The sequence below is a fragment of the Ascidia mentula genome, chromosome 7, assembly GCF_947561715.1.
Source record: "Ascidia mentula chromosome 7, kaAscMent1.1, whole genome shotgun sequence".
In the NCBI taxonomy this organism is placed as follows: domain Eukaryota; kingdom Metazoa; phylum Chordata; class Ascidiacea; order Phlebobranchia; family Ascidiidae; genus Ascidia; species Ascidia mentula.
In genome coordinates, this window is record NC_138572.1 from 19,729,048 (window position 1) to 19,869,461 (window position 140,414).

Consider the following 140,414-nt stretch of genomic DNA (forward strand, 5'->3'; position numbering starts at 1 on the left):
ACAAATATTAGTTTGCCACAGGAATGCAAGATAACTGAACTACTGCAAACTCAGACAACAACTGTAATGTCAGGGTTCGAAATGGACAACGACTTGTGTGACGTAACAACGACACATTGTGTTGTAACTGACGTTAACAAAGCAAGTAATACAAAATACAAAACAGGAACTTATTCTGAACTAGGACAGCATAAACGCAGGTACCTGACTTCAAAGTGCAGCAGTAATTTTAATTTAAATGTTAATAAAAGAGGAATTCTCCCAAAATATTCAACCCCACTTTCAAAAATCCTGTATACGCATACGTGGAAAATTATTCCACGACCGATAAAAAAAACTGCAGCTTTGGCATTGAGTCCGTTGTCACTGACTCCCCCGAATAACTTCGCCACTGTATTCGCGCACTTTGTAAGTTGGCGGGCGCTCGCTACACCGCGGATTGTCAATAACGGTTTCCAGGTATTGCCTTCAACGTGGCTGTAGTATTTAACTGCCAAATTTCGATGCAAAACAAAGAAATGACAGGCGAATACCTATTAAAGAAAAGCTTAAACCGCGCCGTCGTTCGCCAAAACAGTTTTAAGAACGCCTTTTCGTATGTCAACAAAAAACTAAAGCATATACTTGAATAAGGTTTCTAGGTATCGCCTTCAACATAGCTGTAGTATTTAACTGTCAAATTTCAATTCGCTTGGATGCAAAACAAAGATATGACCGGCAAATACCTGTCAAAGACAAGCTAAACCGCGACGTCGTTCGCCAAAACAGTTTTTCGCGTTCGCGATGTTTCTGCGTCACAATGTAACACTCTGCTTTGTAGAAAATCACACACTCTCCGCTACCCACGTGTTTAGTAATGCTTCACTGGTTGAGAAATCAACTGCTGGGTATTCTTGCACAATGGGCGGGCTTGACTCTTCACGCCAAGATAGTACAACAAGCGGGTGATTCTGTAACTTCACAACGGATCCTAACGCGCAGCTCAAGAACCCCGTACGAAAGGAACACGTCAACTTTATTCTGACAAGCAACAACAGTCAGAAGCAGGCCAGCAGAGGACGCCACGTTATGACATAGGGTTGCGTTTCGACAGGGGTTTGAGATCGGAGTGCAATGTTTAGGGGTTTTCACATAAACAGAGGTAATATTACCGACCATAAAATAACAGAGACATCAAATATACACTGATCCCCACCGAAGTATTATGGGACCACAGTATCACGTATCGGGATTTCCAGTAATCGATTTTGACATTGTAAGTAAGTTTATCGTTATTTAACAAGAAGTTATACGGCACAATAAATAATGCAATCTTACCGCAAAAGTGTGTACAGCAGATCAACATAACAATTGATATTTGAGTTTCGTTAAACTTGGCCTCATTTAATAATACACAAATATTAGTTTGCCACAGGAATGCAAGATAACTGAACTACTGCAAACTCAGACAACAACTGTAATGTCAGGGTTCGAAATGGACAACGACTTGTGTGACGTAACAACGACACATTGTGTTGTAACTGACGTTAACAAAGCAAGTAATACAAAATACAACACAGGAACTTATTCTGAACTAGGACAGCACAAACGCAGGTACCTGACTTCAAAGTGCAGCAGACAAGCAACAAATATAAATTGTTCCTAATACTTCGCCATACCATAAATAATATTAATTTGAATGTAAATAAAAGAGGAATTCTCCCAAAAATATTCAACCCCCTTCCAAAAATCCTGTATACGCCTACGTGGAAAATTATTCCACAGCCGATAAAAAAACTGCAGCTTTGGCATTGAGTCCGGTGTCACTGACTGTGTGCTGTTTTATCGCGTATCGTTTCCGTAATTTACGTTGCTAACACACGGTTAGTCACAATTAGTTCCTGGATTTGACGTAATTGCTCTTATCTACATTCCAGCACCACCATTGCTCCTTAATGACAAAGGTGGTAACCTGTATTCTTAACTTATGTAGGACTACAAGGAACAAGGAAAAAAGTCATGCGCATTGAAAATATTCGTACGCACTTAACATAACCTGTAACTACTCTCTGTGTTAAAGTTTTCCAATGCGACGATTTGATTCACTCTCTCTAATTTACAATCGCAACAACGTAAAGAGTCACAAGCATGGGATATTTCTGTATTAAATTCCAGGACAAGGTTTGCGCAAAACAAATTATCCAAGATCGTTTTTCCCACCTACGTCATACACGGGTTGTCTCCTCACATGTTTTGCACAAATTCTCGTTCATGTTATTTCTGATTAAAGGAAAATCACTATTCACTGCTGGATGTTATAACTCCCCAACTAACACTGCTGGATAACAAATCTACTGAACGAACAAAGCTTTGCGTTCAAAACTTCTTCATTTACACCATGTAGAACGTTACATCGACCTTCTCCACATGACTAACAGTGCATGACGTACACAAAGGGTACAAACGCAACGTCATTAACGCCCTAAAGCAACTTCCCAGAGTAACCGAGCTTTGTTTAACAATGAACTTTTATTTTCATCTTGTAATAATTTACAGTGACGAATCGCTAACATGCGAGATATTTAATGCAAATAATATAGCAGTGGTTGGTTTATATTCGTCAAATTCTTGTTTATAATTCCTACTATGCATGCAAAGGAAGTCAAACCAAACATTTCACTAAATTTACCTCAAATTTAAGCTTGAGCTTAGATGTAAAAACGATGAAAGCGAAGTCAAAAGACAGCTTCAATGGGCCGCCTAAAGATTCAGGTAAACCCCAACCCCAAGCATGACAGAAGCGTTCCCATGATACCACTGAACGCACCGCTGCACACAGACATAATGTCACGGGTGTGGTTTTATTCCGTCACATAAGAGCGAGTTTAACGAACGACCGCTTCCTGATACTTATGATGTACGTCTTGAGATTCCGAGACATCCAAATACGGCGAGTCAATATTGGAAGTTACTTTTTTGAAATAAACGCAAGCTCAAATATTTCAAGGTGTTGAACATTAATTATAACCATGAAAGTTCTGTATCTTACATTCAATGTTCAAACCAAGCAAAGGCATCGACCTAACAAATCTAATACAAGACTCGAAGGCTGGATCCACGCGCGCGCTTTGCTGCTAGAGCAAATTTTCGCTCTGCAGTTTATATGAAACACAGTCTCACATATATCGAAGCACTCACAAAACTCTAGGATTTGTGTTCAAACTTCCCCACGTAAACCAAGCCGAGCGTTTCCACTTGACTAACCTCGTGTCACGTGAGTAAGACTTTAGTAATATGACGTCAGTATTTACGTGGTTTTGTATCCAAAACTGTACGAAAGGACGTTTGATGCTTGTGTTGTAATTATCATTGCAATTGAGCGTTCGCGATGTTTCTGCGTCACAATGTAACACCCTGCTTTGTAGAAAATCACACACTCTCCGCTACCCACGTGTTTAGTAATGCTTCACTGGTTGAGAAATCAACTGCTGGGTATTCTTGCACAATGGGCGGGCTTGACTCTTCACGCCAAGATAGTACAACAAGCGGGTGATTCTGAAACTTCACAACGGATCCTAACGCGCAGCTCAAGAACCCCGTACGAAAGGAACACGCCAACTTTATTCTGACAAGCAACAACAGTCAGAAGCAGGCCAGCAGAGGGCGCCACGTTATGACATAGGGTTGCGTTTCGACAGGGGTTTGAGATCGGAGTGCAATGTTTAGGGGTTTTCACATAAACAGAGGTAATATTACCGACCATAAAATAACAGAGACATCAAACACACACTGATCCCCACCGAAGTATTATGGGACCACAGTATCACGTATCGGGATTTCCAGTAATCGTTTTTGACATTGTAAGTAAGTTTATCGTTATTTAACAAGAAGTTATACGGCACAATAAATAATGCAATCTTACCGCAAAAGTGTGTACAGCAGATCAACATAACAATTGATATTTGAGTTTGGTTAAACTTGGCCTCATTTAATAATACACAAATATTAGTTTGCCACAGGAATGCAAGATAACTGAACTACTGCAAACTCAGACAACAACTGTAATGTCAGGGTTCGAAATGGACAACGACTTGTGTGACGTAACAACGACACATTGTGTTGTAACTGACGTTAACAAAGCAAGTAATACAAAATACAACACAGGAACTTATTCTGAACTAGGACAGCACAAACGCAGGTACCTGACTTCAAAGTGCAGCAGACAAGCAACAAATATAAATTGTTCCTAATACTTCGCCATACCATAAATAATATTAATTTGAATGTAAATAAAAGAGGAATTCTCCCAAAAATATTCAACCCCCTTCCAAAAATCCTGTATACGCCTACGTGGAAAATTATTCCACAGCCGATAAAAAAACTGCAGCTTTGGCATTGAGTCCGGTGTCACTGACTGTGTGCTGTTTTATCGCGTATCGTTTCCGTAATTTACGTTGCTAACACACGGTTGGTCACAACTAGTTACTGGATTTGACGTAATTGCTCTTATCTACATTCCAGCACCACCATTGCTCCTTAATGACAAAGGTGGTAACCTGTATTCTTAACTTATGTAGGACCACAAGGAACAAGGAAAAAAGTCATGCGCATTGAAAATATTCGCACGTACTTAACATAACCTGTAACTACTCTCTGTGTTAAAGTTTTCCAATGCGACGATTTGATTCACTCTCTCTAATTTACAATCGCAACAACGTAAAGAGTCACAAGCATGGGATATTTCTGTATTAAATTCCAGGACAAGGTTTGCGCAAAACAAATTATCCAAGATCGTTTTTCCCACCTACGTCATACACGGGTTGTCTCCTCACATGTTTTGCACAAATTCTCGTTCATGTTATTTCTGATCAAAGGAAAATCACTATTCACTGCTGGATGTTATAACTCCCCAACTAACACTGCTGGATAACAAATCTACTGAACGAACGGAGCTTTGCGTTCAAAACTTCTTCATTTACACCAAGTAGAACGTTACATCGACCTTCTCCACATGACTAACATAGCATGACGTACACAAAGGGTACAAACGCAACGTCCGCCCTAAAGCAACTTCCCAGAGTAACCGAGCTTTGTTTAACAATGAACTTTTATTTTCATCTTGTAATAATTTACAGTGACGAATCGCTAACATGCGAGATATTTAATGCAAATAATATAGCAGTGGTTGGTTTATATTCGTCAAATTCTTGTTTATAATTCCTAGTATGCATGCAAAGGAAGTCAAACCAAACATTTCACTAAATTCACCTCAAATTTAAGCTTGAGCTTAGATGTAAAAACGATGAAAGCGAAGTCAAAAGACAGCTTCAATGGGCCGCCTAAAGATTCAGGTAAACCCCAACCCCAAGCATGACAGAAGCGTTCCCATGATACCACTGAACGCACCGCTGCACACAGACATGACGTCACGGGTGTGGTTTTATTCCGTCACATAAGAGCGAGTTTAACGAACGACCGCTTCCTGATACTTATGATGTACGTCTTGAGATTCCGAGACATCCAAATACGGCGAGTCAATATTGGAAGTTACTTTTTTGAAATAAACGCAAGCTCAAATATTTCAAGGTGTTGAACATTAATTATAACCATGAAAGTTCTGTATCTTACATTCAATGTTCAAACCAAGCAAAGGCATCGACCTAACAAATCTAATACAAGACTCGAAGGCTGGATCCACGCGCGCGCTTTGCTGCTAGAGCAAATTTTCGCTCTGCAGTTTATGTGAAACACAGACTCACATATATCGAAGCACTCACGAAACTCTAGGATTTGTGTTCAAACTTCCCCACGTAAACCAAGCCGAGCGTTTCCACTTGACTAACCTCGTGTCACGTGAGTAAGACTTTAGTAATATGACGTCAGTATTTACGTGGTTTTGTATCCAAAACTGTACGAAAGGACGTTTGATGCTTGTGTTGTTCTGCGTCACAATGTAACGCGTTATAACACATGGTCGCGTTTCGGCAGGGGTTTGAGTTCGGGGTGCAATGCTTAGGGGTTTTCACATGAACAGGCGTCGATTTTTCCTTTTTTTACCAGAAACGCCACGAACAAACCAACACTATTGTTACCAAACTCGACAAATCGCACACATGCGCTTGTTAACGAGCGGTTTCGCGCAACGACCATGAAGCTACCTGCGGCACCTGTCCAGAAGTAAAAACGATTCTTGCTGGAACAATTGAATTTACAGGAGAAAAATTAATTATTTGGGACATACAAGTCGTTGAATTGTTTGAGAACATTCTACAAACATTTGTATTAAAATCACTCGACAATCAGATAGTGCTTGTGTGAATATTATGTGTGTAAATGGGGGGGGCAGCAAAATTGGGTATTCGGTACAACAGCGACCTCACGAGGCAGAAAAACAACGGCGAAACATGACGTCACGGTGACGTAGAAACGACCCAGTCACAATTATATACAGAACGGAAGTTACGCAACTTACTGAGTAATACACATATATATGATATAACAAGTTAATACTGGAATAAAAATGGAGTGGAAAAGTATTCTCGAATCTCTGCACCGCGGAATGCCAAACAATCAAGCACTGATTATGACGTAAGAAATGAAAAGAACCTCGAGGAAAATCATTTGTTTTGTTTTTTCTTGGGTGAAAGCCACAAACCAACTTTTGTTGAAGATTTATTTTTTGATGATTTGTTCTTTTTCGGTTTGCCTACGTCATCCTTTCCATCGATGACGTCGGATGACTCTGCTTGTTTGCTGTGATTCGGCATTTCGAGAACACCATTGCTGTTGTCATGCCAACCAGCTTGCTTTTCTTCCGAACCCTTCGCAGTGACGTCATCATCGTTGTGTTCTAATTCTCTGATTGCCTGGCCCGGGCTGGGGGTGATTGCCCGCCTTACTGCATAGTCGGTTGGTGACGTAGATGTGACGTCATCAGATGGAATAACATTGCCCGAAGAATTTGCCCTTCGTCGAAGTTGTTGCTGTTTCACAGAATTTTGCTGTTGTCGACGGGGAATCCCCTGTGGCGAAATGGGTTTAACGACCGCTTGGTGTCGTTGTTGAAAGCTTTCAGTTGTCGAAGAATTTTTCGTTTCTGAGGAAAATTTTTTGGTTTCATAAACAAAATGTTGGTTAATTTCACACTAGTTCATGCAACACACAACACTGCATGCTGTTAAAAAGACATTGTGACGTCACAAAGGTGAGCAACATTACCATGAGTTTGAGAGCAGATTATTCATGCTTCGACTTCGACCTCCAGCACGGTTTTCTACACAAAACATCGTCACAACGTGACGTCATGCTCTCACAAAATTTAAGTAAGATGCTACGTTGCCTGGCAACAGCAATAATTCTATGCTTCAAGCGGCAAATTAAAAGAAAGTTTCCTTTGTTAAAAGTTCCACAAAATTCATGCATAAATTATCCGCTGGTTACAATTATTCTGAAATTAAATTCAAAATTCATTGCACAAAACAACAAACAACTGTTACGTAACACAATGCATTATGACGTCAATCCCACAATTTCCACGTACATCAATGACGGACAACGAGTTTTAACTTTTGTTTACATTCAAACAAGTATTATTTGCATTCACATCGGGAAGTTTACGAAGTTTCTGGGTTGTTGGATTTTATTGTTTGTAACCAAATTAAAGTATTCAAATGTTTTCGAGAATTATCCGGATAATATTTGAGTTTTTAATACAGACAAAGCTTGGGGGAACTCCCTGATGCAAGACTATCACAAAATACAGAGTGTGACGAACCTATATCAGGGACTGTCCCGTCCCCAGGCCTCAACACAAGCTTCAACATATTCCCTCCTTGCTTGATCAAGTTGATCGCTTGGGCATGTGGAATATCAACAGTGCTGTAACCATTTATCTCCACCAGAACGTCACCAACCTGTTACGTCACAATATTAACACAAACATTTCGCCGAAGTTTTTGTTCCTAATGAAAAGTTGAGAGTGATTTAATTTTGCGGTTGATCTTAGTGATGTACTTTTACTCAATAAGCTTTAATTGTTGATAGTTTTACCAAATTTAATAAAATATAAACAAGATTTACTTAATTTAATATTTCGATTGTAAACCCACAAGAAAAACTCCACCTTAATTTTTCCTGAAGCGTCAGCCGGTCCATCTTTGGCCACACGCAATACATACAATGGGATTCGATATTCCCGACCACCACGAATACCGAATCCGAATCCCGTTGGAGTGCGACGAAGTTCCACGCTGACGTAATCACTGCACAGAACAATCACAAAATAATATATGTGGATTAACAATGGCAGTTGTAAATACTTGAAACTGACACTGACTAATAATTCCTCGGTAGAATTTAAGTTTAGAGGGAAATTATTTGCTAGTGTTACAGATGGAGGTTGGGGGAGTTATAATGTTCGATGCTAACGAACTTGATTTCTTGCTGATTGTTTCCCACTATGACGTCATCGTCAACTTCTAGTGGCAAAACCCTTAATTCGATCGAGAACCCGGAATCTTTGATGAGGTTTACGATCTGTCCGTGGTGAAGGTGGGTGATGTCAACAGAGTTCACCGATAAAATCCGATCACCGACTCTTAAATGTCCGCATCTGGCTGCAGGGGAGTTCTCTATTATCCGACCTATCTTATGGGGGGCCTGGAACCCGGCTCCTGTAATGACGTCAGAGTTCAAGTAAACTGTGATACACTCTTCAACACGAATGACGTTACCGGTATTTTTAACTGAAGAAATGATGACGAAACCAAATCCCTCGTGCTCCCTCCGGTGGATGATGATGTCGAATGGTTGGGTTGCCATGGTAACAGGTGGGGGGCCGCGACTTGGTGGTCGGTGGGGGTGAGGACCTCTACTAAGCGGGCGGTTCGGGATTTCTGTGTGTACAAAAACGTCATCACGTGAAATTCCTACTCTGGCACAAGAGTAGGACATAGGTTGCTGTGGGTCATTGCTTCACAGGCTACTCTGTGTCATAGATGCGAAGGTTACCACGGATCATGACTTAATTCCTGACATAGGTTACTACAGGTCAAGAGAACTCACGTGTTGCGCCGACTCTTCTTCTGATACCGAGTTGGACGACCGCGTTCCTCGCCGCATTCCCCATCAGGGAAATCACCTAAATAACAACCAGCATATATAGTGGATGAGAGGAGGGAATATAAACGTACCTGGTTGTGTCCCATCCTCGTAACTTTCTGTCCATCCACCGTCAAAAGTTCATCTCCACTCCGTAAAGTTCCCTCCTTGTCTGCCGCTCCATCAGGAACAATGGCACCGATTGTCACCTGACAATAACTCCTTATTACGTCATAATCTCCTTGTTTAAGTTTTAATTCTACAAAATGATGCCACACTTGTATTCGTCGAACCTCATGTCCGTGACTCACCGTCTCATTTTGAACATTTCCACCAAGAATTCTGAACCCGAATCCGGATTCTTCCCTCCTTAACACCACGGTCAGATCTATGAAGTTGTCCGGTTGTGTGACGTAGGGGTCGTGGTATAAGTTGCTGGAACAATTGGTAAAAAAAAAACTTTTGTGAAACACTTCGCGGTCAGTTCAATTCATAGCAGGATTTAACGCTTGGTCACAGTTTGAATGTGGAGTCTTCGGGTTAACCAGGTTTAAAACTCTACAAAAATCGACTCACTTTCCCACGTAATGGTATTCTGACACTGGGTGATTCCCCTGTCTGTTGAAGTTCGAAGCTGGAAAAACATTGAATTCTTAAAATAATTGTCATGACAACAATAATTTACATCCAAGCGTTTGTGACGGACAAAACTCTATTTATATGAGACTTTTGTGAATGAGGAAATTGATGAGTTTTAAGTATTTCGAAGTTCTAGCAGATTGGCAGATAGATAGACTGTTTTGCCTGGGCCGCCAAGCCTGTAAACCTAATGATCTCGATACGATATCTGTGATCGCCAAGCAAGGACCTGCGAAGTGGGGCGATTCTGCCAAGCATACAGTTGTATGAAATATTACTGCATTGTCAGCAGATATTTTTATTTTTTAACAAAGTTTATTCACCGATTTGTTTCGCTCTGTATTCGTTGAGGAGTGCATTTACTGGGTGGTTGTTTCTAGTTGTTTGGATAGAACTGGACGGTGGAGCAGAAACAACTGAACCATTCTCGCTGCCAAGTCCTGGCTCGGTTTGTGACCTCTATAAAAATCATACATCACAGACATTTGACGTCGTCAGTAGGAGTACACATGTACAAGGTCAGAACATAAAATTGGACAAAAAGTTTTTTTTCCACAAAACACCAGTTTGTGACAATCAGGATTTCAAACTGGAAACAAAAGTTTATCAAAAACAAAATTCCCCCACAATGCAACGGGAAAATACGGGCATGCGGCGTGCGAGCGACACCAAGTGGCGACAGAACTAGTCGGAAAAAAACAACAATATAAGTTGGAACTTGTTACATTTCCAAAACATCTGGTAATAATTATTCCAGAGTTTCGTGCGAGGCAACCAGTGGTTCCGACCGGGGCGCCACCATGCGGTGACAGTTTTAGGCGATTCTTCATTCGCACTTTGGTATTTTCCACAATGCGCAGTGCCAGTAGTGCAAAGTTATACCAAGGATACAAATGTTTCTTATGATAAAACTTTCCATCTAGAATCAGATAGAAAGGTTGTTTGCGGCATTCGTGGCGGTCGCTCATTGGTTGGTAGCCATGTCGGAAACTGTTGAAAATTCCACAGGGATGACGTAAGCAAATAAAGGTTGGCAACCACTGGATTACGGTTTGGATCATTCTGACGACACCAACACACCACATATTGTTGCTTTTTTTCAAAGCACTTCCCGTTTTTGTTTTACAATAATTGTTTGTTACGTAACAATCGCATGCATGTAATTTACCCCGGAGCAATCCTGGAAAATCGCAGTTGAAATTTTTTCAGTTATTTTTTATCGATCTCAGCTGAAGATTAGAAATTAACCACACGATTATCTGATAATATTTACAGTAAACAAACTAACGTTCAAACAACAAGGCATTATTTGCATTGACGTATCCAGTAACAGGGTGCCTTGTCACCTCTTCAACCTCCCTTATAAAACTTCCTGGATACGCCCCTGGTTACAAAGCAGGTGTTGTTTCATCAACGGTTTACCTTCATTCTCATGTAGGATGTTGGATGGTTGGCGTAATACTGTTGGCCACCAGATGTCGGTATAACCCCATTAATATATGGCACAGTTGGTTGTTCGTACATCTGGTGCATGGCAGGCCCTCTCTGTATGACAAATATCGCCGCTGAGGTGATCGGGCATTCCTTGAGGATTTGTACCACGTTGTTATGGGGCATGTTCTGAACGGTCACCCCGTTTATCTCAAGGAGGATGTCGTCTTCCTGTCGGAGTAATACATGGCGGAGTAATACATGGCGGAGTAATACATGGCGGAGTAATACATGGGACCACATGGTGAAGGGACAAGATATGATGTTCCTACCATTAGTTCGCGACATCTGTGTCCATCCAACACCTGCTTGACCCTTTGACCTTGGGGACTATCGGATATCGTGAAACCGAATCCTTGCCCCCCCTTCTTTATAATAACCTGCATCACTAGGGGAGCAGGAAGGTTACCAAGGCTACCGGCTCTGTGACAACAACATGTGTAAGTTTGTGTCAAATCAAGCAAATCACACAAGGTCAAGTTTATCTCGACAACCAACCATGACTTTCACAAAACATCTCTATCATATGAAAAAGCGGATTCATGTGATGTCTGTGACGTAACAGGGAGACAACCACCCGTTATATGGAGGGGGGGGGGGGGTGCCAGTTGACAAACAGCACACAAAGTTTTACCTGCTAGGAAAAGAAGAGTGGTTGCCAGGCAACATTCCTCCCTGCCTGATGTTACCATGGAAACTGTCTTCGTTAGCGAGTGGGGAGGTGATATCAGGCATGGACTTGGAAGGACTCGCGAAGTCTCCTGAATATTCAACCATGAGATACAAATTATTGTAAGTGTGAGTTCAGCTGACATAATGTCCTCACCCCCACCATGATGACCTTCAAGTTGATTGTTGAGAACCCTGAGTTGACGTTCGAATTCTTCCACCGGTTTATCATCGGGATCGATCGCTTGAGTTGTTAAAAAGTTCGTTCCAGAATCCTCAGAGTCGACTAAGAGGGGATATCCCCTGGTTGAAACAGGTTGATTAAACTCTTTGTGACGAAACAATTAGCAGCAGAATCCCAACCAGACGTTTTGATTCCACAAACATACGTCATCACGTGCTAATTCAACAACATTTTACTGCTGCTTACAAACGTTATGTAAATCGTAAAGTTTTTCCAACCCTTTCATTGTAACCTTTAGGTGACCTCTAAACACGTGACATTCGTTTCTAAATTTAAAAAAACGCGCTCATTGAACTCCCACACGAGGTTATTCCCCGCTTGTTAGTCATTGGCGCAGAATCCACCACTGTATGATTTCTATGTTACCTGCAAAGTTGCAGGGTGACGATTTGAGAAATTGGAATCGCCTGGAAAAGTTTGACGACATCCGGGTGCGTCCAACCAAGCACACACGTGTCATTCACACGTACAATCACGTCACCTGTTTAAGAACAAAACATTTGAGTTTCAGGAGAAAATTTGACATCAAAGATTTTTTTTGCTTAAAAGATGCTATAAATTCCTGCTTGATTACAATCACATGTTGTCAGTAACAGAATGGTTGGGGGATTCCCCTTCATCTTACAAACACTACACATGTGCTGGGGGAATACCCAGTGATAAGAATGATATTCCTACCAGGTTGAATGTTTCCGGTTTTGGCCGCTGGGCCGTCAGAGACAACACTTTTGATTTGAAGAAATTCCTCTGGGTCGTCTCCCCCAACTATCGTGAACCCAAACCCACGAGGACTTTTCTCAATGGGTACAAGATGGGGATCCCCCTTCAGCATTGCTGGGTCTGTTGTGAAGGGGAAACTTTGGGGGTCATTGGTGGGTGAAGGATCATGGGTCGGAGTTGGGTCCCGGTCTGAATAATCGCTTGAGTCAGCATTGGAATGAAATGAGTAAAACATGCAATTGTCACATCACAGTATAAAGCTGTTCGTGGCATTCTACGTAGCAAACCTGATTCTCCGATGCTCTTTAGTTGATCTTGGCCACTAGATGGTGATGTTTCAGTGTTTTCCTCTGGGGACTTCCCCTTTGCCTCAAGAACAGGATTCCCGAACTGAGTTTTTTTCTCAATGTGGCTGCAAACAAACACACATTGTCAACTTCAAACAAACACACATTGTCAACTTCAAACAATCACACATTGTCAACTTCAAACAAACACACATTGTCAACTTCAAACAATCACACATTGTCAACTTCAAACAAACACACATTGTCAACTTCAAACAATCACACATTGTCAACTTCAAACAATCACACAATGTCAACTTCAAACAATCACACATTGTCAACTTCAAACAAACACACATTGTCAACTTCAAACAAACACACATTGTCAACTTCAAACAATCACACAATGTCAACTTCAAACAAACACACATTGTCAACTTCAAACAATCACACATTGTCAACTTCAAACAAACACACATTGTCAACTTCAAACAATCACACATTGTCAACTTCAAACAATCACACATTGTCAACTTCAAACAATCACACATTGTCAACTTCAAACAATCACACAATGTCAACTTCAAACAATCACACATTGTCAACTTCAAACAAACACACATTGTCAACTTCAAACAATCACACAATGTCAACTTCAAACAAACACACATTGTCAACTTCAAACAATCACACATTGTCAACTTCAAACAAACACACATTGTCAACTTCAAACAAACACACATTGTCAACTTCAAACAATCACACATTGTCAACTTCAAACAAACACACATTGTCAACTTCAAACAATCACACATTGTCAACTTCAAACAATCACACAATGTCAACTTCAAACAATCACACATTGTCAACTTCAAACAATCACACAATGTCAACTTCAAACAATCACACATTGTCAACTTCAAACAATCACACATTGTCAACTTCAAACAAACACACATTGTCAACTTCAAACAATCACACAATGTCAACTTCAAACAATCACACATTGTCAACTTCAAACAATCACACATTGTCAACTTCAAACAATCACACAATGTCAACTTCAAACAATCACACATTGTCAACTTCAAACAAACACACATTGTCAACTTCAAACAAACACACATTGTCAACTTCAAACAATCACACATTGTCAACTTCAAACAAACACACATTGTCAACTTCAAACAATCACACATTGTCAACTTCAAACAATCACACATTGTCAACTTCAAACAAACACACATTGTCAACTTCAAACAAACACACATTGTCAACTTCAAACAAACACACATTGTCAACTTCAAACAAACACACATTGTCAACTTCAAACAAACACACATTGTCAACTTCAAACAATCACACATTATCAACTTCCACAATTAACAGATTTTTAGGCAGGAAACTATTTAATTGTTTTAAGATTAATTAAATAATAAGCAACCTTTGTGATGTAATAATGGAATACTCACTCGACATAATAGACACCATATTGTGGGTCATCAACTTTTTCCCAACCATACGGTAATTCTAAAAACAACATAGAGTTGAAGTTTTATTGATTTGTGACAACAAGATTTCAACCAACCATTGTCGTCGCAGTCTTCCAGTTTTTTTCGTGACGCAGAATCGAGTCTTGGATCCAACCATGACGTCTTCTTTCCAACATGACTGAAACACAACAATAAACTGATTTGTCTGCTTACAAAACATGCCACTGGCGATAGAAACAACTTTTATCTGGATTTGTTCAAGATCAGGATTATCTTGACTTCACTGGGGTTTGAACTAACAACCTGTCTCCTGATACACTATAGTAAATATCTGTACAACTACTGACGGTTTTGTAAACACAAGTTTTGTTTTTGTTAAAACACGAAAATTATCTGAAGACATCCATACAAAGATATACCTATGGATTTATTAAGATTGCAAATATGTTGGAATTTATTAATTATTATGCTAACTTACACCTGCCCAAGAGTTGGTGACATCATCAAACCAGCAGTGGTGATGTCATCAAACTCACAGGTATAAATGGTAACACAGATGAAGTTTACAAGAAATTAACCTTCAAGATTACATTTTGCCAAAACATGATTTTTTTTTGACACAAATATTAGTTCAGAAAAACTACCAACAGATTCTTAATTGACCAAAGACAAGTTTTCAATAAATCTGAATGACAAATAAATGTGACAGCATTCCACTAAGACTCAATGAACTACTCCTCTGTTACGACCACTGGTAAAATTCTCAAAGGTTGTTGCGACAAATTAAATCGACACTTGTTGCGCTTCATTGAACGTAACTTGATACCGAGGAATGCGTGACATACCGACCCACTATTTACTATATCATGGGGCATTGTGACATAAGAGTACTGTATGCTACATCTTGGTGGTGGTTATTAAATTTTAATTCAGAAGAACTTTACTTTAATGAATCTATTAGGTGAGGTTGCAAAGGCATAGTTTGTTTGCGCAAAACCACCTTCAAAACTATGGAGACAACAAAAATAAAAATGTATTCACAGAAGAACTCACAAGCATTAGATTTATTCCAACTATAAATTAACTTCAACTAAAACAAGAATTTTGTTGATTGTTAGAATTTTGTTAAGGCTTTATTTTAGTTCACAAATTGTCAAAATTTTTCCTGGAGGAAATTTGGAAGTGGAATTCAATAATGGCAATCTCAGGGGAGGGTCAGTTTGAAAACCAACACCAAAATAATCAATACAAAGCTAATTTCAAACTCTGCACAACCATAATTTCAAACCCTGCACATTGGGTTTAGTTAATCTGGTCATGGTTCAACGATCAACCAACAATAATCTGTTTGATATGAAAAACGGGGTTCTCCCTAATAGGAAGGGGTAATTACGGAGGATATTGGCTGGTATTACTACAGGGTATTTCCCAACATAATCAGAAAATAAATTATGCAGCAATGAACCAAATAACTTGCCAGTTGTGAAGTTCTTAAACATTGCTTGTTCATATTTGAGTGAACTGCAATAACTTACTCAATTCCAGTTCATATTTCAGTAAACTGTAATAATTTACTTAATTCTTGTTCGTATTTGAGTATATTGTAATAACTTACTCAATTCTTGTTCGTATTTGAGTATACTGTAATAACTTACTCAATTCTTGTTCGTATTTGAGTATACGGTAATAACTTACTCAATTCTAGTTCATATTTGAGTATACTGTAATAACTTACTCAATTCTTGTTCATATTTGAGTAAACTGTAATAACTTACTCTATTCTTGTTCATATTTGAGTAAACTGTAATAACTTAATTAATTCTTGTTCGTATTTGAGTAAATTGTAATAACTTACTCAATTCTGGTTCTTATTTGAGTAAACTGTAATAACTTACTCAATGAAGTAGAAATCGCCCGTTTCAGTTTGAGCGATCTCCCATCCGTCAGGTAGAGGTCCGAGAAGCTTTTCAGAAGACAACAGCGACATTTTCATATCGTTATCCTTTGTACCCCCACCTGTACACAGCAATGTTAAATTACATACTTCCACAGTGACAACAAATCAACCCAGTGGTCGAGTCGGTCTTTCTGGGCGAACTCAGTTTTAAGTAAAACAATTATGATGAAATAAGTCACAGCAAAGTTACTGAGAAAGTGGAAAATAATTTGATAAATCCATGCTGCAAAGATTAGGACTTCGAACACAATGGATAAATTGACTTGTCATCCATAAATTGCATTGTCAACAATAAATTGCCTTGTCAACAATCATACATTTATACTGCTATTTTTGTTGCCAGGCATACTAATTAATCAGAATTGCTCTTCTGGCACTTAGTTTCTAAAGTGTTTATTGGAAACCAACGTTTCGTCTGCCATCCGGCGAGACTTCTTCAGGGTTATGTCAACAGTAAAGCATCACGCACATAAAACACTAAAAACGTAGGAAAAATGCAGGAAAAACACAAGGAAAAAGGAATAGATAACACTGGCACCGCTTGCATCGTCACGTGAACCAGGTGTGTAGCGGGGCGTAACATTTACAACAAGTTATTGTATACAGCTGGAAAATATACGCATTGCTCCTTATCGTGTATGCAATTGTCGTTTTTATGGATGTGGAGCGTCTCCAGGAACAGACGTTTTGTATGATCGTCCTCCATCTCTAGGATTTGCACGTCATCAAAGTTGACTCGGTGGCCGAGTGTGGCAGCGTGTTTTGCCAGTGCTGTCCTCTGGCTGTTCTTCGCTGCAACGTCGCGGCGATGCTCTTTTAACCGAGTCTGTAACCTTCTCCCTGTCTCGCCGATGTACGCTCCACCGCAGTCCTTGCACATCGGCGAGACAGGGAGAAGGTTACAGACTCGGTTAAAAGAGCATCGCCGCGACGTTGCAGCGAAGAACAGCCAGAGGACAGCACTGACAAAACACGCTGCCACACTCGGCCACCGAGTTAACTTTGATGACGTGCAAATCCTAAAGATGGAGGACGATCATACAAAACGTCTGTTCCTGGAGACGCTCCACATCCACAAAAACGACCATTGCATAAACGATAAGGAGCAATGCGTATATTTTCCAGCTGTATACAACAACTTGTTGTAAATGTTACGCCTCGCTACACACCTGGTTCACGTGACGATGCAAGCGGTGCCAGTGTTATCTATTCCTTTTTCCTTGTGTTTTTCCTGCGTTTTTCCTACGTTTTTAGTGTTTTATGTGCGTGATGCTTTACTGTTGACATAACCCTGAAGAAGTCTCGCCGGATGGCAGACGAAACGTTGGTTTCCAATAAACACTTTAGAAACTAAGTGCCAGAAGAGCAATTCTGATTAATCATACATTTAGTTAAAAACTGTACACTTATTCAATGAAACCATCATGTTCAACATAAACATCATATTGACTGAAAACATGGAATAAATGATCGGTAAATATATCTTGGTTAATTGTGAGGTTCTGAACAGCGACACAGGAGAAATGTTACACAATTTTCCTGCAGCAATTATCAACACGGCATAATTGTGGTCGCATTGCGATAAAAACTTTAGACAAACCAGGGATTTGTGGTTCAGGACTTGATGCATCAGAAGTTGATTTTGTCGTCACTGATAGTCCTTTCTTCGACTCTTTCGGGGGAAATATTCGACGAGTCGGAGCTGTAAGAACAACATAAGGTTAAAAGCATGCAGTTAATTTCTTGTTCCCGTGTAGAGCAAAAGTAAAAGGTACAAAAAAATGTTCAAACTTTTCATTCAAATATTTGTTCGTGGTCAACAAACTGACCGTTCACTCCACGCCAAACCACAAAAGATCATCATATTTACACAGCTACCTTACAGGAAGCAAATTTTGGAATAACGCAAACTTTTTTATAATTTTATCTTTTAGAAAAGTTATTTTGTTACTTACACAAAAAAGCAAAAAAAATAATAATTAAAAAAAACGAATCAAAAAGTTTAAAATCCTGAATGGGTTAACATTGAAATAATTGAAACAAGGTCGTCTAGAAAAGTTCTTTAAATTTTTTATACAAAATCGGTGCATTATGTTTGATACAATCCATGTAAGTTTATAACAGATTCAAATACAGGAATTTAACTCATGATTTAATAAATCTTCAAAAGAAACAGTAAACCCATGTAACTGCTAAGAAATTTGTCAGATTTTTTATAAGTTTTGATTGTGACTACAATCATCCCCGATGTTATCACATTACATCTGTTTTTACTCCTTTTAACCTTTGCTTTTTATCGCATGACCCAAGGGAACCCTCTGTTCTGCTTCTTATCTAAACTATTGCATTCCTTTTTTTGTCTTCTTGCCTGCATTTCACATTGGGAATGATTGTAGTTAAAATCAAAAAATCTGAAAACTGAATTTCTTAGCAGTTACATTTACTGTTTGTTTTAAAGAACCAAATAATCAAGATGATTGACAATGTTGTGTCCATGTTAATGTTCAGATAGACTCTTTGTTTTAAATAATGACAACTCAGCTGAAGACTTACAACCGTTGGATGAGGGAAGTTCAATGTTCGATCGATTCCTTTTACGTTTTCCATCGGACGAAGGATGCATCCCTGGTAAGTCACTCGCCGAGTTTGATCGGCGGACGGATGGGGGGGAGAGAGGTACTGGGGGAGGTTTTGGAGTCCCGTAATAATTCCCTAAACAAGTTGTGAATTACAATCACATTTTCTAGATCAAGCAAACCAAATAAAAAAAAACATGAGTGGAGTTGTCAGTGCTTGGTCAGATAAAATTGCGTAACTTTTGACCTAACTAGTGATTCAGAAAAGTTGTTTGCATTCAGTTATTCCTGACGGATATTGTAATTTTCAGTCTCTACTTAAGAACTGACACACTTTATTAAACTCTGTATGGTAAGCAGGGATATTATGGTTTGAAGCCTGGTTAAGTTTTATTGACTTTCAAGCTTATTTAACTTGATACATAATCTCCAACACACTGTCCACCTAACTATACAAAATACAGGACTGAAATACAATATTATCCACAGACCACAAACATTAGGTCCAGAATACATATTGGACACAAAGCATTTCCAAAAATTCACGAAAACTCATCAATATTTAATTTTCCTATAAATTATTTCAATGTTTTGTTAAACTGCAACGTTTCCAGCCAAGCAGACAGTTGGTGGAAAACAATTAAATCTTAAGCAGCATTGACACAAATTCGTATTTGTTTTTGTTTCATGTTGATAATGATACAATAAAAGTTTACCCAAGAAACTAGTAACTGGGCAAGGAATCTTATGAGGTGTTGACAATTATGTTGTTCGTCAAATATAGCAATATGTTTCCATGGCAACTGAACTTTTCACACAAACCATTTCCTCACCTTCGTACATCCCACTTTCGAGCAAAGCACCAGATTTTTCCAGTTCTCGAAATTCGTCGATACTCAAGAAGTTGTAATCCTTTCCGTCGACTTCACCATCACGTAAAGGTCTTGTAGTGCCTGGAAAAAAACTTACTTTAAAACAAGATAAATTCCACAGGATTTGTGATTATAAGGACAAGCTGTGCCTGCACTTCCCCCAACATTACATAAAATTTTAACCACCACAAGATTTATGTAAGTTCAAGTATAGAGAATATGTTTAATTTTTGAGAATGAAATAAAAACTGTTGCATTGCAATCTTTATTGCCTCAAAAACAAGGCAAGAAAATTTTAATGTGATTAATATTTATTTTCTTGATGCAGAAATATCAAAGTAACAAATTAATCGAATCTTCACTTTTCGTGCAATGTTTAAGGTTGGATTGTATTAATATTTTATAACAATAATTCTATAAATGGTTAACAAATGTGATACATCATAATTAACATTAAACTCTTACATGGCAAAGTTCGGAGATACAAGTTGTCCCTTATTGCAACTTGAAGCTGATGGTCAACTGTCCCTTTGTTGAATCTCTGACTCAGAAAAAGTTTCAAGTCTTTCGTCAAGGTTTGACCTGAAGTTTAAAACAGTTAACACTTCATCAAATATACATTGGCTGCAATACCTACAGAACAGCCCAAGTCAACACGTAGTCAAAATAATTGCAACATATTATCGCATTTAGTTAAAAAGTTAAATAAATTAGCTGCAATCGATTCGTTCTGGCTTGGCTGCAATACTTATTTGTTCATTGAAAACAGGGTAGCCAAACTTTTCCTTTTTTGTAAGAGTTTTGCATGTTTTTACCACAAGCGTCTTAGGAAAATACAAATTAATATGTAATATATCTACTAAACATCCTTTTTGGGTGTTTTTCCATCTTAAATGCTTATTTTAATCAAAGGCGAATTGTTAGTTGGGCAACATGATGGTCGTTTTACAAGTATGGACAACAGACCCTGTACACCTCCAAAGATCTTCGGTATATTTTGATTTTATACACATAACAAAGCAGCTTGCTGATAATTTAGTTCAGACGAGTGGTAACCATGACAACGTGACTATTTCATGTAAAGAACCCACTGGCGTAGAGTATGGGGGTGCAGGGGTGTTTGTTTGTAGCAAAATCCATGTTTCGTCCAAAAAAGATGCTAACATGGACCACGCTACAACTTGTATATTATGGTGTGCAAACAACTTTCTGACAAAAGTATTTTTTATTCGCCGCACTACCCACTGATGTGCAAAACTCTATACCTATGAAAGAACCTGTTGATGTTTGTAACAGATATTGGATTTCAATAATTGGAATATCCTATCTAAAAATAAAACAAAACTTTTGCAAACTTGTCATTAAGCTACTTTGTACAAAAGTTGAAATGAAAACACCAACTCACGATACATGTTATTACCTTCTTTGACGGTTTTGAATCTCACTGGGTCTCTGGCTTGTTTAATCATGTTGTTCAAATCATAAAGCGTTAATCCAACCACTGATTTGTCGTTTACTTCCAGGAGAATTTCACTTTCCAAGATTTTACCACTGCAAAAAGAAGTCAGGGTTTTCTTTAAAATAAAAATCGAGCTTTCACAGATTGGAAAGTTTATTACTTGCGCAGAGGTTTTTTACCAGAGGGATGTTAGTTGACAAAAAAAAATCGCCAGTTAACAAAACTTTGAATGCGGGTTACTCGGCCGCCCTACGAGGTAGCAGCTTGATTTTTTTTACACGTAGGCTAAACTTTCTAAAGATATCAAATATATAATAAACAAACATATTTTATAATCAGCTGAATAAAGCCTTTTTAAATCAATCTGTTAGACAGCTCTTTGAAAGATGTTTTTATTTTTATCAGAAAAATATATTTCGCCCTGAAAGGGCATCATCAGTTTTTGCAAAGTGTACAAAACATCGTAAAACAACTGTCTGCCAAATAAAGGAAAGTACCTGAAAAAATATTAAAAAATTAAAGAATGCAAATTAAATTTTTAATTTTTTAATATTGCTTTCCTTTATTTGGCAGACAGTTGTTTTACGATGTTTTGTACACTTTGCAAAAACTGATGATGCCCTTGTCAGGGCAAAATATATTTTTCTGATAAAAATAAAAACATCTTTTAAAGAGCTGTCTAACAGATTGATTTAAAAAGGCTTTACTCAGCTACTATAATACGTTATCAATCGACAGCCTTTCGCCTTCATTCTATTAAATAAAATAAAATTTGGCCTTCTAACAAAACGCTAACATTGTCAAATTTGCAAAACAAAAACCATACCACCCTTATTTTTCCATGTTTTGCGCACATCACGAATACATTTAAGCCATAACACCATGCTGCTGAAATCCTTTTGAACTAACAACCTTACACACTCCTGCTATCGAATAAAACCAAATTTGGCCTTCTAACAAAACAAGAACCTTCTTTGTATGATTTTTGTTTTGCAAATTTGAAAATGTTTTTGTTAGAAGGCCAAATTAGGTTTTATTCGATAGCAGGAGTGTGTAAGGTTGTTGGTTCAAAAGGATTTCAGCGGCATAGTAACCCGCGTTCAAAGTTCTGTTAACTGGCGATTTTTTTTGTCAACTAACATCCCTCAAGTGTTTCTTTCAGTGATCATTGATTGCCCAGACAATGTGCTCAGGGATATTTTCCTTGGTTGGAGTGTAAATCTAACTTACCTGTGGTAAATAACTTTGTCCTGCTTAACTTGACCAAAATAAGGGAACTTCACTTCTTCCGCGCCCCCTTTAATCACCAAATTAAGTTGCCCAGTTTTACTCCTACTAACCACACTTTCGTGAACACGATCCGACCAATGCTTGTGTTTTTTTCCTCCAGACATTTTGAAATCTTTCACACAAACTTTCCAGGGAAACAATAATCACATTTTACGTTTTATACAAAATTGTTTCAATAACCTAAAATAGTTTTTTGATGGTAATTATTATAGAAAACTTTGAGAAAACAATTCAAAAACTTTCAAACAAGATTATTAACAGCATAAGAGTAATAATTCTTAAAATAAGATAAACACCCGCAAAGCAAAGTCTTTAAAAAGGCTCATTTTTAAATCAAAAACACTTCAAAAAGACAAGCAACAAATTCAAACTAATCCAGACCACCCTGGTTAGGAGCGGATACCATTTTAAATTGATGTTGTTTCTATGAAATTAAACTGGCACAAAAAGTTGAAATGTGACGCTTTGTCTACTGTAAAACTTTAATAATTACTAAAGTACAGTGTATTTTTGACAATATTTCCCCTCCAAAGATGTCTAAAAAATCAAATGTAGGGCACTTAAAACAAGGCAATTAACCAATGCGCTATGGTAGCAAGACAGAATTTTTGTGTTAAAATCTGTTGTAGCGTATTGCTTAAAGAATTAATCGTCTGGTAATTAACCTAATATTCGTTAGTTGCAATAACGCCCGAGACTCATTAAAAAGAGCACCAGCGATATCCGACCAAAGGGGCGCCCATGGCCCAAAACGCCGTCACCTGTTTCAAAATTAGTCAAAGTTTTTTACACGTCCGGAATTGTGCTTTGACAGATGGTACCCGCCTTCTCTCGTAATGGTTTTCTATGATTTTCCTGTGTTTCCAAAAAAAAACTGTGTCCGCATTGATTGCGTGCTGCTGTAACCTTAAAACACACACCGCGGTGCCTCAAATGTGATTAATATTTCCAACACTTCAAAAAACTAACCCCAAAAAGTTAATCCCAAAATCACTGGTGGTACTGGTGGTTTAACCATTAGTAGGCTTCGCAGGAGAATTCTGAGGTTTAGCAGGTCCGCATGCTGCTGTGTACGAAGCTATGCCATTTATTGTCACAAATGAAACGTGTTTGTAGCGGGATATAACTATGTTGACATATCCGTGTCTACACAGTTGTTACTTTGAACGTTGTAACAATAAGTCAATGCATTTTATCAATGGTAGAACTCGGTTAATGTAAAACTTCTCCTAATTCGTACGAAACTGGAGGTACAAATTATTCGTAATCTTTTATTCGAGTGTAGAGTTCGGCTTTCCATGATTCGATCACCAATGAACGTTCCATGAAGGCGCCCCGGTTTAGACTTAACTGCCTTCAGTATTAGAAAGGTTTGATGGAATTTTTCTGTAATGAACGAAGACAGGCACTTGAGTACAATTTCTACACGAACAAATTCGTGTCAGTACATGACGTAAACAGTCGTAACAAACTCTCACCGACTATTGGGGAACCGGCACAAGTTTCAAAAAAGGACCACCTACACACCTAACACGTATATCCAGTTTGTGAAGTGCAATATATAACACAGTTTACATGCGCTACCAAAGTATGGCGCAATCAAGTATTTAATCAAGCCAAAGCTATAAATACAACTTACCAATGCACTGACACAAATCAATTCTTTCCCGCAGAAACTGTGTTGCTCGCAGTATTCGTAACTTATTGTGAAAAGAAATGCAACACGTTCTGTTAGCGCATGTACAATATTGACCATTGTTACGTCTCATTAATTATTGGGAACAATCAAGTTAATTTAAGTGCAGATAAAATGCTTAATCCGTGCTATAACATTTAACAACCAATATTTTATTTAGCCAAGTTCAATTGAGGGAGTTTTTATCGATTTCACACAACGGTAAAACGTAAACGACTTCGTACAATTCATGACTTTAAACCAGGTGAATTTGTGGTTTCAATCAAATCTGGATTAACAAGAATCTACCATGTTTGTTAATTATTACAAACATTTTAGTAGTTTTTAGTGCATTTTCTTGCTAACATATATTGATGAGTCATATTATCGTTACAGCTGAGTCATTTTCTTACGCAACTTGGGTGCAAACAACCACCGTCATTTCGGCGAAATGGAATTGGTTAAGACCGAAATTATTTCACGCATGAGTAAAAAAATCCATGGCCCGGAACATTATTAAATTGGCACTTGTATGCAGCGTAGTGATGTTCCCAGTTCCAAATTATCCGGTCCGGCCGGATCCGGATAGTTATTCATCAAATCCGGCCGGATAATTTGGATCCGGCAGTTTGTTAACACCGATTCGTGTATTATGGCAAAAATGTTTGATTGCCAAACAGAATGCTATGTTAAGGTTAGCCTGTCATGAGTGGAACAAATAAACGTGGGTATTTATTAATATGGTATAACACGTCACGAAAAACCTTAATAACAAACAACAGAAAAATCGTAAGTCGGCGAGTATCACAGACTGGGTCCTAAAAACGAGTAATTTGCGAAATGTTTGTCCGCTTTTAGGACAAAAATGCTTTCCCAACTATCCGGTAAAATTATGTGTATTATTCGGCCGGGTCCGGGTATTGAAAATTGGTCAATATCCGGCCGGGTCCGGGTACCCGGATCCGGCGCAACACATCACTAATGCAGCGCCATAAATACGCAAATGCTGGGATTCACAGAACTTGACCGCAGTCAAACCCATTACGTTGCGATAAACTTTTTAGGTTTTCAAAAATTGCAATTTTAAAGTATAGATATTGTTTTGTAAATTTCGGACACCTTGCTGATTGAAATGTTTCTTATTACAACTCATTTTTGGTTTTTGTCATGAGTTAATGCTTAATTTGTGTGAACACAATTGTTTGAAGCCGTGTTCACTCATGCGTGAAATAATTTCGGTCTTAACCAGTTTCCATTTCGACGAAACGACGGTGGTGAATGACAGTGGTGTTGCAAACAACTGGGATAAATTGGAAGTTTCTTTAGATTTTTAAATTGATAGTTAGTAGTTTTGTGGCCAATGTGTTAAATTGTGTTAGGATAATGTCTAAACTTATCTTTGTTGCTGAAATTAAAATGTTTTCCATCGCCTGAATGCGATCTGTTTACAATGCGGGAGAAACTTGCAGCATGCAGTTAATATAGCTTGTATTTGCTTGTGCCCGTTCTGTTAATCAAATCATGTTTATTTTGCGCAAAACACAACTACGCAAAGAACAATATGCAAGGAAATGAAATGGCATGGGCACCGACAAAAACCATAAAGGTTATCGAGTCAGGTGCCCTAAAGGTTATCTATTAAGTTGTAAAAATCTTCCAAAATAAATATTTTGCGAATGTGCAACGTATTAGGTATTATCGACAATGCAACTGATGTTTACATGCACTCAAAAATTTTATATACTTTTTTTGAACATATTTTAGCAGATTGTAAAACAAACAACCTTCAAAATGTTGCCAGTTGCTATGGCATTCTTGCGAACATATGCACCAATCGTTTTACTGCCTGTAACGATTACAGCGGGTTATGTTGGATACAAATGTGAATGGTGGCTGAAGAAAGGTGTTGACCAAGCCAATGACCAAGACAGTGTTTTAATAAAGCGTGAAGAAAGAAGGTTAAGACAATTAACTGAAGACCATGACAATGATTCTGTTGATGTCACAATTAAAAGAAAAACTATATTTACAAACAATTGAAATTTGTTATTGTGTTTATGCATACCTTTGAAATTTGAATTAAATAGTTTTTTGTTTTTATGTTCTTATGTTGAGTTTAAACATTATAGTCTTTAGTGAAAACAGATCCTGCCTCATGTAAAATATCTTGTTGTGGATTGATGTCACATTTTACAATCTACAAATTTATGATGATATATTTTAATAGTCTGTTTTTTTGTTGTTACGTTTTAATGTGCCAGAAGAACAGACTAATAAAATATAATATGCCTGACAACAACATTATATTTAGCCTATGGTGAAATGGTAATAAAACCGTTCATGTGCGTTAGAACAAACGTTTTTAGATAAATAAATTGTATTTATTGAACCGCCAAGCTATCTGTGTAACTGTTTACAAATTATACAAATGCCAAAGTTTTTTTTAATGAAATCAAATGCTAACTAAAATATTTTTTATTATTTCTTATTTCTGCTAATTTACCCAAACATATGATGGGGGCTAGTGTTATGCAAATTACATCAGGGTAAGGTTTCAACAGAAGGTGAAACAATATTTTGGTCAAAGAACGATAACTGATGATTAGGAAACCACATGTGGCTCTTTTGCCCTTTGTTACGGCTTTCCAGCTGGTCCATTTAGAAACTTTTATAGTTAAAAATAAGAAAAATGTGTTTTGAAAGTTGAAGAGTCAACTAACCAAGGTTTTCAGTTCTAAAAAAGAATGTGACTTTTTTTCTCCAATGTTTCCAACATCTATTTTTGTCTAAAAAGCGTGCCCCGAGTGAGGATCGAACTCACGACCTTGAGATTATGAGACTCACGCGCTGCCTACTGCGCCATCGAGGCTACAACGATTTGATGTTTGTTTGACGTATATATTGCAATGTAAAAGACATTATGTTTAGTTTTTTTGAATACGGTTGTTGGATTTCTAAACAGTTTAACATTTTTGGATTCTTGGAATTTAAATGGTCTTCGCTGACTGGTTGTTAACAAACGTATGAGCATTGACAATATATGAGTCTCGTAAAAAACTGATCCATTCATTTTTAGGTATATAAAATAAAAGCCTCATCTTTTAAGTATTTACTAGGGATGCACCGAAAGTTTGGTTTGCCGAATTTATTCGGCCGAAACTAAGGTTTTCGCAATTATTCGGTTTCGGCCGAATATTTCAGCAAAATTCGGCAGAAACCGAAACTTTTTTATTGCATCTAAACGCTGATACGCAAAGTTTAAAAAAGGTTAAAATCATTGTTTAAACTGTACGAATGTGTTCGTTTCATTTGTTGACTTTCACAGAAATGATAAAAATCAACTTTAGGCAGTTGGTACAGAAGACGAGGTTATATTCTTCAAGCGCCAAAAAAGGCTGTATGATAGGATATAAGATCTAATCCAGTAGCCTATATGTTTTGTTTCAATTTATTGCGTTTAAAGAGATGGATACCAAAATTAGTTTCGGTTTATTCGGCCGAATATAAAAATAGCTGTTTCGGTGCATCACTAGTATTTACTCGATTGTTATAGTCGTCCTCAAGCCGCATGAAAATGTTAAAAGCAAAGAAGTGCCCTACAATCACAATTGTTTGAGAAATCTGTAGTAATTTCAAAGTGAAACGATAGTTTATTAAGACAGTGCTTCCCAACCAGTGGGTCGCGACCCATTAGTGGGTCGCGAAGCATTTCTAAATGTTACATTTTTCCATTAGATCACGAAATTATTGCATTATAATTGTTTTTTATTCGTTTGGTCATATCTCATTGTGGGTCGCACAATAAAACTTGCATTAAAAGTGGGTCGCGAACTGAAGTTAAGCCGCTGTTTGCCATCGAGTAAATATGGTTTACACAATTCGGCTTGACATAATTCGAAAAATTTGATTATTTTGTTTAAGCTTTCCTAATCGTTTTCTACTCTTTTACATTTATATCCCGTCTCTCTGGCGCTCTCGCGAGTTATCTCCATTGCGTTTTTATAGCATACGTCTTTTTCTACGTGCGCTATTCTTTGTAACTTCTTTGTCGCACAATCACAGTAATTATCTTTTCTAAGATTGCCCTGCTTTCTGACTTCTTCCACAAATACAATCAGATAACAGTCTTTTGGATTTCAACCTTGTTGTCTTATCAGGATCATCGGTTGGACTGCGAAAGTCTGTCACAGTTGGCCACTGCTGGTCACAAAAAAACACAAACAGACCTGAAAGTTGAATTTACAGGAGAAAAATAAACAATTGTGTTTTTGTACCGGGTGAGATTTCTTAAATAAGTGAGTAAATTTATTAACTTTATTTTATTCGGGCGTCACAACCATGCGGCCACGAACTCGGAAAACAACACAGGTCGCAAGCGAAAAGGATTTGGGGACAAAGGGTTGCGAAATTTATTTATTGTTTTATTTATTAGGGCATTTAAAAGATGCCCGGTGCGTAACAAAAAATGTGTCAAAAAACATAGGAAACTAGCGCTAATAAAGGATAGGTCTCTTACAATATTTACAGTAGATAACTCAAGAAAAACCAACAAAGGAATGTCAAAAACAGAGGAAGCTAGCGCAAAAAAAGGAGGTAACACATGTAAAATTTATATAACCCAAGAAGCTAGCGCAAAAACAGATGGAGCAAAGCACAAACATAACTAGATAATTTAGAAGAGAACGCATATTAAAGAGGGAGAATTACGCAGGATTTCTTAAATTATGTGAAGTGAGAGCATACCAAAGGGGGAGAATTACACTACATAATATTTTAAAGGATAAAATTTCTGTGGGGTCTTTTTATTTGTTATTTTTTAAAAATTTTACGGTCTGAGACAAGGCTGCCTCAAGGATGGGGTCTAGTCTGTTCCGTATTAAACGAAGTTTCAAGTAAAGCGATTGGGAGAAGGATCGTGTCAATTTATTGGGGAGGTCTGTTGCGGGGATGAGGAAATTTATTAATAAGCTTTAATTGTCTGTAAGGCAGTTTCCCAATCGGTGGTACGCGTACTTGTGGTTTGTCTGTTGACTCAAGTTTGTCTGTTGACTCAAGTTTGTCTGTTGACCAGAATAAAGTTGATGATAACCTAGAAGCTAAAATCATTCCGACCTACAAAATTCTCGTCTTCTCAATAAATTTAAGCAAATAAATTTACTTTGTTTGGCCGATATTATTGCGGTGTGAATTTAATTCTTGGTTGAAGAAATTAAAACCGATCAAGTTGTTTTCAAGAAGTGTGAAAATACAGCATTTAACCCCTGCAAGATATACCAGCAAACCATGCAGCTTAATTATTATAGGCTATATCATTTGAGTTGCTTTGAAAACTGGGTTTTATCGTAATAAGCGCCATACCATTCACAATTTCATGTAATTTCCGAAAAAAATCTTCCATGGAACATAATTTTCTCGTATGGAACCTGAAAGACGCGTTAAAATCATTGCCAATAAAAACTAAAATGTCCTTCGAACCGGATTCGAACCAGTGACCTATGGATTTCTGAGGCGTTTTCACCACTACAGTCCACCGCTCTACCAACTGAGCTATCGAAGGATGCTACAAAACGCCAACAAAACGGTCTCATAAAGCGGTTGCCTGTTGTTTTGGTTTGAGTTGAAATTGTCTTTTTCCTTTTTCGCTTGTCGTTTCGGACAAGTGATTAGATAACTAATCAGAAGTTTAGCAAAAACATTCATTCAGGCATCCATGCGTTGGACCAGCTGTAAAATATTGCTGTAGTCTCTAAATATGCTAACTTAACAGTGCAGAGTAAATATTAGCTCAGAATGCGCAGTCAGCACAGTTACTTGAAGCAGCAGTTTTGAGTGATGCTTTCCAGGCTGTTTCATCAAGATTGTACAAAAACTTTTGCAAAAGTACAACAAGTCGTCAAGGTAATATAGGTTTTAATAGTGTTTGTTACCAAACTTGTAGTATGTTTGTGATCTTACTTATATTAAAATTGCCCAATCTTGCCCAGTACCAAACTAGAACTTCTCAAGGTCAAACAGGTTTCAATGTCAGCACCCTTTAACTTGAGGTATTGGAAACTCAGGGATAAACTGATCAAATAACTTGGTCACTCAGTGTTTTACCTAGTTTTGCATTCAAGGTTTTAGTGGTGATTGATTTACATAACGTTGCTAGATCAGATATGTGAGGTTTGGTGACGTTGGCGGTTTTAACTTTTTGTGATGACGTAAACGCATTTACACTATCCGCTCGGTGTATAGCAGTTCCTTGCAATACCGATGCTGTTAGTCAAATATTTAAGGAACTACGCAAAACAAACAAGATTTTGACCAAAAAAACTAATGTTGAGTAACCATATTTGTGATAACGCGTTTTTGTATGGCTACTTTTGACCAACCGCGTAATTATTCAAAGATTAAGGAGTCTGGTCCATAGAACTGCAGAAAAAAATGACATGTTTAAATTAAGCAGAACTTTCGGCCTTAACTTTGCCATCGTCATTGCAATAAAAAGCCAAAACGTCTCAAATAATTTTGGCGTCATCAGAATTATAACCAAACCCTTCAGAGTTTCTAATATTTTTGTTGCGCAGGTTGTAAGAATGGCGAGCTCTGTTGAAACCAAACAATCAGAGGAGGACAAGTTTTTAAAAGGTTTCCAATTTACAAACCCCTCGTTTGCGTTGAACAGATGAATTTTAAAAATATGAAATTTAATTGTCCTTGAATCCATTAGAAGCAATATTATAAACGTTCCAGATGTATTCGACATGTGTATGACACGTGTGGTGAAACCTTCAAGAGACAGAAACAATCCAGTCCTGACGTTCTTTACACCACAAGAACTAACTGAACAGCTGGACCTCGAGCTCCGCCCAGCGGGCGTATCGAACGAAAAACTTTTGGAATTGTGCCAGAAAGTTTTCGATACGAGCGTTTTAACTGGTTAGTATATGTATTAGATAGAGGCAGTGGATAATTGCCTGCGGTTAATCTGGCTACCTTGGGTGTTTCCCCATATATTTCCACACTTACATGTTTATTATAGCTTTGTTTAACGATGGGACCAGGAATTAGCTGAGCAACAAAGGGTTTAAACTTTCTTCATTGCATGCATTTCACGCTGAATGAATTTACTGTCATGTGATGTACGTCACGCACAAACCTGTTTGTTTGTCAAGAATGTATGACGTCACGAACTTATCTAAAACGAATAAAATAGTTTTGTTAATTTGGAAAATTACTTTTAGGACATCCTCGATTCTTCAACCAACTATATGGAGGACTTGACACTGTTGGTTTAGCTGGAAACTTTATAACAGATGCTCTTAATACGAATGGGTGAGGGATACTGACTGTAGCGAGCGAGGGGCCATGACCCAAGTATTTGATCAAATATCTGAGCCACCAAGATCAGGAAAAGTATTGTCTGCTGTTACCGCTGTCTAAGGTTACCTATTGGGGTAGGGCCTTTTGCAGATGACTGTCAATAATGTAAAGCAACCAGTAAAACCTAACCTGCTGACGCATAAAGCTGTTTGTTCCACCATTATGACGTCACAAATTTACGTGGATTTTGCAAAATTGGAGATGCCGGGGATTGAACCCGGGGCCTCACACATGCGAAGCGTGCGCTCTACCACTGAGCTACATCCCCGTACAATTTTACCACCGATTAATTAGATCAAATAATGATGCTTTGATCGTGTAAGAGGTACTCCACTGTCACATAATCAGACTCAAAACACTCCATGTTGTTGAGAATTTAAATCCTAGAGGCACAGACACAGTAGTTGGTTTTTCGGTGGTAGTCAAGTAATTTTTTTTGGAGAACAAACAAAAACACAACTGAATTCACCACGAAAAATCATCACATGAAAATATTTTGATAAAAGCTGGTTTTAATGCAGACATACGTATGAAACCGCGCCATCCTTGATTGTGATAGAGAAACAGGTGATCGACCACATGAAGGGGTTCGTTGGCTACAATGACGGCGAAGGCACTTTCAACCCAGGTTAGACTTGCTCTCATTCCCAGTTATTAATGACCTTGTGATGTCATTTAGTCACGTGAGTGTAAAGTAGCGGATATTTTGCCTTCCTCCTTGCGTTCTCTCATTTTGTGCTACGTGTCCTAGAATTTGCGTAATTACACAGGACACGGTCCTGTAATAAAGACCACATCGCTTTAATAGTGACCCCGACGTGAACATGCACAGCCCGTACCGAGCATCTCCCTCTTACGTATAATCAATTGCTTCCCAGCCAACTATCAGGTGCTAAGTGTAGCGCGGGCAACTTCTGCAGTCGGCGGGCCTGATATGGGTAAATGAAGTACTTGGCGGGCCGGATTCTTGAATCGATACAGTAATCGCGTATTTATCCACCTATATTATGTAAGACAGGAAACAGTCTGCGGGCCGCTCAAAATCCCGTCGCGGGTCTGATCCGGCCCGCGTGCCGTATGTTGCCCGCCCCTGTGCTAAAGTGTAGCGGGAAAATACAAGGTCACCTTGTGTCGTATATATACAGGCGGCTCATACTCGAACATGCTCGCAATGAACGTTGCTCGCATCCGACGTTTCCCGGACAGCAAGGAATCTGGGATTTCTTCTCTACCCCCCCTCGTCAACTTCTGTTCCGAACAATCTCATTATTCAGCGAAAAAAAATTCGGCTTTGCTCGGGTTCGGTGAAGGTAACTGTGAGTCAGTCAAGTGTGACGAGCGTGGGAAAATGATCCCGGAAGAGCTGGAGAGAGCAATTGTTGACGCAACAAAGCAGGTTTGTGCGAAACTCTCCAAACGCTGTTTGAAAACCTGCTATTTCAACCAATTCTTGCCATAACCGACTCGCGAAAATCATATAACAATATTTGCCGAACGTGTGAATTGGTGCGGAACCATCTACGTCACGAACAGTAAAACAAATATTTAATTTTTTTTTTAGGGAAAAGTCCCTTTCTTCGTAACAGCGACTGCGGGGACGACCGTTTTGGGAGCTTTTGATGATTTTGGGAAAATATCAGAGATCTGCCGACGTCACAATATATGGTTGCATATTGATGTAAGTTGGTGACGTCACTGTATATGGTTGCATATTTATGTAAGTTAGTGACGTCACAATATATGGTTGCATATTGATGTAAGTTAGTGATGTCGCAATATATGGTTGCATACTGATGTAAGTTGGTGACGTCACAATATATGATTGTACATTGATGTAAGTTAGTGATGTCGCAATATATGGTTGCATATTAATGTAAGTTGGTGACGTCACAATATATGGTTGCATATTAATGTAAGTTGGTGACGTCACAATATATGATTGTACATTGATGTAAGTTAGTGATGTCGCAATATATGGTTGCATATTAATGTAAGTTGGTGACGTCACAATATATGATTGTACATTGATGTAAGTTAGTGATGTCGCAATATATGGTTGCATATTAATGTAAGTTGGTGACGTCACAATATATGATTGTACATTGATGTAAGTTAGTGATGTCGCAATATATGGTTGCATATTAATGTAAGTTGGTGACGTCACAATATATGATTGTACATTGATTTACGTTGGTGACGTCACAATATATGGTTGCATACTGATGTACGTTGGTGACGTCACAATATCGTTAAACCCGATTTTAATTGTAGTTAAATTACAACATTTTTAATCCAGGGAGCTTGGGGTGGAAGTGTTTTACTTTCAGAAAAACACAAACATCTCTGTAAGAATGCAGACAAGTAGGTTTACAAACGTTAAGATTACGTTTTACATAAAACGTTCTTGATTATGTTGAACATTTTTTTTACTTAAAGTTTGGAATCTAAACCAAATTCTTTCCACAAAAAAAAAGAAATTGTTCAATTTTGAAATAGGAAAACTTAGGAACGATATTTCTATGCAAGACTTACAGCGGAATTCTTCAACAAAATCCAAAAGACCGCGTTTCATTTCCAACAGTGTTCAAATGCATGTAACCACATGACCTTGAAACAAGTGTATTTTATTTCAAGGTCGGATTCGTTTGCGTGGAACCCGCATAAACTGATGGGAGCTCCCATCCAAACTTCACTTCTTCTTCTCAAAGAAAAGGTAAAAATTTCTATCCGACATCAACAAATAGTAAAAACACCTGAATACACGGTCTATTATGATGTCACTGTCTATTGTGATGTCATATTCGTGTCCGTTGTAGGGTTCGCTGTTAAGAAGTCATTCATTGAATGTTCCATATCTCTTCCAAGATGACAAGCCTTACGATACATCATATGACGTTGGTCGGAGTCTTGTATCCTGCGGACGGAGGGTAAGTTTCCATGGCAACGACCACTTATTCCCAAACTACAAAACCAACATGATTGAACCGCAAGGTGGCGTAAACACCAAGTTGTTTTTGTTCAAAGTGTGACGCCTTCAAACTTTGGTTGATGTGGAAAGGGAGAGGAGACAAAGGGTTTGAGGAACAAATAGACAAAGCGATGGACAATGCCCATTATCTCATCGAATGTGTGAAGAAGAATCCGCATTTCCGACTCGTCATTCCCAAGGTTTTGGCAACAATTTTTTTCGGCCTGTTTTTTTTCAATAGAATTTACGCAAAACCTATAAAACTACACGTAACATTTCTATAGTTTCACTGAACCGTGACATGTGTCTGTCATGCATCATTGCTTGTCTTGTGGTTTTCTTGTTGGTGACGTCACTTAATATTTTCCACCGTAATTTATTATTTGATTCACTTTCCACTATGGAAGCGAAAACGTAAATATCGTTTCACGAAGTTGAACCGAAGAGTTATAAAACGAACAAATGTTGCTTTTAGTTGGAATTCACAAACGTCCCCTTCTGGTACATCCCCCCAAGCATGCGCGGCAGAAAAGAAGATGAAAAATTCTTTAATGATTTGGGGAAAATTACCCCGATCATTAAAAAAAGGTAAAACTTTGATTTGATGGATGATTGCGTTCATTTCTCGTATTTACCCATGCATGACATGACGTAACCACTTCTATTACTACGTCACATTAACCCATGCATGATATGACGTAACCACTTCTATTACTACATCACATTAACCCATGCATGACATGACGTAACCAATTCTATTACTACATCACAGCATTAACCCATGCATGACATGAAGTAACCACTTATATTACTACATCACATTAACCCTTGCATGACATGACGTAACCACTTCTACATGTAATTCCCAATTTAACATACAACGTATTTAACCTAACAGAATGCAGTTGGAAGGTTTGGTGTTGGTTGGTTACACAAACCTGCCACAAACCCCGACCTTTATAAGGATGACAATCGCAAGTGGGAACGTTGAACACCAGGATATCGACTTTCTTCTTCATGAAATAGAACGATCCGCTCGTGATTTGTGATAACTTCATCCGTTCGTGATTTGTGACAACATCATCCGCTCGTGATTTGTGACAACTTCATCCGTTCGTGATATGTGACAACTTCATGCGCTCGTGATTTATGACAACTTCATCCGCTCGTGATTTGTGATAGCATCATGTCAATTTTATGCGAAAGAATGTCTGTAATCCGAAAGAATAAAAACAAATCGTAAATAATGTTCGCGTATTTTTCTATGAATCATGTAAGTTAGGGCAACAGAAATTAATAACGTCAGTTTTAATAACGTTTCTGGCAGTTTCATCGCTGCGGTGTATGACGTCACGCATTTCAGTGTTTTCTTCATTGAAATCGTTCATTCTACAATTATTCTTGCTCAAAAAACATCATTTTTGCTTCCCGCCATCATTATTAGTGAATCAATTATGACACAACAGTCTACTGATCAACCGAGTGGTTTCTAATTAATTTCACATCTTGTAATTACCAAATTCACAACTATTAACAGATTTTGCCTCCAATAAATATAGCAGAAAACACAAAACTGATAATATTATTAACTCCATTGCATGCATCACCATTCAATATTTGCAACAAATTAAAACTAGGTGAAGAGTGAAGTATATGTACAGTGAAAAATGATAGCAATGAAACTAATGGAGTTATTTCGCAAAGGTTTTGCGCCCCCTACAACCTAATCTGCAGAAATGACTTCACAGTCACATTTTAGTTTCTCAATGCACATACATTAGTGTGTAGGGAATGTCGGGTCTTCTACAAGGAGGCTAACAAAGCAACATCGATTCGCGACCCTTTAAATGTTACACAAACTTTTTTGTGGGGTGAAAATTATTAGCAAGTTGATTCGCCTGTAGCAATCGCACGTGTTACAGGCATCAACTCAAATACGTCATGCTTCCAGAGAACCAAGATCAATCAACCACGACGAGAGACGCTATGTGACGTCATAATTTACTTGTGTTTGGTTGAAATTGCGTATCAACAATCTGATTATGATGACGTAAAGCTTGATGTTACGTCATCGAGGCTATCTCTATTTTCGTATATTTACTGACAAAACCAACCACGAATGCAAATAAGTTGTTTATTGCCAGCAACCGCGAACTGTTACATCATCACTGGTGACGTAGATTTTGAATCGTTGAACATAATTTCGTGCCCATTGCATCACGAAATTGCCAGAATATAAGTAAAGTTTTTTTTGTATGCGATGCAGTTTGTTTTTTCAGATTTGTTGTGTTGGTGGATTTGTTACAAAGTAGCAATATTTATGCAGAAGGAACCATAGATTTTTAGACAGTTTATATTTTAGTAGGAATTAAAATGGAAATTACTGGAAAGCGAATTGTAATGTGCTCCGCGGTCATTGCTGTTGCATATTATTGGCAAATGTATATTAAGCGTGGTACTATGTGCAATTGTCGAAAAGATATGGATGGAAAAACAGTGTTAATAACTGGTGAGTTATGTGTAATCTTGTGGCTATATTTGTATTTGATCGAGTATTACTCAATGAAAGTGAGATTTTATTTATAACTGCCAGAATACTGGCATATACCCTTGTTAAACCACAATATTTCAAGCATAACTTTTCATTTCAAATATTGGATTGAAGGAGGGAATGCTGGTGTTGGAAAATCCACAGCAATTGAATTTGCTAAAATGGGAGCAAATGTTGTGATTGCATCAAGAAATATGAAAAAATCAAAAGAAGTTGTGGATGAAATTGTTCAAATTACAGGGAATAAAAATGTAAGTTTTATTCATGCATTTATCACAGTAGAAGTTTTTTTGTGCAATTTGATTGAAATCGTATGGAACTAAAACATGAATAACATTTTTAATATTTCTAACCCTTATAATTATTGCACACAGCCTGATGTATATTTCTGGTTTAAAAATTATCCTATAGCAGTAATCCAACGGAATGTTCCACTTATTTCAATGTCAGTTTTCACAAACACAAGTTATTTTTAGGTGCGTTCTATGCTTTTGGATCTCGCTGACTTCGAGTCTGTTCGAACATTTGTTAAAAAATTTTCAAACCTGGAACCCTATTTGGACATCCTTGTAAACAATGCTGGTAATAACCCAAATACAATAAACATTATATATGATATATCTTGCAGTTCTTTAAATAGTTGGAATTGTGATATTCTGTTTTGTTTCTTTACATTTTAAATTAAAGTGATGATTTGATTCAGGAGTTTTAGGTTTTCGTGGTTTGACACCACATGGCTACAGTCCAATTTTCACCATAAACCATCTCGGACATTTTCTACTTACAAATCTACTTTTGGATAAAATGAAACAACAATCATCAAGCAGGCCTGTTCGTGTCATCAATTTAACCTCAGAAATGTACAAGTACGTTTATAAATTACTGAAAGTCTGTGTTTTTTGTTAGAATATGTTGTTACTCAACTGAGGGTCTGTACATCCCTCCAGGACCAACAACAAAAATTACACAAGAATCCACAGGGAATAGTTGTTGGTCCACCGATGCAAGTGTTATGGGCCATGCTATGAAAACCTCTAAACTTTCAGTAAAATAGTTACAAGCATTTGCAGAATATTGCAGAAGCACATCTATTTTGTGGGTAAAATATGTTGTGAATGTTGCAGAGCTGTTTCCAGAATTGATTATGACTTTGTGATGAAAGAGGCGACAGGAATTATTGACACTTACCAGATGTATGCCACAAGCAAGCTTGCTATTATTCTCTCAACTACTGAGTTCAACAAACGTCACCAAAACGACAATATTACAGCGTATTCCGTGAATCCAGGTTGAAAATTTGATTCCAAAAGCTTTTTAGAAAAGGAAAAATTAAAGTTGGTTGCTGGAAACGATTTCCTCACTTAACTACAAGCTATGTTAAGACCTAAAGTATGATGGGCGTTTTCATGAACTTTTTATATTAAACTAACTTTTTTTTGCTGTACTCTTTCACATGTAATCCATTTAATTAAGGGAGTGTTGATTCTAAACACAAGTCTTAAATACTTGTTTGGCAACAATTGATGGTTGTTTTGTTTGAAGGTGTTTTGGAAACAGAAATAGAAAAAGACATGCCATACTATTTCGGCCAAATTAACTGGCTGTTTCTGAAACTGATTAGAAGGTAGGCCCTCATGTAACCACCAAAACTAATGTTGGGTAGTCGGGAGGCGTTGTCGAATCTACTTAGGCATGAAATAATGGATTAAATTCATGTGGAAACTGTAATAGAAGAATTTCATTTGTTTTTTCATGTTAAAAGAATGTTGCTCATTTCACTTTCTATCCCACAGACCAGTTGTATATGGAGCTCAGACCATTCTGTACTGTGCCCTTGAAGATGTCCTTGCAAATAGTGGGAAGTTCTTCCAAGATTGCCAAAATAAAGAGCTTTGGGAAAGTGCAGAGAATGAAGAAGAAGCAAAAAAACTATGGGATTTTAGTATAAAAGTTACTGCTCTAAAATGACATTTGAAATATTTCATATTTCTGTATTTTCGCCTTCACGTGATTTTGTAAAGCTATTTTTAATTGTTGCGATTACTATTTTTTAATACCTCAGTTTGTGTGACTTACAATGGAAGAAAATTACCTCAAACATTGGTGAAAAACTATGTTTTTTGCTGATTCTTTGCATAAAACATGAGAGTTTTTAATTTCGTGAGTAATCTTTGTATGTTCTTCTGCCTTGTGTATGTTGGATTGAAATATGCATTTGTTTGTTTTTTAGTGTTGAAATAAACAATTTAACTTCCCGCCCAATTAACTTGTCAGCTTACGTACAGTAAACCTTGGTTAGTCCGGATCTTCGCCTAATTTGGACGAGGTTGGAGGAATAAACGATTTGGCGCAGTGTGTTCTAGTTTATCTCGCTGGTGTAGGGAATGTTGTTGGAACTTTGGCCACAAACACGCAGAATGCGACAAAATCCCTCTTGCTTTTTCACAACTTCTGAATTCTTGGTTTCCTCAAAGTTTCGTTTGAGGAAAACCGCAACCATTTTATTCTTTCCAGGCGACGTATTTTTAACTTAGATCACAATAATTTCCGCAAGGGGATTCGAACCGAGGATATTCTGGTAGAGAATCCCGTTCATATTTTTCACCCGCATGAAGTCTTTACTGATGTTAATCCATATTACGTTACCTACGCTGGCATTACGTACAAGACAAAGGCAGTTTGTGTTGAATTTAGTTGTGCAGATTTGTAGCACCTCAAACATGACGATTTCTAAGTCCTGCTAACTGCGCAGCGTTCGGCTTGAAATAAAAGATATCGGAACAACCGGAAACTTCGCCCAAATAATTTTGAGGAATTTGTCGGTCTTAAATCCGGATTAACCGAGGTATTCTTCTTTAATAATCTGAAAACACTTTTTAACGGGTTGCAAAGAGTACACCACCAATTGTCTCACAAATCACAATATTACTTCACCCACCCCCAGAGATGGATATTCAAGAAATATCGAGAACTAGACGACTGCCAAACACAAAAGTTCGCAAAACATTTTATTGGGAAGCCTTGCCAGTTCCCGTTTATGCATGAGTTTTCGACCAATAGATGACGCTAGAGATTTATGTGATGTCATTTATTTTCCCAGGGCCTACCTTGACGGGGAACCACCTTTATGGCGGCAAACAGAAACATTTGAATGAGCACAAAATTTTCAATTTAATTTCCAATGAAGCTATTTTGAAACAAACCTACCAAGGGAATGATAATTATACGCAATAGAATTTGGTTCGAGGTATCGGTGTTTTTTCGTAAACAAATTGTCTAAAAGGTTAGTTAGTTCTGTATTTCAACAGTCGCAACCAAATTTCTAATTACAAGCAAACAAATTGCCCAGAGAGATATGTTGGCCGCGATTTGTTGAAAACGCTTAGAATTGTTTCTGTCTTGTCGTGGAGGAAAATAATCTAATAATTCGATATCAGCATAGCAACTTTCTAAATATAAATACACAATGTCTTCGAATCTGCTCAAGGGATGTTCGTGGCGGTGATTTTGAACTTCCATAGAATATTTCAAGCTGTTTCGGGTTTGACGTCACCTACTTCTAACACACGGCTAAAAGTTTAAATGTAAAACAACACTATATTTACATTTAAACTCAAAGAAACTCATGCATTGTAAGATTAAAACAGCCTTTGTGACGTAACAGGCGCGTAAAAAAAACAAAGTAGTATCCGGCATTGTGAGGTCACACTACATTTGCTGCTGTAGCATTCAATGCTTCCTGCCCACTCCTAACTTCACACGAATTAACGCGCTTAGATTGGGGAACTCCATGTAGCGCACGGATATGAGTGAAGACTGAACAGATGGCAAAGAGTTGAGGCTAACTTGTAGGTTTATTCAGCAACCAACTTTGTAGCTTCTCATAGATCGGCAAATGTGTAACATAGGGATTATTGTGAATCATCAGTGGACTACATTTATTCAACTTAATTTTGCTAGTTTGCTGTAGGAAAGTTTGAAACTTATCCTGTTTGTTTCTTCCAACTGTTATATGTGAAGCACAGAGAGAGAATTGAGAAAAAAGCTTGTTGAAATGGACTGTGTTTTTATTAGTTTTGTTAAAGATATTGCCGATTTAAAATGCTTGTTGAAATGGACCGTTGTGTTTTGACAGTTATTGCTCTGTTGGTTATAGCTGTGCCATAGAGTTGTAAGTTGTTGCTGTGTTAGTTGTTGCGTAGTGCTGTGTTAGTTGTTGCTGTGTTAGTTATAGCTGTGCCATAGAGTTGTAAGTTGTTGCTGTGTTAGTTGTTGCGTAGTGCTGTGTTAGTTGTTGCTGTGTTAATTGTTGCGTGGTTGCTGTGTTAGTTGTTGCGTGTAGTGCTGTGTTAGTTGTTGCTGTGTTAGTTGTTTGTGCGTTAGTCAGAATATATGTTGTAATGTCGGTTTTCTTCAGTGAAAAACTACACCTAAACAAACTTCCTGTTCTTCTTATTTTGTTAAGTCATACGTTTTGTGTTGTAAACCACATTCCACAAAAAGAATCAGCAATTTTCTGTGTTAGTTGGTTTATTTCTTTGCACGAACTTTTGTTGACGTGCCGGGTGCAAACAGTAGGCATGAAAATGTTGTATCACGTTCGAACTGATAGTGTCAGTCGTGATATTACACAATTTCCATATCAAACATGTTTCTTTTCTGAATTTAGTAACATTCAAAACATCAGTTATGTTTTGATGACATTTAAAATATTATTTCCGGCGTTTCGTCTGTGATTAAACAATGGATTATTATTTCCTTTTTTTCTCGCTGACATAAACTCATGAAAAGATTGTTTTAAAACTTTACAGCACGATTTTTTACAATGAGATGAAGGTAATATTTTCTTCTGTGACATCATAGATAAGGTATAATGGCGATCTAAGAGTCACAAAGGCTTGTTATTGATTTTCGAAACAGGGCTTGTGATGATACTAATGCATTTTGAGCAGCTTGTTTCGCTAATTGGACTTGGTTCAATTTGCGGTTTAAAGCTTTTTTTTTTATTCTTAGTTATGTTTTATACAAATTTGGTGAACAACTTTACTTATTTCGTATTTAACAGATGTTTGGTGCAAAAAAAAAAGATTTGATTTCTTTTCAAACGTTCGTTTTTATTTAGTTTCTTAGAGAAACGCTAACCTTTGTTTGGTTTGTAACCAGCGCATAACACCATCTAATGGAAAATTGTCGGGGAGGTAAAGATTTCTTGATGGCGTATCAATGCTGCGTGACATCATCAGTCGATATGTTTTAATATTCATTGCTCGTTAAAATTCTGGTTGATTCGCTGCTCAGTGTGCCACAGGTGAGGGTGACACGTGTCAGTAAGCCACAGGTGAGGGTGACACTTGTCAGTGAGCCACAGGTGAGGGTGACACGTGTCAGTGAGCCACAGGCGAGGGTGACATGTGTCAGTGAGCCACAGGCAAGAGTGACAAGTTAATAATTGTTGTGGATTTCTTATTTGTATTTTAATTACTTTAAAATCTTTGTGGTGGAGGTCATTTGTTATTCCAAATCTTTTTCGATTCCAACTTTGCTTAATTTTGAGTTAAGCGTGTGATCATCACGTGACACACATCCGTGTTTCGTCGCGACAAAATATCCATAATTCTTGAAAAACATTCAATCCAATACGACTTTATGTAGGAATCTATTGATTTATCGACAATTTAAAGGTGTGTGACGTAATATTCACGATATGTTCGAGATAGTGAGAAGATTTTTGGTACAATTTAGATTGTGGAATATTCACAAGTCAGCATATGGTGGTTACCAATTTGTTAATCATTATGTTTGTATCAACATGTTTACATTCGACTTGAGGGGGGATTGTGTTGGTAACCGGCCGATGGTAAAGGAAGCTTTGAACGTCCCAAATATTCTTCGTTGAACACGAGAAGTTCCAATCTATTACTTCCCGCGCAAGCGATGGGTGTGGTCGTCATGTGAGCTCAGTTAGTTCTAGAAGTTGAAACAAAGAACACTCTCGCTTGTGTCTTTTTGTCAATTGTTCGCGACAAGATGCTTCTGTGACGTAATAAACGCAAGGAAAATATAGAAACTGAGTTTATTTTCATAGGTTTTCGGCAAGAGTTGGGATCTTAATTGTGACGTCATGGCGTAGTTGACATCATAGAGCATAATGACGTTAAGCGGTGGAGCGATTGCCGGAATTTCAATCGTTTGTATTATCAGTTTCGCTTTGATTGTGTGGCTCATTGTTTACGTCATAAAGAAGAGACAACGAGATGCAGCGTACTTCGATCGATGTTCGAGAATTCTCAAAAAATACGGAAACAAAGCTCATAGTGGGGTCGTAGCCAAATTCCCGTATGCTGGGGCAACATTTGTTCGCGCTCCTGCACCAGGGCAACAAATGACGTCACGAGAGTTAAGTGCGTCACAGGAATTTGTGGTCCCCCCCACTCGAAGTTATGAGGCTGATGAAGGGAGTGGTAAGATTCATATTATTACAAATTTAAAATAAGGTGTGATGTCACAATGGTATTGTTGAAGTTTATTCTTAACCATTGTTTCCTAAACCTTCTTGTCCACGGAATATTGCAAGGTTATTTAAGTTCACTGGGGAACAACCTAAATGTATTTCCCCTAAATTTTCCAATCGTCGTTTAATTTACTTCATGGGTTTCCCCCCATTGTCGATTGAATGTTTTAACTTATGCCCAGAACTCGAAGTAGCTTCTGGAACCTTTTATGTTCTGGAAACCCAGGGTTCCGCGGGACCCACTTTGGGAATCGCTGCCTGAATTTGAGATTCGAACGTTTGTGATCTGTAACAATATTTCTTTGATCATTATTTCAAACACAATCGATTGTCTTTTATTCCAGAAGCTGAACGTAAACAACTGATCTCGATGAACAAACCTATCGACCCTGGAGCAATTGATCCGCGCTTGTATTCTCCAGAATTCATTGATCAGGTGAGAATAATCGCTTTGTGATGTCACAATCCACTCATTATTGTGTTATTTGTTTTAGCACGATTTAATGAGTTTTATAAATGGTTGCCACGCGCTTCTAATTTATGGGATTCGTTTATTTTCGCGAGTGGTTTCTTAAACGAAAACCAGAGTTTGTAAACTAGGTTTAATCCACAGTCGCAAACTTTTCTTAAGTGAAAAATTTCTGTGATCAGATTTTTTCTTTCGGCCTTTTTTATTAAAAGTGAAAGAAAGAAATCAGTTTGACTTTGATTATGTTGAAGTGAGTTCGCAGACAACACATCATTGTGGGGTTTGGTAGCGACTAGTTCTAGAACGACTTTGCCGCAATGCATGTAATCAGCTCTAACTTCCCTTTAGGATCAATTAATCAAATTATGTCGACTTCCTGCGTAGAGTTGGCTCGAGATTAATTGTTCGGACAAACACTGCGTGCTGCTTAAACATGGATGTACAACACATTCTTAACACTATAATCACCATGTGAAATATGAATGCTGGTGATATTTGTCTTATGATCACCATGTGAAGTATGAATGCTGGTGATATTCGTCTTATGATCACCATGTGAAATATGAATGCTGGTGATATTCGTCTTATGATCACCATGTGAAATATGAATGCTGGTGATATTCGTCTTATGATCACCATGTGAAATATGAATGCCGGTGATATTCGTCTTATGATCACCATGTGAAATATGAATGCCGGTGATATTCGTCTTATGATCACCATGTGAAATATGAATCCTGGTGATATTCGTCTTATGATCACCATGTGAAATATGAATGCCGGTGATATTCGTCTTATGATCACCATGTGAAATATGAATGCTGGTGATATTCGTCTTATGATCACCATGTGAAATATGAATCCTGGTGATATTCGTCTTATGATCACCATGTGAAATATGAATGCCGGTGATATTCGTCTTATGATCACCATGTGAAATATGAATCCTGGTGATATTCGTCTTATGATCACCATGTGAAATATGAATGCCGGTGATATTCGTCTTATGATCACCATGTGAAATATGAATCCTGGTGATATTCGTCTTATGATCACCATGTGAAATATGATTGCTGGTGATATTCGTCTTATGATCACCATGTGAAATATGAATGCTGGTGATATTCGTCTTATGATCACAATATAAAATCGTTCCGAACCAATGAAATTTCCTCTGTTCCCATGAAACTTCATGGAATATTTCAGTTGTTGCGTAACATCCTGGTTTGTTTCCCACAATCCTCGGCACTTCCCACTATTGTTAAGACTGTGTGGGAACCCACGTTCGTTCACACGAAAAACCTTGCGATTATTGAACATTTTATTAATTTGCAAACTGATATTTAGGTGGTAGAAATATATAAGACATGCACATGACGTCACGTGTTTTTTGTTGAATACTCCCTTAATCAGACACGATGACGTCAAATAAACGTCATGATTATTTTCCAATGGCGAAAAATTTGTTTCAAGTCACAAATAATTCATTTCAGGACCCAGGATCGCCCACTAGCGGAAGGAGGCCTCCACAAGTTTTTTTTTCGGTCGAGTACGACCCCGTGTTCGCAATACTAAGGGTTTACATCGACCAGGCGCGGTATCTCAAGCCAAAGGATCAAGCACGTGAGTTATTTGTTTCATGGATGAGAATTGATCTCCAATTAAACTGGTTCAAAAAAATCCTGTTTAAAAATCCCATTGAATCAATGACATGGTTGGTTGCTATGCAACTTATTCCATTTTTTTCGCAAACGACGATGGCAGGTTCGAAAATGTATTTCCAAGAAATTACTGGGGTTAACGTGGAAGTAGTTTGTGGCCTCTGCATGTTTTCACTCTCTTTGTTTCGAACATTTGTTTAAATTGATGAAATTATTTAACTTTCATTGGGAGTATTTTGTACTTAAACTCCAGATTTAAGCAACCCATATTGCGTGGTGTCCATTCTCCCTGGTTCTCATTCTAAAGAAAGCCACAAGTTACGAAACTCGGTAGATCCCCTGTTCCAGGAAAACTTTTCGTTTGAAGTTCAACCTTATGAATTGCGAGAGAAGACGGTGCAGGTGCGGATATTTTTTTTAAATTTTATTTCAATATTTTTGAAAAAAGACTGCAGGTGGGGATAATTTTTCTTTAATTTAATTCAATATTTTTGAGAGAAGACGGTGCAGGTGGGGATAATTTTTCTTTAATTTAATTCAATATTTTTGAGAAAAGACTGTGCAGGTGGGGATAATTTTTCTTTAATTTAATTCAATATTTTTGAGAAAAGACTGTGCAGGTGGGGATAATTTTTCTTTAATTTAATTCAATATTTTTGAGAGAAGACCGTGCAGGTGGGGATAATTTTTCTTTAATTTAATTCAATATTTTTGAGAAAAGACTGTGCAGGTGGGGATAATTTTTCTTTAATTTAATTCAATATTTTTGAGAAAAGACTGTGCAGGTGGGGATAATTTTTCTTTAATTTAATTCAATATTTTTGAGAAAAGACTGTGCAGGTGGGGATAATTTTTCTTTAATTTAATTCAATATTTTTGAGAGAAGACTGTGCAGGTGGGGATAATTTTTCTTTAATTTAATTCAATATTTTTGAGAGAAGACCGTGCAGGTGGGGATAATTTTTCTTTAATTTAATTCAATATTTTTGAGAAAAGACTGTGCAGGTGGGGATAATTTTTCTTTAATTTAATTCAATATTTTTGAGAAAAGACTGTGCAGGTGGGGATAATTTTTCTTTAATTTAATTCAATATTTTTGAGAAAAGACTGTGCAGGTGGGGATAATTTTTCTTTAATTTAATTCAATATTTTTGAGAAAAGACTGTGCAGGTGGGGATAATTTTTCTTTAATTTAATTCAATATTTTTGAGAAAAGACTGTGCAGGTGGGGATAATTTTTCTTTAATTTAATTCAATATTTTTGAGAAAAGACTGTGCAGGTGGGGATAATTTTTCTTTAATTTAATTCAATATTTTTGAGAGAAGACGGTGCAGGTGGGGATAATTTTTCTTTAATTTAATTCAATATTTTTGAGAAAAGACTGTGCAGGTGGGGATAATTTTTCTTTAATTTAATTCAATATTTTTGAGAAAAGACTGTGCAGGTGGGGATAATTTTTCTTTAATTTAATTCAATATTTTTGAGAGAAGACCGTGCAGGTGGGGATAATTTTTCTTTAATTTAATTCAATATTTTTGAGAAAAGACTGTGCAGGTGGGGATAATTTTTCTTTAATTTAATTCAATATTTTTGAGAGAAGACGGTGCAGGTGCGGATTATGTTTTTTGGATGAAAATTGTCATGACATCTCAGCAGCATTTTGGCTTAGTGTCTGTAAACTTATTGGAATCCTTTTTAGATAAAATTCTACAACTACGACCAGTTTTCTCGAGACGAATGCACGGGGACTGTTGTACAAAGGTTAGATGAGTTCAACTTAGATTCCAGAGTGGATTTGTGGAGAAAAATTTATCAACTAGAACCTCACGAAAAGGTGATGTAACAACTCCTGTCCTGTTATGACCTCATCTGTGGATGACGTATAACACGGGTGATTTTAGATTGGGAGCGAACAGCAGTGTGGAGACATGCTTCTCAGAATAGGGTATCTCCCTAGCGCCGAAAAGTTGACGATAGTTTTGTTGAAAGCAAGAAATTTGAACGAAATCGAATCCGATGGAGAAAGGCGGCCACCCGGTAAGGGAGTTACCCCGATACGATATTCATTTTATTGACCCAATCACGTCATTTACATAATTTATATTGTTGGAAAGTTTGTGCCAAGTTATTGATTCAAATCTTGTATAATATTCACCCTAATAATATTTTGTTTCAATCCAAATTGACATCCGGGTGCTTTCAAGATCCATACATACGGGTGTCCATTTACCACGAAGGGAACCTTCTTAAAAAGAAGAAAACATCCACTAAGCGGCGCACTTGCAACCCAACGTACAACCAGGCTATCAACTTCGCCGTGCCACTAGATGTCCTACCACAGGTTGAAATCCAGTTCAACGTCGTGCACGAATCGGGGTGAGAATACTTTGTATTAAATAATTGCAGTTGTTGTCATAGCAACCACCTCAAAGCAAAACAGCTTTTCCAGTGATTTTTTTTATCCTCAGTCATTTTAACGCCGACCTCGCAAAATATTTCCGTTAGTTTTGAATTCTTGGTGAAAAATCTTGAAGGAAGAAAATTAAAAATCTATCTTATATTTTGCGTCAGACTAAAGATCAACCGAGCGGAACGCAAAGAGGCGATTGGCTGCTTGGAAATCGGTCCGCACTCAAGCGGAGCTGAGTTTGAACACTGGAGGGACCTCATGAGCAACAAACCACAAGCTCGATGGCACCACCTAGCGACTCCCGGACAACATGATCAACCGACCACAAGTGGGCAGGGAGGAGTCGCTGATGATGATCACCCTGCGTCATCATCCCAAATGGATTCCTGACGTCATCAACCTTATATTAAATGAGATCATTCGCAAAGAAAGTCTAAGAGCGGTTTTAGGATTTTGTAAAACTTAAATTAACGGAACTACAGCTTGGACACCTTGCATTATTCCAATTTTACTACGAAAGAACAATACGTCATCTTGTGACGTCATCTCGTAAATATCATTGTTGTTTTTTCAACATGACTTATTTTCCTAATTAGCAAATTTTTTCCCTGAACTTCATCGTGTTGCATTTAGTTTTATTGCAATGGTCAATTATTACGAAACAATTACTGAACCGATTGCTTACTGCCACCTAGTGATATTAATATGGAACTGGAAAAGAATTTTAAATTGTATTTGAGAATTATTTATCGTTGCAAATGTTTTATTTTGGGGGCTTCCCAAACTTGGGGGGACGGTCTCACAAATTTGCGGGGGGGTCGCAAATGAAACCAAACAAGTTTTTCGGTCAAACACGCAGAACATTTTATTCGATTGAAAGGAGTCGCAAAATTGTTTGGGAAGTTCTGTTTCTCTCACGTGTTATACCCATTATTACGTCACAGATTAATTATAAGCTCGTTACCTTATTGAACAAGGTGCAATATTTTGTTATTGGCGAAACTGAATTGCAATTATTTCTTTCTTTGACGCAATTATTTTCATTGTCGCGCGGCGTCTGCTGCAAACAATATGTAGTATGACGTCATAGTGATGCAATATACTCAGTTTAAAACCATGTTAGTCATTTCATAAAAGAGCAGCAAGATTAGCGCGGAAATGTTTGTTGCTTTGTGACGTAATAGAGGTGATTTGTAGGGCGGTGTTTTGTATTGTTAGCAGTTATTGTGACTTTTAAAGTTGAATCGTTAAACGTTTTACTGCAGGCCATAAAACAACGAAGTGTTGAACGATTTGTTTTACGACTAAAACAGTCGAAAACCTGAAGTTCTTCGTTCCGTTGTTAAACACGCCTGGAATCAAACACCGTTCACGGAATTGATAAATATGTTCTAATAATGAGTTCCATTCTCACAACGGTGTTGTCATGACGACCATTTAGCGACAGTGCCTCGTTCCGAAACCTCTTGTTTTCATAATCACCAAATTCGCGGAGTGATCTTTTAATCGGAAAAAAATACTCTAATCCTAACAGTTGGACGCGCAAGGTCAAAATAAAGGTCACCGCGTATTTACGCAGAAAATCTCATTCGACTGAACACAATTACTTTTATTCTTGCGTTGTTTCAAACTGTTGACTGTAATTATGTTGTCACAATCAAGAGTTGCTGGCGGAAAATCAATGCTAGCTTGTGAATCAATAGTTCGCGGTTTTGGCGGGAATTTCCTCCAACTTGATTGGTAGTTTTCAGTGATTTGCTCGAATTAGGAGGTTTGAGAAATATGCACAAGTTAATTTTAAATTTGTTTTTAATTTCAAACTGCGTCCACGTCACAACCACGTGGGTGTACAAAATGTTTCCTTGATACAAAGAATATTTGTCTGACGTTTGTAAAACTCGTCTTGTTCGTTGCGAATGGTTCTAGGATAATTTGAGGTGGAAAGCCGCAAACTTCGTATAAAGGTTAATCTGTTTTCACGAATGGGAAACTGAACCGACTGCATCTGATTCATATGAAAAGTTTCTCCAAACTCGTTGATTCGAGTGCTTTCAACATCGCTACAGGTAAAATATGACCACGTGGCGTCTTATTTCCTCAAGGTCATGATTGTGAAGATTGGAGTAGTGCAAAGAAACATGCAATCTTTGAAACGACCTTGAACATGTTTCAAGAACACAAAATTGTGGAGCTATTTATTCAACCGAGAAATCACAATATAAGTTTCGCCGCCACCCCCTAACTATTTCGACGGAAAGGATGATAACATCAGTTATGCGTAGTTAGTTTACTCATCAATGTTACGTCACAGTTAGTTTACCGATAAAGAGTCGGTCAATTTACTGGAACATAAACAATCATCACAATCTTCACTTCTTAATTGTTAACCTCATTTTTGCGAAATAATTTCGAAGAAAATCGATTTGTTTCAAACAGAAGCAAAATTCGTCCCCGGGCCAATAAGCGGAAGTGTCGTTGTGACGCAACAATGCAGACACTCACAGACGACCTTTGTGACCGGACAAGTGATAGGTGAGCACGTGTCCTGATACGATGCCAAAAATTCCACAAACTAATGCACGTGTTTTGTGACGTCATAGTGCATGAAATGCCAAACTTCCGAATTTTGTAAAAAAATTGTTGCTGAGGATGATTTGGAACTTAAGTAATCATTTTAATCTTTTTGTTTATGAAACGGATTGAAAAATATTGATTCAAATGCTTTATTTGCACTCATTTTTAAGTGGGAAGAAGATAGTGCTGGATTCAACGTAGTAATTAAGTTCACTAATCGCGATATCTGCGCGCTGTAATTGTGACGCAACAATGAAGGTAGACGCGCGACTTTGAAGTTTTGCCCACGAGCTAAAGCGCAGAAGAAGGCGGAAGAATGTTAAACAGCGAAATTGCGCGAACATCTTTATCTCGTTGAGAATGTTGGCGCAAAAACAGGTTGTGGAAAATTCATTGAGGGGTTCTCGATGCAAAAAATATTCAAAGTAAAAAGACGAAAACAGGTTTTCACGTCAGATTAGGAAGTTTAGAGTGATTCACTATTGATCGTGTAAGATGCAACACAGAAACTTCCGCAAGTTAATTACTCGCAGGAATTGTTGAGAATTTTTTCTTGTGCGTTTGTTAATCTGTAACTTATTATTTCACACTCACAGTTACTTTGAGACCATAGTATAACGTCATAAGACAACAGACTAGCTAATGACGTCATGAATTGTTTTTTGTTACTTTCAATGATAATTTGCGTGGCATTGACCTCGCATGCGCAAAACGCAGACGTCAAGGATCGTGTGAAGAGAGATATTTTGTCGGGTAAGTTCGTTTTGGTAAAAACCAGTGACCTTGAAGTTTGGTATCACCACACCAGTGACCTTGAGGCAAATGACACTCTTCTCGAAACTGCACAATTTTTATCAAACAACCCCCATTTTTTCCCACATCCAGTCGATGCAATGACCTTTGCTAACCTTGGAATCGTGATATGACACGTGGTCAAATGTCTGGGATTTGGGTCGCGAGGTTAAAAGCGGTTGTAAGTGTCAGACTAATTAATGAATTTACCTGCGTTTTGCATACGGCTTCCTCCATGCCGGCAAAATGACGCAAAGTCTGCCGCGGACCAAATTATTGTGAATTGTGAAACTTGTATCACCGCATTCCTGTGTGGTTTCCACTTCTCCTTGGGGAAAAACAATTTTAACTTCTGACGTCATTTGTGTAAATTATCTTTCCCGGCGGCCCTCCACTCCCCCCCTCATATTGAGATCGCGCGGTTTTTCCTGGAAGTTGGAGAATATTCGATCAACTTCTGATTTCGTCCCGATTTATTTTCTGTAAAACACGAATTAACACAAGCAACTTTCCGTGGCACAAATTTGGAATAAGAATTAAATTATCCGATGTATTTTATGCCCTCGGGGCACGATTACCTTCCGCTTAATTGACGACTGAAAACACCAAACATTCGGCCGATAACAAATCAGGAAAACTCATTAAATTTGAAACGAACTTCAACTTACTACAATAATTATTAATAAAAATAAAATGTTGTTACGAAATTTCATTGCGTAGATCTAACTGGCTTTATTATTACGTCATAGATTGCCGACTTGCTACGGTTGATCTTTATGTTCTGGTTGAGACGTCACGCTTGGTTGGTTCCACTAACATTGGCTTTCTCCAAAGTTATTTAAAAAGTATTTACAGCAAACTCCGCGTAGAACCGGATCGAACCAGAATCTCGCTTACCAGGTGCGTGGAATCGAATCCAATCGATTCTTTCATAGCGCAGTGATATCTTTGTGTTTAAGAATTATTGTGACGAAACTATCGCATGACGTACTTACAGCTTCGGGGGGGAAATCACCAACATTGCAACTCTCAACGACCTCACCAACAAATCATTAGCTGATGACGCAATGGATCGATTACGTGTCACCGGGCGAGGGGTCAAAGTTCAAACAGCTTTGGAATATTTGGCCGACAACCTTTTTACCCCAGAACATGGTAAATTAGCTGCTTGTGACAAAATAAAACGAGTTGTGACGTAATAACAGCCGATCCGTGTAGGTCGAAATGAAGACAATGAAGCAATTTGTTTGGTGTCTGTTGGTTCAAGAATCAAAGATGACATCAGCGCTTCTGTGAGAAAACTGCAAGAAAAATGTCGAGTCATCGTTATTGGATCTGGATGTGAGAATACTCGGGAAAATATAAATAATTTCTATATAGGTTTTTTTTCTATATTTCAAACCATCAACTATAATTAATGCAGAAATTAATTAAAATAAGTAACAAAACCATACAAAAGTTTTTGTGATGTAAATTTGTTATGAAACCCACTCGAGGAATTCACTCGACTATTTTAAGTATCAATTATGGGTGGAAGTCGTGTTATTACTGAACACTCAGGTTATCTCATCGCCTTAAAACCCGTCACTTTCTTGCTTTCGGGGTAATTTGGCCTAAATTGTCAAATATTTTCTGGCTTAAAGTCGGGTTACATTCTGACACAGAAATGTGATGTTGGTTTTATGCAAACAATGTTTATCTGAGAGAAATGTTTCCATGCAGAATAAGAACAAATTCTATGTTAAATATCTAACTGAAACATCCTTTCCATTGTCTTCGATTACTTTTAGAAGCCGTATTTTAACGCATTGTTTGGAAATCAAATCGCTTTGCCCATTGTTACGTATAAATAGGCGTTTCTCTAAACAAACATGCAAGATAATTGAGAATTGATGGATCACAATAGGACGCGCGACAACCTCCAAATATCGTCAGGTTGGTTCAGTGTTAGGGGGAGGGGGGATTTCCAACATATATTTTTGTTCTGACAAAACATTCTTCACATCAAATTGTGTTTCAGACGCGGTTTACAGACAAATCCGACAGCTGGCTTCGGCTCCAACAACGAGACATATCATATACAGTGTGAGATACAAAGACCTCAGAAGAAGAGTCAACCACCTTCTCAAAAGCATTTGTACACAGCGTATGTTGAAATAATAACTGTATGAAAAACACTACAGACCAAAGTTGGATCATTCAAATTCCGTTTGTTTCATAAACACGAATTTGGTTGCCGACATTTTTGAAACAAAAAAGTTTACAAGAAACATTTTATTCCCCACCCAACCGACCTTGCCGCCGTTGTTTCAAGGTCAAGTATAAAATCTTTAATCCAACATAAATACTCGTTACTGACAAAACACCTTTATTTAACCACTATAATTTGCTTTATGTGACGTCACCGGTGACGTCTTGACTTCTTGTTCTGTCCGGGGGCGGGGTTAAAGGATATTTTATATTCACAGCGCTTGGCGCACCACGTGTTGAAACTTTCGATATCGGTCCGTACTCGGTAAGCCTCCGCTGGGGGGCGCAAAACTTCGCGGCCAAGTATAACGCGGAAGTAAGTGTGACGTCATACGTTTTCACTTCACGATGGAACAGGATTTTATTTGTAGTTACGTCATCTCGGAAGCAGCAAAGCAATCCGGGTGAGTCGGAATATTCCAGCTAGACGAACTTGGGTCCGCTTCGATCGACTGGAACAAGCTTCAACTTACGTGGCCATTGTGTGGGCGGTCGGGCGTGACGGCGAGGTTGGGCCTCAAGGGACTCTTGTTCTCAACACAGGTATCACGTGACTCACGTTTTCAAGGTTATTTGCGTGATGGTTTGTTTAATCCTGAGGCAAGTATCAAAGTCACCTTGCACGTATTTGACATTTATGTCTCAATAAATAAGATGATTGGAACTATCGATAAACTCCCTACCTCAATTGTCTCATGTCTGTGATGTCATACAGGGGTACAAAAACCAGTTATTCAAATAAACGAATCGTCTATTACGTCATCATCCGTTCAAGTTTACTGGGAAGAAAATAAGGAAATCGCCGCGAGTTACGTCATCACCGCCAGGGCGGTGAACAACGCTTCGGTAAGTCAATGACGTAACAAGTTCGGCGATGACATCACTAAAAATGTTTTTGTAGAATTTTGTTTCGAACGCTGTCCTTGAAACGACGACAGTTGTTGATGGTTTAAGTTCTGGAACCAACTTTTCTGTGGTCGTTTCGTCACTTTCTTCTGGTCTGAGAAGCGAAGACAGCGACTCGCTATATTTCATCACAGGTAATTTATGTGTTTCATCTTAAAAAGAAAAGGAGTTTCATCTTAAAAAGAAAAGGAGCGTTTTAATAGCTGCATGTAATTGTAATTTAACAAATTTCTCTTTTTTTTACAAGTCGTTGCTGTTGAAATGGCAGCTTGGGTTTGTCTCAAGTATTGTGATGTAACAAACAGAAAATGTTGCTCCTGGTGGATTCAAATATTTTCATTTGTTAGAAAGACAATCTACAACAAAGCCTTTAATCTCAAATCATGTATTTCAGTTCCCTCCGCTCCGGATTTAAAAGTTAAACAAGTAAAGCACATCTCTATCGACCTCAAGTGGCCACCTGTTGCAGGTTAATTGATTATTTCATGATCAGCGATAACTGTCTGCAGCTTATATTTACTTTTAATTTAGGGGCTGCTACGTACGTACTTACTATGTACGACCTCGACAAAAACGTGACGTCAGTTTATGATGACATCACAAGCACCTCATTCAAGATATCTGACTTGACTCCTTCAATGAAATACCAGTTCCGCGCGTACACGATTGGCACGACTGGACTTGTGAGCTCTCTTAGCCGACTAGTGACTGCTTATACAGGTTTGTACTTGTGGTTAGGTGGCGCAATATTTAGTGTAACTTTTTGCATATAAAGTTGAAAATCCGGATATATCGATTCTAATATATTTTCTTACTCTATTTTGCAGCTCCTTCGAATCCTAATGACGTCACACTTGATTTCGTCACGGAAAGAAGTATTCAGATTCATTGGCAACCGCAACCAGGTAAGCCCCTGGTTGTCATCTTCCAACACCCAAAGTAACTTGATCACGTAATTTGCAGCTGCCATTCGCTACAACGTCATAATGACGTCACCCGACAACAAGAGATTTAAACAACAACGCAATGTGACGTCAACTGATGTTTGGTTCAGGGGTTTGAAGAGTGGGAATTTATACAAAATATCGGTTTATTCAGTGGGCAAAGGAAACATTGTTGATTACAATGTGGTTTATCCCATCCACGTGCAAACTGGTTCGTGCTTGAACTTAAAACTCTAAATATTTCCTATTATATTTCTATGTTGTGCAGTTCCAAGTCCGCCGGAGGGCGTGCGAGTGCTCACTTCTCATCCTACGGGCCTTCAAGTGACGTGGAATCATACGATTGGTAAAAATTTAGATACATTTGTTAAGAAAAACTATTTGATAAATTTAAAACACAACCAGGTTTTGGAACTCCTTCGTAAACATAGGAGGATAAACAGTGTTCAGTAAAAGTAACACCTATTTCCAACAATGCAACACCTATTTCCAACCATGCGTAACAGTTTGAATTTTGTGAGCTACAAACATAGGCGTCGATTTTTTAACGTTTTGTAAAATATTAAGGGTGACCTATCAAGGTTTTAGAAACACGCAAAAAACATTTCGTCAGTCGTATCGCCCTAAACATAGGAAACGACACAAATTCCGTTTCGTGTCACTTTGTTTTTACACCGAACCATGTTTTTGTAGCACTTAGCTTTAAACATTTTAATTATAGACCCTTACTGAAAGCAGCACATTTTTGTTTCACTCAGTCTGTTGCAGATTTAGTTATTATGAAGTAACAAACAAATCTATTACGGCACAATGACGATTCTAACCATTATGCTACAACAATTGCTGCGCTGCGTAACAATCCACGAGGCACTTGTGTTTGTCACGATTGTGACGGTGACAATAAAGGTCTTTTGTAACTGGCTTAACACATAGTATAATGTACATGTTTTTATCAGACAATAATTTTTAATTTAAACAAATCCAGGGGTGACAATGCATGCGTTGTCACTCCTGTTTGTTTGTGAGGGGTGACATGTCACCCCAGTCACCCTTAAATCGACGCCAATGGCTACATACAGATGGCCACTGTTTCGACTCGTGAGGCCTCATTAGGGCAGTTTGGTGTTACCATGGAGTATGAATTTTGTTACAGGCGCAAAAATCTATCATGTTGAATCTGAAAAGTTGGTAAAAGGTGAACCCACTGGCGACATCTACCGGGCGGTGAACTTTACCGCATCCACGGCGCTAGTGGGCGGTCTGGATCCAGGTTTTGAATACAGGTTAACAGTTCGAACCGAAAGTTCTCAGGGTGGAATCAGCAAACCGAGCGCTTCAATCATCAACTCAACAGGTTAGTTTACTCTGTAAGTGTTTATTATTCACGAACCAGATTTATAATCCATAGCCATGTACATGTGATATAATGGATTACATGAAGTTAAAACCTCGGGATTGTTTCATAAACAGAAATTAAAACGTAATGTCTTTGGTTACGTATTTTTATTGAGTTTGTGGAAATTTCTCCAGCACAAGTTTATGGTTAGGAACAACATGCACGGAGTGTTTGCAACGTAAAACAATTCCAAAATTATAATTTTAGTTTTTTCTACACAGTGTCAATGGTAACCTATATTTATTTTCCACAGTACCTAGTTTCGGTGGTTATCTATATTTATTTTGCACTGTACCTAGTTTCGGTGGTTATCTATATTTATTTTGCACTGTACCTAGTTTCGGTGGTTATCTATATTTAATTTGCACAGTACCTAGTTTCGGTGGTTATCTATATTTAATTTGCACAGTACCTAGTTTCGGTGATTATCTATATTTAATTTGCACAGTACCTAGTTTCGGTGGTTATCTATATTTATTTTGCACTGTACCTAGTTTCGGTGGTTATCTATATTTATTTTGCACTGTACCTAGTTTCGGTGGTAACCTATATTTATTTTGCACAGTACCTAGTTTCGGTGGTTATCTATATTTAATTTGCACAGTACCTAGTTTCGGTGGTTATCTATATTTAATTTGCACAGTACCTAGTTTCGGTGATTATCTATATTTAATTTGCACAGTACCTAGTTTCGGTGGTTATCTATATTTATTTTGCACTGTACCTAGTTTCGGTGGTTATCTATATTTATTTTGCACAGTACCTAGTTTCGGTGATTATCTATATTTAATTTGCACAGTACCTAGTTTCGGTGGTTATCTATATTTATTTTGCACTGTACCTAGTTTCGGTGGTTATCTATATTTATTTTGCACAGTACCTAGTTTCGGTGATTATCTATATTTATTTTGCACTGTACCCAGTTTCGGTGGTTATCTATATTTATTTTGCACTGTACCTAGTTTCGGTGGTTATCTATATTTAATTTGCACAGTACCCAGTTTCGGTGGTTATCTATATTTATTTTGCACTGTACCTAGTTTCGGTGGTTATCTATATTTAATTTGCACAGTACCTGAAGTTCCTGGTAAACCGTGGGCGACTTGGGTGAACATGACGTTCATGCTACTGAGCATGGAACCGGCTGAGGGCAAGTTTTGTTACTTATTTATGTAAGGTAGAGTTTTAAAATAATTTCACACTGATAGGTGCACAGAGTTACGTCACCGAAGCTGAACCATTGGATGGCGACGAAGTCCATCGCCAAATTATTCCATTCACAGATGTTTCTGACGTAACAGTGGATCAATTGTTACCGGGGTTGTGGTATTCGATTAAAGTTCGATCCATAAATGCGTTCGGTTTAATGAATCCCCAATCAAGCGAAGTTCTTCACGAACAATCCGGTTGGTTTATGTCGTCATAAATAAATTTGTGACGTAATTGAAAGTGCTTTGACGATTCGTTTATCTGCAGTTCCGGCACCTCCACCTATAGGTTCATTTTGGAAAGTGACGTCATCCTCCATGATGTTTCGATGGCCAGAAGTCAAAGGTGATGATGTCATATCCACATATTGATATTTATTTGTCATTTAAAACTGATTTCAATTTTATTTTGCAGGTGCACTATCTTACAACATTTACGTAACCACAACGGATGTAGACGATAGTTTTCCGGATCCGACAGAGGCACACTACCACACCAACGATACAGAATTTCAAGTTTGGGGTTTGAGGTCTGGGACGTTGTATGGGTTCCGAGCGCAAAGCATCGGCCACAGCGACAGAACGAGTAGTTTAGGAAGAATTAACTTCGAACGAACAAGTAAACCCTCACAAACCTTTGTTAAATTTACAAAGTAAAAAACAAAGGAATGAAATCGCGCAATGCACACGTGGTTACTGGTTTGTAAATTATCATCTTTTATTTCAGTTCCTCTTCCACCGACCAACATACGTCACACCAGAGTGACGCCATCCATTATTACGTTGGAATGGGAACCCGCTAAAGGTCATTATAGGTTTTGCTTTGAAAGCTGGATGACATTATACGTATTTTTACTAGAAGGAAACAATAAGCGTTTGTTTCCAAACAATCAACGGATAATGATTATTAAGTAACCGTAACTATGGTGAACGTAAGTTAAGATTTAACAGTATTGTGACGTAACACAAGAAACATATTACATTTCCTACACCCGTTTATAAAGAGTTGTGTTTGTGACGTCATGTTGGATAAATCGATTGAAGACAATTTTCCGCCCTCTTAACGCGTTTCATCTTTATAGGTGCTGTGCAATACGTCATAGTGATGCAATCAGGGACGAAGCGACACGAAACTCGATTGTCCAGCTTCCGGTCACGTGTTCAAGCGTCAGAGCTTGTTTCCGGTACTTGGCACAACTTCACGATCTACTCACAGGACAGAGAAGGTCGACTGAACGAGAATGGAAGTTCTACAGTGAATGTACAAACCGTCCCATTCCCACCTTCCAATGTCAGACTCAGGGATGCTTCTGTCACGGCTTACACGGTTATATGGGACGAAATGTGGGGTGAGATTGCATTGTTTTGTGTCACAATTAATACACAACCATATAAATGACAGCAACAGTTTAAGTTATATTCGATGTTTAAGATTTATTTAGAGATAATAAAATCAAGAAAAATATAATAAATTTTTAACCAGTGGATTTTCGCAGGGGCTGCGGCGTACTTAGTGAGGGCGGAAACATCCGATAGTGACGTAACAACCAGAGAAACGTTTGTTCGAGTTAACGGTTCGCGCCGAGCTCGCGTAGAAGGATTGGACCCGGGGACGAGATACAGGTTCTATGTTCGGTCTATTGGTTTCCAGGAGCAGAGAAGCCGGGAAACGCGTAGAGTTTCCGACACCACTCGTAAGTGTACCGCAAACGGGTGGGTAAAACTATCGGCAACTTTCCATTGTTTACGAAACTTTCTTTTTAGTGCCCGTCACGCCTGAGCAACCGCAACTTGAGGCCGTGACAACAACTTCAATGTCGTTGCTATGGAATGACGTCAAAGGTATAAAAACGCACACAGAAAAGAATTTATTTTTACGAAAACCTTGATTTCCAGGAGCAACGTATTTCCACGTTCGTGTCATTCAGTTTACTCCAGGCAACTCGACAGAATGGGAAGTTAAATCGGATGAGCCGTCAGATAGGGTAGTTGATCTGCTCCCTGGGGCTTGGTATAATATGAGCGTTTATTCCGTCGGCACGAGAAACAGGAGGAATTGGAAAGACAGCGAACCCTTGCATGCGCAAACAGGTTAGATTACAACTACCTAATATTTATCTGAAACTGCTAAATGTGAATTATTCGCAGTTCCTCTTGCTCCAATAACAATCAACATCAGTGACATCACAAATACTTCCATTCAACTCTCCTGGAACAACGTCACAGGTGAGCCATAGAAATCATACAAACTTAAAATGTTACTTAAATACGGCTTTGATGATACAAGGAGCCGGATATTACGTCATTTCCGTTCGGGAAGTGGAATCAGGTGAATCATTGGAGGACATTGAGACAGAGGAACCGGAACTGCTGCGAGTAGGTCTAGAAACAGGAACCGAATACGTGTTTCGGGTAACTAGTATCGGGCAAGACCAGGACAGGAAAAGCTCGCGAAGTTCTCCCGTGAAAGAGGAAACTGGTTAGTATCACGAAATCACGAATCATAATCATGTGAAGTATTTCAATTAATCCGTTGTTATGTTTAGACCCCGCTGCACCAGATCAGCCCACGTTTACATCTGTGACGTCACAATCTGTCGGATTGTCGTGGAATAGCGTGAAAGGTGATTGGTGAAGGCATTATTACGTTGAACTTGCAATTCGTGAGTGAATTGCATCTTGTGCGGTCATTTTGACAATGTACAATACCGCCATGTACAATACCGCCATGTACAATACAGCCATGTACAATACCGCCATGTACAATACCGCCATGTACAATACAGCCATGTACAATACAGCCATGTACAATACAGCCATGTACAATACCGCCATGTACAATACAGCCATGTACAATACAGCCATGTACAATACAGCCATGTACAATACCGCCATGTACAATACAGCCATGTACAATACAGCCATGTACAATACCGCCATGTACAATACCGCCATGTACAATACCGCCATGTACAATACAGCCATGTACAATACCGCCATGTACAATACCGCCATGTACAATACCGCCATGTACAATACCGCCATGTACAATACCGCCATGTACAATACAGCCATGTACAATACCGCCATGTACAATACCGCCATGTACAATACCGCCATGTACAATACAGCCATGTACAATACCGCCATGTACAATACCGCCATGTACAATACAGCCATGTACAATACAGCCATGTACAATACAGCCATGTACAATACCGCCATGTACAATACAGCCATGTACAATACAGCCATGTACAATACCGCCATGTACAATACAGCCATGTACAATACCGCCATGTACAATACCGCCATGTACAATACCGCCATGTACAATACATCCGAAAGTTCGGTTTCTTCTTTTTGTGCCGGACAAACTCCGTGAACACCTTCATCAAAAAAATATTATTTAAAAAATATTTCCGCAGGGGGGCGCAGTTACATTGTTCAAGTCACAAATCTCGAAAACAAAGAAAGAAATGAATTCCAAGTCTCTGGGACAGAGTTTGTGTCTGGGGGTCTGGACTCTGGAACACGTCACAATTTCACTATTTTCTCTGTTGGGAAATTAGGTAGAAGAAGTGAATACGGAAGTCCTCAAGCGTCGGTTGTCACTTGTAAGTCAGGAAATTATATATTATTACATCACAAAAGTTTTTGTTCTTTTTTTTACAGCTCCCGCTGTGCCACAAAATATCCGAACCATTGCAAGCACAACGACCAGCACAGAATTGCAATGGGACCAGGTCAAAGGTTAGGAAAACAATCTTTCTTGCAACAATTTTATGCGCGCCCATAACTTTTTGACGGGATGACAATAATAATAATTTGTGATAAAAAGTAAGATACAGATATTTTTACTGAGTTTTTAATCCAGATCGAGTTAAAATTTAATTCCCCGCATTTAAAGACCAAAAAGTTCACAATCTCTTGCAGGCGGGGTCGCTTACAGAGTGAATCTTAACCGTGGAAACATTGATGTAAAATCATATACCACCGATCAAGCGCGCCTTCTGGTTGAAAACCTCACCCAGGGGACTGAATATAGGTATGACGTCATCGCCATTGGTGAGGAAGGTCGACAGAGTGAGAGAGCAGTTCAACACACCGATTCAACAGGTGGATTTTCTTTATTCTAAACTTGTTACTGGATTAATCACAATATTATCCACAGTCCCATCTACCCCTGATGAACCTTCTGTGACGTCATTTGATGAAACTTCTATTTCGGTCACGTGGGATGCTGTTGAAGGTTTCACAATAGCTGCTTTTGTTGTTTAAACAACATATCATGGTCTTCGTTCTTATCGCCAGGTAACGTCATCAATTACGTCATCACATTTCAAGAGCAAGGATCAGATTTGACGTATGTGGATGAAAGTAGAGGGTTGGAGTTTAAACAGAGTGGGTTGAAGGCAGGAGTAAGATACGTCATTAGTCTTCACGCTACCGGTGACGGAGGAAAAAGATCTGACCAATCACCAAGCGTTGTTCAACAAACCGTGACAAACGCCCCTAAAAATTTTGTGCATACGTCAGTTGGAACTGATCACGTCACCCTTCAGTGGAATGACGTCACAGGTTTGGACATTTATGCTGTGGCAAAATGTCAATTATGCTTTATTAAAATATAGGAGCTTCTGGATACGAACTAGCTGTGAAGTCTGAAAACAATGACGTAGATACACGTCAAGTAGCAGTGACGTCATTGACTGTGTCCCCTCTTCTACCCGGAAACAAATATGTGTTTACTTTGAGGTCTATTGGAGATTTTGAAGTTCGAAGCAACGAAGAAATTTCGCTTGAGATTTGGACAGGTTTGAAAATCGCTTATTGTTAAAACTTGGCAAAAGATTCATCGCGGAGCCCACAACGTAATCCTTAAAATAGCCGTGTTACGTCATCAAACATCGTTTGCCATAAACTTTTACTTACCACCGAAATTATTTTGATTTACATCAATTTAACAGTTCCCAGCAGACCAAGCGGACTCACAGTCTTACAAGTTTTCCGCAACAGAATTTCCTTCGAGTGGCAACCGGTCAAAGGTAAGAGTTGGTTCTGTAAATCTGTATTCATTTACTGCGTTCTCCCACCTTACTCACTGCTTTCTCCGACCTTACTTAATTCATTCTCCCACCTCACTCAGTGTGTTCTCCCACCTAACTCAGTGCGTTCTCCCACCTAACTCAGTGCGTTCTCCCACCTTACTCAGTGCGTTCTCCTACCTCACTTAATTTATTCTCCCACCTCACTCAGTGTGTTCTCCCACCTCACTCAGTGCGTTCTTCCACCTCACTCAGTGCGTTCTCCTACCTCACTTAATTCATTCTCCCACCTCACTCAGTATGTTCTCCCACCTCACTCAGTGCGTTCTTCCACCTCACTCAGTGCGTTCTCCTACCTCACTTAATTTATTCTCCCACCTCACTCTGTGCATTCTCCCACCCCACTCAGTGCGTTCTTCCACCTCAGTCAGTGAGTTCTCCCACCTTACTCAGTGCGTTCTCCTACCTCACTTAATTTATTCTCCCACCTCACTCAGTGAGTTCTCCCACCTCACTCAGTACGTTCTTCCACCTCACTCAGTGCGTTCTCCTACCTCACTTAATTTATTCTCCCACCTCACTCTGTGCATTCTCCCACCCCACTCAGTGCGTTCTTCCACCTCAGTCAGTGAGTTCTCCCACCTCACTCAGTGCATGGGAGTTGATTTTGCAAGTGACCGTTCAACCAGAAAGGTTAAAGGAACTTGTTGCAAATGCTTACTAAAATCTAAAGTTGGCAGAATGTGGGTTCGATTCCCGCCATGGTCAAAGATAAGAAATTAAATCAGGGATTCTTATGTTAATAGGAGCGGTCCGTTACAAAGTTCAGGTGACGTCGTCAAGGGAACGTGACGTACCGACGGTAGGAGACGTCACATCATCCAGAGCTCTTGTGCGCCCCTTGCGCCCGGGTGGTTGGTACAATTTCACTGTGTATTCAATAGGAATGGAGGAGAGAGCGAATCTGGCTGGAAGTAAACCGCTTGTTGTTCAAACAAGTACGACTATTACGTCACAAACAACAACGCGATAGTTACAATACGGTTTTTTATAGACCCAAGATTTCCAGGAAGATTTGAAGTGGAAAATTTTACGATAAATTCTATAGGTTTTTGGTGGAGATCATCTTATGGTTTGTTAGAATGTTGAAAGTTTTATTCCCGGATTAAAAAAAAACCTTTAGGCGCTTCGAGGTATGACGTCACAATATCGTCCTCTGATGAAGGAGAAATTTTTTTTAATGAGGACGGAGGCAGGATCAAACGAATGTCCACTGTTTCCACTTCGTTGATTGTGACATCATTGAGATCGGGTACAGCTTATAACGTCACAATGCAAGTTGTAGGACAACAAGAGGGGCGGACGAGCGAAAAAGAAATCGCCTTCACACAATCAACACGTAAGGAATAAGAAAATAATTTACAACAAAATGAACTTTTATTTGTTTTCAGTGCCAGATACCCCATCGTTACCATGGGCAACCGCTACAACAACTTCCACTATTCGTCTCGAGTGGAATGACGTCAGAGGTAATTCATGACGTTTTCAAACGTTGACGATTAAAATACGGCAATTTTCCAGGTGCAACTTCCTATGACGTCATAATGAGGAGTACAGAATTGGAGGAGGATGTGATTACGTCGACTGTGACGAACGACATTGAAGTCAGAAATTTGCGACCGGGGGGAGTGTATGATTTCTATGTTTACTCTGTTGGAAATGAGAGAAATGAGGTTAAAAGTGAAACGTTGAGTGTACAAACTGGTAAGGAGTCAAACCTGAGTTTATTTCGGATATGTTATTTGTTCATGTTTTTCAGTGACATCATCCCCGGACAACTTCAAGATAACCAAGGTCATGACAAATTCCATGCTTCTTATGTGGGATGACGTACATGGTAGGTTAACAGCAAGCAAATGGATGTTTCAATTCTAAATTACTGTAACGCAGGAGCAACGTCGTACGAAGTCCGAATCACTCCATTGAATGGCCAACAACCAACCGGATACACTTTATTTGACGTGACGTCATACTTGGTGACATCACTTGATCCTGGCACAGAATATACCTTCTCTGTGCGCTCGATCGGAAGAGACAACGTCACAGAAAGTGACGTAAGCCGGCTTGTTACCATGGCAACGCGTCAGTACAATTTCCTATTATATTTGAACAAACATAATTAACACGTAATATATTAACAGTTCCGAAAACAGTAACTGACGTCACAGTAGATGACGTCACGGAGACAAATGTAACATTAAGCTGGATACCTGCATCAGGTTAGCTCACACAAATAAAACTTCTTCGTTTGTTTCGTCACAATCTAAATTAACAGGCGCCCAAAGTTACGTCGTCATGGTTACTAGTGATTTGACAAACGGTAGTCTCGAAGCAGTCGTTTCCACAGCAACAGTGTCCGCACTGAGGCCAGGAACGTGGCACGAGTTTCGAATTGAAAGTGTTGGTGTTAGAGGTACTCGAAATATCGACCAGGATGTGCGGATTAGGAAGCAAACAGGTGAATAACTGACATAAATATCACTTATTACTCCCCTGCTGCTTACGTCACTAACCTGATATTTATGTTGGTCTTGTTTGCATGATTACGTTTTCTATTTATTGTATGGCGATAAGTGACAGACTGTATTGTCCAGGTATATTTAGTTTAGCGCTTACAAAAGGTTTATCCGATTCTTGTAACACTCAGTTAAATAATCCGATCGTCCACTAAAGTTTTTACCAAGAAATTAATTTCAGTTCCCAATCCACCGAACAGCATTAATGTTGACGAAGTTACAACAACCTCCATCTTTTTATCTTGGAGGAAAATTCATGGTCAGAAAAACTTTCTGCAATTTTTGTGATTGAAAACTAACAAATTCCAACTTAGGTGCGTCGTCATACAACGTCATCGTAAAGTCATTACTCAGTGACATAATTAGCACGTATAATGTCCTGTCTTCGGAAACACCAAAGTATAAGATTACTGATTTGTCGCCTGGTACCAAGTATGTCGTCACAATTGTAACTATTGGGGAGGAAGGGCAAATTAGTCAAAACAGTCGTGAGATTCATGAAGGAACGCGTGAGTTTTGTGAGTATTCTATTCATATGACACATTTTAATGAACTTGTTTGCATTTAAAAGGACCGAATACCACTGAGGGAGTTGATGTACGTGAAGTCAGCACAAGGTCAGTCGCTTTGACGTGGAAAGCTGTCATTGGTATGAAAAATGTTGTAAAGTAATTTTTTAAGCTTACATTAATACCTGCGCATTTTCAAAGGAGCCGAAAAGTACGAGGTATTTTACCGAGCCAATATCAGTTCGTCTGAGCGTCACGTGATTGAAAGCGTCACGCCGGAAGTTGATGTGATTGGTTTAGATCCAGGCACGTGGTATGAGTTTGTTGTATTTTCTGTTGGAATAAAAGACAGAAGAAACAACAAAGGAAGTGAAAAAATACAAATACAAACAGGTAAGTGTCCAACTTGTTGAAATAACAAACAAACACCAACAAAAAACTTCATCTTAGTACCAAGTGCTCCACAAAATGTTACTATCACCAATGTTACTACGTCATCAATTACCGTTACTTGGAACGACGTCATTGGTAGGGCATTGTGTAAACGGCGGATGTAATATACGTCAATAGAAACATTTTGTAATGCAGGAACTGCTAAATACAAAGTTGAATATGGCACAACGGAAGATGACGTCACTAACATTATAGAGACGAATGTGACGTACATAAAAGTGACGTCATTGTTGGGTGGTACGACGTATTGGTTTGTTGTGAAAAGTATTGGCGAGGAAAGTAGAATTAGCGAAGGGAGTGCTGAAGTTCGTGACGTAACAGGTTTGTATGACGTAACAATGCATTTTGATTGCGATTTCAAGTATTTTTGTTTTTATTCAGTTCCCTACAGACCAACACAGCCGAGGGTGGTAAACGTCACGACCAACCAAATTGTGTATGACTGGAGTGACGTCAAAGGTTGTGTTTCTCTTTATCTGTTTGTATTACTTTTCTGCTTATCTGTAAACTTTAGGGGCAACACTTTACGTAATTAGAGTGACGTCAAACAATGACGGGAAACTTGTGACAGAACTTCAAAATGTAGCCTCAGGAATTACAGTCGGAAATTTAACTTCTGGCGTGTTGTATGACGTCACAGTTTATTCCGTGGGAGTTTCTGATCGTTTAAATAGGTTGGGAAGTGATATTGTGACGCAACAAACAGGTTTGTTTTGAAGATATTTTGTTCTTCAGCTAATGACTAAAACTTGTTGGTAGTTCCATCCTTCCCTAAGAACTTCCAAATAACCGACGTCACAACAAATTCATTGATGATGTCCTGGGAGCCAGTTGTGGGAGCCGCGTCATACATGGTTACGTCGGCGACAGACGATAGTGACGTTGTTGTAGCCAATCCCATATTGACGACAAACCTTACATCACTTCTAGTTATGGACCTGGTTGCCGGAACTGAATACAGTTTCACCGTGAAGGCGGTTGGTCACAGCGATCTCACGAGTAGTGAAACTCACGAAAATCGTGAGACGACGCGTAAGTTAAAAGTAAAATTTTGCTGTGACCTCTTTTTAACCCTCACACTCTTTAGTTCCTGTTGCTCCAGCCGTTGTGAACGTAACTCGTGTTTCCACGACAACCATTACGCTAACCTGGATGGATGTCAAAGGTAACTGTTTACTGTATGACGTCATGCTTGATCTAAACCTCATATCGTAATAGGAGCAGCTGGATACGTCATAAAAACTCGTGCGTTACGTGCGTCCGGAGATGTTGATGACATCAAAACTGCCCATTCTGACGTAACAGTGAATAAATTACAACCGGGTTTGTTTTACAATTTTACAATTCATTCTCTTGGAACAAAAGATCGAATCAATCACCAGCAATATTTCATTGTGACGCAACAAACAAGTAAGAAAACAAACATTTCGAATATAAAACAACAATTAAGTAATTTTTTGCGCAGCTCCTCAAACACCGCAAAATTTTTCTGTCACTGATGTCACAACGACGTCGGTGACAACCTCATGGGATGACGTCATCGGTACATTTATTGTTCGTTTATCTTTATTTCTTTTCACAAACTTTCCTTTCGCAATAGGAGCCAAAAGTTATGTTGTGGAAACAGTCGGTCCACGCGCTACTAACCCCATTATTACGTCACGAACTTCAGCTGTAATAGATGATTTGGAACCTGGTATCACGTATGGATTCACAGTGAAAGCTGTCGGTCACGAAACGACTCTCACGAGCAATAAATCACATGAAGTGGAAGAACAGACAAGTAAATTGGTGTTTGATTGAAAACAATCTTTACATAAAGTGATTTTGCAGCTCCGTTGCCACCTGGCAGAATTCGACCTGGTTACGTCACTACCAATTCCATACAACTTCTGTGGGATGACGTCATAGGTGAGTGACGTAATAAATACGTAGTTAAAATATGACTGGTAATTTCTGGCAGGAGCTGAATATTTTGTGGTTAACGTCATCGGAAGTGACGGAGTCATTGTTAAAACTGAAACGTCACAATCAAACCGGATATCGATAGAAGACCTGGTTTCTGGCGACACCTACCGGTTTACTGTTGCAAGTGTGGGAAAATTTAATCGTGAAAACATCGACCCGGAAGTGATTGTTACGCAATCAACACGTAAGTTTTTCAAACTTTAAACGAAACAATGGATTAATATTAAACTCTACAGAACCCCAACCCCCACGAAATATCAGAATCAATAACGTCACGTCCGGTTCACTGTTAATCTCATGGGATGAGTCAAATGGTATCAACTTGCTACGTCATGGTTTACGTGGTTTTCTAACAATGTACATTACAGGCGCGCTTTATTACGTCATAAACATGCAAACAAACGGAAGCAAATTTATTGAAGAATTGACAAGTGACAGAACATTTCTTAGTTTGTTTAACTTAACATCGGGAATCGATTACATTTTCACGGTGAAAGCAGTCGGGCGACAACAACTCACAAGCGAGACATCACTCGAAGTTCGTGATTCAACTTGTAAGTCATGCAACCAGGGTTACCATGAGACAAAAAATTATTACTCAGATTTTTTGAAATTATTTCTGTCATTTGAGTTAGGAGGTAATAATTAATTACGTCATTACGTACAAACATTAATTTTAACCATAACATGGGAGCTTAACAACATATATTGCAAAACAAGTAAACATGTGTTTTTTGAGAGTCTGCTGCGAAAAATCTTAGAAATAATTGCAATATCGCACAGATATAACTTTCATGACGTCGTATTCACGTTTTTTTTCAGTACCAACTTCGCCGACTGAGGTTAGGATAATTAACGTTGAATCAACTTCTTTATCGCTTGCTTGGAGTCCTGTCAGAGGTAAGCCAAGGTAAATAGAGGAAATGATTTTCATAAACTCCGTGGTTTCAGGGGCTGTCGGCTATCAAATCACTCTCTCCCGACCACAAGGGGAAATATTCTACTTTAATACTGACGTCAACAACGCTACTGTTTCTAACTTGACCCCGGGTGACGATTACATTTTACAAATCGTTGCAATAGGGACTAGAGGAAGACATAGTGACGTAACAAGCGCACAAGTTAAACAACAAACAGGTATTAATACAATTATTAAGCAACAATTAGGCATGACATATTCGCCGTTTTTTCCAGCTCCAACATATCCTGATTATTTTATTGTCAATGACGTCACAGCTTCGTCACTGCGACTGACTTGGGTCGAATCTAACGGTTTGTGAAGATTCATCAATCTGAATGGTTTTCTATCAATTTTTTATATTTTCTGAGCAGGCGCAGTTGCTTATTACATCAAAAGTTATGACGAAGATGATAGTGTAAACGTTTCCAGAACGAATATGACGTCATTATTGTTAAGCAACCTCCCTTCTGGAACGACATACAACTTCACACTCACACCGATTGGTAGAAATGAATTAATTGGGGTGACGTCACCAGAAATACAGGAGACGACTCGTGAGTGACTCAAATGTTGAAGCAAAATTATGTTTATAAGTTGTATTTTGCAGTACCATCCAGCCCAAATAAGTTGGTGGCTGTTGACGTCACAACGGCATCAGTGACGTTGCAATGGGAAGATGTAAAAGGAAGTGTTGGTTATATTGTTGAGGAAAGAGAAAGGCTTTTCAATGTTTCTGACACAAGGTTTGAAGTATCCGGTTTAGAGTCGGGTAATTGGTATCGATTCCTCGTCTATTCGTTCGGCGTCGGTGGAAGAATTAATCCGAATCCAAGTAAAGAAGTTCGAAAACAGACAGGTACCATTGTTATAATAAAGCACTTAAACCACTTGACGTTACGTCATTTCCTCTACAAGTGCCCTCCCCCCCGACCGGAATCAACGTCACGCAAGTCAACGTCACATCCGTCACCATTGAATGGAAGCACGTGATTGGTCAGTTTCTTAGGTTCAGATTTTATAAATTGTTTCAATCCATTCGTTTATTTTAAATCCCCGTTTGCTACAAAAACAAATTTATTTCCGCCACAAAATCTTTTTTCACGTAAAGCTTGTATGTTTCCACGTGTAAAATCATATCAGTGCAGCTTGAGGCTGAGTCTGGTCTGGTTGGTTAACTGTCCAAACACAAGCAGTTGTTTCACCACAATGTTCTCCACTGTTTGTACCGAACGACATTTACTGCGTAATTTCGTGTGGAATTTGTGTGTGGATTTTCAACCTCGGCTGCCAGTTGCACTGATGAGATGTGAAATACTGCACAAACCTCACTGATCATTTACTCCAAAGATATTTAAGCAATACCGTAAACGGAACTTGGCGATAAAAATGTTTAATAGTGTTATCTTTTCGCAGGGGCACAAAACTATCAAGTGCAAATCTCAACCGATGACGTCAGTGATGCTTACGTATTAACAGAGGCGAATTTTATAACTGTTCTATCGTTAAAACCGGGCACGACCTATGATTTCTATGTGAGAACATTGGGCGAGGAAGGGCAGTCAAGCGTGAAGAGTCACGTGGTTCGTGAGACGACGAGTGAGTGACCGAGAGACGGTGGAATCTCAACATATTAACCATTATTTATTTGCTCTACTAAACATTATTATGACGTAAATTTGACATGACGTTGCATGTACTTGCATGTTGGTTTGATCGGTGACGCCATAAGGTGAATAAACAATTTCATGCACGTGGTGTATTGTGACGAAACGATTTTGTTTTCGTAAAAACACTGTCTTAGGAATTTTTTCTTTTGTAAGTAAAAATTTCTCTGGGAATTTTTGCTGAAACAAAAATAACACTAATTAGACAAAGCAATCGCGGGATGCGTGCTTGTTACGTCATAGAGGAATAAGTAACTACTTGTTTCTACATATTGGAGACACTAACGTGTAGGTTGTTGACAAGGTAAGTTTGTTGTGTGGTTCTTGGTGATGTTTCATTTTAATATTCCAAGGAAACACAAAAAAATCAGACAAGATTTTTAATTATATTTTCAAATGTTGCAAAAAAAGTGCAGCGGTTCCAACCCCAAAAAAGTGTAGCAGGTTCCGCCCCCCCAAATGTGCAGCGGGTACCGCCCCCAAAAAGTGTAGCCGGTTCCGCCCCCCAAATGTGCAGCGGGTACCGCCCCAAAAAGTGCAGCAGGTTCCGCCCCCCCAAATGTGCAGCGGGTTCCGCCCCCCAAATGTGCAGCGGGTTTTGCCCCCAAAAAGTGTAGCGGGTTCCGCCCCCAAAGAGCGCAGTGGCTTCCGCCCCCCCCCAAAAAAACATGCAGCAGGTTCCGCCCCCACAAAAGTGCAGCAGGTTCCGCTCCCCAAATGTGCAGCAGGTTCCGCCCCCCAAATGTATAGCGAGTACCGCCCCCAAAGAGCGCAGTGGCTTCCGCCCCTCCCCCCAAAAAAACATGCAGCAGGTTCCGCCCCCACAAAAGTGCAGCAGGTTCCGCCCCCAAAATGTGCAGCAGGTTCCGCCCCCCAAATGTGTAGCGAGTACCGCCCCCAAAGAGCGCAGTGGCTTCCGCCCCCCCCAAAAAAAAACATGCAGCAGGTTCCGCCCCCAAAAAGTGCAGCAGGTTCCGCCCCCCAAATGTGTAGCGAGTACCCCCCCCAAAGAGCGCAGTGGCTTCCGCCCCCCCCCAAAAAAAAGACATGCAGCAGGTTCCGCCCCCACAAAAGTGCAGCAGGTTCCGCCCCCACAAAAGTGGAGCAGGTTCCGCCCCCCAAATTTGCAGCGGGTTCCGCCCCCCAAATGTGCAGCGGGTTCCGCCCCCAAAAAGTGCAGCGGGTCCAACCCCCACAAACTGTAGCGAGTACCGCCCCCAAAGAGCGCAGTGGCTTCCGCCCCCCCCCCAAAAAAAAATGTAGCGGGTTCTGCCCCTAAAAAGCGCAGTGGGTTCCCCCCCCCAAAGTGCAGCCGGTTCCGCCCCCCAAAAGTGCAGCGGGTTCTGTCCCTCCCCCAAAAAAATGCTGCGGGTTCCGCCCCCTCCCACCCCCCAAAAGTGCAGCGGGCCCAACCCAACACGTACAGCCTCCAGCAGACACACATGAGTAGTTTAAATCCTAACCCCTGGCTAAAAAGTTTGTTTCAAGCAGGTTCGTTTGTAAACACGGTCAATATCGCACGGTGATATTTTCTGGCTTTTTAGCCATAAATGCGGTCGGGAAACCCCCTGTTGAGGTTTTTTACCATATATATTTTTTCAGCTCCTTTATTTCCGCCCACAATCAACGTCACTTCCGTTAGTCTGCAATCCGCGATTTTTAAGTGGGAAGAACAGAAAGGTTTGGAGAACATTAAACATCTATACTTCATGTAGTAACCTTGTTACGTCACTAGGCGCAGTGTCCTACGTCATGTTTATCGAAAGTAGGGAGGGGTTGTACAAAAGTGTTGACGTAAAACAAACGCAAGTTGAAATTCTGGAACTATCACCAGGAACATGGTATGACGTAACAATTACATCTGTGGGAGTAAATATGAAACCGAATCCTTCAAGAAGCGAAATTGTTTCGTTCCAAACCGGTAAAAAGTTTGTTGATTCTAAGTTCTGTTAAATTTGATCTGAAAATACACTTTCTAGACGTCGTAGAACCGAGGAATGTTTCAATTTCTCAAACAACTAATTCTAGTTTTATTGTGACGTGGGAGGAAATAACAGGTAACAATTAATCTGACGTGTTTCGAGACTAAAGACGTTGCCAAAAAAAGTCAACAAAACTCATTAACGCTAAGTCAGAAAAATATTCATTAAAAAGTGTTATGACGTAACGCAAATTTCCAACCCAAAGGAGCATCCGAATATGAGGTCATAGTGACGTCACAAACTGCCCAGTCACTCCCGTTGATAATCCAGACGACCGACATATTTGCGGTTGTTAAGGATTTAGAAGCAGGAACAACGTATGACGTCATTTTGACAACGGTTAGTGAGTCGGATGAGCGAAGCATTCCAAGTGACGTCATAAGTGAAGCAACGCGTAAGTAATCATAAATTCTCACAAAGATTGTCAAAACTAACAATTGCTCATTTCAGTTCCACAAACTCCAACTTTCGCAAATCCTGTTGACGTCACAGAGAACTACGTCACGCTTGAATGGGAAGAAAGAAAAGGTTTATTTATTCTCGAATAATAGTTTTTACGAATAGTAGTGCTTATTTGCAGGAGCTGAATCTTATAGGGTTGAAGTGGTCGGTAAAAACGATACCAGCCACCGAATATCTTCGATTAATCGAACTATTATCGATAATTTATCACCTGGTTCTTTATATCGCTTCCGAATATTTTCAATCGATTACAAGGATCGTGAAAGTGAAAGTGGAAGTTCGTTTGTTACGCAACAAACAAGTAAACACGTAATTGGACAAACTCAACAATAGCTTATTTAACACCAAATCCTTTCTTTCAGAAACTGAAGCTCCGCAAAATGTTTCCACTTTATTCGTTACAACGAATTCGATTTTCGTGTCGTGGAATATAGTTTACGGTGAGTTGCGAAAACGGGAATCTCCCTGTTTCAATGATATTAACGAACAGTTTTTCGAAGGCGCGACGAAATACAAGCTAAGTTTTTCAAACTCACCCGACGACCTCACCTCCCATATCCTGGTAAACGTGACGTCATACAACTTGACGTCACTCGATGCTGGTAGCGAGTATTACATAACGGTAAAATCTATTGGGTTGTACTCTGGTTTGGAAAGTGATGAAAGCAATCGAATATCAGTGGCAACATGTGAGTTATGTCAACTTTAATATAAAACTGATCTGCAACCATTTGTGTCGGATTTCAGTACCGGAAGTTGTTTCAAGTTTTGTCTTAACGGAAGTGACGACTACAAGCATCACAGTCGCGTGGCAACCAGCTAATGGTAGGAGATTTTGTTCAGTTACGTCATTCATGTTTTTTTTGTAACGTTTCCTAGTTTGAATTATCATTTTGATTGCAGTTGTACGTGAAACGTTAAATTCCGTAAATAACAATCTGTTTATTCTTCCCCGTTTGTTTCGTCACAGGTGCGAAGTTCTACAAACTATTATTTACATCAACACAAACCAACACAAGTGGAAACGTCAAAACATCGACAACGTCAGCCACTGCGGCTGCTTTGAGGCCAGGAAGTTGGTACAAGATCCGTGTGATTTCTATGGGAGACTTGCAGGTAGAGAATTCTGCTTCTGAAGTTTCCATGGAAACGCAAACAGGTTTGGAAACGAGTTTATTTATTTCCAAGTTAAGTTTAATTTACGCCGTTGCTATGTTACAGTTCCCCTGGCAACAAGCAAGGTCGAAGTGTCACAGATAAACACGCGTTCACTTCATATCACATGGAATCATGTGAATGGTGAGATCACGAACCAAAGTGTTTATGTTGTTTAAAATCACGTGTCGATGATTGTTCGTGAAAGCTTTGTGATAAACCTGTTAATCACGTCGTGATGTGAAATCGATTTTCTTGAAGGGGCGAAAATCTACATCGTCAGGTACTTTCCCGCAACTGATAACACCACGATACATTCACAAACAACAAACAGAACGTCATCAACATTAAGTTCCCTGGTCCCCGGGACAACTTATGTCATCACAGTGACGTCAATCAACTTCGAAGATCGTTACAGCGCCGCAAGTGTTGAAATTCGAGAAACTACCCGTAAGCAAATGATTATTCGAAACCTTTACTTGATTTAAATTTTAATTTTCCAAACAGGACCGGCGGTCACGTCCGGACTAACTTCCGATGACGTAACAACTACGTCAGTTTCGTTGTTGTGGCAACCCGTGCAAGGTTTGTTTGCATTGCTGATTAGTTGTGAGAAATGTTATTTTACTTTTGCTTTACAGGCGCCGAAAAATACGAGGTATTTTACCGAGCTAATAGCAGTTCGTCTAAGCGTCACGTGATTGAAAGCGTCACACCGGAAGTTGATGTGATTGGTTTATATCCAGGCACGTGGTATGAGTTTGTTGTATTTTCTGTTGGAATAAAAGACAGAAGAAACAACAAAGGAAGTGAAAAAATACAAATACAAACAGGTAAGTGTCCAACTTGTTGAAATAACAAACAAACACCAACAAAAAACTTCATCTTAGTACCAAGTGCTCCACAAAATGTTACTATCACCAATGTTACTTCGTCATCAATTACCGTTACTTGGAATGACGTCATTGGTAGGGCATTGTGTAAACGGCGGATGTAATATACTTCAACAAAAAAACGTTTTGTAATGCAGGAACTGCTAAATACAAAGTTGAATATGGCACAACGGAAGATGACGTCACTAACATTATAGAGACGAATGTGACGTACATAAAAGTGACGTCATTGTTGGGTGGTACGACGTATTGGTTTGTTGTGAAGAGTATTGGTGAGGAAAGTAGAATTAGCGAAGAGAGTTCCGAAGTTCGTGACGTAACAGGTTTGTATGACGTCATATTACCAACTGAGATGTTTTCGAATTTAAAGAAAAAAATAAATTTTCTGAAGTTTAAACTTTTGTTCTTTCTGAAAAAACAATTTGATTGTTGGCTTTAGTTCCGGAGTTGCCATACATCCTTACAAAACTTGACATTTCGTCATCTACGTCTGACATAGATTGGAATGACGTAAAAGGTAACTGACGTAACAAGTAATCTCTCGATGTTAACTGGTCAATATTTATAGGAGCGATAAATTACATTGTGTTCATCAAACTCCGCGGGAGCAACATTAGTTCATCCATAGTTGTGACCGAATCATCAGCTATTTTGCAAAATCTTTTACCCGGCAACTGGTATGACGTCGGCGTGACGTCAGTTGGGATAGAAAATCGCAAAAACCCTGGAAGAAGCAAAGTTTTAAGTTTTCAAACAGGTAATTTGAGTTATTCTATGAGGTTTCGCAAAAACAAAAATTGCGTTGTTTCAGTGCCTTTGCCCCCTAGTGACGTCATAGTTGATGAAATCACAAACTCTAGTTTCAGAACAACCTGGAGTAAAGCTAAAGGTGACATTCAAATTTTTATGATTTTACCAATTTGAACAAAAATTATGCGTTTCGTAGGTGCTGCAAATTATTCTGTTACCATTACCTCTCCAAATAAAAACTTCACGTTATTCTTTAACGTGACGTCACAAACGACCAGAATGCATGTGAATGAATTGACGTCAGCAACACAATATAACGTTAGTATTGCTTCAATCAGTGAAGAGAGTAAGAAAAGTCAATCAAATCCATCCACCCGTGTGTTAACATGTAAGAAAACTTCTGTAATGTTTGTAAAGGCGTTTCATATTTCTTTATTGTTTCTAAAGTGGCGGATAATCCAAAAAGGCTTTTGGTTGTTGACGTCACAAACACAAGTGTTAAGATAAAATGGGGTAAAGTGCGAGGTATGGAGGCGGCTACAAGCATTGTAGTAAATTATATCAGAAACATATTTATATTTATTTGCAGGAGCTGAATCTTATAGGGTTGAAGTGGTCGGTAAAAACGATACCAGCCACCGAATATCTTCGATTAATCGAACTATTATCGATAATTTATCACCTGGTTCTTTATATCGCTTCCGAATATTTTCAATCGATTACAAGGATCGTGAAAGTGAAAGTGGAAGTTCGTTTGTTACACAACAAACAAGTAAACACGTAATTGGACAAACTCAACAATAGCTTATTTAACACCAAATCCTTTCTTTCAGAAACTGAAGCTCCGCAAAATGTTTCCACTTTATTCGTTACAACGAATTCGATTTTCGTGTCGTGGAATATAGTTTACGGTGAGTTGCGAAAACGGGAATCTCCCTGTTTCATTGATATTAACGAACAGTTTTTCGAAGGCGCGACGAAATACAAGCTAAGTTTTTCAAACTCACCCGACGACCTCACCTCCCATATCCTGGTAAACGTGACGTCATACAACTTGACGTCACTCGATGCTGGTAGCGAGTATTACATAACGGTAAAATCTATTGGGTTTTACTCTGGTTTGGAAAGTGATGAAAGCAATCGAATATCAGTGGCAACATGTGAGTTATGTCAACTTTAATATAAAACTGATCTACAACCATTTGTGTCGGATTTCAGTACCGGAAGTTGTTTCAAGTTTTGTCTTGACGGAAGTGACGACTACAAGCATCACAGTCGCGTGGCAACCAGCTAATGGTAGGAGATTTTGTTCAGTTACGTCATTCATGTTTTTTTTGTAACGTTTCCTAGTTTGAATTATCATTTTGATTGCAGTTGTACGTGAAACGTTAAATTCCGTAAATAACAATCTGTTTATTCTTCCCCGTTTGTTTCGTCACAGGTGCGAAGTTCTACAAACTATTATTTACATCAACACAAACCAACACAAGTGGAAACGTCAAAACATCGACAACGTCAGCCACTGCGGCTGCTTTGAGGCCAGGAAGTTGGTACAAGATCCGTGTGATTTCTATGGGAGACTTGCAGGTAGAGAATTCTGCTTCTGAAGTTTCCATGGAAACGCAAACAGGTTTGGAAACGAGTTTATTTATTTCCAAGTTAAGTTTAATTTACGCCGTTGCTATGTTACAGTTCCCCTGGCAACAAGCAAGGTCGAAGTGTCACAGATAAACACGCGTTCACTTCATATCACATGGAATCATGTGAATGGTGAGATCACGAACCAAAGTGTTTATGTTGTTTAAAATCACGTGTCGATGATTGTTCGTGAAAGCTTTGTGATAAACCTGTTAATCACGTCGTGATGTGAAATCGATTTTCTTGAAGGGGCGAAAATCTACATCGTCAGGTACTTTCCCGCAACTGATAACACCACGATACATTCACAAACAACAAACAGAACGTCATCAACATTAAGTTCCCTGGTCCCCGGGACAACTTATGTCATCACAGTGACGTCAATCAACTTCGAAGATCGTTACAGCGCCGCAAGTGTTGAAATTCGAGAAACTACCCGTAAGCAAATGATTATTTGAATCCTTTACTTGATTTAAATTTTAATTTTCCAAACAGGACCGGCGGTCACGACCGGACTAACTTCCAATGACGTAACAACTACGTCAGTATCGTTGTTGTGGCAACCCGTGCAAGGTTTGTTTGCATTGCTGATTAGTTGTGAGAAATGTTATTTTACTTTTGCTTTACAGGCGCCGAAAAATACGAGGTATTTTACCGAGCCAATAGCAGTTCGTCTAAGCGTCACGTGATTGAAAGCGTCACACCGGAAGTTGATGTGATTGGTTTATATCCAGGCACGTGGTATGAGTTTGTTGTATTCTCTGTTGGAATAAAAGACAGAAGAAACAACAAAGGAAGTGAAAAAATACAAATACAAACAGGTAAGTGTCCAACTTGTTGAAATAACAAACAAACACCAACAAAAAACTTCATCTTAGTACCAAGTGCTCCACAAAATGTTACTATCACCAATGTTACTACGTCATCAATTACCGTTACTTGGAATGACGTCATTGGTAGGGCATTGTGTAAACGGCGGATGTAATATACGTCAATAGAAACATTTTGTAATGCAGGAACTGCTAAATACAAAGTTGAATATGGCACAACGGAAGATGACGTCACTAACATTATAGAGACGAATGTGACGTACATAAAAGTGACGTCATTGTTGGGTGGTACGACGTATTGGTTTGTTGTGAAAAGTATTGGCGAGGAAAGTAGAATTAGCGAAGGGAGTGCTGAAGTTCGTGACGTAACAGGTTTGTATGACGTCACAGTGGTTATTTTACCACATTCTCTTTGTTTTTTTGGAAAGATTAATCATTGATATTTGTTGCTGAGATCAGTAGATATTTAGATACTTCCTGTATCTTCCATTTTGTTTTCTACCAAATATGGATCGGCTACAAAGATTTTGCTGAAAATTCACGGATGGAGAAAATGCATATAAAAATTTGCATGATTTCACGCATGATTGCCTGCACGCATGACATCACTACTTTCTATGTTTGATTTCTATGGATTATTTATGTTCAATATTTCAGTTCCAACATCGGCTGGTCCTCCAAAAGTTACTGACGTCACCACGAATTCGATTACGTTATCATGGAATGACGTCAAAGGTTTGTAAGCAACAAATCTACCAGATGACATAAATACCAGAGCAGAAACATAGAAAACAAGTGTCCAAAAATGAAAATTTGGACGAATAAAATCAAACTATTTTTATTTTAAGGGACACAACTTTACGTCATAAAAGTAAGAAATTCTCTTGATGAAGTCATAATGGAAATAAACGGTAGCAGATCTTACATCACAATCGAAGGATTACATGCTGGAATAGTTTACAACTTTTCTATTCTCACTGTTGGTCGTTCCGGTCGAGTTAATAACATTGAAGATTCGTTTGTGACGCAACAAACAGGTTTGTGTTTATAATTGTCAATCAACATTTACAAACATGAATTATTTTTCTAGTTCCCAACCCACCAGGAAATTTCCGCATTAGTGACGTCACCACCACAAATGCAACAGCCTCATGGGATGACGTAATAGGTAAAGCTTTTATTGAGGAAAGGCCCTAGAAAATGTCGTCCAACGTATTTTTATTCAGGGGCTCATTCTTACCTCCTTGTGCGCCAATCACAAAATGTATCACAATCTTTACTTATCACGTCACAAACATCATTCGAATTTGATGATTTACTCCCTGGAATCTTGTACACGTTCTCGGTGAAGGCAGTCGGTGACGTCACAAGCTCAAAATCTCCCACAATCCAAATCCAGACAGGTTTAAGGTTGTCCCTCGGTTAAACCACAAATAATTTTATGCTATTCCTTTCTTAGTTCCCTTGGCCCCTACATCACTGACAGTTGCCGCTGTGACGCCACATTCGGTGGATCTACAATGGAACGACGTTATAGGTTTTAACACTTTCAAACATCAGTTGTCTTTGTCATAGCAATTATCATCATTAGGTGCAAGAAATTATGTGGTCAACGTCACAAACTCGGACAGCGATGAAGTCATCAAGACTTTAATAGTTGAAGAAAACAAGGCGGAAGTTCACGAGTTGGAAGCTGGAGTTTTCTACGAGTTCTTGGTGTTTTCTGTCGGCGAACAAACAAATCGACAAAACGCATTTGTGACGCAACAAACAGGTAAATAATGGCGTCGTCATAAAAGGTAAATAATGACGTAAACTTACTTGCAATAAAACTATTTTGTTTCAGTTCCGGGTATTCCACAAAACGTCAGAGCTAATGATGTCACTTCATTATCAATAGCGCTTATGTGGGATGACGTCATAGGTAGCGTAAATTCACAGTTTTTAAATATTTGTTGTAACTTTGTGGGTTGCTAGGCAACACCGGTTATAGAGTGGAGGTTATTAGAAGCGAAAATCGCACAACGATTCATACGAAAAACTCTTCTGTTGTTATCGATGATTTGAGTCCTGGCATCACGTATCGGTTCACGGTGAAAGCATTTGGTCACGGATATCTCACGAGCGAATCATCACAGGAAGTTGAAGAACAAACAAGTGGGTAACGGATGGGGATGTGAAATTGTGATGGAATCAAAAAAGTGAATCCAGTCCAGAAACTGATTGATCTCAAATTGCACCGGGCTAAGTTTAACCATCTGTGAAAGTGATTGATCTCATATTGTACCCGGCTAAGTTTAACCATCTGTGAAAGTGATTGATCTCAAATTGTACCGGGCTAAGTTTAACCATCTGTGAAAGTGATTGATCTCATATTGTACCCGGCTAAGTTTAACCATCTGTGAAAGTGATTGATCTCATATTGTACCCGGCTAAGTTTAACCATCTGTGAAAGTGATTGATCTCAAATTGTACCGGGCTAAGTTTAACCATCTGTGAAAGTGATTGATCTCAAATTGTACCGGGCTAAGTTTAACCATCTGTGAAAGTGATTGATCTCAAATTGCACCGGGCTAAGTTTAACCATCTGTGAAAGTGATTGATCTCATATTGTACCCGGCTAAGTTTAACCATCTGTGAAAGTGATTGATCTCAAATTGTACCGGGCTAAGTTTAACAATCTGTGAAAGTGATTGATCTCAAATTGTACCGGGCTAAGTTTAACCATCTGTGAAAGTGATTGATCTCAAATTGTACCGGGCTAAGTTTAATCATCTGTGAAAGTGATCATAACGAATAAGTTTTGCAAACACACTTCGGCTTTCGATCACATATAAAGTTGTCAGATTATATTCATGTGATCCTGATCTCATTTGCAGTCCCATTGCCTCCCACTCACTTGCAAGTTAACAACGTTTCATCCACAACGATTCAAGTTGAATGGAAGTACATGAAAGGTAGTTTGAATACAACAGAATCGTTGACAAAAAAAAACTAAATCAACTTTTTTAGGTGCTGTATACTACCGTGTTGACGTCACCATCCACGACTCGGGTGATGTCATAATAAAAAAAGAAATTACTGCAAACAAAACAGAAATAGAAGGACTTTCTCCCGGCTTGTTTTATAAACTTGTGATTTACTCTATTGGTGAAAATAGAAGAATAAGCGAAACAAACGCCTCTGTGATTCAACAAACAGGTACCGCAAGACAGTTCGACCAGCTATCAGATCTCATCGGTGACAGTAATTCACTAAACTGATGAGACCTGGTAGCTTATTAGCTGAGGCAAGTATCATTGACTTACCTAAGATTATCTTACTTTCATATACTATAGTACCACAGCAGCCTTCCGGATTAACTATTGATGACGTCGCGACAAACTCATTGAGATTATCATTTCATGACGTGCAAGGTATGATAAATGCTTGTCTGTGGTAATACACTGATGTCATTTATAATGATGACGTGCAGGTGCTTTCGGTTACGTCATTACTTTCAACTCGGAATCACGAAGAACAATAAGAATTGTGACGTCAGAAGTATCAAATGTGGTAGAGGGATTAATCCCAGGTGTGACGTATAGGTTCACAGTGAAAGCAGTTGGTCATGAAAATCTCACGAGCGAATCATCCCATGAAATTGTGCAACAGACAAGTAACAATCATATTTACGCTGGATATTCTTTATATTCATTTCAATATTTTTAGTACCTTTGTCCCCATCTAACCTTCGAGCTACACTTGTTACGTCACAAAGCATCGGTTTGGAGTGGCCGAGCGTTGTCGGGGCACGATCTTATATTGTCAACATAACAGACGAAGAGTTAAATTACGTCATAAATAGTGTGGAGTCGGAAAATAACGAGGCTGAAATATCAGGATTGGAGGCGGGAACTTTGTATGGTTTTGTTGTCCACTCTGTTGGTCACAAAGGAAGGATAAACGAACGCGGAAGTTCGCTTGTTACGCAACAAACTGGTAACTTTGTGCTTTTGTTATCAAATATTCATGGCGTTATATACATATATTTTTTATCTTTTTTAGCACCAAACGCCCCAAGCAACCTAATTGTTAATGATGTCACGATGACGTCAATATCGTTTTCTTGGAACATGGAAAAAGGTAAATCTATTTTTAATTTTTACTTTTATTGTTTTTGACTTCATTTGTCTCAAAGGTGCTGATGAATATCTGGTCATATTTTCCGAAATCGAACCGAAACAAAAGGGGAACATCACAACCAGTAATCATATGATCACAATTGAGGATCTTAAACCTGGGACGGAATACACTTTCATGGTGAAAGCAGTATCGCATGATGGTCACATGAGCGACTTTAGTAAACGCGTTACGGAAATGACACGTATGAATTTTTATACAAGTTATTTACGATAATAACATAGTATTTCCGTGGGGAGGAACATTTCAATGAGTCTTTTCTTTCAAACATGACAATGTTAATAACGTAGTATTTTGGTTGTGATAAAAAGTTTGTAATAAAATAGAAATCATATCTCACTGCACAAAATATTTGTAGTGATTGGTTCTCCTGACCACGTCATAATTGCCGACGTCACAACGGACTCCATTAATATTCTTTGGAATGCCGTCCAAGGTATACGTCACTGCTAAATTACAGCAAGCTTCGTCTAATGCGTTACGTCATTAGGTGCGTCGTCATACCGCCTTCAAGTTTTCCCTGATATCGAGGGTTCAAGTGTAACATTTCCTATTGATGACGAACAATATGACGTAACTGGTGTTGTAGCGGGAACGCGGTACAGATTTCGAGTAAGAGCAGTGGACCGGAAAGGACGAGAGGGCGCCACCTGGAGTCAGGAAGTGGAAACTGTCACTGGTTTGTTGAGAAAAAATAATTTAGTTTATACTCTATGATTATGACGTGTGCAAAACATTGTTTTCTAATATTTATAGTTCCACTTTCTCCTGGTGACGTTACGACATCGTCGGTGACGTCACAATCGTTTGTAATGACATGGAACCGAATGAAAGGTGCTTCTTAAATTTGCTTCAAAACATTTTTCAACTATTCCTTCATCATTATTTCAGGAGCTGTACTTTATGACGTCACCGTACGAAGTGGAATCACAATTGTGACGTCACAGAAAGTGAAAGAAAATCGCGTGTCGGTGGTTGGGCTGGAGCCGGGTAGTTTGTATTTGTGCGAAATTCGTTCGGAGAATGTTTACGGATCTTCGAGTGACGTCACCAGTCTAACCCAACGAACAAGTCAGTAAAGTTCTGAAAAAATATTGTTTCATGAAATAAAAATATCACCAAAATAAAATATTTTTCTTGGTACCCAATAACGTCAGGAAAATGACGTAATCCCAGCATTTGTTTAATCGGCGCAAAATTTCATTGTAGTACCACTACCACCAGATGGCGCCGAAGTGACGCATGTTGAGGAAGATTCGATGCAACTTGTTTGGAACTTTGTAACCGGTGAGTTGGTTAATGTATCACGAAATATTTGTAACCGGTGAGTTAGTTCACGAAATATTTGTAACCGGTGACTTGGTTCATGTATCACGACGTTATTTGTAACCGGTGAGTTAGTTCACGAAATATTTGTAACCGGTGAGTTGGTTCATGTATCACGAAATATTTGTAACCGGTGAGTTGGTTCATGTATCACGAAATATTTGTAACCGGTGAGTTGGTTCTTGTATCACGAAGTATTTGTAACCGGTGAGTTGGTTCATGTATCACGAAATATTTGTAACTGGTGAGTTGGTTCATGTATCACTAATTATTTGTAACCGGTGAGTTGGTTCTTGTATCACGAAATATTTGTAACTGGTGAGTTGGTTCTTGTCAAAGGTGCTGAATCATACGAAGTAGAGATCCAACAAAGTGGGGGAAGATCATTTGTTATTTCAACCAATCAGACATCAGCTTTAGTTCAAAACGTCCAATCAGGGACTCTATATCGAATTCACGTGACCGCGGTAACGCGCGAAAATTTAAGAAGTAGGCGGGTGACGTCACTCACAGTTAGGACAAGTAAGTACTGAAGTTGTCATGACAATGCTAGTTATACGTTGTCGAACTTTAGGGCCACAATCCCCGACAAATCTTCAAAGTGAAAGAATAAATCGAACGTCGATCCGGTTGTCATGGGATCATGTGAGAGGTAAGCTTTCATATGAGAACCGCAAGAACCACAGAACAAGTTTTTCTTCACGTTGAACTTTCGCAAGGAATCCAAAAACAAACTTGATAAATGTTCGTGACTTATTGTTTCTATGGACAAGTTTGTCTTTTGTTTTTTAGGGGCTGTCACATACAATATATACGTCATTAGCACGTCAAGCGACAAACGGAAAGCCACCACAGAATTTGAAACAAAGCTTACTGTGACGTCAAACAATGCCGTAATTAGTGATCTTAAACCAGGAGTGAATTACACGTTTGAAGTGACCGCAAATAACCTAGACGGGACTGAAAGCAAAAGAAGCCAATCTCTGACGCAACAAACATGTATGTATGATGTCACAAACCATTGTTGTCATGAAAAAGTTTTCACTTCACGTCATTCCAGATGCTCTTTTGCCCATTTTGCCAAGCACTGAGCAACCACTAGTAACCATTTCAAACACCAGCCAAACCAGCTTATTTGCCAGCTGGCCGAAAATCCCCAATGCTGATTCTTACGTCATCATACTACGTACCACCAGAGGCGTGAAAGAGTATACCGTTAGGTGAGTAGTTAAATAATAATCACTTTTTAAATAATAATCACACTTGACAAATCACAGGAACTCATTACAAACTTCGTTACAAATAAACCTTCTCTTTGCCGACACTGATTATAATGTCACAATGAAAGCGCTTGCTTCCACTGGGGAGACAACGGAGGAAAGTTTCCCTCCGACGAGAATCCAAACAAGTAAGTTTTACTTAAACCAAAGGTTGTTGGTTCAAATCCCACCCAACACGTTCCAGAACCTTTCCCACCTCGGACTCCTGTTGGAGTGAAAGCAACCAGAATCGGAGCCAATCATGTTGTTATTATTTGGAGAAAGGCATCTCGGGCTTTGTCATATGACGTCACAATAGTTAATAGCGATACCGGGGTTTCAAGAACAAGGTATTGTGTTTATGATCGACACAAGTTCGTTTGATTGACAGTCGCTTTGGTGGGCACAGAAATTTGAGAGAAAATACTGTCAACATTACCAACCTGCGTCATCGTGAAAACTACGTCATCAGCGTGACGTCAGTAGGAAAATTTGAGAAGTCAAGAGAAAGTAAATCTATCACTGTAGTTCCCAGTAAGTATTTTTCTAACTAAATGGGCCGGTGATACTTGTGACATCAGCATTGTGCCTTCATCAGTAAATATGTTTCCCGGTCTAAGTTTTTTTACCAAAACTTAACTCGGTGACATTTTGGCGTAAAATCAAAACCTGTTTCTGACTAAAAATGCATCAAGTTAACGATTATGTGTGGAAACTTTATTCAAGCAAGACTCAAAGTTTTTTGAAGTGGAAACAATTTTGTTGTTTTTGGTTCAGTTAATTCGATTATTTCTTCCCCAGGATTCCCTTCACCTGTCATGCCTCGTAATGTCGTCAGACCATTGATCACAATAGGTTCTGTTACACATGACTCGTTCATTGTGACGTTACAAGCAATACCACACGCTGTGTCTTATGAAATCCTAGTTAGAAATCGTCGATCAATTCCAAAAACAATTGGGTAAATTGTGTGTTCCTTGTATAGCTCAGTTTATATTGTAATTTATATTTTGGTTTATATGTAGTTTTAGTTGTAGTTTTTGTTGTAGTTTGTGTTATAGTTTATTTCGTAGTTTATATTGTAGTTTATATTGTAGATTATATTGTAGTTTATATTGTAGTTTATGTTGTAGTTTATATTGTAGATTATATTGTAGTTTATATTGTAGTTTGTATTGTATTTTATGCTGTAGTTTTTGTTGTAGTTTGTGTTGTAGTTTATTTCGTAGTTTATGTTGTAGTTTTGTTGTAGTTTTGTTGTAGTTTATATTGTAGCCTATTTTATGCTGTAGTTTTCGTTGTAGTTTGTATTGTAATTTATATTAAAGTTTATATTGTAGTTTTTATTGTAGATTATATTGTAGTTTATATTGTAGTTTATATTGTATTTTATGTTGTATTTTATGATGTAGTTTTTGTTGTAATTTATATTGTAGTTTATTTCGTAGTTTATGTTGTAGTTTTTGTTGTAATTTATATTGTAGATTATATTGTAGTTTATATTGTAGTTTGTATTGTATTTTATGCTGTAGTTTTTGTTGTAGTTTGTGTTGTAGTTTATTTCGTAGTTTATGTTGTAGTTTTGTTGTAGTTTTGTTGTAGTTTATATTGTAGCCTATTTTATGCTGTAGTTTTCGTTGTAGTTTGTATTGTAATTTATATTAAAGTTTATATTGTAGTTTTTATTGTAGATTATATTGTAGTTTATATTGTAGTTTATATTGTATTTTATGTTGTATTTTATGATGTAGTTTTTGTTGTAATTTATATTGTAGTTTATTTCGTAGTTTATGTTGTAGTTTTTGTTGTAATTTACCTCGTTAAAACTCGAACCCGTAAGTTTGTTTCGTCACTATCTGACGAACAATGCAATTAGTGTAACTGCAATGGTGGCGTCACAATGACCATGTTTCTTACGTCATAATCTAGAACGAGCCGAAAGAGAGACGTTGAGAGGTAAATTCAAGGCCAGAATAACAGCAACACGCGGCAAAGCTTTGACTTGTATTACTTAATCCAGGCTTTTATTTCTTTGCTGCTAAATTATTTTGAGAATGACAGAAAAGCAAAATTCATGATAAAGAATTCACTCCAGGATTTGTGTTTATTTAAATTGTCTGAATCTGATCGAAGATTCAAATTATCCCTATATAAATGCTAGAAATTTATGGCGCGATAAATCCTAGTTTTTAACGATTTAAACATTTCTCATAAAACCACACATGAAATTAACAATAAACCCTTCGAGACTTTCTGGTTAAGAAACCATCTCTTCTACTTCCTTCCCTTTTGCAATCAAAGCTTTGTCTAACTATTACATCACAATGGCATTTGTTGAAGTTGGAGCATGCATTAGGTTTATTCCAATAATATTTTTACTTCAAAATTATGTCAAATATTATTAGGCGACTAACAAAAAGTCTAACGTTAAACGGTAAGACTCCATATAAATATTTATTTATATGTGAGAAAATGTATTGATTTCAAAGATCTATTGCGTTTACGTCATCAGATGAAATACTGACGCAATTGTGACGTAGGTCGGCTTGTTCCTGGAGTTCCGGGCGATTTTCAGATACTTCACGTCACGCCAAATGACGTTACAGTGACGTGGGAACGTGCATTGAGAGCTGTTAGTTACCGCGTTAGAGCTCAGAACACCAAGTCTGGAAGAATTGTCGTTTTCGAGTTAGTTTCTTGTGTTTCGAATTTTGTGGTTATTTCTACAACCGCTGTTGTTTCCCTTAGCAACGCCACTCCACCCTACGTCATAAAGGGACTGACGTACAGAAACCATTACCAGTTATCTGTTATATCCATTGGAAGATTCTTTGATTCCAAACCCTCAGCTTCTGTCCCTGTCAACATTCGTAAGTTTAACATTTCTATGATCACTATTATATCTGACGTCATATTTGCCAGCGTATCCTCGGGCCAACAACGTTAGCGGCATCTCAATAAGTCAAATTACGTCATCGGGATTTCTGGTCACGTGGACTCCAACGCCCTTTGCAAGGTCATACATGCTTTTTGTTGCTATTGGCAACAGCATGGTGAGAAGAATCAACGGGATTTCTACAAACGAGGTAAAATCGACATTGTTTTCCCCCTCATACTTTTACTATTAGGGTATTTATGACGTTTCAGTATCGGTTGAAAAACCTTGCGGCAGGAACGCATTATAACGTCACAGTTAATGCGGTAAGTAGTGACGCAACGACGTTGACAGTTGGGGAGTGGGTTTCAGTGAAAACAGGTGAGAGTTATATTCACATCGACTCAGACTCGAGTCAGAAAGAAACAAATTTTTTGTGGATTTTTTAACAACAATATTTCGGTGCAGCTCCGTTCCTCCCGCTGGCAAGAAGCATTGTGACGGCAACAGGCGATCCGACCACAAGTATTCTAGAATCTATTGTCACCGCTTTCCTGGAAACACTACAAACTATTCCAGAGTATGTTGACACGTGTTTTTTTTCTATTATTTAAAAAATCTGCATAATATTATCGTGACAAGTTTACCTTTTAGAAATTTTCTTGCAAAACATTTTCTACCTGTACAAGCAAACGATTCAACAATATTCAGTGGTCTCTGGCCAACGTTTCGATTTTAAAATGTTGAACTTCTAATAGTTTGCCGCAAGAAGGCGATGGACGACTAAATCGCGTTGGATTCGCTGCTGCAGAAGAATTAGAATTTCGATCGAAAGTTTTAGAACACGTCCAACAAATAACAAACGCCCTTCAATCAGCTGTTAATCAAAACTCAGGTAAAAACTGTCGTTTACGTCACTACTTTATGACGTCAATATGGTCTGTGGTAGGCGGGGTGACAAAGAAGATATCTGTAAGAAGAAAACGCGAAACCGAGGAAGCGGCATTCGAAAGAATTGTCTCAATCGCGCGGGAAATAAAGCGACTCAAACAATCTCGAAAGGCGGGAAATGACTCTGTAAACTCTATTAGTGAACGCCTTGCGACGGCGTTATCAGTCGTTGTCACGTCACAAATGCATGACGTAACAGTGGATAGAGTGCAACCTATGTTGTTTCCATTGTTGAGACAACGACTTCGAATGATTCTTTTGGAGGAATCCCCTGTTGTATTACATTTGGGAAATTCCCTGACTGACGAACGTATTCTATCAACTTTTGCTCCACCTAGTGGTATAACCTCGACGGGGTTCAAGGTCATGTGGGTCGGATTCCAGAACGTGCACAGGTTGGAGTCCAGTTTGTTGGTTATTTTATTCCTTTTGCAACCCTACGTTGCCCTCCTTTAATTCAGGAACACTTTTAATTCTACTGACAGTTAAACCTTTCAGATTTAAGTTGGTCGTCACCAAACTTGACGAGGATAGTTCAACTCCGGTATTCGAAGGTCTAAGGAGCGGAAGATCTGTCTTTATTTCTAATCTTCAGCCATCCACCAACTACGACGTCACAATTAGACCCACCACTTTGCGGGGTGACGTCATTCCTGGAATAGTGGGAAAGATTATAGTCACCACTTTACCCGCTCAGGAATCAGCAATCAACGTCACTGTGACGTCACTCGGAAGCAACCACGTGACTCTGGCGATCAATAGATTTCCAAAAGGCGTCGGGACTTTAAAATTCGAAATCAAACAAGCCGGAAGTAATCGGGTATTGAAACGTCGCAAGTAAAATCCGACACGGTTTTCATTGTTACGTTGTTTTAGGTTCTGCAATTAAAGTTGATTAAGGCTCAACACAAAGTTGTGTCTTTTACGTCACTCTTCCCCAACACTGATTACGTCATCACAGCAAAACCGGTGACATCGGGGACCGGTATATCATTTGAAACGTTGATTGCAACAAAAGAAAGAGCTTTGTTCGTCAGACCAACAACTTCGTCATCCCAAGGTTAAAAATTTCGTGAATACCAACCAAAATATAACTAATGAAATACAGGTCGATGTTAAATGTGAAGGATTTTTTGAGCAATATTTGGTTGAAAGACCCACGCACTTCATGTGACATTAGTTACGGTTGGAAACAATAACTTGGTAAATCCGTGGAAACAACAACAGCTTTCCAAAAGATTATTTGGGACTCCATTGTAATCATTGATGGGAAACCAGTATTTCTAATTCGTTAATATTTTTTTAGATCCGACCGACTCATTGGCGCCACCAACAGGTTTGCGAATTGTTACGTCATCAACAAACACAGTCACACTTGAGTGGTCACGAGTTGCAATAGCTGGCACACCGAGCGATTTTGTTCGATACAATCTACGATTCTACAGGGCGGGGACGCCTATTCTGACCAGACAACTGCGATTATTGCGCAACAATAGAGCGTAAGTCACGTGACTTGCATAGAATCGTCCATCGAAAAAAACATGTTTGTTGTTCCAGAATCGTCCACCGACTCACCTATCCCTTTTATGACGTCACAGTGTCGACATACAACATGCGGCGACGCAACGAATCACAAGAAAGTCCATTGTTACGTGTTACTTTAACTTGATTGCTTTCTTGAGTCAACAATTCATGTTCCTTTTGTATTTATTTCATTTTGTCGAAATATTTTTGTTGATTTGCTCTGGGTGAATTCCCGATCACGAAACCGCTTCCTTCCAAGCAGCCAAAATTTTATTTGATATTTCCGGAGAGTTTGTCAAATGCTTGCAATATCCCCTAGGGAGATTCCCGAGACCCAAACCGATCTGCAATACGTCACAATCGATTATAGCGTTATCGCGTCATGTAAAATTACTTGCCTTATTGCGTACGATCCCAGTTAGCAATGCATCGTCAACCGTTATGTCTACCGGTGACGTCAACAGCTCGTGATGTATGGCAAGTACGACGTCACGGGACATGATGAAACATGGTCCATTGCAGTAGGGGGGGAATTTGAAGTCAGGGAATAAATGGAAAGGGACTTTCCACCTTCCTTTACGTTTGACCTGTGTTAATAAACTTTATCAGCCGAACAGATTGAATCGCAACAAGAAATAATAGCACGTGTTTAAAACCAAACCAAGGTCATTTGAAGGTTAAACTTACTCTCGCGTTTCTTATAACTTTATCCCCACAATGCAGCACATCCGTTCTTACTGGGTTATCCAGATATGTGCTCGCAATTTCCGACAATGACATCACAGTGTCGTCATCGCCGAGTATGACGTAGGATGGTGACCTTAAGTGAAACTATTGCTAAGCAAAAGAATACCTGACACTGTGTTGACATACCTGCATGACTCAGCAATCCAGCTGAGTCCCATCTTAGATTTAATCGTGAGGTTTTCGTAAGTGTCAGTAAAATACCCAATGAGAAGATCCCGACGAGAAAAAAGTTCAGAAGATAAAGTTGAACTCTGGTGCTCTGGATTATTCATTCCAAGTAAAAATACGACGCGTATCTATTTAAACAATATTGGAATTAAAACTCACAGAGAAAATCCCATTCAGCATTTTATGCCGAAACAATACAGACACTGGCGTATCTTACGGGGGGTTGGGGTGTCCTTACTTAATGAGTTTAGTGTGACGTAACAAACAGTATGCTTTCCTCGACCACAATTGGCTCCAAAAAAATATTTGAACCCTTTTCTTGATACGCCCATGACCGCTGTGCTAAGATGCTAATTAACTCTCTCGACTACAATTGTATACGTCACAAACCGTTTTATCCGAAACGTTGTGAATGCTCGCCCACGTACTTCGAATGACATCACGCTGGTGAGAATGATATCTGGAGCTTTTGACCATGACGATGAGATCAACTCCTGCAAAAAAAAACGAAAGTGTTTCCACAAGTTTAAATATGAGGTTGAGTCAAAAACCTTCACAGAAATATTTGTCAGGAAGCTTCATATAGTTAACGGTACTTCCCAAGTTATGATACTCATCAACAGACCGGTTACCATACGATTCCAAGGGAGAAAATCTAAAACAAAAAATACTATTGTGTGAGCTGCAGACAGATGGCCACTATTATGACCTATGAGGTCAGTGCAGCTGGTGTGACTATATTATTGGCTCCACTGGCTCCGCTTGTCAAAAAATATTATATTTCGAAATGATTTTTAGAACCACCAGCCCTACTTGGGTTGATTCGATTCATCGTCGGTTGATTTACTTTTTAAAGATGTCGAAAAGCGTGAATTTGAGATCATTCGCCTAAAAAATAAAAACGAAAAAATAAAAAAATAAACTTATTCCCGTAGATCACAACAAATACGAACCCGGCTACGAAGATTGAAACCAAAACACAAACACACAAAGCTGGAAGGAGTCTTGTCATCAACAGAGAAGAAATCATAGTTTATCCTATACACTAAATCTTTGAACAATCTTTGGTAAATGTTTTAGTAATTGAAGCAAGGTCACCTCATGGACATGCATGAAAATTTTTGCACGTGGATGTTTGGTTAGTGAACACAGAAAAGATTGGCCATGGTTTAATGTTATCGCGAGCAACCTGCAAATGCATCGACTGTAGTTACCTCATCTCTCCATTAACAGGTGTAATGTCCTGCTCAGTAGCAATTAGTAGTTCATAAGTGCTCGCAGACCATAGAAATGTTTCAACAATACACAAGGCTGAGAGTCGACCAATCCATATTCGTAAATATTACAATGATGTCTTTCACTGATGGAACTGATATTCACAAACTAAGATCTCACTGATTCTTTACCAATTATTGCGGAAAGCGAACGGCAAACCTGTTTGCCCCAATGCTAACTTATCTGTGTCACCTCAGAAAAGAAATACAAATACTCAAAAGCCACGGAGGTTGGTAACACTTTCTGGCATTGACAAGTATCTGGCGAGCTTGACGTAGACCGTAGTGGAGACTAAGCAGACTCTGAGAAGTATCGGATTCGGCGCTATTCAATTATCTGCGCACAACCATGCGATGGAAATTATGGCTTGGGGGCATTTTCTTCTTCGCTTGAATGCTTTCCCAGTTGTTGGTTTGTCACACTTGACCAACCACAAGTAATTGCATAGGAAGTTGTAACTAACATAATATTGTTGTTTTCCCTGCAAAGACTACTCGCTAATCTTCTGTGCATTAACGTTTAGAATCTTTACTGACGTCATCACCAAGTAATTCATGCAACCAGCCAAGAAAACAAAAGAAACTTTATTGGGAATAAACAAGTTCAAGGTCATGCTGGCAAAAGGTCAAAATCATCTGCAATATTGACCATAGGAACGTAGAGGTCATTTATTTCATTCAAGGTTACTTCTTTCTTTGAGTGATCCAAATCCTGTAGGAAAAAAGCACTTTTTCAAATATGTCATACAATATTAGGGCCAATGATATTTTTATAGTTGTATTTTCTAAAACAACAAATCTTATCCTAAGCGTTGTAAAGTCGATGAAGTTTTATCAAGATCTGCATTTTTTTACAACTGATACCTGAACACAGAACACTTTAAAAGTTTATCAAAATCACCTGAAGCTTTAACCTCCATTCCGTCTTCTGCATCGCATAAAGTGTTTCCCCTTCATGTTTTTGTCGCATCAGTAATTCTGATTTCATTCGGTCATACTTTGCACCTATGTCCTGCAAAAAGGGGTTTCACAATAAACCTCAATCAATTTTTAAGATACCATTTGCACTTTTGCAATTGTTAATACCTGGTTTGTCTGTTTTACAATCTTATGTCTTTTTTTTTGAAATAAGTGAGACATTTTGGCAAAAACAAATTATTTTGTCATCACCAACCTGTATCCAAGATATGAAAAGTCTTGTATTAAATCGGTCGCGAATCGATGGTTTTCCGACCTCCGTATTGGAGACTCTTGGAAGATTATAAACCTCGTTGTCCATTAAAACTGAACACACACTGTAAGGGACCTAAAAAATGAATATTTCATGGATTAACATTGAAAAAATAAGAATAAATCATAAAAAATGTAATCAGAATTGCTCTTCTGGCACTTAGTTTCTAACGTGTTTATTGGAAACCAACGTTTCGTCTGCCATCCGGCGAGACTTCTTCAGGGTTATGTCAACAGTAAAGCATCACGCACATAAAACACTAAAAACGTAGGAAAAACGCAGGAAAAACACAAGGAAAAAGGAATAGATAACACTGGCACCGCTTGCATCGTCACGTGAACCAGGTGTGTGGCGGGGCGTAACATTTACAACAAGTTGTTGTATACAGCAGGAAAATATACGCATTGCTCCTTATCGTTTATGCAATTGTCGTTTTTATGGATGTGGAGCGTCTCCAGGAACAGACGTTTTGTATGATCGTCCTCCATCTCTAGGATTTGCACGTCATCAAAGTTAACTCGGTGGCCGAGTGTGGCAGCGTGTTTTGCCAGTGCTGTCCTCTGGCTGTTCTTCGCTGCAACGTCGCGGCGATGCTCTTTTAACCGAGTCTGTAACCTTCTCCCTGTCTCGCCGATGTACGCTCCACCGCAGTCCTTGCACGGAATGTAATAGACAACGCCTTTTGGTTGGACCGTGCCCTTCTCGATAGGATGAGACAACATCCTGCCAAAAATAGCAGTATATTTGTGGTAATAAGAGACTTGTATGGGTCTCATGCCTTAAGAATGGCTCGAAGGTTTGTGCGACTCAATTTTGGCGTCGCAAGCAGCAAGGTTCATTTGCATCACAATCACTCTTGTCTCAGAGAGAAAATATTACCACCAAGTCTAAGGTTTAGATCACCTATGGCATCTAAAGAAGGAAGAGACATTATGCGATCTTGTGGGTTTCGTTTTTTGAAACTGCGCATAAAAGATGCACATTTGCGCATTAAAAACAATACGCATGAGCTGAGCGGAATTACAGAGAGGTTAAGGAAAGACCTTGACATGACTGTGTTTTCTTCACTAAAGTCTTACGTGGAGGAAGGCACATTACGGATTGTGACGTCAGGAAGAAAAAAGTGCGAAGAAAAACTCGGTATGTGGCGTGAAAAAAGGAAGGAATTAACGGTAAAGGGCTGCGTTACCAACTTGTCAGACCATGAGCTCACACCAGAACAGCATGGTGTTTTGTCGCTAGGTATGAATTTTGCCATCACACCTAACGTGATACCATGGAAACAGATTTTGGCTTCTGTTGAGAAAGGCCTGGTTGGACAGCCCGCGCATATAAAATCACTTCTGCAGGGCAAAGTTGTTGGATGTATTCGTAGCCACAGTGGCCACAATACCGTTGGCTCTAACACCCCTAGGTCATATTTTTCGGCTGCACGAGAACTTCGCAACAACCAGAATATCGTCATATTGCGTGCCGACAAGGGCAATCGAACGGTGGTCATGAACCGTTCCGAATATAACACTAAACTGCTGGAACTTTTAAGTGACGCAAAAACTTACAAAAAGTTGTCCAGAAACCCGACCCTGTCTTTAGAACGAAAGATAAACCGCTTCATCGGTTACTTACACAGGGAGCGTGAGGCGTTATCTGTTGGTGAGTTTCGACAGCTGCATTGCACAGACGGTAGGACGCCCGAATTGTACGGGCTTCCCAAGGTCCACAAGCCAGGCGTACCCCTCAGACCCATTGTTTCCTTTATCGGGTCCCCGTCTTATATGCTCGCCAAATTTATAGCAAGGATTATTTCCCCTTTGGTTGGGAACAGCCCATATCACGTTAAAAAATCACGTGAATTTGCAGCCGAAGTGAGGGATTTGACAATAGCGGATGGTGAATGTATGGTGTCCTTTGACGTCGTGTCTCTTTTCACCAATGTGCCAATATCGGTAGCTGTTACTAATGTCATGGCACGCTTAGAGGATGACAGTAACCTTGAGCAACGCACGTTGCTATCCTGTGAGGATATCGCACAAGGGCTGAAATTATGTTTGAACGCCACCTATTTTTCCTTTCGTGGTGTGTTTTACCAACAGGTGTTTGGTACGGCGATGGGTTCTCCCATCTCTGTGGTAGTGGCAAACATTGTAATGGAAACAATTGAAGATAAGGCACTCGCCACTTTTGCGCATCCTCCTCGTTACTGGAAGCGATATGTCGACGACACCTTCGCCATCGTTGACGAAGCACAGCTCCAGTTGTTCCTTACCCACATTAACCATGTGGAAGATTCAATCAAATTCACTTTAGAAAAGGAAAGTGGTGGTAAATTACCGTTTTTAGATACAGAGGTTATCCGTGATGAGAAAGGTTTGATCAGCACTCGTGTGTATCGAAAGCCGACGCACACCAATCGGTACTTGTCGTTTAAGTCGGCACATCCGATACAACACAAGGCAGCGGTAGTGCGGTCGCTGATGGATAGAGCCGAGGCTCTGGTTTCCCGAGAAGAAGACCGTGATAAAGAGGTGAAGTTCATAAAGAAGGTACTGCGGAAACATCTGTATCCGTCATGGATGTTTAGAAGAAAGCCTGCGGTCAAGCCACAAGAAACAGCGCCAACTACCGGTACGATCGTTTTGCCATATGTTCCGGTTCTAACAGACACGCTAAGGCGTATGATGTTGGACTATGGTATTGCGGTCTACACTAAGCCACACAGAACACTGGGCAGGATGTTGTCTCATCCTATCGAGAAGGGCACGGTCCAACCAAAAGGCGTTGTCTATTACATTCCGTGCAAGGACTGCGGTGGAGCGTACATCGGCGAGACAGGGAGAAGGTTACAGACTCGGTTAAAAGAGCATCGCCGCGACGTTGCAGCGAAGAACAGCCAGAGGACAGCACTGGCAAAACACGCTGCCACACTCGGCCACCGAGTTAACTTTGATGACGTGCAAATCCTAGAGATGGAGGACGATCATACAAAACGTCTGTTCCTGGAGACGCTCCACATCCATAAAAACGACAATTGCATAAACGATAAGGAGTAATGCGTATATTTTCCTGCTGTATACAACAACTTGTTGTAAATGTTACGCCCCGCCACACACCTGGTTCACGTGACGATGCAAGCGGTGCCAGTGTTATCTATTCCTTTTTCCTTGTGTTTTTCCTGCGTTTTTCCTACGTTTTTAGTGTTTTATGTGCGTGATGCTTTACTGTTGACATAACCCTGAAGAAGTCTCGCCGGATGGCAGACGAAACGTTGGTTTCCAATAAACACGTTAGAAACTAAGTGCCAGAAGAGCAATTCTGATTAATTAGTATGCCTGGCAACAAAAATAGCAGTATAAAAAATGTAAGTTCGTGAAAAGACTTTATCCGTACTTGTTGATTCTGTGCTGTCCTTGCTGCACGACAATGCTCGCGCATTATTTCCTGCTCACAAGAAATAATTAATTTCTCCCTCTCAATGGCGTGTTGGACTCTCAATCGAACTCTTTGCTCTTCATGGCCGTTGAATAAATCCACCATGGAATCATTTAAATGTGGAGGAGCAGCAAGAACTGGGACAGACAAAAGGCTTTCCTTCCTTCCATTAAGTAAATATCCACCAGTGAACGTCATGTACTCCCAGTAACACTGTGGTGCCTAAAAAGAAGTTTTTTTGAGGACATCCCATAGCTGCAATAATGTTTAGATGAAAAACATAAAAAAGCCCTGTCACACATGATACTGTGGGTTTAACAATAAAAGTAGGGGGACTTAGTTTATTATGGAACGAGTTTTCTAAATGTACAGGATTGTCGTTGATATGAAACTGAAAATAAGGATGACTTTATTGCGATTCAACATCGACGATTCTCCTTTTTTTTCACCCAACATTTCAAACAAATATATTTAATACCTAGCATTCAGACAACAAATAATGATGGTGTTTTGTACCTGAGGAATGATGTTGGCGAAGCGTTTTCGCTTTTCAAATGTAAGTTTCTGGATCACAGCTCTTTCTTCATACGAGTTTAGTTTATCATTGTTCAAATTTTTTGCTGCTTTTTGAAGTTTTGACAATGGAATGTACACCGGTAGTCTTTTTGGTTCACTGCTTTCAAGACATATTGTTGCCACTGACAACCTAAAATGTTGCAAAAAATAAAGTGCTAATAACATGAGCATTTTTGCATGTATTTAAAAACAAAGATCAGAATGCGAGGTATGAGTTATACTGGATTTCAAGGACAGATTTTTCCAGAATTCAAGAATATAATCATTGAACAATTACCTGACAAACAACAATGGCAGGTAATTTAAGGATATTTGACATCATACCTTTGCTGAATATACTCTTGTAACAATTTTTCCCCTTCAGACATTTCCTCTTGTTCCATTATTTTTTCCCCGTTTTCAACACTTTTGTCAATTAAGTCCTCCTGTTTAACTTCAGTGATTTCGTTGTCTTCGTCTACATATGGTGGTTGGAGCAGAGCGCCATCCAGTGGCTTGTCCTCAGCCTTAGTTGTATTTTGTTCCAATTTAACTGTAGCCGGGGCTTGTACGTCAATAACTGATTTTTCCACAGCCAAATCTGTATCAGAACTCCTTTCCATTACATTTTCTGAAGATGACATCACATTTGCTGACGATGATATCACACTTGCTGATGGTGACATAGCATTTGCAGATGATGACATCATATTTGCTGATGATGAGGTCATATTTGCTGATGACGACATCGCGACAGTTGAAGAAGTTGTGGCAAATGTTGATGTCCCACTTGTTGCCATAAGAGTTGGTTTTAGTGTTGCATTCTTCCTGTGTGAATGCCCAGCTTCAGTTCCTGCTGTGGGGGTTGGGGAGTTCACGCAAACTGGTAGACTACCTGACTGGGTTTCTGCTATTGCTTCTACCTCTTCTTTTTTTATGATTTTTTGAGTTTTTTTTATCTTTTGTTTGTCTGGAGTCATCCCTAGCCACGAAGAATCTAGCAGGGAAACCTCAGGCCGCTTCACTGCTTTCTTTTCTACTTTCACATTTGGAAAAGACTCCCGGCGTTTCTGCTGCTGTTTTTTTCTTTGAAGTTGTTTTTCTTGAAACCGTTTCCGCGCCACTGAGTCAATATCACCAATAAATGCTGAGTTAGAGATCAAAGAAACTTTTTTCAAATCCTGTTTCACTTCTTTTTTCATTGTTTGTTTGCTAGAAGACTTCTTACTGGAATCAACTTTCTGCATTGTTTTCTGCGTTGATTTAGAAGGTTCTGATAAAGTTTTTGTCACCTTTTCTTTCAAGTCTGTTTGTGTTTTTTTCGTATCTTCCACAGCTTTTAGTTTCTCACCTTCCTTTGTAGAGGTCGTTGCCACAGAAGGGAGCACAACTATAGGCTCCTTAGTAACAAGTTTGTCATTTTCATCAGCAGACTTTTGTTCAAGTTTAACGCTTGACTTAGTCAAGATTTTCAGGGAGTCTGGTGAACTGCTGGGGGGTTTAATAGGATTAAAACTTTGTGTGGTTGTGGGTGGTGTTGGTGACGCAATACAACTGCTAACATAGTTGGCGGAAAGAGGATCCATGAAGTTACTTGGGATAGTTGTTGTTGTGATCATTGTTCGTGTGTTACTAAAACCACTTGATGGCGACAAAATGCAAGCTGTGCTTGAAAACAGGGTGCTTGTTGCCGTGGTAACACATGAACTGGATGCAGGAATTTTATTTTCCAAACTTTTGGGTTGTTCAGTTGGGGTTGATTTGAACAATTGGTCAAACAACATTTCTGATGTCTTATATTTAACAGGGGGTGAAGCAGGTTTTATTAAAACTGTTTTCCTTTCCAAGTCTTTTTCTGTTTCTTTACTTGGTTTCCGAATTTTCTTTTCAATGCTTTTATTTGTGGAGAAATTGATTGTGGAATTGGATGATTTGGGTTTTCTTGATAAAAAGTAATTTGGGCTTTTCAATGAACTTGATTTATTGGGACTTTCCCAGTTTTGAAAGAAGCGACCAGTTTCTGGTTTTAGGCTAATCGCATCATTTTCATTAGAAAAGTCATCAGTTAGATCATAAACATCAGTTGTATTAATTTGCTTCACGGTGCTGGCAGGTTCATTTAAACAACTCTGAGCAGCTATATTATGAGATCTTGCAACCTGCGCAAGTGGGATTTCCTCCTCACTGCTCTCAACTTGCGAAGTTTTTGATGGAGTCGTACTTTTGTGAAGTCTGTGTATAATAATATGCTTCACTGGTGACGGTTACTTTATATTCAAATAACTAATTTTATCTATAATCAGTAATATATTAACTTAACACATGTTGCAACATGTAATTACATTTTTTGAATAAAGTTATTGACAAAATTGTCAATTTTAGAAGTATTGAAAGTTATATTTAATTGCTGTTACAGGTAAATGTTTGGCAAAATAATTATTATTAGTTTCTACTTTTTATTGGTTTTCTCTGTGTCTGAAGAATCATCCTCTGAAGTTGAAGTTGAAAACAAACTTTTTCTTTTCTTGGTTTTCTTGCGATTTTTTACCCGACCAAATGCTGTTTTTTTGTTTGTGACTTCATAATTACTACTTAAAGAAATTCCAAACTGTTTTACAGACGTGGTTTGGTGGATGAGAGGACCTTCATCAGAATCATCTGATTCAAATGACGATGAAATAATTGAGCGTTTTTTAAACTTTTTTTCACTTTTAAACAGTTGTCGACTTGCGGGGTTCGATGTCGTTTGTTTGGGCGATTTCAGTGATTGGTCAGATTCCGATTCGGATCTAGAATAAATCAACAAAACGTTCTAGAAGAAATTTCTTCATAGCTTTAAAAACCTTATTTATACTGATTTCAGATGTGAAAGAGCTAAAAAAAGAAATCAGGCTTAATTCATATCAAATGTTAAAAATAGAATGTGAATACATGTAATGGTGAAATCGCACAGAGAAATAAAAAGTTTGGAAGTCTTGGCCTAAAAATGAAAGTTATTTAGTGTGAGGTTTATATTTATTCAACAATTTTACCTTTGTCTCCATGTCTGAGAATCTTTGTTTGTTTTAAAACTGGGTTTGCTTGAAGAATCACTTTCATCACTCGATATGACCTCCTGCTGCATCATCTTGGTGATTGAATCAGATTCACTCAAGTCCATCGGCCTCTCCCCGTGTTTGTTGGGTAATAATGGGTTTGCTCCATGCTTCAAAAGCAATTCCACAAGCTGAAAGAATTCATGCAAATATTCTTGATTACTTTTGCAGCAAGTTTAGCCGGAAGAGGGATAAATATGGACTTACATCATGGTGATTGTTGCTAACTGCATCATGCAGAGGGTAATCATTTTCAAAACCTTTCGAATTCACATTTGCACCACTTTCAAGAAGAAACTTGGCAATATGGTGGTAACCATGGTTACAAGCCTCATGAAGAGGCGTCCAACCTTAAAAATGTTTCATATTTAAAATTTTGTTCATAAAATATTTCTATTTGAATAAGACTTCTACTTAGTTATTTTACACTGTTTTGTACACTTTGCAGAAACTGATGATGCCCTTTTCAGGGCGAAATATATTTTTCTGACAAAAATAAAAACATCTTTAAAAGAGCTGTCTGAAAGATTGACTTAAAAGTTTTACTCAGCTGCTAAAATATTTCATGATACAACTCTGCTCACAGAAAGTAATTGTGGGCATTAAATATTGTTGCTTTAAAAGACTGCATAGAAAAAAACACACAGGATTACCAGCATAATCTTGCACATTTATATCTGCCCCTTGTTTTATTAAATCCATGATTGAGTCAAGATCTCCTCTGATGGTTGCCAGGTGTAAAGGAGTCTCACCACGTTCGTTACGCTTGTGCACTTTGTCTTTTCGACCACTACTCCCTGGAGTTTTTCTTGCTTGTGGTGGAGGTGTATTGCTCTGCTCTGGAGAACAAAGTGATTTGTTTCCACAAAAAATCTTCCCAACCGAGAAAGTGTAAATTGGTTAGAAATAAATCTGAATGTATAAATATTAGCAGCCTTCGCCAAATAGAATATATGTATATATATGTGAACATTCAATAATCTTGAATAAAATCAGATCATTTGGTCAATTTAGGTCTTTAAAACTTTCAATGCTAATTTGTTTTAGATGTTGTGTGCCAGGCCCTGGCCAGGATATGGCCACTGTCATCAGAGAATCATTCACGATAACAGTGGCACAACTAGGGGGACAAGTTTGTCGGCATGCCAGGTACCTTTAGTGTCTGTACCAAGTCTGCAAGCATCATTGTCTACACCCAGGGCATGATGAAGTCATTTGAATGGACAAAAACTTTGTTTAATGTTCACCCAGAAAACACATCTAAAACTTGCTATTGTTTCCAAACACGTACAATTGTTGATGGATATGTGGCATTGCTTGTAAAGAAATTTTTCCCATTGGATGGGCCGAGTTCTAAAACTCAAAAACTAATTTTTGTTTCAGAAGAAAAGTAAGAATATGTTTTTTCAGTATGAATCATAAACACTACAGTTATTATTCAACTTGACCATTGACAACACACTAACTGTATATTAAGGGACAACACACAACCTGATGACAAATAGTTTTTGTAACACAAACAAGTACTGTTTGATCACTAACCGGTGAAAGTCGTGTTAAGGTTTGGTTACCACATACACTAAACACGCATACCAGTATTTTTGTTAAGCTCAATCCAAATCGTGTTATGGCAAAAGCAAGGAAATGATTTTCATTTGTAAACACTCTCTTTATCACCCTGTAATTGTCGGCAGTTGTGCCACTGCATAACAATATTAGCAAACACTTTTAGCATTATTTGAAAAGTAACAACTTGTTCAATTTCAACTTATTTTAGCTCATTATTAAGTATTATACAATTAAATTATCCAATGCCCAGTTTGTAATTTACACAGTTTTTGTGCAGATTAACTGACATTTTTCACATGGTAATGCATTAGCTAAGTATTTAGGCGCAGATTGATGATAAAACTGCAAAAAGTTGTTTAATTTATCCCCTGATCACATCATTCTTTTTAATCAGGTCTAATGCAACACATAAACTACCTACATAAAATAGTGCTTTAAGTATGACTCTATGTACATTTAAAACCAGCCATATACAACGAACAACATATAATATTTTTTTTCCTAAATTGACCTCTTTTCAATGCCACTTTTTGTCTGTGACACAGGTGGAAACTTCACATTAAATTAATAAATATAAAATAACCTCATGCCAAAATGCAGTTTTGTTTTAAAGAAAACATGTTTCGCTAAATATATTATTAAGTGATGATGCTGTTTAGTGAACCATGTTTTCCATTAAAACAAAACTGCGTTTTGACACAAAATCATTTTATATTGTACTTTTAATTAGGTATATATATACAATGTTTGGGAAAAAAATTACTCTCTCTCTATATATGCACAAATATACATGTTAACCAATATATACATCTATGTTACTTGGTACTGGCAGTGTTAATGTTCTATAATTATATTTTACTAATTCTAAAATTGTGTTGGTGAACTATCATACAAAGGATGAATTCCTTGTATATATCAATTCATACAGGTTTGCATCATGTATGCCCAAATGTTCCTGTGGTGTCAAATTTTAACATATTTTTAAGCATATATATATAGCCTAGGAGCACACACAAAAATTCAAAGTGAGACCTCAACAATCACAGTGATTATTATGTGTAGTAATAACCTTGTTTGATTTTAACGTGAATTCATAATTATTTACCTGTTTTTTCTTCAGCAGTCATTTGCATAAGTAGAGCTAACTGTTGTCGTTCAGATAAGGGACAATTCTTTGGTCGCATTCCTGTTCCGCCAGCAACATTGCTTTCCTTCTTTTTACGCTTTTTTTCACCTATAATAACAACATGGAAACAAACTTGCACTCCTCTTTATAATCAACAAATTTACTCACTATTTGAAGTTTTTTCATCAGAATATTCCTGAGAAATTTTCCTTTTCATTGTTTTAGGGCCTTCCATAACACATTATGTCACTATATCAAAATGATAAATCAACTAACACCATCTACATACACAGATTGGCTGCTCACTGCTGGAGCAAAGTAAAAAAAACCTTAGTAGCTATTCTAAATTATAACGGCACAGGCCATATGCTGGCATTGCTTGATATTGACGCATGAACATAAATATTATAAACAGTGTAGCTATTGTACGCGTTGCAAATAAAAAAACACAGACTACTAAATTCTTGAAATAAATAAAAAATACTTCAGACTTGGAAAAGAAAAAACCGTTTTCCTTCAAAAGTATCTTCACACTGATTGAAGAAACTCTACAATTTTTGTGATGTACCTTTCAATTAATAGCATTTATATTAAAACATGGCGTCATTTTTATCGAATCACGATTTTAATGCCGCTTTTAGTGCTATTTACCGAGTCAAGTCCACAAAAATGAATAAGTGTACCGTATTCATCGGTTCGCTACGACAGGGGTTTACAACGACGTCGTGTCGCTAACCGAATGCGGTCATGGGAAAAAAAAAGACTCACTTTCGTTTACTATCACAGAAGGAAAAGGGGGAAAAGAGCATTACGAAGCACTGAACACCGATAAAAGCAGAAGGTGGTAAAGTCAGGAGGCGCCCTTTTGTGGAGGCGATTTCATCCGAGATAACCATCTGACGTATAGGATCACAACCAGTATAGCCTGCTGCATATAACAATATATATACATATATATATAATTACGGCATACACTGCAACCCGCGGCCAAAACTGCCCCGCTTGGTCTTAAAAATTGACCCGCCAGGCAAGCAGAATTGATATAGATTAGTATCACTCAGAAAATTGTTCATTCTGCAGGAAATTTTACTGGACATTTTTACTTGGATTAGTCGCATAAGCTTTTTGCAAACATTACTCACGTGACACTTTTTCCGCCCTGTAAAATTTTTGATAATTTCTGGCCCGCGAGTCGAAAAGGTTACCTATACGATTTAAGTCCATCAAGGTGTAGATAGGAAGGTTAATGTTCATTTTAATATGTGAAGTTTAGAGGTACGACAGTTTTGGATAAAGAAAATGACAGATTCAATCGGATATAGAGTCGGACAGGGCATCGCAAACCCATTAGAACTTCGGTGAAAAATTTGAAACGTTTTATAAGCTGATTATCCAGTATGCATCTGGATATCTGTGGTTGATACGAATCCTTATTTGATTTTCTTGAACCACCTTTGTTTTAATTTTCTTGGCCCCTTTTCTGTGTTTTCTTTTATTTACCGTGTTGTTTGCACATACATATTTTTTTTACAAGAAGAGATTCAAAATTAACTAAATATTATGAATGGTAGCGTCTGCGGAAAAATACGAAAACCGTGTGTTTTTTTTATTTTTCTTCCGCTTCGAAATTTCAACCAATAATAATTTTAAATAATTTTTTGGATCATAACCCCAGGTTGTTGAATACTTTTCCACTGAAATTGAATAATAAACAATACTTGTACGATCTTTATTACAAATATGATGGCAGCTTTAATCACAAGCAAAAATACTGGCATTTCATAACAAACATAAAACAGCTCTTACTTTTACTAAGAGTCAATATTTCGCGTTACGTAACAAGAGGTTACAATGGAATTAAGAATGTTGGTAAATTTGAGCAAAGCATTACAGACCAAAAGTTTGGAAACATGAGTTGCATCGACCAATGTTTGCTTGTTGTAATTTAGCCCACATGAAACTTAAGGCAATGAAACTCATCAGCGCAAACAAAACTTTGTACATTTCTGAAAAAGTTCGAATCATTTAAGAAGGACATCGCATGTTGCTAGAAAGTCCTTTTCCTCCCTCTAGTGGTCTTTGTTCTCTCCACTTTCTTGGCTGCATGGTGGCGCTATATCCGGGGTTGTGGGGTCTTTCTGAGTGAGCAAAGCCTTGAGATGACGGCGAGGGAAAATTTTCTTCCATGGGGAACCCCCTTCTCACCCTGGTATTGGGGTACTGGTGTTGGTTGGGGGAATACCCGGGGTAACAGTGGGGAGGAGGATGAGAGAAGTGACGTTGAAAATACACAGGGTGGGGATAAGCTCCGTGAAAATAGGGGTGACGGGGAAATCCCTGATGCATAAGAGGGTAGTGGGGGTTTCGGTCATGGTTGATTGATCCCGACATTGAAAACAGGATTTCCGGTTCACACACGAATTTATACACGTATCTCTCGCCTGCCACCTAACGATAAACATAAAATTTAATGCTAGTAGCGAAAAAATTACAGAAGATCAAATAGATTTGAACACAGAATTGTGAACACCCAGCATTTACGTGCATTAATAAACAATCTTATCATTGTTTCAAGTCTTTATATGAGAGAAATCCCAAGTGGTTTATCGTTAAAAGTCGGTACAAAGTATTTAGTTGGATGAAAGATGACATTAACCTTCTGCATGATCCCCTTCTCATAATAATATCGGAGTGATCTACTGAGCTTGTCATAATTCATAGCTGGACGATTCTTTTGCACCCCCCAGCGCCGAGCAACCTAAAAAACAATGAAATAAGACAAAGGACAAACAATCATGATTGTTAGAATACGAACTTCTTCTGGTTCGACGAGTTTGAACTCAAGACCCCTCCCCGTCCATGCGATAACCTGCTGGTTATTCCCCGGATCTTCAAGTAATGAAACAAGGAATTGCCACAATTGCAAACTCCCCCGGCGTCCGTACGAACTGTTGCCTTCTCTGCGTGCACAAAATACACATATTTACCACCGTGGTTTTCATCGGATTGCCTAATATTGTCAAAATACGGGAAGTTTTTCATGATATCTTGTGTGGACAAAACGGAATCAAAGTCATCACCATAAAGATCCAAATTACCAAGTTACCTTAATTCTGAGGAAGTTGGGGTCGCGCTTTCACCTTCGACAGAGAAACTTTCATCAACAAATGGATCTGGATGCTGGGTTTTTACTTGGGGAAAACACAGTTGCTGGTCGTATCCTGTCAGTGCGTAACCCGGATGCAGACTTTCGCTGCACGCTGATTGGTCACCCCCCTGCACGTGACCAGAACAAAATTAGTTTGTTACAAACAGCAACATTAAATTGACCCTGACCTTCCCACTGTGGCTGTTGACCTCACCGTAATAAGGAGTTGTAGAAATATCTAAAAAAAAGCCACGGTGAGATTCAATTGCACATAATAGAAATCAAACATAGCAAAAATCAAACATAATAGAAATCAAACATAGCAAAAATCAAACATAATAGAAATCAAACATAGCAGAGTCTGTCCCTAGTCTAAAAGTTTGAAATAAATTCCACAGACCTTCTCTGGGCTCAGCTTTAATGTTTATCTGTACAGAGGATGGCGCTACAGAGCTGATGGGTGCAGGTTTAAAATTGTCCTGAAAATTTCAACAGTCGTAAAATTTCTTCAATTTTTCTTCGTGATAATTTTACCGTTTTTATGATTGACCTTGAACCCGGAATGGGATTTGACCTCTGACGTGTCACTGTTTGACTGACACGTGACTTTGATTCATTTTGCGGATATTGTGACGTAACAGCCACTTCACGATCGAGCGACGCAAGTCTCATTGGTGACGAAATTGGCCGAGTGACGTGAAAACTGTCTGGTGGGGGTTTTCCCCTAAAAAGAAGGTATGGGTTAGTAAAAAAAACAAAAAATAATCACAGACTTTTTCGAAACAAATTAAAATCGTGGCAAAATCCTACAAAGTTCAACAGAAAATAATCACAGACTTTTTCGAAACAAATTATAATCGTGGCAAAATCCTACAAAGTTCAACAGTAAATAATCACAGACTTTTTCGAAACAAATTATAATCGTGGCAAAATCCTACAAAGTTCAACAGTAAATAATCACAGACTTTTTCGAAACAAATTAAAATCGTGGCAAAATCCTACAAAGTTCAACAGTAAATAATCACAGACTTTTTCGAAACAAATTAAAATCGTGGCAAAATCCTACAAAGTTCAACAGAAAATAATCACAGACTTTTTCGAAACAAATTATAATCGTGGCAAAATCCTACAAAGTTCAACAGTAAATAATCACAGACTTTTTCGAAACAAATTAAAATCGTGGCAAAATCCTACAAAGTTCAACAGTAAATAATCACAGACTTTTTCGAAACAAATTAAAATCGTGGCAAAATCCTACAAAGTTCAACAGTAAATAATCACAGACTTTTTCGAAACAAATTAAAATCGTGGCAAAATCCTACAAAGTTCAACAGAAAAGAATTTCACGCAGTCAGCCGTGACGAACTGATGAAAAACTTCCGCTAGCACTTTAAAATTCACCAAACCGTGACCACCGACACGCACCACCACAACAAGTACAATGGGCTTTGTGACGACATATATGCTGGTATTGTGTAAGTTAGGAACGGGGGGCATTGTGAAGCAAACTATCTATCGTCAACTAATAGGTTATGAGCAGATCCGTGCACCACACAACTGGTAGGTTGTTGTTATGTCTCATATAATTCGTTTCCAGGTATTTTTGTTACTACAAGACAGCCAGAATATTCTCCCTACAAATTTCTCATGTGTTTCTTCATTTTCCAAATAAAACACAACGTGTATCCAATGGGTGACAACGAAGTTATCAAGAGTTCCACCAAAATAACATAAAATAAATTTTTGCTCTCGTTCCAAAATTTACAAACGGAATGACATCATTGAATTACCTTGATGCTGATTGGCTGTCTTTGTTAATGCGACTTCGGCATCGATTTAATTGATCTAAAAAACAGAAAACATAATTAGTCTATTGTTAGGTCGTGAATACGATTGTAAACTAATTGTTACGTAAGTGTTCCACTTCCCACGATAAATAAACAACACTTTACGACTCGCGCTCTTCGTCTTTTAGATAAATAACGAAAAGTTTCCTATTCTTCTATTTTACGACGTCATAACAAACAGAAATAAACCTTCCGATTTTTTCCGCACGGGGACTTCCCCTGGGGAACGGAAGTTAAAATCGTCACTTCCTTTGTCCGGGACTTTTCTTGATTGTGACGTATCACAATTCCTTTTCAATGCAGTGGAGGGTTGGCATGGAAACCCTGGTTGTGGGGTCTGGGGGACGCCCCTGTTCTCATAGAAACCCATGCTTTCAAATACATCTGGGCAACTTGCGTTTCGCATCCGGTAGTCGTAACCGTGGCAACGGTTGTTATTAGAAACCGGTTGCTTGGTTTGAACAGCAACGGGGTAATGGGTCAAAGGCGGGGGTTCCCCTCTGCGACTCGCAATAGAGTAGGGTGGAGCCGACATCGCGCCACTTGCGTCATAATAGTTTGATTGTTGCACGGTGACGTCATTCTGTTTGTACTTGGCGTATACGTCATCGTTGAAGAAAATTACTTCGTTTGATCCTCGTGTCGGCTGGGCGCCGTACGGGGTTGTTACGTCACAATTGTGCATCCCCCTAAAGTTATAAGGGAGGTTCTTTGCAACATTCCCGTCGGTGTATTGTTGTGTGACGTCATCGTAGTTTGGAGTTGGTTCGAAATCCGTGGTCAGGTCTTCTATCGCAAGTCCGCTTAGATCTTTGTCGTCATCAGAATTGAGGGGAATACCCCCTCCAGTAATGCATTGTTTTGCTCCAACGGTTGAAGACGAAGGAGAGGCGAAGTCGGCAGGGAAAAGACAATCACTAGGTGGCGCCTGGTGGGAGAATTCTGGAACTTTTGATTCTCGAGTTGAGTTGTTCTCCAAGGGGACAACTGTAACAATACGCCATCATTCACACAACAAGTAGAAAGTTGATAAAAAGATTCGTGTATTTAACGAAATAGTTGCACCCCCTACCGACCCCCTCCCCCCCCCCCCCCACCTACCGTTCGGCTCATTATGCAAAACATCACGTGACATAAAACAGTTTCTGAATTTCAAAAAAGTAATCAACCTGAAAAGTTTCCGACAAACATTTGACGCCATTCACGCATCACTAACTCGTTAAGGTAGAATTTGTCAATTGCTCTGTGTGTTTCCTCGCAAACTTAAAACTTCAGGTGTATTAAAAGAAAATAAACTGATCTGCAGAATACAACCGATAACAATGAAAACAGAAACCGTCCATAAATTTCTAAATGTCTTCATGCCGTTTGTGCGTCGACCGCGTCAAAGTCAACAAATGATTTAAGAAAACGAAACCGCAAACATTTAAAAGGATATAATCCCCTACCGCATTGGATTAAGACCGAGTCGAGTGCCTTAATATTCTTCCGCATTAAAATTTAAAATGCGATTTTGATTTGGCGAATTTTAGGGATTATTTGAATGATTCCGGGAGCTTGATGTCAACAAGTGTTCAGATGGAGGATTAAGGTTATCGACTACGTTTTTATACCGATGACTTTTAACAATAATATTAAGGTAATAAAGCTGCTCCAATCTCGCATGCAAAACGTTTTTCAATTAATCCAATAATTTAAATTTTAATGCGAATTATACAAATCTAAGCAAAAGTATAGAAGTCCAATTTATGTAGTTATTCACGTTAATAATAAAAATAAAAGAATATTGGTCGAAATTGGAATATAATTTTGATGTCTTTCAGTGAATTTGCTGACAAACTTAACATGGGATCGGTTTCAACCTTTCTGGGTTCGTGCGCAGTGATGAGTTGTGTGACTCACAGCCACCTCGGAAAAAAAGGAGTTCGGTTTTTGTGAATGAGAGCAAACAACAAGAGGGTCCATTCATAAAAAAACACACCGAACTGCGCGGCGCTGCTCCAGTGAGTTTCAGCCTCTCCTTATTCATCCCCGCCTTCTTTACTTGTTTGTAAAAGGTTAAATCTTGAGCGTCGAGCGCTTGGAGCGAAACACTTCCGTTTCAAGTCAATCAAACTTGTCAAAACATTACATTCACAACGTACTGTGAAGCGTGCACCGGTACGTGTGAATTGAGTCGGCAGAGAATCCTTGCGTTTTAGTTTCAATATTGCTTCGTGGCATTTACTACAATTAAACAAAGAACAAAAGTGATCCATTTTTCAACCTATTGGACGAAAACAGACGTATTTCCATTTTTACTTTCTTAATCTCAATTTTGTATTAAGACTTACCAAGGTTAAATGACCTAATAAGCTTAATGAAAAATCTAACCCCAGAAAAAAACATCCAGTCCTAACAACCAAACTTGGACAGCAAGACAACTTTTTTACATTAGATTAGAACTAAGATTAGATGTGCTTGATTTTCCTTGAATTATATTAGAAATATCTGCACATAAACAAGTTCAAATCATACTTTATTGGAATTCATTTGAATTAGAATCAGAATGGCAACAAGATTGGCCAGTTTTGTGATAAACAATTTGCCTGTGCTTGTGAAACCTTGCCTGAACAACAAAAACCCTAACTTAGATTAAAACGAGTGCGAAGTAGCAATTTTTGTGTAACTGAAACTTAGATTAAAACTAGAATTATACCGACCTTTTTCTGTAATTTGCCAAACTAGAGAATTAGAATTATCTGGTTGCCCAAATATGGTACTGGCCAAAAACCTTTTGTTGTAACATTCACAATAACAACAACAACCTATGGACGTTGTCAGACAAATACTGGGAATTTTATAACCTTCAATAGGTGGGAAAATATCTAAACTTTAAAACTCGTTTCGAACTTCTACAAAAAAGATTCGACGCCGTTTCGCTAAAAGCAAGCAAACCACTAAAGCGGATGTGACCTTTAGCGACCCCAAACACAATAATGACTTGTTAAGAACGCTTCGCCATTAACAATCGTTTATATATATGTTACAAATCATTGTTACCTCACAGACACCGTGGTCACGCATGATTACAAAGACAGAGAAATGTTAAAAGTGCGCGCAATTTCACCGATTTCCGTCGCCAAATAACCTGCGTGAAGAAATGCGAAGAAATTTTCACTTACGGTTTTCAACTTCTGGGACGAATTGGTCACCGTCTCGTTCTCCGCCTGAATACAAACGAATGGATTTAAATCCAATCTTCAATCACAATAACGAACAAAGTCACGTGATATAGAAAGTATTGAATATTTGCGAGAAACAAATTTGTGACGTCACCTTCGCGGAATAATTCCTCGTTTAGAAGATTGAGGTCGGTTAAAAGATCTGGAAATAATGGGAAAGTTAATTCATTAAACCCGGTTTATTTTGATTGGTCAATACCGAATGAGAGCTCGTCGTCAGATTGTTTTCTGTTGTTTGAAGGTACGTCACTTCCGCCAGAGTTCATGGTTTCGGGTATCTGATTAAATTTTCAAAAATCTTTTTTGTGAAATGCAAAAAAATGTAGAATACCGTTACGTTATGGATGAATGATCACATCGCGCTAATCAATATTTTACGAGCTGTTGTTACGTCACAAATACCTGCTCTGGCTTGTAGAATGAAAAGTCCTCTTCGTACTCGTACATTGTATTACCCCTTTTTTCATGACGTCATCGAACACGTCAGTTATGATTGGTTCTTCCACGCATATGATGCTACAAAAGCCTACGTTTTACTTGAATGACAGTTTGTTGGTCCTGCGGGAATGAAGTAAATGCTTTGTTTCTCTCCAGGGATCAACTTCTAAATTAAATATATCCGCGAGATATGGAATAATGCCAGCTGCAGTTTCTTGCAGCCATTTTGTTTTAACTTTGTCCATGAAGCTCGAAAACACGTCCAGACAAGTTAGAGATGGGAGGTGGAGAAGATCTGGTTGAGTTATCAATGAAATTTATACATTCAATCATTGTTAACTAATAAATTCAAGTTTTTGTAGCTAAGTAAGTTATGCACTTTTCAAAATGCAGATATTTACAAGCTCTATGAACCCACTAATGTTATTAAAGGTTGAAACGAGAAGATCTGGTCAGAGCCACCACCTCCCATGGTTTTACAAAGCGATGAAATTTCCTGTTCTAAGTCGGATATTGTGCGTGATTGATTAAACTATTCAACTAGTTTTAACATAAACAATCAACAACGGCTATTTCAAGATAGCTTTTACACCAATTGCTGTTGATAATTGGTTATGACATTGACATACCGAGGCTTTTGTAAATTGCATACGGTTTTCACCATAAGAGATTCAGCATCTATCAACAATGCATTTTGCCATGAAACGATATTGGCTAGGCACTGAAGACAAATATATTCAACCAAAACTTGTGAAAGCAAAGATTGATATTAATGTTAATTTACCACAAAGCACTAGCGAAACTGAAAACAATTCAAATTACTTTCAGTGTACTGCTACCATTGTCACAGCTTTATGACGTAAGTATGTTTGGTTGCCTGCGCAACAAAGCCTTGTTTAAAGTGCAAAGTAAAATAGGTCAGAACTATTTAAGTTTCAGACGAACCCTCGATGCGGCATCAATGCAAATTCAATTGCTGAACTAAAATCCACACAGACCGAAGAATTTGTCATCAATCTTAATGCATAAACAAGTTGCCCTGTGTCGTGCATATTTATAAAACTACCTGAAGAAACCTAATAGAAAATAACTTTGAACGACATTTCGTCCTGACAATAAACAGCACAATATATGTAAAATTAAATTCTGATGTTCCTTTATGTAAAACATGACAATACAGAAACCACAACATCAATAATTCGCATGCTTAGAAATATCTGTCATCGCTCCGATTGATTTGTACAAACACACACACCAAGTCTAAAAGTTCTTGAAACGTAATATTAGCTCGGAAAAACGCCTAAAGCAACTGCAGTTTTTGTGAATGGATTGCCTGCTATTCTTGTCCAGCTCTGCGAAAGGCCACATTTTCAACCTTTCTCTCTCACGGTTCCACTCTTCATTATCCCACTCCTCTTGTGACATCACAATTGTGTTTACTCTCTGGCTCTCACTTTTTTCTCTTTATTCCTCTTTGCGCGTCTGTGCCGATGTGGTGATCACTGGAGCGTAACGAAAGGTTTCATTCACAAAAAGCTCCGACATTTTTATGAGTTAGCTTCGGGCGGGTATGAGTTTGACTCGCGAGCGATATTCAATTCCAGTTCGGGTAATTTGCTGGAAGTATCTTTCGACGTAACACAGTTTACATATAATTGTGATTTGAAAATCTTAGTTGCTCGTTTTTTTTTGGAAAGTAGCACACCAGCTTGCGCTGGTGAGTTATTTGGTGTTGTTGTTTGTCATAGCGAATATATAAACGTACACTTTCGCCATACGTTACTATGTCACACTTTCATCCACGTGTATCACAAGTTACCAACCTGAAATTTATTTTCTTGTAGGAACACCAATTCACCGCATCAAGGAACTGAAAGAATACGAAGCTGCAAAGTCATAAAACGTAAAAGTAACGACTTCCTAAACTGTATTCTATTTACTCAACTCGCAGCACATCCTACGTTATAGATTAACATCTTGCTGTTACGCCTCAGGGTCAATGATGACGTCATCTCACTGGTTTTTTTTGTTAACCTGAAAATCCGATATTACATTGTAGTTATGATAACAAAATTAATTTTATTATGTGGTAACTTGCCATCAGTCAGGTTTGTTTGCATTAAATTATTTGAAACATATAAATTGTCATTAAAGTTTCAACTTATACACAAACTATTCAATGACAAGGCAAAATAATAGAAAAAGGAAAACTATCAAACAAAACATTAAAAATTAAAAGAATACTTTATTTATACATTCCAATGATTTGCAACATCTTAGATTAGTTTTCCTGTGGTTTGGTTAAATCTTATCCAAGCCGCCCCGTAATTACAGGCCCTTTGATGACGTCTCGTCGAATATACTAGAATTTAGTTATGTAAGGGAGTTTAGTTTCAAATCTTCCCCAAGGGGGAATAGTATAAAGTCTGGGTTTTTTGAAAGTTTATTAAACGTGTATATCTGTAAATGTTGGCCACTATATAAAATCCACCAAATTTCAACCTCTCCAATCTGCGCTATAATAAAAGCGGACACTAAAATCGCCAAGGTAATCTTGAATTTATTCCATAATTACTGTGTTTGGGTTTAAAAACATTTTTCAACATGACTAAAATTATTTAGTTGGGGATTTTGTAATTTTGTAGAACAATATAAAAGTATATGTGCAAAAAAGCCATAATATTGCAAATATAAAAGTACGTTGGTAAATAAGTGTTTTGGATGGTTGGGCCTAATTTGTGAAATTTGGGTAGTTTTGTATTGAGTACAATGTCCTGAAAAGGTATTTGTGCACCCATTTACTATTTTCAATAATGATTAAGGCAGAATACGCATAGCCAACCCAAATATACATATATTTTCAATTGACCACTAGGTTTTTTAAATGAACGCATATATTGCTCGTTGGCGCCACCAGGCTACAGATATATCAGAATGTGTGTCGTATAGAACTCACTGAGGTTTGCTGCAAAAAATTTGTTATATCGTCAAACACATACAACCACAAATAGATTTCCTGTTAAATACTTACACATACGTGCTTATAGAGACCCAGTCCTAATGCAGACAACGTCCTTTGCATGTTGTAGCATACATACGATGTAGACTTCCGTTATTTGTATAAAGTTGTATTCGGGCGCAACGTTTAAAGCCAGATTTCCTAATATTTTAGCGTGAATTAGACCTGAATGTAAATGTAAGGTTTATGGCAAAGTGTCAATTTAAGTTCTGGCTCATTTTTCTTAAGTTGCCTTGTGACGTTGTTACATTGAAGCTTCATTTTAAACTAACTTAAAGATTGAATTCAGACGACCCAAGTTTTCCGCGGCCGTGAATATGCCAGTGCTGTATATTCAGCAGACATTGAAACATTGAAAACTTGCTTGGCTTTGTGGCTTGTACGAGATTTTGTGACGCGGAACCTGACTGCACTGCAGGTTTAGCTTTTGCTTGGCCACAGTGTTTCACCTTTGTTGGTTTCCGGCGGGTTACACCTAGTTTGGTACCCAATAGTAAAAGTGGAACTATTACGTGGAAACAGTAAAATGGATGAGCGATTTTCCGAGATATTTTTATTTTGCTTGCAAATTAAGTTACTACACACATAAACAATAAACATAAAATAGTTTGGACACCGATAAAACCATTAAGGTTGTCGAGTCAGGCGCCCATGTAAAGGTGATTTCCTCATAGAGAATCACAGTCTGCCGTAGGATCGCAGTCAGTCGCACTGGGAGGTGATGGGTTGCGACAAGCTGTATGTGACGGAAGGTGGTGTAAGGTTTGAACCTCACCAGCAAACCGTTGTATCCGAATAAACAGTTTATTATCGGGCTGTGGGAATAAATCCCAAGCCGGCGAATAGCTTGTATAGTGTCTCAGTAATAATAGCAGTGTAGCAGTAATACGATGAAACAAGTAGAATCGAATGGAATCAAATAGAATGAATTTACCGGTCTAAACTGGGCTTTAAAGCTCTCCATACTGAGAGCTGATTGGTCAATAATGTCACGTGATATCTTGAGGCGCTTGAAGTAATATAACAAAGAACATATAGGTGCGATGTGACATAAGCATAGGAGAACATTTTATGTGGTAAACAGGATGTTGAATGAATCACTTTACTCGTGAATATTCGATGGATAAATGTTTTGGGTCACATTATGGGATTATGCAATACTTGTGCAAAGCTGCACGCAAAACATTACGCAATACAAGCACTGGTTTCTGTGACGTATGTTACAAATACTTCCCCCAGATTTGCAGGTGATGAATATAACATCAGCTGTAGGCGATTAAGAAGTTGGTTAATGCGATTGAGCGAATAAAATGCACATTTTTCAAAGTAACAACGAAATTATGATGCGTTTGATGGTAATCAATATTGTACAGTTTGATACAAACATTACAAAATTAAAAGCGAACAATGCAATTTGCCAACTTGTGAGACCATGCGAGAAATTGGCCAGTCAGAAGTTACATGCTTCATCAAACCGAAACAGCCCTAAGTTTAGTGCAAGGAGTTTTTTCTAAAGGGACAGTTGCGGTTAGTTGAGAGTATGTCACTCGTTTAGTAGTTGAGATGCGGCTGATCTTGCATGCAGCAAATAACACAGGTCCCTTATCTGTGTGCCTCCGTGGAGGGCTTAATGCAGACAGTGAGTTAAGATTTAAATCCACACTTGGCCTCTAAAAGACGTCATTATCGCAGGAAAAACGTGTCGGTGATGCGGCTACGGGTAATACGAATAAAAACATGCACAATAGCAAACTAAGTTGTCCTCCTGAGTCCGTTGAAATGTTGGACAGACCGTCATCAATGCGAAAAAAAGTTATGTAGTTTTCAGAAGGCGAATTATGAACACAAGCGTGAAAATAATGGTTCTGTTATATACAGGATGTCGGTAAAACGTTAAAATGCGAATTACAACATGGTTTTCGCGGCGCGTTTAAAGTTTTTATGAGCGATCGTCGCTGAAATTGTTTGTTTATTGTACCTCTGAGAGATTGTCCATGCGACTCCGTTGCTCCTCTGGTTGTATTTCAGGCCGTGAGTGCCTCCAAATGGGGTTCCAGTTTTCTTGTTGCTTCTCAAGACGTGAGTTTTTCCAAAGGGGTACCACTGCAAGGTTTGAACCTCACCAACAAACCGTTGTATCCGAATAAACAGTTTATTATCGGGCTGTGGGAATAAATCCCAAGCCGGCGAATAGCTTGTAGAGTCTCAGTAATAATAGCAGTGTAGCAGTAATACGATGAAACAAGTAGAATCGAATGGAATCAAATAGAATGAATTTACCGGTCTAAACTGGGCTTTAAAGCTCTCCATACTGAGAGCTGATTGGTCAATAATGTCACGTGATATCTTGAGGCGCTTGAAGTAATATAACAAAGAACATAGGTGCGATGTGACATAAGCACATGAGAACATTTTATGTGGTAAACAGGATGTTGAATGAATCACTTTACTCGAGAATATTCGATGGATAAATGTTTTGGGTCACATTATGGGATTATGCAATACTTGTGCAAAGCTGCACGCAAAACATTACGCAATACAAGTACTGGTTTCTGTGACCCAGCCGTGCTGGCCAAAGCAAAACCCATCGAAACGCCGTATGACGTCAAATTATTTGCTAACAAAACTAAAAGCAGGATAATAATATAATTCGTCCAGATTCCAAGCATTGCGGTGCCAAAACGGAATGGCAGGTGAATAAATATGAAAATACGTGAGTATATTCGCGCCAACTTTTTGTCTTGCAAAAAAAAACATGAAATTTTCTTTTCTGTGCTTTGTGTCAAAACAAAACCTTACATTGAAATAACACAACCCACACTAAAATTAAGCATGCAACAAATGACCTTATTCGGCGATATGTGTCACAGAATAAAAGATGATTGTGAGGTCATACTAGGACAACAATGACGACTTGGACTGGAAACCCATCTAGTAACCCTTAAAGAGAGACAAATGTGCTATGGACACGTTTCTTTGGAATAATTCATCTATCCGACGAAGAAAGCCTTTGATATTTGAGTTAAAACACCAAACATGATAAATACCAATGGGCTATGTAGCAGGGATTGGCGAATATCAAGCTCATTGGTTGTTTTGTCCGCTGTCACTTGTAATCGACAGTTTTTTTCTGTGTTATTGTGACATAAATGCGACAAATATGTTGATTTATTTGTGTGTTTCTGCACTTTTAAAAGCATTTTGAATTTGCACGGAAATGAGTGAAAATATGGCAACGCATGTTGTTGCGTCACAAAGTGTGCAAAAATATTAAACGTTCGCTACAAAGTTTATGTGGGAATTTATATTACGTTTGGGTTGGACCTAGTTATAAAGTCTTTTACTTTACATAAGGTGCATAGTGGAGTTAAAAACTCATAACTTAAATAATATAATTATGAATGTGGAGGAACAAGTCTATCCTGATGAAGAAAATAGCTTGGATAGTTTCTTCAAAAAAAAAGATAAAAAAGGGAAAAAAAAGAAGAAAAAGAAGGACATTGGTAGGAAATAATTAAACTTAAATTTATTTTGCTATATGCACATGATGAGTTTTAATTCGAGAACTAACTTAATAATTTCAAGGCTAATTATGTTGTCATAATAATTATTAGTTGAGGAGACGAGTGAGGTTGTGAAGCCAAAGAAAAAAGAACCGGAACAAAGAAAAGAAGAAAACCCAAGAGAAGGGGAAGATGAAGAGGTGTTTAATTATCAAAAATATATTTCCACAACAAGATGCAAATTGCTCAGTGTTTCCTTTGATTCCAAGCATGCAAACTTTTGTCAATAACAAATTAAAAGAAAATTGTTGTTTATTACGACAAAACTATAAACTCATAAACATAATTCAGGAACATGAGGAATGGATTGATTTTGAAGATGAATCCCAGAGAGATTACAGTGATCTAAAAATTCAAAATCTTCAAATAACGTAAGTGTAGTTTTACAAAGGTTTGGTAGTTGCTTACAGCCATGCGTACAAACAAGTATATATATTATTATTAAAATATTATTAATTGACTGGCAAGCACATATTAGGCCAGACATGTTGGAGGTTTTCAAAAATCCAGTTAAATCTTTCAAATGTGTACAATATGAATCTCTTGTTACAGTGGAAATTGAAAATAATTTGTTTGTATTGCTGTGTAGTTTGGTCAGATGTGTGGTCTAGGTTGATGACTTTGAAGGTACATATTGAATATTATTTCCTTGAAAAAGGAATTTCCTAATAATTATTAACATAACAGAGAGGGAGAAGAGAACAACATCCCTGTTGATGTTCCGGAATACAACGAAGCTGGGGAGTTAATGCCCCCAAAAGCAGACGAAGGACCTTGGAGGAAAGTAAATGACCCTAACCCTCCCACACAAACCTCTGCCGAGGAAGTTAAAGAAGGTAAAATGACGAGGCTGCTATACAGCTCTGTGAAAAGATAAATTTATATATAAATTTAACAAAGAAATGTTATTATTTTAAATTTTGGTTTTAGGTTGAACAAAGTTTTTTTGGTCTGTTGTTTCCAATTTTAAATGGGAATATTGAGGCTACAAACTGGCTAGTTACCTTTGTGGTCATGCAAATACATAGGTATCAACATTATCTTGCATTCATCATCGATTGTGTTGATGTTACCACAATGCTAGTCAAGTTATTAGCTTTGGCATTTCTTTCTAAGTTTTTGTGCTTTGTTTCTCCTTCAAAATGAAAGTAAAATAGTGGAAAACTTTACAGCGCCAGCTCCCCAGGAGGCGCCTAAGAAAACAGGAGCGTACCGACCTCCACAAGCCCGGTAAGTCCCTAGCAAAAGACTTTGCATTGAAAGTTTGGTCCAGCCAGTGCTTCAGCTAGGGATGGGCAATATAGAATAATACACTATTCTAGAACATTCTAGAATAGTTAAATCGAATCCTATTCTGTTTTAGCTTATGCACTGAAGCACAATAAACATAAAAGATTTTTTTACAGGACTCCAACAACAAAGCACAATCAAAGAATAAATTTATTGCACTGTAATATATTTAGGCTATCTATGTGCTTGTGTGCCAAGCGACAACGTAATTTTGTGGCTGTCAAGCCTGCACGTCACAACCGCAGCAGAAGATTGACGAAAAAAGATAAGCACCGTATTTACTCGATTGTAAGCCGCGGCTTACAAAGTTGTTTAACCTACCGTTTGTGATGCTTACAATCGAGGCCGGCTTACATTATTTAATGTCAAGCCGATAATTTGTCTGCGTCAAGTTTCAATGAAATTCACCTTTAACTCGCTTTGTCGAACCAATACATTTGATCAAACACAGTTATAAGTGTACCTGACAATTTTAAACGACAGATTTGTTGACAATTATTGTAGGACACCAAAGTTTGCCTTTAACATTTACGTGCGGCTTGCATTCAAGGGCGGCTTATATTAATTTTTTAACACCGTCGTATACGCAAATACAGAAAGTTACCGTACATAGAAGGTAAATAACGAAACCTATTATTCGGTTTGAAGACAGTTTGGATTCGGATAGTGTAGGATTCGAATCCTCTAGATTCGCTATTCTGAATAGCCCATCCCTAGCTTCAGCACTTTTTAGGCAACTAAATTTGATGCCATCGCATAGAGAAGAGTTGGAACTTACACAAAAATGCAAATGAGTGGGTAGTTGAACGATTCATTTTTCTGCAAAATCCAGTTCCATTTTTTGTTGCTCTTTTAACCAAAATATTGAGTAACCAGGGGGGCAAAAGCCTTCAGGGGGTGGCTAAACCATTTTCTAGTGACTAATTTTGATCAAAACTAGTTGATCTGTGATTGGTCTTTGAAAAAATCATGAATGATCGGAAACTTAAACGATTCATTTTTCCACAAATACAGCCTGAATTTTGTGCTCCATTTTCACCATAATTTTCAGCAGCACCCACCAGTAAGTAACTACCTGATTAAAATATCCCAAAATCCCACTAAAGTCCCAAACACCCTAAAATTCGCCATGACAACAGCACACACATGTGCACTCATTCAATCGTAAAATGGACCCCTATGCATTACTGGTTTGCTCTGTGACATACCCTTTCCATTGTGACAGAGGTTAGATGGCGAGAATCTGTCACCACCGAAACTTATTTTCATAGTATTACCAATATGCGTCCTTTAGGTTCAGAAGATAACAATATTTACATGGCATGCTTTGGGATGTTTATCAAAATCATTCCTCCTGAAATATTTCAAACATCTTCTCTTGTAGAAACTCAGCATCTTCAGGTGGGAATCCTATGTTGATGAGAAGAGGGAAAAGGCAGCAAGCACCAGAAATCAACAACGAACTTGATTTTCCATCTCTTGAGGCAGCCGCAAAAGACACAGTGTGAGATTTGCAAAACTGATTTGGTTTTAAAAAATTGGTTTCAAATCTGCAGACTTGGAAATGATTAGTCTGTCTAACATTTTTTTTTTACTCCATTAGCGAGCACAAGGGATTTGAGATCGTGAAAACTGGTAACAAGTCTTCAGCATCGTGGAAATCCAACCAGCAACAAAGCAAAACGTCTGATATCCGACTCAACAATCAATTTTCTGCTTTACAATGAACTTCTCAATGTGTAAAAAGGGCTTGTGTGCTGGCCGAGAGTTGCTAAGATGGTGAATTACAGCATGGAGTCGAGCATAATGCTAAAGTTACTTGAAAATGCAAAACGGCTCTTGAGGCTGTGATTTTTGTTTCTAAATAAATGTTGCTATGTAAAGGTTGATTTATGATGTTTGTGTTATGTCATGTTGGTTTGGAGGACTGGTCGGCGAATGGTGGTTTTGTGAATAGGTAGGTAATTGTGACATCATTGTGTTTCGAGGTGCCTTTATTAAACTGAGTCAACTTTGATTACCATGGAAATCGAACGTCACAAAGAAAATTCTTGAAATGTTTATTTTCAAAAACAGTGCAAGGGGTGAGGGCAGCTAACCAAGCACAAATGTTGCAAATGTGGGCAGTAGAATATCAGTTAACAGCACGTTTCACAAACTAATAGTTAAACACAACATTCACAGTTAAACGCGATATATCCAGTAGCAGCCTGGCTGGCAAGTGGTTTAATGGACGATTTCCTCGGCGACAACCCGCAACACAATATTTCTATTCCCACGTTTTATTGTGACGTTTAAAACCTGGTTCCTTTTCAAAGCGTCAAACACGTTCCTACTAGAAGTTACTTTGTTTCCGTTTATATGGGTGATGACGTCACCGTCTTGCATCCCGCCCCTGAAATTTTTATATCGATTCAATATATTTCGTTGAACTTAACGAGATTGACATAAGTCTTAATATGTAATAAAGTGATTCCTGCTGGATAATGTGGAGGGTGATTGCATTAACAATTCCCACAACCATATTTAGGGGGTTCCCCCAAACTTGGACAACCAGTTATTTTAATCTAATTTGGAAAAACAGAGTAAGGTCTTATTCCTAATTCAAATTTATTTATCGATTTTACTTAAAGTTCTTCTTTGTCTAACGTCATTTTTGTTCACAAGTTTAAACTAACATGCAGATTGTACATCCCAAAACTTGCTGATATGCCCATAATTCTAATCTAACTAACAAAACGAATAACTCTAATTGTAATCTAATAAAAAACATACAACCTGTTCTTTAACTATGTGAGTGGGAATTCCCCCCCAAATAATTTTCACACCCCAGTTATAAAACCTGGAAACCCCCCTTAAAATTTATCACCTTTCAATACTGTTTAAATCAGTGTTTCCCAAGCAGTGGTACCACTAGTGGTACGCGACAGCATTCCAAGTGGTACACGAGACATTTCCTTAATTTACGGATGTAGTTCGAATTAAAAAAATTGTAAGTGATCTCAAAATGTTTGTTACCTCATCCCCTAGGTTAGTTTATAACACTCAACTAGGTGGTACGCATTGAAATTGTTTTACCTCCAAGTGGTGCGCTACCACAAAAAGGTTGGGACTCACTGGCTTAGACCAAAAAATCCACTAAACACAGTGTTTCAAAATGAGACTTACATATAAGCAGGGGAGTCGCGTTGAACTTTATGGACGAGCACCCCTTCATTTACATCAGGGAAATCATTTTTCCGGGCTTTAAGTTGGATTATTATCTCAGGGGTCAACGTTAACATCGTAATTCCAATCCATCGCCTATTTCTCTGAACTATAGATGCAGAAGATCGGCCTGCACAGAAAAGTTGGGGTAAATCCATAAAATATAATGTTTCTGATGCAAGAGTTCATGCATCATCGATTATTTTGTTGCTGTGAGAAACATAAAGTAAATTACCTTGCTGTAACTGATGAAGTTGAAGAAGAAATTCTTTGACATAATCAATAGGAATTGCAAAACCTATTCCAGCTGATGCCATCATTGTGTTTATACCGATCACCTGGCCATCAAGGTTAACCAGCGGCCCACCAGAGTTACCAACCTACACAAATTTCTTGTCGATAATGCTTTTCAGTGGATAAAATTTACAAAAGTAAATCAAAAATTTGAACACTTGGTTTTATCGTACCTAATAATGATATTTATGCTAGCAACAAAATGCTGCTATCTGCATGTATAAAGTATTATTTGAATAAACGTAATTGCTGACTGTTACATTATTCAAAATGGTTTACAATTCATACCATATAGCTACCACAAGCCTCACGTTAATTGTTGCATCAGTTTGTATATATTCCATATCTCTCTTCTCTTCGTGCAATCCAAGTTCTTTACCAGCGCGACACAAATTACTCACTATACCAGCTGTTACTGTGTTGCTAAGGGCCAGAGGGCTGCCCATAGCAACCACCCATTCTCCAGGTCGAAGGTTATGAACTGTTCCCAGTGGAATATGTGGGAGGTTATTCTGTAATCAAGAACAATCAAAGGTTTTTACAGATAATTGTGAGTTAAACAACCCTACACTGGCTTCACAAGATAAACAAATACTTAATGAACACAGATACAGTGGAATATTATTCAATATTCTTAAGCTTAACACACAGCCAAATAATTAACAACTTTTGCAAACAACTGACTTCAGACTTTTCCACCAAATTTATTAAACTTTTAATGTAAGTCAGCACAAATAAAAATGATAGCAGCTTCAACATCACACATGAAATGGACCATTTTATGTCAAATATATAAAATATTCTAAACCCTTAGCCAGATACAAAACATTTTATAAATCCAGTTTTTTGACACTAAACATGTTTTTTTCAGAGGTACATTTAAACGTTACTTAATATTTTTACCCAAACATTTACAATGTTCCGAAAATTTTCATTTGCCATATTCCAGAGGTTCTCAAATTGCAAATTGTGTCATGAATTGTGTCATGACAACCAGATGCATCATAATATGTTTCTAAACGGGTCGTCAAACAATTTAAACAAATTTGGGTTGGAGAGATTTAGGCAAATAAGAAGTTAATTCTGGGATCTGCGACAGATTAGTAAAGTTTTACCATTTTGCAATCCACACAGCTGGGGTTTGTAAACAATGATAATATTTGTAATACTCACACAATTAATTTTGACCGCTGCTATATCACGTGCCTCATCAATACCAACCACTTGACCTTCAAATTGTCTGCCATCTTGCAATTTGACCTGATAAAATAAAAAATTTGCACAAACTAAATTTCACAATTTTGACACAAACCTTAACATAAGGTTGGTTTCCAACAACATGGGCATTTGTAATTATAAGTCGAGTTCCACTGGAATCAACAATGAATCCTGAACCATTTGATATAGAAACAGATGTACCCGTAAACGGCACTCTAAAAACAATGAACCTTTATTGGGGGTCAACAGAAAAAACATTTACTGACCTGACAGTTCTTTCAATGTGTACAACTGCAGGACTGGAAATGTTAACAACATCAGCAATAAAATTAAACATTGCTCTTTTGGTTGGACGACCTGGGGGCCTTCCAGACCCCATAAATGGAATGGAATTGTCATGTTCTGCTGCATGCGACACATGGCGTTTCTTCGCATCACTAAGATAGATGACAGCAGCCCCAACACCAGATAGACTCAACAACCAACCAAATCTTTGTCGTTCGTATCCACGCTTGTGGTTTCTATGGGTTTGGGAACAAGTTATTGCACATGCACGAAAAGCAACAACTTTTGCATCAACCAGCCTTGATAAAGTTTGACGAATTACCCTTATTGGTGTAATATTAGCCATACTTTCTTTGTCAACTCTCAGTTACAAATCCTGTCAAATAAAGGCATGAAATTGTCGTGGATACTCATCCTAATACCTTTTAAGTACAAGATAATTTCCATTTCATATATAGCCTACACCCTTACACAGTTTGAAGACAATTTTGAAGTAGGCAATCTAGTAATATGTTTTGCTTCGATAAATTTGTCTGGCTGACAATATGACGAAGCCGCCTTTCGAATGAGAACTATCAAGAGAATGTAACTCGTCGCTTGGTTGGTACTTGTAGCCTCGTGCTTATGAAGTTATGATACTGTTAACCACAGCCACAGGACCCGCTTTTCTGTCAAAAGTGTCGCACATAATTATTTAATGTTCAAGGGCGAATCAGACGAATGAAAGTAAATATCGGTTGGAAGCCAGCAACGATTTGCGCTCCGCACAACACAAACAAACATCCAGCAGTGATCCGTCCAAGTTGGACCGACCCTATCTTACAAGCCGCACATATCTGCAAAACTGCACGCAGCAGTTTTTCTGCAAAGGTTTGGAAACTCGAATCAAAGGGAAGAGAAATTATTCCTACTTTCCATTGTCTCCGTCACGCATGAGTACTTCGGAACGAAACAAGGAAACTACTATCACTATTAACACCCTCATTCTGGCAGAATAACTTTGCAAATTTGCCACATTATACAAGGTACAACAGGCAATTACTCAAAAATTGTTTTTTTATTTATTAGAATCAAATTACAGAGGTGAGCAAGCAGTTCAAACCTCAAAAAACATTTAAACAATATTTTCGGCAGCTGTATCAATCAAAAAATCGCGAATTAAAAAAAATCGCCTGGTTTTGCGATTCAGCATAATGGCGGCATGCGAAAAACTTCCCTGATACAAAGAATTCTGCTCGGCGTTCTTGCAATAGGTGCCAATATTGACCAATATCAAGGGAACGGAAATTTAATGCTCTACAACATGCAATTAACAAATTTGAAATTAAGGTGCCGGATGACCTTCAAATCGCCCATTGAAAACGACCCGCTTTTTGCGAATCAGCAGCATAATGGCGTAATGTCGGCATGCGAAAAACTTCCCAATTGAAACAATTCTGCTCGGCGTTCTTGTAATAGGTGCCAATATTGACCAATATCAAGGGAACGGAAATTTAATGCTCTACAACATGCAATTAAAAATTTGGAAATTAAGGTGCCGGATGACCTTCAAATCGCCCATTGAAAACGACCCGCTTTTTGCGAATCAGCAGCATAATGGCGTAATGTCGGCATGCGAAAAACTTCCCTATTGAAACAATTCTGCTCGGCGTTCTTGTAATAGGTGCCAATATTGACCAATATCAAGGGAACGGAAATTTAATGCTCTACAACATGCAATTAACAAATTTGAAATTAAGGTGCCGGATTACCTTCAAATCGCCCATTGAAAACGACCCGCTTTTTGCGAATCAGCAGCATAATGGCGTAATGTCGGCATGCGAAAAACTTCCCTATTAAAACAATTCTGCTCGGCGTTCTTGCAATAGGTGCCAATAAAAGATTCAATTTTGAGCTACATCCCCTTGAACATTTTGATGGTTTTTCAACTAAACATTTCACAGCACCCTGCACCAAACGTCTGACTGACTGAGAAGAGCAAAAAATGCACTAAAACTGCACCAAACACGCTGAACATCGCCCTGGCTACACCACGTGACTTCTTGTTCATTAAACAGAAAATTGACCCCAATGCATCACCGTGTGCCTTGTGACGAAACTGAGACTCTCTATGACGCAGGAGTACAAGACGGGCATTCCCCGCAGGCAAAACTATTTTAATAGAATTGCTGATATGCGGTCTTTAGTCCTATTTTGATAAAATAAAGTTTGGTCCTGGCATTGAAATTCGTTTTGGTCGAAGATTGCCTTCTGTTTGTCCCTTATGACGCAATGACGTTGATGAGGACATATTTCACGCGTTATCGTTTGACTGTACTGTTGCATTCTATTAGGATTTGATCTCAAATACCGAAAAGTTTATCAACTCGTATGGATTCGTGGTACCTAGCATGAAAATTTTATTAACCTCCCTCCTATTATCTCCTGACTCCCCTACCAATGACTCATTTGCAGGAATTTGTCAGGTGTAGTATGAACTACACTACATTTTCAATTTTCTTTTCCCTCAAAAGTAACCATCACAATTCAACTTTTCCTTTTTTTTTTGAACTGAACAGTGAAGAAATGAAATACGACCTGCACAGAAAATAAAGCATATTTTTTTTTACAGTATTTTGTCCCAGAAATAAATTATGCAACACATGTCACAGGATAAACAGTAAATAAATATGTTTGTGTGTATTGGAAAAAATAGTATTTAGCGTTATATATGTCACATACCTCTAAAATTTGTTGCCATTTTATCCATGTACAAACTGCAGTCCGCAAATCAACATTTTGTAGCATGTCGAAGGCTGCTACGTGGCCCGGCCCCGGAAGTCAACAAATACAATTTTTTACAAATAAAGTTGTGTATTATTGCCAAATTTGATGATATTTGCAAATGTACATGATTGAACACATGTTGTACTTGCATACTGCCAAAGTTACAAATTTAGAAGGCTTATGTTGTAATCAAGTTTGGTCCTTCAGTCCAGACTGTGCTACACATGCCGACATCACGCCATTATGCTGATTCGCTAAAAGCGGGTCGTTTTCAATGGGCGATTTGAAGGTCATCCGGCACCTTAATTTCAAATTTGTTAATTGCATGTGGTAGAGCATTAAATTTCCGTTCTCGTGATATTGGTCAATATTGGCACCTATTGCAAGAACGCCAAGCAGAATTGTTTCAATAAGGAAGTTTTTCGCATGCCGACATTACGCCATATATGCTGATTCGCAAAAAGCGGGTCGTCTTCAATGGGCGATTTGAAGGTCATCCGGCACCTTAAATTCAAATTTGTTAATTGCATGTTGCAGAGCATTAAATTTCCGTTCTCTTGATATTGGTCAATTTTGGCACCTATTGCAAGAACGCCGAGCAGAATTGTTTTAATAGGGAAGTTTTTCGCATGCCGACATTACGCCATTATGCTGCTGATTCGTTTTCAATGGGCGATTTGAAGGTCATCCGGCACCTTAATTTCAAATTTGTTAATTGCACGTTGTAGAGCATTAAATTTCCGTTCCCTTGATATTGATCAATATTGGCACCTATTACAAGAACGCCGAGCAGAATTGTTTTAATAGGGAAGTTTTTCGCATGCCGACAATACGCCATTATGCTGCTAATTCGCAAAAAGCAGGTCGTTTTCAATGGGCGATTTGAAGGTGATCCGGCACCTTAATTTCAAATTTTTTAATTGCATGTTGTAGAGCATTAAATTTCCGTTCCCTTGATATTAGTCAATATTGGCACCTATTGCAAGAACGCCGAGCAGAATTCTTTGTGTTAGGGTAGTTTTTCGCATGCCGCCATTATGCTGAATTGCAAAACCAGGCGATTTTTTTTAATTCGCGATTTTTTTGGATTGATACAGCTGCGGAAAATGTTGTTTAAATGTTTTTTGTGGTTTGAACTGCTTGCTCACCTCTGTAATTTGATTCTAATAAAAAAAACAATTTTTGAGTAATTGCCTGTTGTACCTTGTAAAATGTGGCAAATTTGCAAAATTATTCTGCCAGAATTCTGCCAGAATGAGGGTGGTTCACTATTATATGATTACATCATAGTTTTGTCTCTGAATTCTGAGCGATTAAATGAGACTTTTTGCATGTAGAGAGATGGGAAACTCGCAAATAAATTCGAGTTGCTTCGCGGGTAGAGTTTGAAAACGAATTTTTTGTTAGTCAAAAGTAGAATTATAGTGGTTCGAACGAGTACAAAAAAAATATAATTCATATCCCGTTTCTGAATAATGCGATGTTTTGCGAAAGAATTTTGTGAACACCATGTGGAAATGGAAATCAAAAGCGTAATATTACAATTGTGCCCCAGTGATTTCTATATCTTGTATGCATAAAGTCTCATTTAATCTCCCGGAAGTCATGCGTGACAGAGACAATCACATTTAAATGGTATTTGTAAGTTTAATTCGTTGAACAATTTGAATTATTTTGTTGTCCAAGTTCCAGTGTTTAAATCACCCTCGAGAAACTTACTCTATATCTCCTTGTGGTATATACATATCGCAATAACGTGGTCACGATGTACAATGTAACTTAATTTTTACCCCTTTCTCTTGCGCCTCTGGTGGCCGTGTGTGTTTTTTATGTAGGCTCCTGGGTGAGGTTTGGGGAAGGGGGAAATATTTCTGACAGCAACGCGAAGGACTCGTTGCGCATAAGTCTTGCTGCTTATCCCTTTTACTGTTTTCAATGTAGGATTTACACCCTACTGGTTCTCACGAGTTTTATCAAAGGTAAATAACCAGAGCCTTAATTAATTCCAATCAACCTCAACATTTTCAGGTTTGCTGAGCCGACATTGTATCCGTGAAAAATATGGAGATGGAAGTTGGCATTGTTATTACAAACATCAAGTAGCAAATGATTTCAAGTCGGTCTAAACGAACTTATATTGTGATCTGGAGTATGGTGGCCCATTGCTATCAACAGCCTTTTTTTAAATAAACACCAACTTTACACATATAAAAAGCAAAACATAAATGCAAACACAAACCAAAACAGAAATAAAAAACAAAAATGAAAACACATGTGAAAATCAAAACGCAATTCAAAATCAAAACACAAATAAAAAACAAAAATTAAAACGCAACTGAAAAACAAAATAGAAATGAAAATGAAAATACAAATGAAAATCAAAACGCAAATAAAAACACAAATGCATAACAAAAATGAAAACACAATTAACAAAACTACACGTGGCCCAGCGCTATCATCTCAATGGGATCAATTGCGTGATGGCCCATCGCTATCAAAATCTATAGATATCGTATGCGTTGCCCAGCTGAGTTCGAACTCGAACGGTCTGAGGTGCTTCATTCATATGCAGACATTAAAAAGTAATTGAGAGTTGTCCTCAGAAGCGTCCTACAATTCTCTAGGTGACTAGAGTTCTTCTGTGGCAAACATCATTCGATCCGGTTAAAAGAAGCAAATGCTACGGATTAGAGCATCTTAGGCGACGGCAGGCTGCATGTTTTGGGTTTACATTAGAACGTTGTTTGGAAATGTTCAGCTGGCCTAAGGTGTATCCATATTAAACCACACGGTTATGTAAGAATAAATTTTGTTGTAAATACGTGTTGGCAGAAAAACGAACATTAGTCTTAGTGAAGCCATTGGGGACCTTGTGGTTGAATTTTTTGTAAACTTACTTAGAAAGAGCCAACAATGGTTCATTTCAGGTATATAGATTTCACCTGCATTGTCAGTCTCTTATTTCAATAATCTGACAGTGCCTTTGTGGGTGATATAAATATCCTTAACTCTGTTGTATATTTATGATTTGGGAAGCATTACTTCAACATTACTTAAAAAAATTAATATGTACATGAGATAAAGCAGGTGTATTTACAGATTGCAAAGTCACTTGAAGTGTTACACTTTTAGCTTGTTTAGTGCACCAATATGAAGCGAGCTAAAGAAACCTGGGATGATTTTGAAAAAAGAGTTGGCATGAAACGCAAGAAAAGTCAAGGAAAAGAATTTAGTGTGCCAGATGACATTATTGTTCAAAGAATGTCATCAACCCCATCTGGAAGACTGAAAAAGTTTAACCCATTAGACACAAGAGACTTTGTACCATTCCCAATCGACGAGATAAATCTTAACAACATTAAATTAGCTTGTGAAAAATATTACCAGGCTCCACAGGGAACATGTGATGTGTTAGCATCAGATAGAGGTCCATCATGCAGAAGACTGGACCAAGTCAAAGGCAAAAAGTTTTTTTACATCAGATTTTTGGAATCCAGTACAGACGTCCTAAAAGTTTCTGCAAATACAATGCTATCTAAAAACAAGAAGATATGTGATCCTACAAAGTCAGGCTATGTGCCCAAATCAATTTCCATTAGCACTTTACTTAAAGCTGGCAAAGTCATTAAAAACGAAGTTAAAATCATTTCAACACAACTAGAGTCTTTTTCATTGAGTGACAGTACATGGGTTAAAATGAGCAATTCAACATTACAAGTTTCCACTTCATCTTTTGCAAGTGGTGCATTTCGAAATGCGTATATGGCACACCAGTTGCCACCAACACAGTGGAAAGGAGAAAAACTAGTTTTAAAATTGTACAAACAGGAGGCAGTGGCTACTATAGAGAATGATATGAATATGTCTGTCGAAGATCATTGTCGAAAACAAGTCCAAATGCATGCTGTGGCCAGGCAAATTTCACAGAAATTGTCAGCAAAAGCACCAGTTGCTTTTGGTGAAACTCTAAAGTATGATGACATTTATTACTGCAAGTATGATGAAAGCCCTGCTACCATTGAAGCTTTTTGTGAGGGAACGTTTGAAAAACATGTCAATAACGATGGTTCCTGCACCAAATTAACTGGCGATAAAGAGCTTCAAGAAAAGTGTGAATGCCTAGTTCATTATAGTTATGTTTTTTCCAAACATCAGTTGATGCTTCTTGATATCCAAGGTGTGAAATATAACCTATTAGACCCAGAAATTGCTACCACAACTTTAACAGATGACAACTTCGAGGTTTTTTTCTGTGCTGGTAATCTATCAACAACTGCTATCGACAACTTTATCTGCCACCATGCTTGCAACAAATTTTGTGAAATGATGAAATTACCACCATTGCAACAAGAAGATGCTGAAAAGAGTCTGTCTGAAACCAAATAAGCCTGACTACATCTAAAATTTTACTACAATCAGGCTTATGACTTATCATATGTTGTGGTCTTGTTCTCCTTGTTTGCGTCACACTACAATCTGGGCTCAAAATAGTAAATAAAAATTATATTCTGAAATCCAAATAGCTTGATCGTCATTGTGTTACTGATCAAGATTCAATAAACATGAAGCAACACACAAGAATAGGAGCACACACACTGTATTTTGCCTGGTGGTTCTTGAGCCTCTGCACACAAGTGTACATACAGTGTCATTCATGTTTCTTGGGTTTCTTTCTTCTGTTTTATTTAGTATTTTACAAAGCTTTGGTGGCATTCTCAATATTTTTATTCAACATACACTGCCATCCCAAAATGATATTTGGTACAAGTGCCATTTTTTTATTGAACCAAATGCTTACATGTTACTGTAGTACAATAAAGTACAAATGAATGCTTGCAAAGTTGTATCATCTTTTACAGCATTATTTAGTCAACACATCTAGGTTAATACTACACAAACATGGAAAGCAGTGGTGTAGTATCAACAGCTGGGACTCATCTGTCATAAAATATGTAAACTCCTTGCATATGTTGGGAGTTGTTGCGCTCTTTGACACATACTATTGCCGTGCCACACTTTACATTACAAAAAAGCCAAACATATATTGAGGTTATCACAACTCCTACCTGGCCGCACCCCATCGTTTTGCATTGTGGATGAACCAGTCAGCGTCTAAACAGGTATTTGCGACTGTAAGGGTAAATAAAATTTTAAACAACCAGTGATAAGCAGCCTACATATGTACATGTTAAATTTCAATACATTTGGTTTAGTATGTCTAAAGTTACAGGCATGTAAACAAAAACTTAATATTTGGGAATGAGAAGGTACAAAATTGGTGCATCCAAAACAAAATTAAAACAACTCATTGACCAAAACAAACTTGTGTTAGACAGAAAAAAAAACATGTGCCCCCTTCCTGAAAGTAGTAATGTTGTTACACAATAACAAATTTAAAAGTTTCGACGTAAAAAGCAGTATTTTTGGGCAGCATCTTCTGATAGTATCAACTGAGGGTTAGGTAAAAGTTCAGAACACCTTTTTTTAAGTTCGTCATCAAGCCAGTCATCAGGAGCAGAAAGCACACCAGATAATTCTGCAACTTCTTTAAGATCTTCTCTTGTAATTGAAAGGCCTTTACAAGATAAACCATATGACTCCGGACAATCAAAAAGGTGGTCTGGAATTCCGGTTGGCAGATGAACATTGGTTTGATGTCTTATTCGGTGACTGTTCCAATTATTAACAAATATATCACACTCTCGGGCTACAATAGGTTCATAAACATAAAATAGAAGTTGACGATCCAATGCACAACGTGGGTTGTATTTTCCATTAAGAATTAAGGACCTAAGCTGTGTTTTGAAAAACATCTCCAACCTTTCGTGGAGTTCCCTCCACCAACGCTCAATTTTATTGGTATTGGACGGCCCATATATAACACTATCTGTGGGGTCCACAAGGTCTTCAAGTTTGTTTCTTAAAAATGTGTGAATAGTTGCCATTTTACCAGTTTCAGTTCCCCTGTCAAGTCTCAAAAATCGTGGCATAATGTTCCATGTGTAAAGATATTCCAGATACTTTTTTCCGATTATTAATGGGTTAGAGTTGGAATAGGTTACAAAAAGAAACAAAATTTTTCTGGAAAATGTGTCTAATGCACCATATATGGCAAGAGGAAAAGTATAATTTTGATAGCAACACAGCTTATCATGTCCATGCACCATATATGGCAAGAGGAAAAGTATAATTTTGATAGCCACACAGCTTATCATGTCCATCCAAAGAAACCAAATAAAGTGGCCCATCACTTTTAAATGGTTGTTTGGGTTTTTTGATTTTTCTCTTGACATTTCTTGCACCAAGTGTCTTGGAACAAAGATGTTATGATTGCATCTGAGTTTTTGGTTCATTGCCCTGTAACCTAATAGTTTGCCAGGACCTTGTAATTCCTTATCAACTGCATCACACACATCTTCAAGAGGTGTATCATAGCAAATATAAGAAATGTCAAAGAAACGAAGACGACGGTCCAAAGTTGCAATACTCCATCGATATTCACTGAACTTTTTTTTCACCAAACTTAGGATTTCCTTTCGCTTAAAATTTTTTGCAACACACTTTTGCAAACAGTTTTTCAGTCTAACATTTTGTTGCCACATTTTACGCAGATGGGTAATGGAAATAATTTATAACAGCATATACCTTAGCCAGCCTGCTGAGTATGGCAGCTGCATAAAAAACATCAAATGGTATTAGGAGATATGGATACACCTTAGGCCAGCTGCACACGTTGCCAAATTTTTCTCAACATTATCCTAAGGTCATAAAACATGCAGCCTGCCGTCGCCTAAGATGCTCTAATCCGTAGCAATTGCTTCTTTTAACCGGGTCGAATGATGTTTGCCACAGAAGATCTCTAGTCACCATGTCGCGATTTGGCTTAGCCCAAAGTATTTGGTCCAAGTCTTACGTTTTTGGCCAAAAACGGGTCGTGTTTCCATGTCGCGTACGCATTCAAACATAACAGTGTTTCACACTTCGCTGATCAATTCCCGGGGTTTGTGTAAGTGCGAAAACCTGGCAAATCGCCTCTGTTGGTCACCAAAACAGGCAAATAGGAGTGAAATGACGGTCCATATGGCAGTTGTATGGAGGTTAATTGCATTTTATGTATTTAATGGCCAGTTTACGTAAAAAAAGGGTTCAAAAGTGTTGTTCCAGTCTAGTCATCAAAAAGACAGTTTTATGACACTTTCTGAACATAAATAGAGGATTCTGTCAAGTATCAGAAAACGTTTGTTTATAAAGTATGGAGGACACAAGGCAAAGGTGGAGTAAACAGCAGGTTTTAGACCTAATTTCAGTTGCAAAGGAGGTTAAGTTATTAGAAAAGTCTGACAGTAAATCCTGCAGAAACAAAGATCTATTAAGTGATGTGGTGATCAAGATGAACGAAAAGGGCTACAACTTCACCATGTAAGATATTATTGTATATATGTGTCTACTTTGTAATTTTCATTAAAACTTTGTTTTTTTGTAGTTCACAAGTACGAAGAAAGTGGAAAAGCTTGAAAAGTGATTATCATAAAATAAAAATTGGTCTTGGAACATCCGGTCATTCATCAAAAGGATTAAATTGGCCATATTTTGAACCAATGGATGAATTGTTTGGTACAAGACCTCGTTCCATGCTGAGACTTATAATCAATTTGAACATAATGTTAATTGTTACAGTTTAATGTTTATGTTAAGTCATCAGCTTCCTCATTTGGATTTGAGTCTTCTGATAGGCCACCATTGCAAGAAGTTTTAGAGATGGAAAATGAGCAAGAACATCAAGAAAATGTTTTTGCAACTTTGCTAGGTAGGCATGTGATTATAAAGGGCATTAATTTGTGTTAATGTCTAACATTTGTTCTGCAGAGGACAATTTAGACGAAAGTGCAAGACAGGGATTTGAAGAGGCAAGCAGCTCAAGCAGAGTGGATCCGCCATTTGTCGAATCACAAAATGTTCCAAACCTACAAGCAACGCAAGAAGATAGCATTCAGTCAACCCCTGAAGTAACAAGAGGTAGATTATGATTTAAACATTCTGTATTATTGTTGTTGATTGTTTCTTTTTGTTTCAACGTAGAACAAGAGCAACTAGGGCTCAGGGTAAGGGACTTTGGATAATTAAATCAAAGTACATCAATTGTGAACATATATGTTTAAGATACTGGAAGTTCACAGGCAAGACATGAAGAATTGCTTGCACACTTCAGAGAGGTGGAGGCAAGATCAAGTGCTCAAGTAGACAGAATGCTGAACATTTTGGAACGATTAGTGGATACTATAGACTCCACTCACCGTTAAGCAATTGTGTTTCATTGTTTTTTCCTTTCAAATAAAATGCTCAAAAATGCAACAATGAATTTTATTGAAAACATGAAATTTCTCAGTTCGACATATTATACAGATAATCGGCAATTGTAGCTCTAATTGTGTTATCAGATGCTGTGTCAGAGAGTGTTTGTGAGGGGACATTTTCTTCATCAACATCCCTTTGTACAGGTGTTTGGGCCTCTTCACATATATTATGTAGTATACAGCATGCACCAACTATTAGCGGTACTTTATCAATTTTAACATCAAGGGCTCTTTTCAAAAAACGCTTTTAATCTACCAAAAGCATTTTCAATAACAATGCGGCTACTGCTGTGGTGAAAGTTGAACTTTTCCTGCTTGTTCGTTAGTGTAGATCCTGTGTAAGGCCTCATTAACCATGGTAGCATTGGGTAAGCTGCATCCCCCAAGATCATTAGTGGGATTGCCTGGGCACCAATAATAATCTCACTCTAAAAAAAAAACAGAATGTTATTGTATATGAAGTAAATCAGTGCATAATGACATATTTACGTATTACCTTTGGCAGATTAGATGATTTTTTGTAAAGGAATGATTTTTTCAAAACAGATGCATCATGCTCACTTCCAGGACATTTTATGGAAACATCTCTAAACCTTAAATTAATGAATGCAACATTATATTTTTTGTGAGTATTGCCAAACATCATCAATTCCTTACCTGTACTGATTGTCTGCTACTGCTTGCAAAACTATTGAATGAAATCGCTTCCTTCACTTGGGGCACAGACTGCTATATGACAACCATCAATAGCCCCATACACTTGAGGAAATCTTGTTTTTTGAAAGTTGCTTTCAAGTTGTTTTGCTTCTGATTGATTGGGCATTTTTATGAAAGTTTCTTTTCTTCTTGCAAGTGCTTGACAGAAACTGACAACATACAATGGTTAGGAATTTTATGCAAATGTTTACAACGTATTTAACACACCTGTGCAAAAAGCGATAAACTGAAGTTTTATGAACTCCAAATAAAGATCCAACCACTCTAAATTCACAGGCTGAGGCTAATTTAAAAATTGCAATTGCAACTCTCATGTCAACAGGAACAGGTTTTCTGACCCAATAGTCATCTGCAACACAACATATATTTTATAGGCTACTGTGTATATGCATCACCCTGTTATTTTGGAAGTTTCTTAAAACTAACCAGGTTTCATATCATCCTCAACCAACGACACGATTTCATCAAAAGTTGATTTTCTCATCCTAAAACTTTCCATCCATTCAATGTCAGACACTGAAACTTTAAATTTTGGCCACCAATCTGTTGATCTATATTATGCACAATGTTAAAACAAAACCTAAACAAAATTATTATCATTGCCAACCTGTTTCTCATCCAAAATCTTCGCTGCTGCTTGGTATGACAATCTTCTAACATCGACATGCATAAAATTCTTTGTAGTTGTCTATTTTTTGCATCATTTAACATAGTTATCATCACTGCATCAACAACACATTTAACCACTGTTTTTGTCTCCACTTCCATATTGAACTTCTGAGCTGACCAACAAGCTATGCTACAACACATTCACACAGCAATACAGGGCAGGCAGGCACACAAAAAAAGCCTGTAGTGAACCTGTTTTCCTGAAACAGGAAATTTAATTGGAATAAAGCTACATACTTGACTTTTACTACTTAACGATGTACTTAAATCAAACTGATGTCGTAAATTAAGCAATTAGTGCAGTCTGCGACGAGACAACGACGTTGCTTGTATCATGCGATACGTAACTGCGCCAAAACATCCGAAAAACTACTGTTTACTGCGCAAAAAGCTACCAAACCTTGCTGCAATTACTATATGGCCTAAAAATTACTTGGCCAAAGTCAGCAGCCGTTTTGGCCAAGTACTCGGCCTGCGTCATTTGCGTCACTTCCATATTTGGTCACATGGCCCAAATACATGGACAAAACTCGCGACATGGGACGCTTCCGAGGACAACTCTCAATTACTTTTTAATGTCTGCATATGAATGAAGCACCTCAGACCGTTCGAGTTCGAACTCAGCTGGGCAACGCATACGATATCTATAGATTTTGATAGCGCCATCACGTAATTGATCCCATTGAAATGTCATTGGGATGATAGCGCTGGGCCACGTGTAGTTTTGTTAATTGTGTTTGCATTTTTGTTTTGCATTTGTGTTTTCATTTCTGTTTTGTTTTTCAGTTGCGTTTTAATTTTTGTTTTGTTTTTTTGATTTTCACATTTGTTTTTCGTTTCTGTTTTCGAAAGGGTTAGGGTTAGGGTTAGGGTTAGGGTTAGGGTTAGGGTTAGGGTTAGGGTTAGGGTTAGGGTGAGGGTTAGGGTTAGGGTTAGGGTTAGGGTGAGGGTTAGGGTTAGGGTTAGGGTTAGGGTTAGGGTTAGGGTTAGGGTTAGGGTTAGGGTTAGGGTTAGGGTTAGGGTTAGGGTTAGGGTTAGGGTTAGGGTTAGGGTTAGGGTTAGGGTTAGGGTTAGGGTTAGGGTTAGGGTTAGGGTTAGGGTTAGGGTTAGGGTTAGGGTTAGGGTTAGGGTTAGGGTTAGGGTTAGGGTTAGGGTTAGGGTTAGGGTTAGGGTTAGGGTTAGGGTTAGGGTTAGGGTTAGGGTTAGGGTTAGGGTTAGGGTTAGGGTTAGGGTTAGGGTTAGGGTTAGGGTTAGGGTTAGGGTTAGGGTTAGGGTTAGGGTTAGGGTTAGGGTTAGGGTTAGGGTTAGGGTTAGGGTTAGGGTTAGGGTTAGGGTTAGGGTTAGGGTTAGGGTTAGGGTTAGGGTTAGGGTTAGGGTTAGGGTTAGGGTTAGGGTTAGGGTTAGGGTTAGGGTTAGGGTTAGGGTTAGGGTTAGGGTTAGGGTTAGGGTTAGGGTTAGGGTTAGGGTTAGGGTTAGGGTTAGGGTTAGGGTTAGGGTTAGGGTTAGGGTTAGGGTTAGGGTTAGGGTTAGGGTTAGGGTTAGGGTTAGGGTTAGGGTTAGGGTTAGGGTTAGGGTTAGGGTTAGGGTTAGGGTTAGGGTTAGGGTTAGGGTTAGGGTTAGGGTTAGGGTTAGGGTTAGGGTTAGGGTTAGGGTTAGGGTTAGGGTTAGGGTTAGGGTTAGGGTTAGGGTTAGGGTTAGGGTTAGGGTTAGGGTTAGGGT

General features: G+C 38.4%; 13 protein-coding genes, 3 non-coding genes and 1 pseudogene across 17 annotated transcripts; 8 read left to right on the plus strand and 9 right to left on the minus strand.

Moving 5' to 3' along the window:
* Positions 1-5,158: 5,158 nt before the first annotated feature.
* LOC145909229 (membrane-associated guanylate kinase, WW and PDZ domain-containing protein 3-like) lies at positions 5,159-22,951 on the minus strand. The gene is made up of 25 exons (XM_082996560.1): positions 22,716-22,951; positions 21,447-21,577; positions 20,492-20,608; positions 19,988-20,107; positions 19,132-19,290; positions 18,179-18,280; positions 16,517-16,637; positions 14,717-14,799; positions 14,601-14,658; positions 13,129-13,253; positions 12,800-13,030; positions 12,488-12,602; positions 12,035-12,180; positions 11,843-11,969; positions 11,481-11,631; positions 11,140-11,379; positions 10,041-10,176; positions 9,655-9,712; positions 9,390-9,513; positions 9,171-9,287; positions 9,043-9,118; positions 8,411-8,873; positions 8,102-8,240; positions 7,754-7,892; positions 5,159-7,075 (listed from the first exon to the last, which is right to left on the minus strand). Exons 1-25 carry the CDS (start codon positions 22,877-22,879, stop codon positions 6,597-6,599), a joined length of 3,921 nt encoding a protein of 1,306 aa, XP_082852686.1. The 5' UTR covers positions 22,880-22,951; the 3' UTR covers positions 5,159-6,596.
* A 4,295-nt stretch (positions 22,952-27,246) lies between these two features.
* On the minus strand, positions 27,247-27,319 carry Trnam-cau (transfer RNA methionine (anticodon CAU)). The gene has a single exon. It is a non-coding gene; the product is annotated as a tRNA-Met (tRNA).
* A 2,596-nt stretch (positions 27,320-29,915) lies between these two features.
* Trnay-gua (transfer RNA tyrosine (anticodon GUA)) lies at positions 29,916-30,007 on the minus strand. The gene is given in 2 exon segments: positions 29,916-29,951; positions 29,971-30,007. It is a non-coding gene; the product is annotated as a tRNA-Tyr (tRNA).
* Positions 30,008-30,143: 136 nt separating this feature from the next.
* Positions 30,144-36,005, plus strand: LOC145908369 (cysteine sulfinic acid decarboxylase-like). The gene is made up of 13 exons (XM_082995631.1): positions 30,144-30,348; positions 31,020-31,080; positions 31,186-31,371; positions 31,677-31,767; positions 32,337-32,443; positions 32,961-33,211; positions 33,377-33,493; positions 34,112-34,176; positions 34,450-34,528; positions 34,632-34,742; positions 34,840-34,983; positions 35,259-35,371; positions 35,682-36,005. Exons 1-13 carry the CDS (start codon positions 30,283-30,285, stop codon positions 35,830-35,832), a joined length of 1,542 nt encoding a protein of 513 aa, XP_082851757.1. The 5' UTR covers positions 30,144-30,282; the 3' UTR covers positions 35,833-36,005.
* Positions 32,012-32,083, minus strand: Trnaa-cgc (transfer RNA alanine (anticodon CGC)). Its single transcript has one exon. It is a non-coding gene; the product is annotated as a tRNA-Ala (tRNA).
* Positions 36,006-36,911: 906 nt separating the features above from the next.
* LOC145908425 (retinol dehydrogenase 13-like) lies at positions 36,912-39,578 on the plus strand. The gene is made up of 7 exons (XM_082995704.1): positions 36,912-37,292; positions 37,449-37,585; positions 37,811-37,916; positions 38,038-38,200; positions 38,459-38,622; positions 38,877-38,958; positions 39,128-39,578. The coding sequence occupies exons 1-7, from the start codon at positions 37,157-37,159 to the stop codon at positions 39,300-39,302; spliced, it is 963 nt and encodes a 320-aa protein (XP_082851830.1). The 5' UTR covers positions 36,912-37,156; the 3' UTR covers positions 39,303-39,578.
* A 3,845-nt stretch (positions 39,579-43,423) lies between these two features.
* On the plus strand, positions 43,424-49,488 carry LOC145908445 (synaptotagmin-5-like). Of its 2 annotated transcripts, none has more exons than XM_082995726.1 (8): positions 43,424-43,795; positions 44,190-44,281; positions 45,808-45,937; positions 46,229-46,377; positions 47,676-47,810; positions 47,878-48,013; positions 48,181-48,352; positions 48,548-49,488. In XM_082995726.1, exons 1-8 carry the CDS (start codon positions 43,483-43,485, stop codon positions 48,774-48,776), a joined length of 1,356 nt encoding a protein of 451 aa, XP_082851852.1. In that variant the 5' UTR covers positions 43,424-43,482; the 3' UTR covers positions 48,777-49,488. The 2 variants fall into 2 exon arrangements, with proteins under 2 accessions (XP_082851852.1, XP_082851853.1); XM_082995727.1 differs by having other exon boundaries at positions 44,193-44,281.
* A 2,122-nt stretch (positions 49,489-51,610) lies between these two features.
* On the plus strand, positions 51,611-91,631 carry LOC145909750 (uncharacterized). The gene is made up of 141 exons (XM_082997101.1): positions 51,611-51,713; positions 52,502-52,652; positions 52,750-52,907; positions 52,971-53,093; positions 53,773-53,898; positions 54,221-54,318; positions 54,374-54,545; positions 54,718-54,848; positions 54,904-55,042; positions 55,303-55,377; positions 55,440-55,628; positions 55,736-55,813; positions 55,872-56,063; positions 56,121-56,198; positions 57,006-57,206; positions 58,321-58,398; positions 58,457-58,654; positions 58,725-58,802; positions 58,872-59,075; positions 59,184-59,261; positions 59,539-59,805; positions 59,953-60,150; positions 60,221-60,298; positions 60,353-60,547; positions 60,605-60,682; positions 60,744-60,935; positions 61,003-61,080; positions 61,885-62,073; positions 62,132-62,209; positions 62,393-62,575; positions 62,631-62,708; positions 62,771-63,037; positions 63,091-63,273; positions 63,427-63,504; positions 64,311-64,502; positions 64,559-64,636; positions 64,688-64,903; positions 64,956-65,033; positions 65,086-65,268; positions 65,324-65,401; positions 65,455-65,646; positions 65,706-65,783; positions 65,840-66,022; positions 66,262-66,339; positions 66,395-66,589; positions 66,652-66,729; positions 66,791-66,982; positions 67,040-67,117; positions 67,178-67,363; positions 67,424-67,501; positions 67,557-67,748; positions 67,802-68,074; positions 68,130-68,207; positions 68,261-68,452; positions 68,508-68,585; positions 68,643-68,825; positions 68,876-68,953; positions 69,006-69,194; positions 69,247-69,324; positions 69,379-69,564; positions 69,833-69,910; positions 69,962-70,147; positions 70,205-70,282; positions 70,343-70,525; positions 70,579-70,827; positions 70,887-70,964; positions 71,385-71,567; positions 72,103-72,894; positions 73,238-73,315; positions 73,371-73,556; positions 73,615-73,692; positions 73,823-74,011; positions 74,068-74,145; positions 74,198-74,380; positions 74,442-74,519; positions 74,580-74,768; positions 74,827-74,904; positions 75,050-75,238; positions 75,301-75,378; positions 75,496-75,684; positions 75,742-75,819; positions 75,876-76,067; positions 76,125-76,202; positions 76,265-76,450; positions 76,567-76,644; positions 76,696-76,884; positions 76,939-77,016; positions 77,074-77,223; positions 77,295-77,402; positions 77,467-77,649; positions 77,711-77,788; positions 77,849-78,037; positions 78,096-78,173; positions 78,319-78,507; positions 78,570-78,647; positions 78,765-78,953; positions 79,011-79,088; positions 79,145-79,336; positions 79,394-79,471; positions 79,532-79,717; positions 80,003-80,080; positions 80,194-80,382; positions 80,436-80,513; positions 80,572-80,748; positions 80,805-80,882; positions 80,937-81,119; positions 81,192-81,269; positions 81,323-81,502; positions 82,225-82,302; positions 82,358-82,546; positions 82,684-82,761; positions 82,821-83,003; positions 83,057-83,326; positions 83,393-83,470; positions 83,526-83,711; positions 83,886-83,963; positions 84,018-84,206; positions 84,284-84,361; positions 84,419-84,598; positions 84,737-84,814; positions 85,193-85,375; positions 85,428-85,505; positions 85,646-85,852; positions 85,914-86,073; positions 86,131-86,261; positions 86,318-86,462; positions 86,522-86,646; positions 86,914-87,073; positions 87,804-87,811; positions 87,888-87,947; positions 88,653-88,800; positions 88,861-88,982; positions 89,035-89,198; positions 89,260-89,368; positions 89,456-89,567; positions 89,746-89,882; positions 89,937-90,333; positions 90,437-90,758; positions 90,815-90,998; positions 91,245-91,437; positions 91,496-91,631. Exons 1-141 carry the CDS (start codon positions 51,611-51,613, stop codon positions 91,605-91,607), a joined length of 20,520 nt encoding a protein of 6,839 aa, XP_082853227.1. The 3' UTR covers positions 91,608-91,631.
* A 67-nt stretch (positions 91,632-91,698) lies between these two features.
* On the minus strand, positions 91,699-93,475 carry LOC145907936 (lactosylceramide 1,3-N-acetyl-beta-D-glucosaminyltransferase A-like). The gene is made up of 8 exons (XM_082995056.1): positions 93,331-93,475; positions 93,191-93,265; positions 92,929-93,032; positions 92,768-92,871; positions 92,336-92,505; positions 92,150-92,282; positions 91,861-92,049; positions 91,699-91,806 (listed from the first exon to the last, which is right to left on the minus strand). The coding sequence occupies exons 1-8, from the start codon at positions 93,405-93,407 to the stop codon at positions 91,699-91,701; spliced, it is 960 nt and encodes a 319-aa protein (XP_082851182.1). The 5' UTR covers positions 93,408-93,475.
* A 742-nt stretch (positions 93,476-94,217) lies between these two features.
* LOC145908138 (uncharacterized) lies at positions 94,218-104,960 on the minus strand. Its single transcript, XM_082995333.1, has 12 exons — positions 104,825-104,960; positions 104,636-104,764; positions 102,615-102,800; positions 102,169-102,311; positions 101,899-102,092; positions 101,320-101,655; positions 99,212-101,098; positions 98,828-99,017; positions 98,270-98,533; positions 94,826-94,957; positions 94,553-94,663; positions 94,218-94,363 (listed from the first exon to the last, which is right to left on the minus strand). Exons 1-12 carry the CDS (start codon positions 104,889-104,891, stop codon positions 94,262-94,264), a joined length of 3,741 nt encoding a protein of 1,246 aa, XP_082851459.1. The 5' UTR covers positions 104,892-104,960; the 3' UTR covers positions 94,218-94,261.
* A 1,417-nt stretch (positions 104,961-106,377) lies between these two features.
* LOC145908316 (uncharacterized) lies at positions 106,378-113,455 on the minus strand. The gene is made up of 13 exons (XM_082995568.1): positions 113,278-113,455; positions 113,075-113,153; positions 112,970-113,017; positions 112,816-112,860; positions 109,841-110,638; positions 109,595-109,649; positions 108,339-108,528; positions 108,205-108,283; positions 107,993-108,042; positions 107,763-107,932; positions 107,472-107,616; positions 107,313-107,414; positions 106,378-107,104 (listed from the first exon to the last, which is right to left on the minus strand). The coding sequence occupies exons 1-13, from the start codon at positions 113,320-113,322 to the stop codon at positions 106,682-106,684; spliced, it is 2,229 nt and encodes a 742-aa protein (XP_082851694.1). The 5' UTR covers positions 113,323-113,455; the 3' UTR covers positions 106,378-106,681.
* A 6,221-nt stretch (positions 113,456-119,676) lies between these two features.
* Positions 119,677-123,074, plus strand: LOC145907882 (protein CDV3 homolog A-like). The gene is made up of 7 exons (XM_082994980.1): positions 119,677-119,835; positions 119,947-120,035; positions 120,187-120,266; positions 120,583-120,731; positions 121,068-121,125; positions 122,570-122,689; positions 122,789-123,074. Exons 1-7 carry the CDS (start codon positions 119,730-119,732, stop codon positions 122,910-122,912), a joined length of 726 nt encoding a protein of 241 aa, XP_082851106.1. The 5' UTR covers positions 119,677-119,729; the 3' UTR covers positions 122,913-123,074.
* Positions 123,075-123,195: 121 nt separating this feature from the next.
* On the minus strand, positions 123,196-126,587 carry LOC145907881 (serine protease HTRA1B-like). Its single transcript, XM_082994979.1, has 7 exons — positions 126,171-126,587; positions 125,999-126,119; positions 125,860-125,946; positions 124,998-125,198; positions 124,628-124,772; positions 124,354-124,522; positions 123,196-123,580 (listed from the first exon to the last, which is right to left on the minus strand). The coding sequence occupies exons 1-7, from the start codon at positions 126,533-126,535 to the stop codon at positions 123,412-123,414; spliced, it is 1,257 nt and encodes a 418-aa protein (XP_082851105.1). The 5' UTR covers positions 126,536-126,587; the 3' UTR covers positions 123,196-123,411.
* A 5,518-nt stretch (positions 126,588-132,105) lies between these two features.
* Positions 132,106-133,341, plus strand: LOC145909751 (myosin heavy chain kinase B-like). The gene has a single exon (XM_082997102.1). It carries the CDS (start codon positions 132,106-132,108, stop codon positions 133,339-133,341), a length of 1,236 nt encoding a protein of 411 aa, XP_082853228.1.
* Positions 133,342-134,348: 1,007 nt separating this feature from the next.
* LOC145908810 (uncharacterized) lies at positions 134,349-135,557 on the minus strand (annotated as a pseudogene).
* A 381-nt stretch (positions 135,558-135,938) lies between these two features.
* LOC145908812 (uncharacterized) lies at positions 135,939-136,637 on the plus strand. The gene is made up of 3 exons (XM_082996137.1): positions 135,939-136,374; positions 136,439-136,569; positions 136,633-136,637. The coding sequence occupies exons 1-3, from the start codon at positions 136,208-136,210 to the stop codon at positions 136,635-136,637; spliced, it is 303 nt and encodes a 100-aa protein (XP_082852263.1). The 5' UTR covers positions 135,939-136,207.
* An 18-nt stretch (positions 136,638-136,655) lies between these two features.
* On the plus strand, positions 136,656-137,255 carry LOC145908813 (uncharacterized). Its single transcript, XM_082996138.1, has 3 exons — positions 136,656-136,762; positions 136,822-136,971; positions 137,116-137,255. Exons 1-3 carry the CDS (start codon positions 136,714-136,716, stop codon positions 137,253-137,255), a joined length of 339 nt encoding a protein of 112 aa, XP_082852264.1. The 5' UTR covers positions 136,656-136,713.
* The last annotated feature ends 3,159 nt before the right edge of the window (positions 137,256-140,414 follow it).

Bases quoted from the DNA above. Each gene is read 5' to 3' on its own strand.
- LOC145909229 (XM_082996560.1), bottom strand. From the start codon at position 22,879: ATGTCTGGAGGAAAAAAACACAAGCATTGGTCGGATCGTGTTCACGAA. The intron at 18,281-19,131 runs GTAAGTCTTCAG...TTGTTCTTACAG, and splicing joins ACTTCCCTCATCCAACGGTT to CTCCGACTCGTCGAATATTT. The intron at 9,713-10,040 runs GTGAATAAACTT...ATGTTTTTCCAG, and splicing joins ATACAGAGCGAAACAAATCG to CTTCGAACTTCAACAGACAG.
- LOC145908369 (XM_082995631.1), top strand. From the start codon at position 30,283: ATGCTTTCCAGGCTGTTTCATCAAGATTGTACAAAAACTTTTGCAAAA. The intron at 31,372-31,676 runs GTTAGTATATGT...AATTACTTTTAG, and splicing joins CGATACGAGCGTTTTAACTG to GACATCCTCGATTCTTCAAC. The intron at 35,372-35,681 runs GTAAAACTTTGA...TTAACCTAACAG, and splicing joins ACCCCGATCATTAAAAAAAG to AATGCAGTTGGAAGGTTTGG.
- LOC145908425 (XM_082995704.1), top strand. From the start codon at position 37,157: ATGGAAATTACTGGAAAGCGAATTGTAATGTGCTCCGCGGTCATTGCT. The intron at 37,917-38,037 runs GTAATAACCCAA...GATTTGATTCAG, and splicing joins CATCCTTGTAAACAATGCTG to GAGTTTTAGGTTTTCGTGGT. The intron at 38,959-39,127 runs GTAGGCCCTCAT...TCTATCCCACAG, and splicing joins TTTCTGAAACTGATTAGAAG to ACCAGTTGTATATGGAGCTC.
- LOC145908445 (XM_082995726.1), top strand. From the start codon at position 43,483: ATGACGTTAAGCGGTGGAGCGATTGCCGGAATTTCAATCGTTTGTATT. The intron at 46,378-47,675 runs GTGCGGATATTT...AATCCTTTTTAG, and splicing joins TGCGAGAGAAGACGGTGCAG to ATAAAATTCTACAACTACGA. The intron at 48,014-48,180 runs GTAAGGGAGTTA...GGTGCTTTCAAG, and splicing joins TGGAGAAAGGCGGCCACCCG to ATCCATACATACGGGTGTCC.
- LOC145909750 (XM_082997101.1), top strand. From the start codon at position 51,611: ATGAATTGTTTTTTGTTACTTTCAATGATAATTTGCGTGGCATTGACC. The intron at 63,505-64,310 runs GTAAGAGTTGGT...TTATGTTAATAG, and splicing joins CGAGTGGCAACCGGTCAAAG to GAGCGGTCCGTTACAAAGTT. The intron at 66,340-66,394 runs GTCAGAAAAACT...ATTCCAACTTAG, and splicing joins ATCTTGGAGGAAAATTCATG to GTGCGTCGTCATACAACGTC.
- LOC145907936 (XM_082995056.1), bottom strand. From the start codon at position 93,407: ATGATTTCTTCTCTGTTGATGACAAGACTCCTTCCAGCTTTGTGTGTT. The intron at 93,266-93,330 runs GTTCGTATTTGT...TTTATTTTTTAG, and splicing joins GTTTCAATCTTCGTAGCCGG to GCGAATGATCTCAAATTCAC. The intron at 92,283-92,335 runs GTATGTCAACAC...GTTTCACTTAAG, and splicing joins TGGATTGCTGAGTCATGCAG to GTCACCATCCTACGTCATAC.
- LOC145908138 (XM_082995333.1), bottom strand. From the start codon at position 104,891: ATGGAAGGCCCTAAAACAATGAAAAGGAAAATTTCTCAGGAATATTCT. The intron at 102,801-104,635 runs GTAAATAATTAT...TTTGTTCTCCAG, and splicing joins GACTGCTGAAGAAAAAACAG to AGCAGAGCAATACACCTCCA. The intron at 94,664-94,825 runs GTTGGTGATGAC...CCCTTTTTGCAG, and splicing joins TTTTCATATCTTGGATACAG to GACATAGGTGCAAAGTATGA.
- LOC145908316 (XM_082995568.1), bottom strand. From the start codon at position 113,322: ATGTACGAGTACGAAGAGGACTTTTCATTCTACAAGCCAGAGCAG. The intron at 109,650-109,840 runs GTTTATTTCTGT...TCTGTTTTTTAG, and splicing joins CGTGCGGAAAAAATCGGAAG to ATCAATTAAATCGATGCCGA. The intron at 108,284-108,338 runs GTAAAATTATCA...TGAAATTTTCAG, and splicing joins CAAGGTCAATCATAAAAACG to GACAATTTTAAACCTGCACC.
- LOC145907882 (XM_082994980.1), top strand. From the start codon at position 119,730: ATGAATGTGGAGGAACAAGTCTATCCTGATGAAGAAAATAGCTTGGAT. The intron at 119,836-119,946 runs GTAGGAAATAAT...AATAATTATTAG, and splicing joins GAAGAAAAAGAAGGACATTG to TTGAGGAGACGAGTGAGGTT. The intron at 120,036-120,186 runs GTGTTTAATTAT...AACATAATTCAG, and splicing joins GAGAAGGGGAAGATGAAGAG to GAACATGAGGAATGGATTGA.
- LOC145907881 (XM_082994979.1), bottom strand. From the start codon at position 126,535: ATGGCTAATATTACACCAATAAGGGTAATTCGTCAAACTTTATCAAGG. The intron at 125,947-125,998 runs GTTTGTGTCAAA...TTATTTTATCAG, and splicing joins GAAACCAACCTTATGTTAAG to GTCAAATTGCAAGATGGCAG. The intron at 125,199-125,859 runs GTGAGTATTACA...TCTTGATTACAG, and splicing joins CAGCGGTCAAAATTAATTGT to AATAACCTCCCACATATTCC.
- LOC145909751 (XM_082997102.1), top strand. From the start codon at position 132,106: ATGAAGCGAGCTAAAGAAACCTGGGATGATTTTGAAAAAAGAGTTGGC.
- LOC145908812 (XM_082996137.1), top strand. From the start codon at position 136,208: ATGGAGGACACAAGGCAAAGGTGGAGTAAACAGCAGGTTTTAGACCTA. The intron at 136,375-136,438 runs GTAAGATATTAT...GTTTTTTTGTAG, and splicing joins AAGGGCTACAACTTCACCAT to TTCACAAGTACGAAGAAAGT.
- LOC145908813 (XM_082996138.1), top strand. From the start codon at position 136,714: ATGGAAAATGAGCAAGAACATCAAGAAAATGTTTTTGCAACTTTGCTA. The intron at 136,763-136,821 runs GTAGGCATGTGA...TTTGTTCTGCAG, and splicing joins TGTTTTTGCAACTTTGCTAG to AGGACAATTTAGACGAAAGT. The intron at 136,972-137,115 runs GTAGATTATGAT...TATATGTTTAAG, and splicing joins AACCCCTGAAGTAACAAGAG to ATACTGGAAGTTCACAGGCA.